General features: G+C 31.9%; 13 protein-coding genes, 1 non-coding gene and 1 pseudogene across 17 annotated transcripts; 8 read left to right on the top strand and 7 right to left on the bottom strand.

The window, feature by feature from the left end:
- Positions 1 to 2,990: 2,990 nt before the first annotated feature.
- LOC100790274 (probable sugar phosphate/phosphate translocator At2g25520) lies at positions 2,991 to 4,590 on the bottom strand. The gene has a single exon (XM_003542635.5). The coding sequence runs from the start codon at positions 4,314 to 4,316 to the stop codon at positions 3,282 to 3,284; it is 1,035 nt and encodes a 344-aa protein (XP_003542683.1). The 5' UTR covers positions 4,317 to 4,590; the 3' UTR covers positions 2,991 to 3,281.
- A 9,614-nt stretch (positions 4,591 to 14,204) lies between these two features.
- LOC100789736 (beta-glucuronosyltransferase GlcAT14B) lies at positions 14,205 to 17,878 on the top strand. Its single transcript, XM_003542634.5, has 4 exons — positions 14,205 to 14,964; positions 15,634 to 15,709; positions 15,852 to 15,967; positions 16,911 to 17,878. The coding sequence occupies exons 1-4, from the start codon at positions 14,409 to 14,411 to the stop codon at positions 17,423 to 17,425; spliced, it is 1,263 nt and encodes a 420-aa protein (XP_003542682.1). The 5' UTR covers positions 14,205 to 14,408; the 3' UTR covers positions 17,426 to 17,878.
- Positions 17,879 to 20,987: 3,109 nt separating this feature from the next.
- On the top strand, positions 20,988 to 24,080 carry LOC100788849 (uncharacterized). The gene is made up of 2 exons (XM_003542632.5): positions 20,988 to 21,759; positions 23,389 to 24,080. The coding sequence occupies exons 1-2, from the start codon at positions 21,154 to 21,156 to the stop codon at positions 23,749 to 23,751; spliced, it is 969 nt and encodes a 322-aa protein (XP_003542680.1). The 5' UTR covers positions 20,988 to 21,153; the 3' UTR covers positions 23,752 to 24,080.
- On the bottom strand, positions 24,066 to 27,621 carry LOC100500224 (uncharacterized). Of its 2 annotated transcripts, NM_001248016.2 has the most exons (9): positions 27,570 to 27,621; positions 27,272 to 27,399; positions 27,059 to 27,140; positions 26,502 to 26,584; positions 26,261 to 26,299; positions 25,584 to 25,654; positions 25,393 to 25,507; positions 25,150 to 25,252; positions 24,066 to 24,466 (listed from the first exon to the last, which is right to left on the bottom strand). In NM_001248016.2, exons 1-8 carry the CDS (start codon positions 27,613 to 27,615, stop codon positions 25,178 to 25,180), a joined length of 639 nt encoding a protein of 212 aa, NP_001234945.1. In that variant the 5' UTR covers positions 27,616 to 27,621; the 3' UTR covers positions 24,066 to 24,466; positions 25,150 to 25,177. The 2 variants fall into 2 exon arrangements, with proteins under 2 accessions (NP_001234945.1, NP_001349936.1); NM_001363007.1 differs by lacking the exon at positions 26,261 to 26,299.
- A 108-nt stretch (positions 27,622 to 27,729) lies between these two features.
- LOC100788324 (protein BUNDLE SHEATH DEFECTIVE 2, chloroplastic) lies at positions 27,730 to 30,259 on the top strand. 2 transcript variants are annotated; one of them, XM_003542631.4, is made up of 5 exons: positions 27,730 to 27,910; positions 27,999 to 28,096; positions 28,417 to 28,486; positions 29,195 to 29,291; positions 30,028 to 30,259. In XM_003542631.4, exons 1-5 carry the CDS (start codon positions 27,853 to 27,855, stop codon positions 30,104 to 30,106), a joined length of 402 nt encoding a protein of 133 aa, XP_003542679.1. In that variant the 5' UTR covers positions 27,730 to 27,852; the 3' UTR covers positions 30,107 to 30,259. The 2 variants fall into 2 exon arrangements, with proteins under 2 accessions (XP_003542679.1, XP_006594278.1); XM_006594215.4 differs by having other exon boundaries at positions 27,744 to 27,910; positions 27,999 to 28,090.
- Positions 30,260 to 30,565: 306 nt separating this feature from the next.
- On the bottom strand, positions 30,566 to 33,549 carry LOC100816487 (peroxidase 25). The gene is made up of 4 exons (XM_006594214.4): positions 32,633 to 33,549; positions 32,165 to 32,344; positions 31,893 to 32,055; positions 30,566 to 31,619 (listed from the first exon to the last, which is right to left on the bottom strand). The coding sequence occupies exons 1-4, from the start codon at positions 32,909 to 32,911 to the stop codon at positions 31,198 to 31,200; spliced, it is 1,044 nt and encodes a 347-aa protein (XP_006594277.1). The 5' UTR covers positions 32,912 to 33,549; the 3' UTR covers positions 30,566 to 31,197.
- On the top strand, positions 30,812 to 30,893 carry TRNAS-GCU (transfer RNA serine (anticodon GCU)). Its single transcript has one exon. It is a non-coding gene; the product is annotated as a tRNA-Ser (tRNA).
- A 151-nt stretch (positions 33,550 to 33,700) lies between the features above and the next one.
- LOC100815958 (G-type lectin S-receptor-like serine/threonine-protein kinase LECRK1) lies at positions 33,701 to 40,039 on the bottom strand. The gene is made up of 2 exons (XM_006594211.4): positions 38,159 to 40,039; positions 33,701 to 34,735 (listed from the first exon to the last, which is right to left on the bottom strand). The coding sequence occupies exons 1-2, from the start codon at positions 39,765 to 39,767 to the stop codon at positions 33,933 to 33,935; spliced, it is 2,412 nt and encodes an 803-aa protein (XP_006594274.1). The 5' UTR covers positions 39,768 to 40,039; the 3' UTR covers positions 33,701 to 33,932.
- A 2,863-nt stretch (positions 40,040 to 42,902) lies between these two features.
- Positions 42,903 to 46,314, bottom strand: LOC100815421 (G-type lectin S-receptor-like serine/threonine-protein kinase LECRK2; annotated as a pseudogene).
- A 4,094-nt stretch (positions 46,315 to 50,408) lies between these two features.
- On the bottom strand, positions 50,409 to 53,086 carry SPX7 (SPX domain-containing 7). The gene is made up of 3 exons (NM_001353556.1): positions 52,685 to 53,086; positions 51,941 to 52,067; positions 50,409 to 51,150 (listed from the first exon to the last, which is right to left on the bottom strand). Exons 1-3 carry the CDS (start codon positions 52,964 to 52,966, stop codon positions 50,705 to 50,707), a joined length of 855 nt encoding a protein of 284 aa, NP_001340485.1. The 5' UTR covers positions 52,967 to 53,086; the 3' UTR covers positions 50,409 to 50,704.
- An 8,219-nt stretch (positions 53,087 to 61,305) lies between these two features.
- On the bottom strand, positions 61,306 to 62,744 carry LOC100814893 (ethylene-responsive transcription factor WIN1). The gene is made up of 3 exons (XM_006594209.4): positions 62,582 to 62,744; positions 61,992 to 62,455; positions 61,306 to 61,852 (listed from the first exon to the last, which is right to left on the bottom strand). The coding sequence occupies exons 1-3, from the start codon at positions 62,659 to 62,661 to the stop codon at positions 61,680 to 61,682; spliced, it is 717 nt and encodes a 238-aa protein (XP_006594272.1). The 5' UTR covers positions 62,662 to 62,744; the 3' UTR covers positions 61,306 to 61,679.
- A 9,022-nt stretch (positions 62,745 to 71,766) lies between these two features.
- Positions 71,767 to 75,269, top strand: LOC100814360 (TBC1 domain family member 13). The gene is made up of 9 exons (XM_006594208.4): positions 71,767 to 72,286; positions 72,393 to 72,485; positions 72,893 to 72,997; positions 73,137 to 73,289; positions 73,379 to 73,477; positions 73,657 to 73,785; positions 74,358 to 74,537; positions 74,620 to 74,736; positions 74,867 to 75,269. Exons 1-9 carry the CDS (start codon positions 71,867 to 71,869, stop codon positions 75,047 to 75,049), a joined length of 1,479 nt encoding a protein of 492 aa, XP_006594271.1. The 5' UTR covers positions 71,767 to 71,866; the 3' UTR covers positions 75,050 to 75,269.
- Positions 75,270 to 83,011: 7,742 nt separating this feature from the next.
- LOC100786698 (transcription initiation factor TFIID subunit 11) lies at positions 83,012 to 84,017 on the top strand. Its single transcript, XM_003542628.5, has 2 exons — positions 83,012 to 83,280; positions 83,387 to 84,017. Exons 1-2 carry the CDS (start codon positions 83,106 to 83,108, stop codon positions 83,656 to 83,658), a joined length of 447 nt encoding a protein of 148 aa, XP_003542676.1. The 5' UTR covers positions 83,012 to 83,105; the 3' UTR covers positions 83,659 to 84,017.
- Positions 84,018 to 95,767: 11,750 nt separating this feature from the next.
- On the top strand, positions 95,768 to 97,627 carry LOC100306633 (uncharacterized). Its single transcript, NM_001250948.2, has 3 exons — positions 95,768 to 95,851; positions 96,268 to 96,424; positions 97,147 to 97,627. The coding sequence occupies exons 2-3, from the start codon at positions 96,273 to 96,275 to the stop codon at positions 97,292 to 97,294; spliced, it is 300 nt and encodes a 99-aa protein (NP_001237877.1). The 5' UTR covers positions 95,768 to 95,851; positions 96,268 to 96,272; the 3' UTR covers positions 97,295 to 97,627.
- A 3,588-nt stretch (positions 97,628 to 101,215) lies between these two features.
- Positions 101,216 to 104,424, top strand: LOC100813288 (uncharacterized). Of its 2 annotated transcripts, none has more exons than XM_006594207.4 (5): positions 101,216 to 101,472; positions 102,752 to 103,013; positions 103,375 to 103,465; positions 103,965 to 104,031; positions 104,125 to 104,424. In XM_006594207.4, exons 2-5 carry the CDS (start codon positions 102,776 to 102,778, stop codon positions 104,176 to 104,178), a joined length of 450 nt encoding a protein of 149 aa, XP_006594270.1. In that variant the 5' UTR covers positions 101,216 to 101,472; positions 102,752 to 102,775; the 3' UTR covers positions 104,179 to 104,424. The 2 variants fall into 2 exon arrangements, with proteins under 2 accessions (XP_006594270.1, XP_006594269.1); XM_006594206.4 differs by having other exon boundaries at positions 101,217 to 101,472; positions 102,757 to 103,013.
- Positions 104,425 to 113,369: the final 8,945 nt, after the last annotated feature.

The following is a 113,369-nucleotide window of genomic DNA, read 5'->3' as shown; positions in this document are numbered from 1 at the left end:
AATTTTTCATTAAATGTTTTTCAGCTTTTGCTTAATTATTAACTCTTTCATATGAACATAAGTTTAACTCCGTATAAACTAAAACTTGATTTGTAAATCAAAACTAGCAAAGTCTAAAAAACTACATTAAATTTTATTATCAGTATAATTTTTAATCATCAATAAATTTTATTTTGTCACTTATGTTGAGAAAATTAAAATTTTATTTTTTTATTTGTATGAGTGAACTTAAATACTAAGAATTTACATTGTTCAACCAACTAAATTTTACTTCTTATTTTAAAAGTTTAATTTAAGTGAAAGTTTTGTTGCCGTGACGATATGAATTATGATATTTCTTTATTTATGGATTACTGAAATAATCTGGCATTATACAAATTAAATTTATATAGTGTTTGAATAAGATATTATAAACTAGTGAGGAGAAATAATTTATTAAACACTTCTCTTTTGATCATGCAAATTTATAAATTAACCAAATAAATTATAAATTAAGTTATCAAATATTCTAATAAGCAATAGCTTGAAATTAAAAATATCGTTAAAGTGAAAGACGATGATATCTTGCATTTGTTTGCTTGAATGTAAGGTGGTTGTAAGAGTGACCCTATATTTGTTTGATTGCAAATGGAAAAGTTGAAAGTGGAAAAGAATGAGAAAAGATTGTAAATACTAAATTTTCACTATTTATTTGAGAAGAGAAATAGGAAAGAATGCAATTATTTTGTAAGTCTCTCTCACACACACATAGGGGAAAAGGAGGAGGAGGATGTTGTTGCTGTTTAATTTTTAAAATTAAATATTTTTTTATAACAAAAATAATAAATAATTTCATGCTAAGAAAAATAATGTAGTAAAAAGTATTAATTGAGTTAAATTTAATTTTATGATTAATATAAAGAGCCTTTTATATAATTTGTTTATTTATTTTTACTCGGTCTTTTCCTCATTCAAACATGTAGGGAGATTTTTTTTTCTTATTTTTTCTTTCTTATTTCTATTCATCCAAAAAATACATCTTCTTTACTCTATTTTTATTCTACTTTTTTGCCGTCACTTCAAATCCAAATAGAGCATATAGCATAGATGTAGAAATAATTTAGTTCTAAGTAATGTCACAATGGCTAGAACCTTTGCTTTATCTCATCCTTTTTTCATGAGGTTTTTATAATAAAAAAAAGAAATTGGTCCAAGAAACATTTTCTTTTGTAAAACCCAGTGCAAAATACACAGGAAAAGGCCGAAGCACTGGCCCAAAAATGAGGAACAAAACATGCATTGAGAATAGATCATGGCGTTGAATTTGATAGTTGAGTAATGACTAATTTCCCTACCGAAAAAGGTCAAGAGCTCGGTTAAGGTAGAAATGAGTTTCATGAAAAGTAAATAAATTCATACCAAGCATGGAGAAACAGGTTGCATTAGATGACAAGCTAATTATTTGTCAATGCGCATGAAATAGCGAATCAAATTAGTACTTGATTTATAGAAGCCACTATACCTGATTTGTAATACGGGAGAAACAATGGTTACTAACTCAAAAGGATGTTACCGTGGAGGGTTGATTTTGGCTGATGCCCGAATCCAGAGTAGCAATAGTGTGAGTAATAGAATGTTCAACAACAACAAAAAAAAATAAAAATTAAAGATAGTTTTTTTTCATTTTTTAAAAGTTCTTCCAGAAAGTTCAGTTGAATTAAATGCACTTAGTTTTTTTATTTATCGAACATACCTGTTGTCTTCATTTCTTACTCAAACCTAGGCAATCAATATAAGGAGCACTTCTATCCATTAGACTAACCTCGTTGGATTGTGGTTTCTATTTTAATGCCTAAATCCCATTATTCGTAATTGAACGGTCTAATATTTTCCACCAGGCCAAGAAAGGATACATAACCAATATTTTAGGGTAATTATATGATTGATACGTTGACGCTGTATATTTGCAGTTTAAATCACTTGGAAACTTGTGGCATGACCATTTACATTATCTTTGTTTTGAATTCCACAATGATAATGAAAAAGTCACATTGTTCCGATAGAGATGCCCCTTAAAGCAAATTTCAGAACTAACACGAACTCTCGGAAGAAACATATCAAATTCCAAACAACAAAGAAAGAACTGGCAGAGCAACCACAACCAACCAAAAGTGGAACTAGAAATGCGTAAGGAAATGAGTGAGGTTGCTCGTGTATGGCTAATACTCACTACCGATCAGCACAGATAGCAAAAATCATGCATAATGCGTAAGTTTTAATCCCACACAAGTCCACTAAAAGTTCGAATGAGCAAAGTAAATCCAATAAAATAGAGTATTAAAAACGTGATGACACTATGAAACACGCAGATCAGGGGGTGTTCCAAGAATGTGACGATAGGAAACCGTAAACAGTGGATTTAAAAGAAACGACTGGTGATCATGCAGAAAGTAGTTCCTAAACTTAAACCGTGTAGCTAAGGGGATGTACACACTAAAATCTCTCCACTATTAATAATGGACTTTGATCCCAGAAGAAAAAAATGCAATTCAGGGGAGTAGAGTTAAAACAGAGGCATTGTTCAATATTATAAACATACTGTTATAGCACAAATAATATAAGGCCCAAAAGAAGTGTTAAGAAGATTTGTTATTAAATAACAGATAATAAGAGTGATGTAGGTTCTAGAATTGAGTTTGTTAGGGGATTATATATATATATATATATATATATATATATCCATTGTATTGCTCTATGAAAGGGAGAAGGATGAATTCAGTATTAGTTTTCTATTTCCCTTCTTAATTTTCACAACACATAAGGTTACACAGGAATCTTTCCTTTCTCCCAAAAATTAAATGCCAAAGACACAGTATCACATTTAATATCCGAATCTCAATGATAAAGGCAAAAAGCAAACTTGAAGCGAAAGCGAGAATTATAACCGCAAACTTAGAGATAACAACCATCAACTTAGCTGTTCCACAATAAACTTGCAAAACATTAATCAATTATCAAATCATAATGCAACTTCATTCTCTACCCATAAACTCGAATCAGTAATATAAGGAACAAACGTCAATCTCAGCCTCCAATACATAACTAAACAAGGGTATGAAAATTAAACTGGGAGATGTAACATGTAACATTAGTAATAATAATAATAATATAATAATGACAACGATAATAACAATAATGACGATCATAATAATTACCTAATAATAGCAGTACATTAGACAACAAAGCCAAAAACAAAACCTGCCTCATCCAACATTAATCGAAGAGAGTGAGCAAAAATGAGATCAGTTCTGGTTGTCGTTCTTCCTTCCAGTCCCTTCATCCTTCTGCTCCAACAACCTCCCAGCCTCTTCATCAGCCTGCTGAGTCTTCTTCTGCGCCTCCGAAGCCTTCAAAGCCTGCAACTTGCAATGATTATAATACGCAACCCCCAAAAATGCCAAGCCGTAACCAATCAAGTTAAGTGGGGTCACAGTATCCTTTATCACAGACCAAGAGAACGCAATCAAGAGCCAATCCTTGACCACCCCAGCAACGTTCATTGTCAAAGCCGAAGTCTTTCCCACCAGCAAGAAAACCGCGAGGTTCAACGCGAAAGCACAAGCCGAATTGGTGCCGAAAATCGCGAAATCCAAATGGAAGCTGGAGTTGTCCCTCAACGAAGGGTACTCCATGATAATCCAAGGCACGGACAAGAACACCAAACAACAGGGAGCAATGTAGTAAAGCGAGGTGATAGGGTTCAGCGAAATCCCCTTCGAATTGAGCAAAATCTGAATCAGAACCAACCGTGTCGCCTCAAACGCAACCGCCATAAGCTGCAGGGTAACACCCCATGCATCGAATTTGGCTTCACCGTAAGCCGCAACCGCAACACCGAGCGAGATGGAAACCATGTTCGCCATGGTCTCGTTCTTAAAGGCCTCTTTTTTGAACATGACACCAATTGAATAAACCGCAACAGGCATAAGAGCCTTGAGCATCTGAATGAACGAAACAGAGAGGTATATATACGCGGAATTGGAAAACCAGAGGGAAAGTGAATAGAGTGCACCGATTGGAACAACGGATTTGAGGTAGAGATCCCGAGACATCGAAACCGGTTCCACGAGCTTCAAGACGCGAACGAGAATGTACGCCAGGGAGGAACAGAACGCCATGTGGATCATGGTGAGCGAGATCGGGTAGGGCCAGTTGTACATCTTGCGATCCAGAATGTACTTGTTGTACACGATGACCGTGAAGCTGAGGAAGATCCATATCGCCACGTAAGTGTAGGAGAGGACGATTTTCTTCACGACGCCGTCGGAGACCGCCATTGTTGTTTCTCAGAACACCCCCAACCCTAACCCTAACCCTAACCCTAACCCTAACAGTGGTGTGTGATGGATATTGCTTCGTTTCGGTTTATCAAGAGCGTGGAAGAGGGAGAGATCTGGCGGAATTTCAGGTGATCAGCATTCAATGCACTTGGATTGGATCTCCTTCAAAACTCAAACCAGGTGATTAAAAAGGAAACTCGAATTCAATTGAATCACTAATTTTGCTTATTTTATAGTACTTGTATTCAAGAGCTTCACTTTGAGTAAAGACTAATCGATGGTTTAGTATTGTGCGATTATAATAACGTGTCGCTTTCTAACGGACTTGGGCTATTTGATGGGCTTTCCTTGTTTGTTTGATATCCAATAATAATTATAATACCAATTAAGTCCTTTCATTTAGGTGAGGTTTGGTTGGGTAATTTCCATTACGTGGGGCTTACTTGCAAAAACAATGTGTTGGTATTTCTATTTCACACTCTTGTGGTTTTTTCTTCTAATTAAGATGCCACTGAATCGGTTTATCATAACATTAAATTTAGGGTGGCACCAATTTTGGCATTCCAATTGGACCAATAGTTTTAGGAGGAGTGTAAGGAAGCGTGACCGATAGTGGTTATCTAAACCGGTTCTTAATTGTAACGTCTAATAGTAAAACGTGGTTAGCAATTGGTTAGCAAGGAAGAGAAGTGGACAGAATAAACAAGTGGCGTAGCACGTGATTGAGTTCAGTTTTGAACTTGGGGATGGAAGCATTATGCCTATACTCCCAACTTTGGCGTGTTTGACGAATTTTTATCACATGGGATAGCTGACTTTGAGGGCACTTGTTAACTGTACGAGGACAAATAAATAAGGTTTGAGGATTCACAAGAATCACGATGCTTCCCTTTGCTCGAATTGCACTCTAAAAGTGTAAACCCCCCAAAAATGCAACTAACTTAACGTTACATTTTGACCACTAAAAAACCTCATTTGGGGAGGGGGGTAACAGATCAAAGGAAACTCTCATACACGTTAACAGCATTGCCTTTCCTTGAGATGAGGTACTCAAATTATATAATGAAAAAAAACTACCCATTAAGCCTTACCGTTACCTTTGCATATAGTATAGACAAAGAAGACAAATTCTTACCTTTGCATGCCCCCCATTATGTTACTATTTTTATTATGGAATCTAACTTAATTGGTTAAACATGATATATGAATTATTATAATTTTTTTATACTTATATTTAACTCTTATAAATAAATAAAAAATCAATGATTTGATCAATTCGATCCTCTTGTTACACCAGTCGTACCATCAACTTAGCATAATTTGGTATGTACCGGTTGATTTTGCATAATAATATTATATACATATAATTTAATAGGTATATATTTTATATATTAAATATTATATGAATAATATGATATTCCTTACTCAAATGGATCAAACACATGATTACATGGTTAAAAGATAATATTATCTATCAACCATACCACACCATGTTGGTAGGTGCAAAATATTAAAAATACATATATATCCTTATTTTTATCTCTTTAACAACCAAAAAAATAATTACCAGTGTAATCATTTTAAAAAGGAAACACAATTTTTTTTTTGTAATATAATCGCTCTATATTTATTTCGATAAATACATTAAATTTGATATAACTTATATTAAGATAATTAATAAGAGGTATTTAGTAAAGAAAAAAATATTATTTTACTATTGTCATGTAACTTGTGTCTTTGTCCTTTATTGTTTTTCTTGTCATCTCTAGTACCATAATTTTTAACGAATCGAATGAACTCTTAGTGTTATTAGTGCTTTAAATATAATTCCTTTTTATTCTCCGAGTAATCAATTTATATTTTTTTTACCTTTTGTTACATTAAAATTGTTGTGATATATAGCCACATACTTTTAATACAATTCATTACTTTTATTACTACTGGTTTTTTAAATCTGTGGTCGTGGACATATTATAAAATCTTTAAGAACAAAAAATTATTTATTATCACTAAATACATATTGTTTTAAATAATTGTAAATATTACTAAAATATGTTAATTTAATTTCTACACATGGTTAGTATATATTTTTTATATTATCATCTTGTTAATGTCCAGATCTTGAAAACATTAAAGTCAAACTTTAGAGTTCTCAACAAAATCTTAAAATGTGTGTAAACCTAGGGTGATCAAGGGGGGATATGAATGGACCATAGGTTAAAGGTCCAATCTTCATATGTTGGAAAATATCATTAGGCCCAATGTTTGAGACCTAATTGTCCTACTACGAGTGATTCATTATGCTCAATTGGTCTGGTTGATCGGGCGATCAATAGTTTCTCAAGTGTTAGGTCTAAAAGGTATGAACACTTGCCATCTTGGGGTGACCTTCTTGGTTGGATGGTCAACATTCCTTCAAGCACTCAATCTAAAAAAGTATGGGTGTTTGCTATGCTTAGTCAACCTTTTTGGTTGAATGGTCTATAACTCCTCAAGTGTTGAACCTAAAAGGCATGTTTGCTTGCTATGTTTGGTTGACCCACAATGCTAAGAATATATTACATTTATGAGTGAATTATTAAATGAAATTGGGATCCTTTGGATTTTGCGCAATTGTGTAATTTAGGGAGGATTAACTTGACATATTATTGTCTGGTTGATTGCTCATATAATTTTTTTTAGTTTGTTCTCTTAATGTATCTATCGATTGAATGCATATGTAATTAATCTCTTGATTGTATATGCCAACATGAGGTTGTTATGCTAACCCTTGTAGGTGTTTTAGTCATACAACTTGTGATTGAATCCATGTGCAATTGGCTTTTGGTTGACTTCGGTTAATGTATTTCTTAATTTGGCGTGTATGCAATTAGTTCTTCATTGATTTTTCTTAGTGTGCTTCTCAGTTGGATGTGTATGTAATTAGCTACTGATGATTTTGCTTAATGTACCTCTCGGTTAAACATGTATGTATTTAGTTTCTTGGTTACTTGGGATCAGGAAAATCGTAATGTTGACCTACACTACTAAGTTTTTTATGGGTGTCTGAGGATTGTTATGTGATCTACTCATGAGTCTTTTCATCCTTGTCTTCTTTCCTATTAGCCTATTTTAGCCGATTGTGACAAACAAGTCTTATATCTTCAAGCTCGGGAAGTCATACTACTAACCTATATGCATGGGTCTTTAATGGGGTACTAGAGAGTTGTTTATATAACCTTCACACATTTCTTTTTTGTTTTCTCACTTGGGATGGCCACAAGTTTTATGTCTCTATGCTTGGGGAAATCATAACATTGACTCACACAATGTGGGTTTTTCTAGGATATCTGGGAAGGTCCTAATGCCAACTTATGCTTACAATTCTTACTTCACATCTGAAGAGGTCGTAATGTCACTTACACTTGCAAGTAATTTTTGGGGTGCCTGAGGAGACAATAATGCCAACCTAAAATCAAGACTGGAATGTAATTGGACCAAAGGTCTAAGGCCCAAAATTATCATGTTGGGAATGCCATTAAACTAGGAGTTACTGTTGGTCCCATAATAACTATTCTTGGTCCCTACCAAGGGGTTGATTGCTTTTTATTCCAAAAACACCCTCCCCACAAAATCACAATTTTGTTGTACAAAATATATAACGAAATCGTGATTCCATTACACACCAATTTTCACCCCTTATTAATAATGAAATTGTGATTATGTTGTATATGCATAATAACAAAAGTTGTTATATTTTTCAACACCCCCCTTAATACAACAAAATCACAATAACACTACATATGCATGGATGATCAGGCCACAAATATGACAATAAACTCAGAAAAGAGACAATAATATTGAAATAACATTAAATAGATAGTAATAATCATTACATGAAGAGTATTTGATTGTTGAGCTCCCAACAATGGGTGGTTTAGCCCCTCATTGTCATGAGAAGCTTACAAAATACAAAAGGAAGCAAGAGAAATGGAAAAAAAATGGAGAAAATGGAAGGAATGATGCTCTAAGTAAGTGGGGTTACTCCCTTCTCTCGTGCCCTAGCTCTATTCTCTGCTGAAGAAGATCATAGCACAATATTTCCCCCCTTTTATCTTCAAAATACAGCACAATCATGTTTTTCAACATTGATTGTGTGCTAAGCTTGCATGTGCACGCTGAGCGCACAGGCAAAGTCCAACTGACTTAAGTGGTCATGCGTTAAGCCACTAGATGTGCTCTTAGCACGCCTGCACATGTCAGATGGCTTCCAAGTTGGCTTCTCCCGCTGAGGGGGGCTTCTTGTGCTGAGCGGTGATGTCGCACTGATTGTGTTGCTCCATCTCTTCAACCATCTTTCAGGCCTCTTGTTGTGTCATTTCTACAAAAAAATACAATCAAAACACTATAAATTAACTAACTTTAGCATCCACTGGATAAAAGCTCATAATAAGCTAAATTCCTAACGTTTTAACACAATAGAAGCATTAAAAAAAAGGAAAGTAGATAATTGTTATGTGATTTAAATGTACAAATTATGTATGCATAACAATTATCAAATACAAATTTTGCCCATCTCTAGATGAAATCCTTGTTCTACTGCGCAAATCAATGAAACCAAGATCTACTAATGAGATCATTGTTATGATGCGTGTTAAATATGTGTAGTCATGTTTTTACTTTATCAAAATCGTTTGTTGTTTGTTTATTTTATTTTCAAAAAAAGTTTGTATTATTAATGTTTATTTAGTTGTTGTTTATCCAGATGTTTATTTTATGAATTAATTGAAGAATTGTTGTTACTACTAGGCACATGTTGTTTAAATACTCGATTGTACAAATAAGTGAATGAAACACCATCAACTAAAAAAATATATACGTAAAAAAACCAAAAAATTGTTCAAATAATAATAATTAAATAATCATCTGCCTTTGCCACCCTTCCTGTCGTCCTTGCCACCATCCTAGGCAACGCTCTTCCTTTGCCTATCTAAGTTGCACCTAGCTTCGAAGCCCTCATGCATTAATTGCATAGCTTGATGTATGGTTTGATGATGACTCGTGTCCTCTGGCATAACTTTGAGGTCCAACAAACTCTTAATGGTGCCTGATGCCATCTAGGTTCGATCCTGCAAGAACAATTTCAATTCATAACTATTTTTGAAGTGACAATTCAGGGGAAAAATTAACAAAACCCATTTTGATTTACTAGCAACAAGAGTCTCTACCTAGTAAATACTCTGTCGGTGGCTGCCTAGGCGATAACTATATTGGGATGGGCGATAAACGTATTGGAGGACGTGGTAGCTCTCCCCCCTCTAGCGGAATGGCATAAGGGTAGGAAACCTAGTAAAACCAAGGCAAATAGTCAAGGGTGCAACCCTAAGGACCCCTAGGTAGCACAACATCACCCAATGGAAGATAAGGCCACACATTCGTCCCGCACCCCCTGTGGCACTCATAAGGAAACCAAATGTCAACATCCATCTGGAGGTTATCCAGCTTCTCCTTGATCATATAAGCTTGCCTGGTGCCTCATGTTGGCTTCCATTTGCTGACTATCGGGTCATCCAGAGCACCCAAACTTAAAATAACCAATAGTGGGTAGGTGCACAAACACACAAAACTGTAAAAAAAATTAATTACAATAGTAAAGAAAATAAAATACAAATAAGCACAATTAAACAACTATTTACTTAACATGACCAACGTCATGAAACCTCCAACCTAGTTGCTGGTGTACTAACTCACACAAAAGAAATGGTCATATAGGTACGCTAGTGTAGCGACTCCCCATGCGTACTAGTGGTAGTCATCGAGGTTGTCGAGGTAGAGGAGGTAGGTGACATGGACGCAAGTCAAGGACTTGTCTGCAAATATCATATTGCCAACCAAGTGCAAAAGATAAGAAATGGTAGCCTACATGTACGATCTTGACTAGACGTACCGGTGATATAGGTTTGCCTGCCATGTCAACCTAACCTTGGCACCTGCGTTAATCACCGTTATAACCTCTTCCTCAGTTGGAATGTCAAGGTAAGTCAGGAGTAGAATCTTCACGACCTTTCTATTGAAGGTGGAGGGGACATGATCAATGGGCCTACCTGTCACAGGTAGATGCAGGAACGTGACGCATCATCCAAGTGATGGTCGTTTCTCCGATAGGCAGGTGGAAAAACAACGTCTCCTAGTGTCATTTCTCCATAAGGGCATTCACGAAACCCTTGTTTGCATCAAGGTATCATGGCGTAACTAGGACTGATAACCCTAACCACACCATGTAAGCCCTCATTGTCGACTTAGTGGGGGAATGGTAAGACTTGGGCATCATGGCTAACCAGCTTTATCTCAAGTCACGCCTGTCGGATCCATACATAACCAAGACAGTGGTCCCTGTAAGATAGATCAATGACAAATCAGTTGGACTTCCTCCAAATAGAGTTCCAATGGTCCTATTAGATGGGCGTGCCTCTAGCTCTGGCACTGGCTCTGTTAACGGATGTCATCGATCATGTGCTAACGCAGTCAGCCTCCGATGCCTCTCTCCAACATCATCCCTATCATATGAGGGGCCTGAGCCCTTATGAGAGGGATTGCGTCCAACCACGTATGAAGTATATTTGGTTTGAGCCACATGATATTAAAGGAAAAAACAATTAAACTATTAATAAAAAATAACAAAAAATATTAAAAAATAATAATTAAAAATAATAACAAAATAATGAAAACTTTAATAACCAAAAGGGAATCATGGTTCCGGCCAAAAACCACAACGGAATCGTTGTTCCATTGAATAAGACCCAAAAAAAATTCAAAATTAGATGGGGGTGTAGAAAGAGAGAATAAAAGGGTTGGGGAGGAGAGGGGAAAGGTTTGGGTTAGGGAGAAAGAAAGAGAATAAGAACAAGAATGGAAAGGAATAAGGAAAACGAGAAGGGGAAGGGGCAGGTATTTGCCAAGGAAGGAAAGGGAAGAAACAAGAATGAGAAGGGGAAGAGGGAAGATAGAGGGGTGAGGAATTTTGAAGTTAGGGGTAAAAGGGTAATTTCAAGGGATAATAAGACTCAATAACAATTTGTGTAGGGGAATTTGTGTAAGGGCCAATAGTATCCCTAATTAAACCTAATGTTAAAGGTCCAAATTGTCCTTCCACGAATGATCCATTATGTTGGTTCGATTTACCCAATGAGATGGTCTACAACCAATAAAAGTTAGAATAGGAACCAATTAATTTTCTGATGATTATAGAAATCAATAAATTTACTACACATGTTAATTTGTTTAAAATGATAAAACTATTTACATTACTAGTACATAGATTTTTTATTAAACATATTTAATATTTTTATATCATTATTTATGGATACATAAGAAAATACTTGTTATTAATATTGTGTTAGTTTGTTTAAACTTAAAATAAATACTTTTTTAAAAATATATTTTTAATAAACAGATATTATTTGTTTCTCAGGATAGATATAAAATATATATATTTTTAAACAGAAATAATTTAAACAAATGTAACAAAAAACAAAACGATACTTATTATTTTATTAAAATAAATTATTTTCCAAGAAATAAATTTAAACAAATTCACTCAATATTAGATATTTCTTTTCTTAAAAATGCTTGGAAAATTTTATGAAATGATATCGAAAATTCATACACATGTTTGCTTTATCGATTATTTATTTATTTTTAAAAATATTTTGCTTAAGAATGTAGCATAAAATTATTATTTCAAATATTTTTTTAAAAAAAAATGTAATGTATCCAGAAATAAATATTTTATGATCTTATAATAAATATAAAAATAAATATTTTCAAATCTAAATTAAAAAAATTAAACAAATAATTCGTGAAAGAAATATCCCAAACAGCAAATGCTATCCAATGGGTGTGAGCGGTGCTCTTTACCTAACGGCCAGTGGGTGTAAAAATGGTTGGGTGAACCACACACAACAATCGCGTTTGTGCTCAGCTGCCTACTACCGACACTTGTTTAGTTTTGCGGTCACGTCATGCGCTGCTTTTCTTGGATCCAAATTCACACCGCACATATCCCACTCTACCTTTAACTTTTTTACCCCTCATTTAATCACGACACGTGTATATTTTCTTCTTTAAAATTTAGTTTGATCTTTTTTAATCATAAAACAAAAGAGAATTTGATTACAGCTTTTGTTTACAGTATTAAAACAAAAAGTTAAATGTTACCTAATATTTTAAGGATATTAGTTAAAAAATTTAAAATAAAAATATTTCTATTCGTAGATAAAAATTATGCTTTTATGATTTATACAATAAATATATATTTTTAATTTTTAACCAATATTTTAAGAAGACTGATTAACAAGATCCAAGAAAAAATTATCCATAAGAATAATAAAAACCGATTATCAGTATTTATAAAAAAGTTAAAAAATATACTCTAGTAACTCTCAAAAAGATACTAGTAGGATATAAAAAGATCCGTTCATTTTTTGTTGTTGTATTTATTCGTTATTAATCTTTCATGCAACGTTTATTAAAGTTCAACTGCATTGCAATATTTATATTTGCATTATTATTACTCGCGCTTTTCAGACTTCAGTCTTCCCCACCCACAGCTCATTCTTTTATCTTTCACTGTACTATTCATGTTGTGCACCTTGTCAAATTTCTCTCGAGTTTAAAGAATTATTATTTTTTCTCGAGTTAACACTAACATTTTGTCACAAATTATTTATTTTTCTCCCAAATATATGTTTTCTTTTACGATTTAATTAGTCTTCAAAGGTTGTTTTGGTTTAGGGTTCTCCTGAGATTTAGAATTACCTGAGGTATTTGTTCATAATATGATATAGGATAATATGGTAGGATATGATTAAAATACATTTGGAATATGTTTTATATATCATATAATATTTATAAAATATAAGATGGATGAGATAAGATAAAATCTTAGTCCCCTTACTTCAGAATTAATTTGTCTAATAATGAGAGCACGAAGAGACTAAAAGTATGAGATCGAGATTTGATTGAATGACTTTGATATGATTACATCTAACAATGCTGTAATATATAAATAATTTGGACAGCACGTGTTAAGTTTGAATGGTGGGATGACGAATTTTATTTTTCTCATACATACTATACACACAAAGAGTGTAATATACGAGTGTAATCATATATGACATGATATATTTGAATATAAGAATCAGTGGACTAACAATCAAGTTTGACATATTAATAAGGTTCTTGAATTTCTCTTACACATGTCTTGTAATTAATTTTGAAAGTTTTGTTGAAGAAGTTAAGTTCACTTTTTTTTTTATTGTAACCAATAATATTACAAATCTTTACATGACATATTTCAATAAGTTATTTTCTAAGTTCAATACATGTTTAGTACTTTTTCTCTTAAACAAGGCATTAAAATTTAGTTTTGTAAATGTAAAAAAAAGAGGTTAAAAGATGTATAAATTTTTAGTTTAGTAATCAATTTTATTATTCAACAACATTCTGTAAATATTTCTCTAAAATTGTTTCATTTTTTTATTAACACAATAAAGCAAATAATAGACATAATGTACTTATGTATCAATAAGCATGGAAGCCTGCAATAACATACTCCTTCTTAAAGTAAAACAACAACAATGATAAGTCATTTTAATATTATTAATCATAGTTTGTACGAGTCACGAATGTGCTAAGAAAATACTAATAATCATCCATGGAAGCCAATAAATATAAATCAAAAAATTTTCTTTGGTGGACTAAGAACTAGTTGTAAACCGAAAGAGCTGTGTTAGAACTTAGAAGCGGCGAAGGAAGAAGAAGAAAAAAAAAAAAGGAAAGCGACGCAGAGTTTAATTGACTAATATATACAATGACAAGTACAACCACAAAAATATACCATTAACTATAATATTGTTAGCATTAGACTATTACCGGTAATTATAATTATAATTAATAGTAATTAATATTACACGTCTTCTCTTTCTTATTTTCTTCCTCTCTCTGTGTCTGTCCTTGCGACAGAAACAGTGAAAGAAACCCCAGCAAACGGGATTTGTATTGCAGCAACAAAGGTTAGGTTGGCATTTGAGTGAAAAGCTTAATCATCCCATGGAGACCAACAACAAACAGCAGAAGAAGAAGTGGTTTATTCCACTGGTTCTGTCTCTACTACTGTCCACCCTGCTCATACTTTTTTCCATCTTCGTCTCCTCCGATTCCTCCTCCCTGCTCTACCTCTACCGTACACGTGGCAGGGTGGAGGAGCCTCGTTTCGTGGAGTCAAAGCTGAGGTTGTCCGCCACGTCATCCAGTGACTCTGTTCCCAGGATCGCGTACCTGATCTCGGGGTCAATGGGCGATGGCGGCACTCTGAAGAGAACCCTCAAGGCCCTTTACCATCCCAGGAACCAATACGTTGTGCACTTGGACCTCGAAGCTTCTTCTCAAGAAAGATTGGAGCTTGCAAACTTTGTGAAGAACGAACCTCTCTTTTCCAAAGTGGGCAATGTTAGAATGGTTGTTAAGGCCAACTTGGTTACTTATAGGGGACCCACTATGGTCACTAATACTCTCCACGCTGCTGCCATTTTGTTAAAGGAAGGTGGACTCTGGGATTGGTTCATCAATCTCAGCGCTTCCGATTACCCTTTGATCACTCAAGATGGTACCCTCTTTATTTTTCTCTCCCTTGACTTTGTTTCTGTTTTGATCAGTCAGTGTTTTTCTTTTTGTTGGTTTCTGTGTGTTTTAGGGAAATTTTGTTGATTTGTTATCTGTTTTCAGTTTTGTGTTAATTGATTTAAATGCTGCTTTTTTGTTTTTGAATGCATTTCTGAGATGTGATGTGAGAACCAGATGTGTATCTTGTTGGTAATTTTGCTCCGAGTTTCTGAATTTTAAATTGGTGTGATCTGGTTGCAATCTGTGTCCAAGTTGTTCCATTTGTTGGTTTGCTCATCAATGAGTTGTTTGTTTTTGTCAGCAGACAGGCTTGTTCCCCTCTCTCTCATGTTGTAGCCCGGGGTGGTGGGGGAGGAGGAATACCAGGTTTCAGTTAAAAGTAAAATTGCTTCCAACTCCACTAGTTTTTCATTGTTGCTTGTTCATTTATTAGTTAATCTTTTGAAGAGTAACCACTAACCACTATGCCATGTATATTTGATGCATAATAATATTCGTATTAAATAAATAAATTTCTGTTATGGATTTTATGATGATTTGCTAGTTAATTATACTTAAATCTGTAATTTGTTGAAACTTACTAGAGAATGTGAACTGTGAATTATGTTACCCTGTTTTCACAATCACCTGCTACATCTCTTTTGCTCAACAGATCTGCTGCACACACTGTCATCAATTCCAAGACACCTTAACTTTATTGAGCACACCAGTGATATTGGCTGGAAGGAGTAAGTTGTTAATCCTTTCCTTCAACCTGTGTTTTATTACATGATTCACTTCATTTTCTTCAAAAGTAACATTCAATTTTGTGAAATATCAAACATATCTCTAGTTTTTAAGTAAATCTTCACTGTTTTTTTTTTTCAATAGAGATCAGAGAGCCAAGCCTGTTATCATTGATCCAGCTCTTTATAGTGTCAATAAATCTGATTTATTTTGGGTGACAGAGAAAAGAAATGTTCCCACAGCATATAAGCTGTTTACAGGTGAGAAACTTGGAATCTGATGCCCCTCATCTTGATTAAATCTCTATTTTGTTATTTTTCTCTTGCCACCTTTATTATTTTGCTCTTTCAAATATGTAGAATGTTTCAGTAGTATGAGACATGTAACCCTATAATAAATTAAAGATATTACATAAACCAAAAGAGCAGGGGGGAAAAATCTGAAAATTGAAGTTAAACAGCCATGATGGAAGAGAGAGAGGGGGGTAGAGTAATGATAGTGTTGTGAATCCTACTAATAAAGATGACTGCAGTAGCCTGTGGTTTTTAGTATAATTACCCAGGCTTACAGCACCTTTTCACCTTTCTCCATTCTTTTCCTTTTCTCTCTTATTGCTACAGTTTTCACATCTGTCTGGAATTCAATATCCCATATGTCTCTCAGGTACTGATTGCCATTAGTAATCCTAATTATGCCTTTGGCAAACATTATCATGAGCAGTGTATCCCTTACCCATAAACTCATATCATTCATACAAGGGGTCTAATTGCATATGCTTATTCTGGTGTCCTTTCCCTCAATTTTAAGTTGACAAATGCCAACAGGTGCACTAAGGACATTGGTTAATTGAACAAGAGAAGAAAGTATTCCTGGAAAAAGATAACATTTATTACATCAAATATACAAAAATCATTTAATGCTTAATTTTTAAAGTAATTAACAGCATTTAGTGAAGTGTATTAAGTCATTTAGGTGCACCTTAACTTACGTCATTAGGCCATTTGTTAGCAGGATCCTTTTAAGTTTGTTTCAACATGAAGCCATTTGCAGCTAAACTCCCACATGAGATCACCTAGTTTACTTGAATCTATGAAATACAGCATTTTATCATCTCAAGTTTTTTCAATAGTTGTCCATAAGTGGAAGGCTTAGAATCCAGCTCTATGCTATCTAAGTTTTGCTATACTACTTGATTTTGCTCAGGTTCTGCCTGGATGATGCTCTCTCGCCAATTTGTTGAATATTTGTTATGGGGATGGGATAACTTGCCTAGAATTGTCTTGATGTATTATGCCAATTTTCTATCCTCCCCTGAAGGGTATTTTCACACAGTCATCTGCAATGCTGAGGAGTTCCGAAACACCACTGTGAACCATGACCTCCACTTCATATCATGGGACAACCCTCCAAAACAACATCCACATTTCCTTACAATTGATAACTACCAGAAAATGGTTGACAGCAACACTCCCTTTGCTCGAAAATTTGGCAGGAATGAACCACTCTTGGATAAGATTGATACTGAACTCTTGGGACGAAATGAACATGGTTATGTGCCTGGCAGGTGGTTTGACCAAGCAAATCCAAACATCACCGAATCATATTCTGCCATAAGAAATATCACTGAACTTAAGCCTGGCCCTGGGGCAGAAAGGCTTAAACGCCTTATCAATGGTTTGTTATCATCAGAAGATTTTCACACTAAGCAGTGTTCTTGACACCCAGGTTTAAACACCTTGCTATGGTCATTGCTGTTTTTCCATCACTCAACAGCAACAAGCAAACAATTATGATGTCCAGTTGACATCCGAGGTTGTTCTGAGACCAACAAACACGAAATATGAGAAGACAGATCAGAAAACATAAGGAACCATTTCTTCAAAACCACGGCTTCCCTTCAACTTCTACTATTTTTACACAAATTTTAACGTGACCACACATTTGTAGTCAATATGTATCCATTGATTCGCATGATTTATTAAATTTTATGAATGACAAGGACTTGTCATCAATGCAATTGTTGTACTCCTTAGAATGTCTTTATAGCAAATAAGAGATTCAATTATATAATACAGGGGTAGAATGCCTGGTACGGTTAGGCTGAAAGTGCACAAGTCCGTGAGAAGTACTCTCCTAGTCTTTTATACAAGGACATGCTCAAGTAGATGCCACTTATTTTGCCTTCTTTTCTCTCTCCCTTTTGTCGAGTTATTACCCTCATGAGTTGAGGTACATTATTTTCTTTTCATGAATGAACATTTGTTAAGCCGTTAGGCTCTTGCGAACAAGTGAAAAGGGAGATCATTTACTATTAGACCAATTAGTGCCCTCTAAATTCAGCATGTTGATAAAAGAATAAAGCAACTTGCACTTTTTGTGCCTGTGCATTGGAGGGTAGGGATCATCTGCAGGGAACCGATCTACATTATATGGCTCTTATGCTGTATCTTGGTTTCTTTTTCTTTACTGTTTTTAACATACCAGTGTTGGCTATGTTTTCCTTCCCCTTTCTGCACTTCTTATGCACGAACATGTATTTTATTACATTTTTAATCAATGATTATAGCATCAAATTTTACTTTTAAAAACAAACTCCTCACTTTAAAAGATTCATTTTGTTTTCTTCACAGTTCAAAATTCAAACAGTTGACAGTAAACTAAAAATAAATAAACAAAGGCTTAAATATGTTTTTAGTCTCTTAAATTTGAGTAATTTTCTTTTTAGTCCTTTAAATTTAAAGTTATTTTTTTTAATTCTCAAAATCCATAAAATACTCTTTTTAATTCTCACACATAGTGTAAGTCGAACTAATTTTATTTTTAAGAATAAGAGATACATAATTTGTGACATATTTTCCCGGTTATAATTTGATTTTCTATTATATACTTTAAAGCACAATTATCTCATAGTTTAAAGTTGCTAGAATCAAGTTAATAAAAAAGTTAAAGTTATTAATGCATATTTATTTATTTTTTGTTTTGACTTGATTTTGATAACTTTTAACGGTAAAAAAAAATGTTTTTTTATTCGTAGAAAAATTATATTTTAAGATATAAAATAAAACATTAAATTTTGACCGTCAAAAGTTATCATAAATTGTTAATCTCTTATTTCTTGTTTAGTTCACACTGTACATAAAGATTAAAATAATATTTTGCGGATTCTAGGAATTAAAAAAATAATTTTAAAATTGAAAAACTAAAAAAAAAGACTTGAATTTAAAAGACAAACATATTTAAGTCTAAAATTAAAATAATACAATCACAATGCCCACAATGTGTAGTCTCTCAACAAACTTAGTCTATCTTTTTGGTTTAATGTTGAATAAAAAAAAATACAAATTCTTACTTCTCATAAAAGGTATATGAGAATGTGTGTCTCTTATCTATCTAGCATTAAACTAAACAAAGGCTTAGTCCCATAACTCTAAAGATTTTGTTGCTTCACCATTCAAGAGGAAAAGCAGCAAAATCTTCATGACCTTAGCCCCCAAGCTCCCTTGCTCTTGCATCTTCTAAAGCAATGAATGTCATAAAGCTACCAAATTCACATTTTGAGTTGAGTTATTTGTGACCTATTAAATTTTGACTCGTTAAATGTTTGATCAAATTTATTTGTTTAATTAAATAAACTCAAGTTTGAGATTATATTCAATTATTTAATGAGTCAAGCTCAATTTTTATTAGCTCAACATTTATAGTTTGTGAATACCTTATCGATTATTAGTGAATAATTTCAGAAAAAAAGTTTTTTGAAAAGACACATCTCTTTCAACCATTTTGAAAAGGCACGGTGAGCCTATATATATGTGTCTGACTTAAAAAAGTATGTGAGAGATTCTAAAAGAACTTAATTATCAAATGCTCCCTCAATAACTCTTGGATAAACACTTGCAAATCTATTGAGAATTCATCTAAGGACTTCAAATTGTATCATCATCTTAAAAAGAGAGAAATTCCTCTAGGATCTTCAATTTGTATCATCCACTCTAAAGGAAGAGAAATATTTCTATTCATCTCAGAAAGTAAGTTGTAATCACAGAATTGATTGTCTCTTGGATTGTGAGAATTGTAATCAAGAGACGAGTTGTCTCTTGGAGAATATTGAACACAAGGATGAGGGTCTCAAGGTGTGTTCAAAGTGTAGAGGTAGTGAAAACTGGGTTACTTGAGGACCGAATATAGGAACAGGAAGTGGCCAACCAATATAAATCGAGATTACAATTCTCTCTTTTCTTATCTTATTTATTTTATTGCAATCAAATTTGTCTTACACATTTAAAGAACATTATTAAATTAATTGTTATTTCTTTTTCTATATTTTGAAACTTATGATTTAAAAGGGGTTAAAAGTTTATTAGTAGAAAATTTTGTAAGACTTATTTCACTCCCTCTTAAATTATTGAAGCCACTTGTCCAACATCATGCCACATGTTTAGTACATATTTCTATATCACACCACAAAAATATTGAAATTACATTTGATTAATATTTTTAATTTAATATTTTTAAAATAAATAATAAAGTTACATACTTTATTTGATTATTTGTTTTATAAAAAAAAAGTGTATTATTCGTGCATTACACAACAAAATTAAATTAAAATAGAAAAATGTAAATGTGTTAAACTATATTTTAAATTTGATAGAGAATATGATATTATAAAAAAAGTTTACTAGAATATAAGACAAAAATATAATTCCCTTAGTCCATGATCATTATCATCCTAGGTTTTTTTTTTACATAAGTAAAAGAATTAATAAATAGATAATAATAATATTTTTTCAAAAATTAATGTTATTATTATTAATTTAATTTTAATTTTTATTATCTATCATTAATATTTTAAATGATATAAGTAAAAAAATAGTTAATATTACACTAAAAAATTAAAATAAGAATTATTTTGAGTCTATTTCTTTACATGACAATTATTATGATTAATTTTCATAAAGAAAGTATTTTGGAAAGTGTATATAGACTTTAAGAGAAAAGAAACAGACAAGAAAAAAAATTAATGTATTGAAAAAAAATTAAATATACTTAAAAATTCTTAAATTTATTAAAAATATTAATAATTCCATTAAAGTTTATGTTAAATGTGATTATAACTTTATAATACAAATTAGAGTAAATTAACAACAGATTGTCTTTTTTTATTTATTTATAAAGTCTCTTGATTTTAAAAAACAAAAAATATATTTTTTAAAATAAAAATTGATCCATATACTGATACATCATTACTCTGAAAAAAAGTAAAAAACTATACTCCGTTGATCGATATGTTTCACTTAATAAAAAAACTCTTTATTCTCTCTCTAGCAGAGGAAACACAAACAGTCGAAGCAGGGTGTTATCGTCTGGCAGATCCAAATCTGGAACTGAAATCCCCTTCTCCATTCATTGAGTGAAGCTTCAGCTTCGATAACGAACACAGTCCTTTTCCATGGCAAATGCCTGGAAAAGAGATAAGGCCACCAGACTCCTCTCCCCAAAGCTACTGTTCCTACTCTTCTCCTCCACTCTCATAGTCTTCTTCTTCTTCGCATTCCTTACCTCACGCCCCTCAAACCCCGCCACCACCCTCACCGCCTTCAACACCCGCCTCTCCTTCAATGCAATCTCCCCCTTCGACTGCACCGCCTCCCCTCAGGCCCACCCCGTCGTCGCCAACACCGTCGAGGGCGTCCGCTACCCCTTCCTCTTCTCGCTCTCCGATTTTGGAACCTTACCAGACAAGCCCCACAAGAACATCGTGAGGATGCTCAAGGGCAAACCCTTTCGGAAACCCGACATCTCCGTTACGGTTCAGGAGGTTCTCGAGAAGGCCAGGACTGAGGGTAAGGATGGGTTTTTTGTCGACGTCGGTGCCAATGTCGGCATGGCGTCCTTCGCCGCCTCCGCTATGAGGTTTCGGGTTCTGGCTTTCGAGCCTGTGTTCGAGAATTTGCAGAAGATCTGTGAAGGGGTTTACTTCAATAGAGTTGCGGATTTGGTCACTGTCTTCGAGGCCGCTGCGTCGGATCGCGTTGGCAACATTACCGTTCACAAGGTCACTTGTCTTTATCATTTTTTTTATTTAATTTTGATTTGCCTTTGCATTTTGGTTTTCTGTAAGTTTATATAGTCAACTATAATGAGGGATTGTAGAAGAAGGCTTAGGTTAGTTGGAGTGTTGGATACTAATCTAATTAGCTTAGAAAATAATCATCTAAAGTGCAGAGATAAAAGTGGAGGAGATTGTTTCTGGATAAGATAAATAGATTTGTGAAAATGACAAGTTGATAGCCCACTTCCTTGAACTTCTATTGTGGTTTTCCACTCTCAAAAGGGTGAAGGTGAATCAGCTCAAAATTTCTGGTAGGACATTTTGGAATTTCATGATAAACTTACTTACATCTTAATCCTTCTTTGCAAGATTGTCGATGGAATGTCATATGTAAATATAATTTATTAGGATGTTCTTGAGTTGCTTCTAGTTAAAGGATAGGAAGCAATTAATGATATTTCAGTTAGTCTATTTAGTTTATGTTGGAATAGGTTCGGTGTTACAGAATAAGGTAAATCAATCAAAGCATATTTTATCATCTTCTCTGGAAGTTATTAAAATGGTACATAAGGCAGACCCAGCATGCCATTTATATGGAGCTATTATTCAGGATATTCGCACTCTTGCAAAGAGAGAAGGAGTGTGTGTGTGAGTTCATGTTTTGCATAAGGATAACCAGTATGCAGATTTATTGGGAAAACAACACATGCATGTGTGAGGTATAGGATTGCTTGGATCTTTATCTTACTGGTGGCAGCATCCTCATGAGTTTTCCCTTTGTTAGCTGACCAATCTTCTGCTAGCTTCTTAAAAGCTATATTTTTTGTTGTATTCTCTTGTCTAGCAATTCAAAAGATTCTTAGCTTCCCATTTGGAGTTATGTTGAAGCTCAAGGATATTTTTTAGATGAGCTATTTTGGATCATTTGAGGTGACCATAAGATTTTGAGAGACCTGATTAGTTCAGCTAGTTGGGTTGGATGGAGATTTAAATGAGGTCTTAGGTTCAGGTAATGGTAATGACTTCCAATTGTGCCCCCACATTATCCCCAAATTGCTGATTAAAATTTTGTTAGGGCAGGCTAGTCCTTTCACATGGCATATTTTGAATGATGATCTGTTTATTCATTAGAAAAGCTTATTTAAAGAGCCAGCATGTCTGCTTTGGTTGGATAGACTTGGATGAGTGCCATAACTTGTAAGTCTCAAATCTCCTCCTCACCAGCTTGAAAAGCGGCCTCCAAAGATTTAATATGTTCATTTAAGCTGGTTTCTATAGCATCTTCAAAATAATGCACAAGATGGACTGTGTGCTATGGTCGAAAAAGTGTTTGATAGTTTGAAAAAGATGCAACAGAAATCTGTTTTTGTTTTTGGTTTTAATTATACTTGTCAAGTTGACTCCATGATTTTATATCAAAGTTCCTTTTTTTTTCCTCCAATGAAATGGATTTGGGGAGAAATCTATAACTTCTTCCGGGTGAGAGTTAGTAACCATTAAAATCTATAAGCCAAGTCCTCATTATTTCGGACATGAAAAATAAAATGACAAGAAAATGAATTACTTTATTTTACATTGCAACTTCTGCTTGTCTTTCAATGCTGATTAATTCAATTTTACTTGATTTTCCAGTTGGTGGGTAGGTTGGACAACAGTGCGATTTCTGCCACAGGTGCAAAGTTGGCATTTAAGTCCAATGAAGAGATAGCTTTTCAAGTAAGGACTGTTCCTCTTGATGAAGTGATTCCGAAATCAGAGCGTGTGCTTCTGCTTAAAATAGATGTTCAGGGCTGGGAATATCACGTTCTTAAAGGAGCATCAAAGTTGCTCTCAAGGAAAGGAAGCCAAGCCCCTTATCTCATATACGAAGAAGATGAGCGCTTGTTACGGGCCAGTAATAGCAGTGCAAAAGAGATTCGAGACTTCCTACGTAGTGTGGGTTATCATGATTGCACCCAACATGGCACAGATGCACACTGCGTCAAGAAGGATTGATCATAATTTTGGTTTTTAGTTTTTGCTGCTCCTAGATGGAAAACCAAGTTATTGCCAGTTGACTATGTCAGCTAATTCTTGAGTGGTGGATTGATTGCTGATGGAAACGAGTTAAGACGGGTGGCAACTACATCGCTAACTGCAAGCTGCTTCGTGATCTCTCTATCTGTCCACGTAGTTTGAAATGCATGTGTTATTGGACAAGCATCACCTATGATTCTTGGGTAGGTCTGTTTGGGTTTAGGTCTTGTATACATGCCTTTATTTGTAGGCATTTGTTTAATGAGTTCCACAAATTTCCAATTATATATTGAAATCTATTTATAAAATACTTGTGTATCAATTTCTCATGTTTGATATGTCAACTAATATGGAGTCCTGAAGTATACAGAGAACTACATCATCTGTGGAATTAATATAAGTCAAATATATGGGTACTGTGATATTATACATCTTCCAAAATGAAGTAAAATCAATCACTGGTCAATCTCGAAAGGAATAAGACGAACTATACTTGTGTTATATGCTAACAAGACTTCAAATAATTAAGTTGTTTGTTTAATTTGAACTTGCTGGCTACTTGAAACTGAGAGATCAATATGTGGAAGAGAAACAGGAAATTTTCATGCTCTTCTCATACGCAAACAAATATCAATCCCAACTTAAGAAGCCTCTTTACCGGCAGTGGACTTCAATGGTTTCCGAGTTACCCCAACTGTAAAACACGAGCATTTAAGAAACTTTAGGACCACTATTCTATTGTATAATGAACGAATAACCAATTCTGTAGGTTGTTGATGCCACAGATACAAAAATAATAATTTTAAACGGACCTCCTCCTAATTCTCACTATCAAAAGAAGAAAATAGTAAATGCTTTATATTTTTTTAAGATATTAAATACATCTATCATTTTATGTATTACTTTCTCTGTAAAGTATTAAGAGGATTAACAGAAGATTAGTAAAAGCCTAAAAGGTGATATAACATTACTCACAGAATATCTATTGAGAAATAACATGTCATACATTTGTGTAAGGGCAATGTAACTTGTGGCAGATAAAGAAAATTTCAGTAGAATTCGCTGGTTCTACCACAATTTTCCCGATACCCATTTATGCAACAGGGCAAGCACGAAGAAAACAGAGTAGACAGAAGACACAAGTTACACAACTAAAGACCTAAGCATGGAACTCAGAAGACAAAAAAATTCACAGGCTAATGAGATTGACTCTCAATATAATAAAGTTATAACTGGATGCCAGAAATCCATGATAACTCTGCCAATTGCCATAGCAATACTGCCTAGCAAGATTGGTCTATCAAACAGAAGCAATCCATATCCCTTTACTGAATTGGTATATAAAGAATGATTATAATTCAGGCAGAGGGTTGATACCTGAGGCTCTAACCACACATCTCAGTCCTCAGGATTCTTTTGGTCCACTAGTTTTTGAAGGGCCAGCTCTTTCCACCATAACATCATAAAGCTGCTTCCCATTCTGCTTGTCAAAATAAATCAACAAGAAACAATAAAAAAATGTTGAAGCTTAACGTCTGCAACTTAAGTAAGAATGAAAAATTTATTTTCTTAGCTATCTCCTATATGTGTATTGGCTATACTTGCATCCAAACTGCTTACAAATATTATGGGAAAGAAATGAATTTGTCCCTCAGGCTTCGTTTGTGACTCCTTGAAGTAAACCAAGATAGGGAAGTTTGGCCACCAGAATTCCCAATTAACAAATGTCGAGTACCTGCAGCATATCAAACTAGTTTTTGTCCTACTGTTGTGAAATTCTAGTAAGCGTAAACATGAAATCGGGTACTTACTTCCAGCGGTTTTTTCCTCCCACGAAAACATTCTCACCTGATTCCTGGAGCTGTTCACCTATCTTTACCTCCTAAACCATAAATTTTGTATAAAACTAATGTGAATAACTAAAAGGAGAGAAGAATAAATATACATGAAGTCATGAAGTCATGCACACAATATGCTGCTGAAGTTACATATACTAGGATGGTAGCCAGAACTGGATGATAATTTCATATAAATATAAACCATATATAAAGTAACACTCGGTCAAGCTGCAAAACTCTAGAACATAGTGTGTTTCTTCATGCAATTTAGTCCTTTTGCATCAAACAAAAGAGGTAGAGATTTGCTACAAAGCATAATGTTTGAAAATATAATTGTTATCAGAAATCAATGGGGCGAATTCTCTGTTTGTGGTTATTATGATTAGAAGGGCCACTTGCTTTGCAGTATAAAGAAAAATAAATTATCTGACATTCATTTACATAATGGCATGACATTTTGTGCTTTAAGAATGTGTATAAGTTGTGGGCCTTTCAGATTAATTTGAATTAACAAATTTAAGCTGTAATAAGACAAACTACTGAGGTTTTTAGGAAAGTAAATAATGAAGACTTGAAGCGTAAGTGCTAAGAAAGTAAATAATGCAATACATAAAGCACAAAGTTCTTGGAGAAGTAAGAAGAGAACAAACCAGAGCCTCATCATCAAAGACAAATCTCACTCTAGTGGTCTGAGGAAATAAGAGACAAATAATAATAGAAAAAATCAGCTTCTGAAAAGTGGAATGGAACATATTATGCAACTTGTAGCAAACACAGTGAAAAGTCATCAGACAAAATAATCTTACTAATAGCCTCTTTTAAAAAAACAATACCAGATCATCATGCTACTTTGCACCTTTCTTAATTACACTGTATTTTACTAATAATCACCTGAAACAACAGAAGCAATCCAAGGAGACCAACAGGTACTGCAGGTACCAAATTATCTGTGTAAACCAATCCACCAGCTATACCTGACAGTACAATTTTAAGCCAAATAATATTTTAGGAAATTTGTAAATCTGCTTATATGTAAGGAAAGGCAAAAAAGACATGAGTTAACAGCACTAAGAAGTTGTTAAAAGAGTTGGCTAATTTCATTTGAAACGATTTTGATTCACCGAGTTCCAAAGAACCCAAAACTAAGGCAACAGATGGTCAATATGGGTACTTATTTTTCTGATGAATCAAATTCAGTGACTTCAGTCCAATTAAAGGGTCATCAACCAAACTACGTAGTCGTAGACAGATTATTCAGGACAACGCCCAAATAATATGGCCTGCTGATTTGAGAACGGTGTGCACAGTCAACTCAAATATATAGGGATACACCTTGCCATTTTCCATGGTTACAGAGATACAGTCTATACAGTAAGCCTTATCGCTTACTTAAAAGCCTAAAACTATTTGGCAAGACACATACAAATAAAGAGAGAATCAGTAACCACCGAGTAGCACAATTGGAATCCTGTAATCTGGTTCAGGAATTACAGTCTCTCTGCTCTTCACAGACTTCACCTTCCTTCCAAGCTGCCAACAAAGAATTTCCATAGTTATAATTCATAGTAACTACACCAAAGAGACTTCAAATATATGCAAACCACAATTATAAGCAATGATAAATAAAACGACAGAGACCACAGAAATGGTAGAGTAGCAACCAGTGAGTGAACAACAAGACGGTTTCCATGGCTTCTAGTTATTTGTCTCCCACAGAAACTTGAATTGCACACAACTTGACCACAAAATGAAGTTCTGACACCACTCAAGCAACCGATCTTTTCCCTCCCTAAAAAAGAAAAGAAACACATGATATTAAAAACCAACACCAGTATCAAACTTCCCCATTAGTATTTTGGTGAAAATATCCACACTTTATTAAAAAGGGAATTGAGAATTTGACTAAAACTGATACAGAACACCGATGAATCTGATGAAATTGCTTGCAATTAAGCTTACTTTGAGAGGGGAGAAAGTGGTGTACGGACAGCAGAGTGCTCGCCATTTGTTTGTGCTTCACAAAATCCATGTCCTTGTTTTATACACAAAGGAATGATTTTACCAAAATGCCCACCATTCAATGAACATATCCAAGGGCGTTAAAGTAATAAAGCGCGAACTTTGCCCACAAATTCGAAGGCCTTATCTGTTCCAACTAGCATTTGTTGAACTCACTCCTTCAGTTCAGTTCAGACCAAACTTGGCTACATCGTTTGATATTTTGAAGTCTTTGTGATTGAGAATGTCGTACACTCTGTGCTTTGCTCCCATTTGTTCCTTGAAATCCCCAAACAGACCTGGTATTAATAACTCTCTCTGTTTGTTTGTGCTTTCTTGGATTTTGCAGTGCTTATATAATTCAATGATAATTTGTATCAATTTAAATAGGGACAATTGCCGGTAATTCAGTTACCCAAAAGGCTTTTGGGATGAACGAAGTGTGTCAGAATTCTAAAGTTCCAAGCTTTCAGTCCTTGAAGGTTAAGGTGAAAATTGAGATTGATTTTAGTATCCCATTTACAAATAAGGTGCTTTGTGTTCAGTTTTTTTCTTTTTATGTAAAAAATGCTACCATGAGTACATCGGTTTGGTGTATAAATCAAGTGGTTTATTTACGGTTTGAGATATGTGGTTCATAGGCTGAAAAGTTTTGTCCAGTCACATTTGGAAAAAGTGCGGGCTAAGAAATAGAAAATGGCACATGTAACTTGCACATGCGTAAAATGTAACTGGTTTCTATTATTGTGTTTGACAATGCATAATTGCATATATTTTGAATCCCTCTCTGATTTTGATTTTAATACAGGCTACAGAAGATAAAACTACACAAAGCAAAACAATTAGGAGCATTGTTTGTTCTGATTGTGATGGAAATGGTAAGTGAAAATGTAGATTTTAATTTCTTCTTATTACGATCTTTTGTAGCTTTCTTATTCTTTATTTAAAGACGGTTTAAATTAATGAGAGCCTTCTTGTGATATCATATAGCAATTGCTCGTTTTGTACAAAAATTCGAACAGCAAAACCATAGACTTCGTTAAAATTTAGATCGTTCAATGTTTCTGGTTTTGTTGAGAAGTTTTATACGTTTTCCTAAAAAATTGTTATGCCAATAGTTAAGCCAACGTCTTCAAACTTTAAAGTCTAGTACCTTTTAAAGCTTATCAACTCAACTGCTTCCTATTTGAGTTGAATTCACCAAATACTGATATCACATTAAAAAACTAGTCATATAGTCATGCTGCTTCCGGTGGGAATGTGGTATACTTTTTAGTTCACTCTTAGTGAGAGAAGCCAAGGTTAGCCTGGTGGAATGTTCACGCTTATTATGTATTTGTTTCAGTTAATTGTTGATGATGGTTCTCTACCGTGCATTTACATTCAGAAGAATACCGATAATTTTTTTTTATGAAGAGTCAGGATTTTTTCCATGCATATTTGTGGCCTACTGATTTTGCTTCATGAGTACAACAGAAGCTGCAAATTTCTTGAAGAGATAGCTGATATGTTCAGTTTTTTCTTCCTTTCCATTAGAAACATCAGTGTTCAACTCACTGGATTGTTATCTTTTGCTCAACTTCCAGGTGCAAAATCATGTACTCAATGCAAAGGTACTGGAGTTAATTCTGTAGATCACTTCAATGGACAATTTAAAGCTGGTGGATTGTGTTGGCTATGCAGGTAGCTGTACCATACCACATTCTTTCCTATCCCTCTATTTTATCCTGTGAGCATGCATGACTTGCTTTGTTATGTATTGTATAGTGTATAAGTATTCACTTATATGCATCAATTTATATCACCACCCACCGCCCTCCCCCTCAAAAAACAAAACAAGACAAAACTATATGCATCATCATTACAAGTGCTGCTAGCCTGCTATATGCTATTGCTTGCCACCAAGGATTAATTAAAGAATAAATAGAGTCTATCTAAGCCAATAAAGATCAAGAATGAAATTTCTGCAGACCTTTTACTATTTAGCATAAGCAGAATGTGTAAAAGTAATAGAAATTCTTTCACTAATCTGTGAAGCGTTCAAGTTTGGTTGAGGACACTACTCAATTCGTTGAGTCAATTAAACTATACTGCCTGGATAGAATAAATATATAAACAAACAAATTCTGACAAAATGCATAGAGTAAGATTAAATGATTCTCCAATAATGTAATATAACTTTTAGACTTAGTAGTACTCATGGTTTTGTTGAGTATAATGCTGTTAAAAAATTAGGTGCCCAATACTCATAATATGTAGTCCAAGTCTCAAACATATTTTAAGATAAACCTGTTAAGTAGATTCATTTGTATGATAACAATCACAAATAGGCCGTGACGAAGGCCTTCGAATTATAATTGCCAGTGCCTTCTTGGTTTAGCTTCAATCTAATCCTATCCAACATATATGTTTCTTGCAGGGGAAAAAAGGATATTTTGTGTGGATCTTGTAATGGAGCTGGCTTTCTTGGTGGATTCATGAGCACATGTGATGATTAAAAGTTTGGCTAGATTGAATTCAAAGATTCCTAACGGTTATACAAAGAGAAAAGGATGTAGGAATCTGCTTGTTCCTTCGTTGGTCTTTTTGCAATGTGTATTAAATAATGTATTCTGCAGTTTTGGTAATAAGATTTTGTCTTAATTCATGAATATCCTCCGTGGTTGAGTGTTGTAGACCCGCCAGATAGCGTTTACTTAGGATTAAGCAATGATAGAAAAGCCAACAAAGATAATAGCAGCAGAAGCTAACGACCAAATTGTTGTAAAAATTACTAGAACATAAGTAGAGAAAATGGTTTCCCTGATGTGTGTCAGATGATACGGATTTTTAAAGATCATTTCACCATACCATACATATGAATTTTTAGACAGAAAATTATCGAGAGATAATATAAAATATAAACATAAAAATGTAAAAAATACATGTTTTCATATTTTATTTTTAAAATATCTTGTACATTACAAGGATAACAGGGTGATGAGTGTCTCTTTTCAATATTAAAAATTAGTTTTTACGTAAGAAACCAATGATATAAAGCAGATATGCTAACCGAAATTATATTTTTAGTTCTTGTAAAAGTAATTTGCCTCATTATAATCAATGTTCAAGATTAAAACGCCCTTATTATGTAAACTGTCTGGACAAAGAAATTAAGTGTTTTAAAGTTTAATTTCTATGAGTAACATTAATTTAACATCCAAGTCGCTTTGGCCGAGTGGTTAAGGCGTGTGCCTGCTAAGTACATGGGGTTTCCCCGCGAGAGTTCGAATCTCTCAGGCGACGAGGGTTTTTACATTTTTCAATAGCCAATATTTTATTTGCTTTTATTCTTCATTCACAATTGAGTAACGATAAACATATACCCACACTTTTTAAATACCTAACTAATATCTATAATTTCTTTTTATCTCTTTTTTCATGTCACATAATAATACCTATGATATCTATGTTTTTTTTCTCTCTCTCATTAAGTGTATAATAATATATTGGGTGTCCATCAATACTTATCCTACACCATTGGTACATCAAGTAATATTTTGTTTATCATTTATAGCTCTTGAGTCTTGCCAAACCAACCATAAAGGCATCAATTAAATTTTGAACACACTTTTCTGATCTCTCCATCAGTACCAATCTTCACCTCTACACTGCTTAACTTAATCATAGCCTTTGGAAATTCAAAGTCAAATCTCAACCCCAGAAACCCTCTAACATTCCCAGCATAATTTTGCACCACACTTTGAGTAGCAGAATCTTCCCACAACCTCTGGTCTGACTCAAGAACCCCATTACCATCACGTACATTCTTGAAGAAACTAACATCAAATTTGGCTGGGCTATCTTTGTCCAAGGCCACCCTTCTCAAGCCATCTCCATTTTTTGGACAAAGTGCTTGAAGTTGAGCTAAGAAAGCTACGTTTATAGTGGGATCAGCACTACCAGAGGTGGTGAAATTGTATAGACGATAGCTGAAGAACCTGCATTCTGTCTGGCCTATAGTATGTGCACCTTAAGACACATAAATAAGACATGCATAACATAAATTGTTGTATTCAGATACTAGTAACATAAATATTTCACACACTTTCATTAATAAGAGTACCAATAACACACTCTCTTAACACCTCCTTTTTCTAACATATTCTTATGAAATCATGAATAGAACTCATAAAATATTACAAAATTTAAAATTTTTAATAAATTTCGGTAAATAAAATATGTATTTAAAAAAGTGTGTTATTAACATTTTTCTTTCATTAAATACTACGAGAGAAAGCATACCAACTAACGTGACAAGATCATGATCATCTAGACCTTTCGCCGCAAATTTTTGCCTCTGGACTGAAACTGAGTCAAGTGGTGAAGGCATATTTGAGGCTTGAGATGATAAAGAAATCCTCCCATCTCTTCTTCCTGTGGGTACTGGCCAACTTGGGCCATCACTCTGCCATTATTTTCATTAGTGTTAATTTTATCTATTCCTTCAAAAAGGCCAAGTGTGTGTGCTAGTGCTAGAGTGTATTTGATGAAGTTTAAAGAGTTTATCTTAATACCAAATCGACAGCATCACGAGCTGCTAATGCTAGGATGTCAGCACATGAGACAATTCCAGGACATATGGCCTCTATTTGTGATTTTGCGTCATCGATCACTTCAAAACCTCTTAGACCAATGTTTGGCAATGCATTCTTCTCTGCAGAAGAGTCTGCAATTAAAATTGAACCATCGCATCCCTGTGGGAGAAAATGTCAAATGACGTTCATGAGTCTGAAATAATAAAATTCTACGAAAAGAAATTAAGACCTGACTTGACGACTATGAAGTAAGTGAAGTGAAATTATAATTGTTAATTAGAAAATTAAGAGAACAAATGTTAAAAATTCATAGTCTGTTACTAAGATATATATGTTGGTCACTTTTAATCTTGATGTATAGTTTCTCATTTTTTATGTGTTCATACACCTCTTTTATACATTTACGGCTTTACGTGAGTGAAGGATTTGAGATTGAGATTAGCTTACCTGGACAAAGCAATCATGGAAATGAAGCCTGAGCAGGCCAGGAGCAATGGATAGATCCTTGCTGAAGTGGGATACAACGGTGGACCGTACTATTGCCTCAGCATTTGGACATGAAGTAGAATAAAACCCAGTTTTCAATTGGGCTTGTACTGCTGAAGTCATCACTAAAATCATTAGGGAACCCAATATGGCATCCATTTTCATGCAAACAAACAGAAAGTATCTTGCCAACTTCAAACTTGATATTTGATGGTTCTCTCTCTCCCTTGCTAGTGGCATTTATAGTATACCGCTTAGTGTCACTTATATAAGAGTTTATCCCTTGACAAACGTGAATCTTACGATATATGATTGAGCTTATCTTAATTATTTTGTTCTTACAGTTAACAAGGTTTTGGCCTGCTTGTCAATGACATTTTGATAAAGTGGAGAAATGAGAACAAAATAAATTAAAGATGCATTCCCATTTTATGTTTTCTTCCGTTCAGACTATATACAGAACTGAAGGTGGATTTCACGGTTTCGATTGCATCATTGAGAGGTATTTCCATCACTCTCTATCTCTGTTTTTCTTGGTGGGTACTATCTTTTTTCTTATCTTTGGATGCCTCTACTTTATTCCTCAACGCGTTTCTGCTTTTTCTCTATCTTTGCCCTGTACTGCTATTCTTTTTGCTTTAGTAGTTTACTTGACTTCGTTTTTGCTCACATTAGACTTGGTTTATGAATTTTGATGAAAAATATCCGGGATCACTTTAGTGCAAACATGGAAAATGTAGTAGCAAATTAAAGCTGATTAGCTAGCAAGCACCACATGAAAATAAGAAGTTGAATAACTAGCAGATGGCGACAACTACTTATTTTCATTTCAGCAGTAGTTCAGGAAACAAAGATCACTTGGTATAGCTAGTACTTTAGACATATCAAAATAAACTGAAACCACAATTGGTTTCATTAAATAAAGAGAGAAAAAGAGAAAAATTGAGAGGAAGAAATATTTTTTTTTTAAAACCTGTCATTTTATTGGTGAAAAATGGTATAGCTAGTACTTGAGACACATCAAAATATACCTGAAACCACACTTTTTTTATACACCTGAAACCACACTTAATCATAGTCCAAATACCACACTTTTTAACACGGGAAACAACTACTTCAGCTTGTGGCTTGCTACCTTATTATACCTGGACAGCACTAAAAAAAAGTTTAATAATGTAAAGGATTACAATAGTACGTATCAGAAGACAAAGAAACAAACAAACTGATGAAAACTCTGCAACGTTAACTTCACAGAGAAAATTCACACATAACTTGAATTGGGACATGGAGGAATTGCTATATCAGTGATTCCTTCTAACATCAACACCACACTCTTCATTGTTGGGCGAAGAAAAGGTTCATCTTGGATGCACCAAAGTGCCACCTTAACTATATTTTCCACGGAAGTTTTATTATCCACGGATTCCCAAAGAAAAAGCTTATTAAGTTGTCCAGAAACAAAACATTTATAAGCCCAGTTGGAGAGAAGAGCCGCTTCGGGTTCGGAGACATGAACTTCGATATTTCTCCTGCAACATAAAATTTCTAACAGCACTATTCCGTAGCTATAAACATCAACCTTGACAGATATTGGGATGTTCAGCTTGTCCCATTCAGGAGCCACATACCCTCTTGTCCCTCTAGCCCCTGTGATGGTTCTGGTTTGATCTGGCATCAGAAGTTTTGCTAGCCCGAAATCAGATATCTTTGCAGTCCAGAACTCATCCATCAAAATGTTTTGAGGCTTTATGTCACAATGAATGATTGGTGCCTCACACTCTTCATGGAGATACAGAATCCCTTTTGCTATCTCCAGTGCTATTCTTACTCTCTCATCCCACCCTGGACGTCTCTGACTCTGAGCTCCAAAGATAAGGTTTTCAAGGGAACCATTAGGCATGTACTCATAAACCAGAAGCCTTTTAGAACCCTCGGCACAGAAACCCAACAAGCGAACTAGGTTCCTGTGGTGGGTTTTTCCAATGGCTCTCATTTCTGCTTGGAACTCCCTTTCTCCTTCTTCCACCAACTTCTCTAGTCTCTTCACTGCAATTAACCTCCTACCTTTGTTCAAACCCCCTTTGTAAACTGCTCCAAAAGATCCTCTTCCCAATTTTTGTTTGAAATTATTTGTTGCTCTTTTCAGCTCACTGTATGAAAACCTTTTTAAAGTCAACTCTTCACTGAAAAATAAAATATTTATTATAGATTTTCTTAATATTTTGTTTTAATGAGTTAACTAGTTTGTTATGTTTGTTGTAACAACTGTAGGTTGGTTTTCCAACGGTCATATTTCCAACGGTCATATTTTGTTGTTGCAAAATGTCTATATATTCTCTTTCCTCCTTTCTACAAAGATGACAGAGCTACAGCTACAGTCTCATCCCTTTCTCCCGAAGTTTTCTATTCATTTTCTTATAAAATAATTTATTTCTTGAGAGTAAGAGCATTGGTGTTCATAAGGTTTGGGGATCCTTTCGCTGCACACGATCGGAACCAACGGGTTGTCGTATCTTGGAAGAGGAGCGCAATCAGAATTTCTTACCCGTGCAGTGGGGGCGTTTTCTCTCTAAGGATAGCGTTTACGCGCTTCAACCCAGGCTATATCTTTCTTCCCTTAATTTTTTTTTCTTGTGCTTATTGTATGTTATAATGCATTATTCATGTGCTGTCAATTAAATTTAATTTGCTATTGCTATTTTGTTATTTAATTCAAGACTGTGCATCTTCTTCATATTTATTTTCTTTCATTTTTTATTTTATTTTCCAACAGTCTTAGAGACAAAATTTATTTTTCACTTTCTTCTTGCATAGTCTTTTCTGCAGTAGCATTCTATTTTATCAAAATGTTTGCCATGGATATGATTAAGTCCCTTTCTTGTAAGCCTGAAAAATTTACGGGTGAAATTTTTTTCTGTTGACAACAACAAATGAAATTCTGGCTTACTGAATTGGATTTATACACTTTGATTTCTAAAAGAGAAATAAAAACTTCAACTTCCTCTACTGATATAGTTCAAACTGATGCAACCATTAAGCATGATGTTTCTGATAAAGATATTTTATGTCATGGACGGATTTTAAGTGCTTTGGCTGATAACATATATAAGATTTTTTGTCATACCAAAACCTCTGTTGAGTTATGGGAAGCACTTGAATTGAAATATGGATCTGCTGAAAAAGGTTTAAGTCGTTACTCTTGTGAAAAAATGATTGAGTTTCAAATGATTGATGAAAAATCTATTTCAGATCAGATCCATGAATTTGAAAACATTATTTATGACATGAAATTGAAAGGAATTGTTTTGCCTGACATTATGCTTGTGGCTTTCATGATTTCAAAATTGCCTCCTTCGTGGACTAATTTTGCTCGAAGCCTAAAACATAAACGTGAAGTTTTATATTTTGTTTGTCGTATTCTTAATAGAGTACCTTATAAAAAAAAAAAATCTTTATGAGCTATGGAGAAAAAGAGAACCAAATCTGAAATATTTTAAAGTGTGGGGGTGTCTAGTAAAGGTTAATATGTCTATTAATAAGAAAAGGAAATTTTGAAAAAAAAAATGTTAATTGTATTTTGTTGGATATTGTTTACATAATATTACTTATAGATTCTTAGTTATTAATTCAGAAGTATCTGAAATTTCTAATGGTACTATTATGGAGTCTAGAGATGTGACTTTCTTTGAAAATATTTTTTCTTGAAAAATAAATTGTTAAATCTTTGTATGGTTTGAAACAAGCTCCAAAGCATTGACACAAAAGTTTGATTAAGTTATTCTTTTGTATGATTTTCAAATTAATGATAGTGATAAATGTGTGTATGTGAAACAATTTGATGATAATGGATGCGTCATTTTATGTTTGTATCTGGATGACATATTGATATTTTGTATGATGTGAAGTTTTTCTTGTCTAGAAATTTTGATATGAAAGACCTTGGTTGTGTATATGTGATTTTGGGTATTAAGCTTATAAAGAAAAATGATGGCATGATTTTAACCCAATCACACTATGTTGAAAAGTTGTTGAAGAAGTTTAGTTATTTTGATGTGAAACCTGTTTCTACTCCTTATGACTCATCCATCAAGCTAAAGAAAAATTTGGGTCAGAAAATAATATTGCGGATCCGCTTACAAAAAGGTTGACATGTCAACAAGTATTTGAGTCGTCGAGGGGAATGGGATTAAAGCCCATTATTTAGTTACAACAATGGACACCCGTCTCCGTGTGATTGGTGATCCCATGAATGGAGTTCAACGGGTAACAACGAAATTGTTTGTTGACTAAAGTACACCAAAATGAAATTTGGCGGAGTTGTTCCGTTTCTCATTCCTATGACGAGGTGTATTATAAATTGTGGCAATATTAAGGTTGAGGTATTTATATATGTGTATTTTTGGTATATAAAAAAAAAAACAAAATACCTCTTAATGAATCCGATGACAATTATTGTAGGGGTGAGGGTCACAACTCACTCTTTGAGGATTCACCTAGTGAGTGTGGTGGTGGGGCCGCCACTGTGAGATATGGGTTAATCTCTAAGGGACACTCACGAAACAAGATACAAGCGCAAGGCCGTGTAACGTGCTACCACTGATTAGAACCTAATTGAATGCCAATATTGTAGGGGTTGTGTACTAAAGTCCGGTTAAAGAATATGTAGTTCAAGACAATCAAGTCACTACATTTTTCTCGGATGGAAGTTCATAAACACTAGGTATAAGGCTCAAACCCGGAAGGTTCCTTATACCGAAATACAATATCACATGCTCTTACTCTTATGTTTTTATACAAATTATCTTTTAGAAAATATATTTTAAAATTTTAAATTATGTGGGGGAATGTTGATAAATATTGTGTTTTAATTTAAAATTTATAAATATATTAATTCTATTTTATAAAATAAAATATTTATTATAGATTTTCTTAATATTTTGTTTTAATGAGTTAACTAGTTTGTTATGTTTGTTGTAACAACTGTAGGTTGGTTTTCCAACGGTCATATTTCCAACGGTCATATTTTGTTGTTGCAAAATGTCTATATATTCTCTTTCCTCCCTTCTACAAAGATGACAGAGCTACAGCTACAGTCTCATCCCTTTCTCCCGAAGTTTTCTATTCATTTTCTTATAAAATAATTTATTTCTTGACAGTAAGAGCATTGGTGTTCATAAGGTTTGGGATCCTTTCGCTGCACACGATCGGAACCAACGGGTTGTCGTATCTTGGAAGAGGAGCGCAATCAGAATTTCTTACCCGTGCACTGGGGGCGTTTTCTCTCTAAGGATAGCGTTTACGCGCTTCAACCCAGGCTATATCTTTTTTCCCTTAATTTTTTTTTCTTGTGCTTATTGTATGTTATAATGCATTATTCATGTGCTGTCAATTAAATTTAATTTGCTATTGCTATTTTGTTATTTAATTCAAGACTGTGCATCTTCTTCATATTTATTTTCTTTCATTTTTTATTTTATTTTCCAACACCTTTGTTCAAACCCCCTTTGTAAACTGCTCCAAAAGATCCTCTTCCCAATTTTTGTTTGAAATTATTTGTTGCTCTTTTCAGCTCACTGTATGAAAACCTTTTTAAAGTCAACTCTTCACTGAGGCCCCAGTTACCCATTTCCATCAGCCTTTCATAGCTCAATATCCTAATCTTGTACATGTAGTGGCTGGAGATGACAATGGTTGAACATAAAAGCAGAGAAAACACTGATGTAATGACAACAATCTGGACCGTTGCTTTGTTCCTTGTAGTCTTGATTGGTGTTGGAGATGGTTGTTCAGGCACAGGATTATCATTCCCCGTCCCGTTGTTGAGGCTCCTGTTTCCTACCTTCAAGAATAGCAAGGCCTGATTAACACCAAATTCATCTTGCCCTGGCCTACGAAGATATCTCAAAGGAAGCCTCTGTTTCATGCAGCTTTCTTCCGTATCGTCGTAAAACACAGCCTCACAACTGCAATCAGCCAAACAAGCAGAGGAGCAATCTTCTTTTGGCATCTTAGCTTTAAAATAAGGATTATCCGTCCCTACAAAAGTATCTTCCATCGGCTTCATGTCGTAAAAGGTTGCGCTATCTTTCTGCCCATTACAATCTTCATTTTGAAAGCTCCTTTTACAGCCCCGAGTAGAGTCGGTTGGATATATTAACTCGAAATCCGGAAGACAAGTGCATAACGGTTGGGTGTCATTGAAGGTGCAGTAGCTGTTGAAGCCACAAAAACCTTTTACTGCACATGCATTCTCATCCGGCCAATGGTGCGCCTTTTGGAAACTGCCATTGTCAAAATGCTTATACAGCCGAAAAAACCCATCAAAATCAAGGGTTGAACGATAAATGATCCGGTTCCCATCATTAGGAAAAGATGAATGGTGGTAAAGAGTCTTCATAATGCTCCCATCACTGTCATTTAAAATCTGAAGCAAACCTGTTTGGTTGAGATAAAGATTAGTTTTGAAACCAGAATTGGTAGTACTAGAGGCCCAGTAAGCATCCAGTGCTGTGTCAGTTGTGCTTACTGGATACATAACTAGATTTCCATCATCCTGCATCTTGAAACGATACCGTCCAGTTGAGTGGCTGTTATTAGATGAAGCAGAGACCAGTTGATGTCCATTAGGAAGAGATTGACCCCCTAACAAAGTATCAGTTGGGTAATCGAAACTCTGCCATATGATGCTGGAATTATTGTTGTATAGTACAAAGTTTCCAGAATCAAGCATGGAGGCAGAGGAAGCTTTTGCAATAATATCTGCAATAGACTTCTCTTCTCCGTGCTCATCTATTAGTAGGAATTTACCGTCCTTGGTTAGTTGTAGCTTTGCATTTGAGGTGACAGGAGGATCATCCCGCCTTGCAGTCCACACAACTATCTTGTTCTCTCCGCTAACCAACCAAATTGCAATGACAAAGGCATCGCCTTGCTCTTGCGGATAGAAACCAAATGCAAACTGACCAGAAGGGGAAGGCCACCAAGCAAGAGTAGTATTTGGGACAAGTGAGGCACCTGGTTGTATCTGCTTCATTTCAACTCTTGTGCCTGTAGACACGAGTAGCAGCAAGGTGACAGTTATAGCAATGGCATCCATAACTATTGAACTTGATTCTTTGAGACTGAGGGAGAAGAAAAGATTTAAGCTGGCCTTTTCATAGTTTAAATTTTAAGCAAATGGTCTCCCATGCCTTAATTTTCTAACTAAACGTCTCAAATCCACCTTATCACTTGGAGAATTGGCAATCCAAGACTTTTAACCTAATGCTCCCCGAAGACTTACTTTTTCAAGTCAGTGTCTCAAATCGACATCACCGAAAATGTAAGACTTTTATGGTCAAGTATTTCTTTAACAACGTAAAACAAAAGTAACATAAAGGAGGAGGAAACCAAAATTCTCTACCGTAGATCTCGAGCATCACATCACCTGCTGAAGGTTCAGCATCATCCTTCATTGCTTCTACAGGAGAAATTATTGCATCATTTAAATTATTATGTATTTATGGTCTAAATAAATCTTCATGAGGATACAAGACTCCTCTAGCAACCGGTGCTCACAGCACCTTAAAGCAGGCATGGATTCTGTATGGATTTTTATTCGAGTCGTCACATATAGTTTCTCTTCTTCTAATGAGATTTATGAAAGTAAGTTCTATCAAACAATAAAGAGATTCCAGTAGAGGAAGAAATATAATATAATTGTTAATGATCGTGATGGATAGACGCAAAGATGTTACAACAAATGCATGTCAAAGAAAGCTTAGATCAAGAACCAACTAAGGATTTATGTATTTTATTTAATCTTTAATAATTAAACATGTGGTAAATTTTAGAACTTTTGGTGAATTTTTTAAATTATAGACATGTGAATTTTTAATTTTCGAATAAAGATTAAAGATATTCCAAGAACAATTGGTACGGTACTTTTATTGTCTAGTCACAAGAGGAACATGATTTGGAGGCCCTCTAATCACACCTTGAAAGTGGTATTTTCCTATCTCAATCAATATTGATAGATTGTAGACACTGTTTAGGGTTCTTGTTAATGGCATAAATATATGAAAAAATAATAATTAAAAGATATTAGCAAGACATGTTTATAAGACTCCTTGTCTTTTTGGAAGTATTTACGTCTAAAAAGAAGTTACATTCAGATATCATTGACGTGGTTATGATCGGTAGGCTCGAAATTGAACTACAAAGAAGAGAAGAATAATGTGTATGTGCATTGAATGAGATTACATAAAAAGCAAAAGAAATTTCATATCATTTAAATAAACTTATGAACGGATTCAGAAATTAATGGAGACATCAATTTCGATCAGATTTAAAGAAAATATCAAATCAATAATTAATTGATTACTGGATGTCAAAATCCGATCGGTTACAATAATATTTTGAATTTTAAATATACCAACAAAATTTACTTAAATCAATTTTTGTGTAAATCAAAATTAATCCCATTCAATTTCTGAATGTTGCCATATCTTAAATTGAATTTGAATTGAAAATATATTTTCATATAAACTATACTGAACCAATCACTTATGAAACACCATATGATATGATGCGTGATTATTAATGGATTGATAAGTGGACAAAATCGCATCAGTAGTATAAAATGAGAAATCGGGAGTATCGTATCCATATGGACTCGTGTAATACTCTATAAAATAACAATGTTCACTAAGTATGACTTTTAGAAACAACAATTATAATTTGATTGCGATAATCTAAATAACAAGAAATTAAAAAAACATCAAAGTTCAAGAGCAAAAAAACAAGAAACTCTGTTTGGATAATTTTTATGAACATTTCAAGTGCGATAAAAATAGGTAAAATAATAAAGTATAAAAGAGTTGGGGTTAATTTTACTAAAGCACCTCCTCATGCAAACAAATGTCACTCATTTAGTTCAATCCTCAATTATTATCAACTCCCTAAAATACTTAAACTCCGATTCCCTAAATAAAAAGAATCTAAGTCTCTTGACCAAAATATCAATCCCTTGACTAATCTAATCAAGTGACTTACTTTAAGAACAAGAGTTAAAATAAGATGACCAAAGCTTTTCTCTATCCCTAGACACAAAATCCATTAGGTGTTCCTCTCCATTTATATGTTCAAAAGCATTTCCCAATGACAATTCAAATCACAACATCAAGCAAAGGGTGATCAAGCCAAAGCAAGCATTACTGCGTAGAAGAGAACACTTAATAGTGAACAATAGACATAGATTAATAATCAAAGTGTAAACATAAGAATAAGTTCCATCACATCAACCTCCAAAATATGTAAATCTAACTACATGACTACATAACCACAAGAAGAAAATAAGAAAATAGATGAAAGAGATTATGAGAAATGGTAGGGAAGCCATGGAGAGTAAGGGAGAGAACTTCTTAGTCTGACCCTCAACCCTAGACAACTCCCTCAACCAAATCTGCCTTCAATTTGCAACTTGTAGCTTAAACTGGGCCAAACATGTTGCAATGTCATTTATGTATAATGGCTTGTGCACTTAGTTGCATACAAAAACAACACTTGTCTAAGTTACTGCATGTTGACCCCTGAGTTGCACGCTAACCTTGCATGCAAAATATACCTATTGCGTTGAGCTTGAGGTTCACGTTAAGCCCAAATACCTTCAAGGGAAACAATTCACTTAGCTTGAAGTGCACGTTGAACCTGACATTCATCCTCAAAAATAACCTTTAAAAGGGTCTTGAATTGGGTTTGAACATCATCTATCTTCTTTCTTCATTTATTTTTAGATCAAAATAAACTAAAATTAGATGAAAATTAAACATTTAAACCATTCTAATTTATTCAAAATTTAATTATAAACAAGACCAAAACAAACTTAAATGTATTGAAATATTAACATAATTACTACAAAATGGTGATTAAAATAAAGTTCTTAAGCAATTATCAATCATCCGAACATGTTTTTGGATTCGTAAATTTATTATCATAGAGATTCTAGATTATATAGATTACAAAAACTTATTGTAAAATGTTATATATAGAATTAATTAAATTACAATTATACTTTTAATAATTTTTTTTATTTTTCATATTAAATTAAAGTATGGGTAATGTGAATGAATAATTACTTATGTATATAAGATGTATCCTTCACCATAAATAATTTTGTTCGAGACGAATAGGATAATAACAAATAAAGAAGGATAATAACAAATAAAGAAATACTTAATTATTTAGTTTATGTTTGACAAAAGTAACTAAAAACTAATAAATTAATCGGTAGCTAAAAGCTGAAAAACTAGTTAGTTGAATGATAAGTGTTTGATAAAATTATTTGTTGAAATAACTTAAAAATGTAAAATTACATAAAAGATAAAAATAATAAAATTTTAGCTTGAATAGAAAAAATTGAAAAGGAAATCTAATAAATGTTTAAGGACAAAAGGACAATAAATATATAAAACTAGAAGTTAAAAAAAAGTAACCAGGAAAAAAACTCGTAGCATGGAAGGTCTGAGAAGAAATGAAAGAGAACCAGGAAAAAAACTCCTACCGTGGAAATATTTAGTCTTTTATTACATGAACTTTCATGGTGGCAAGTACAAAGCAAGCTAGCTTTTGATATAATTCAATAACAAGAACAACCTGAACAACAAAGCAAGATGAAAATGAAACTATAGTAGTGTACAACGAAATCCCCCTGAACAATGTAATAACATGTTCCTAAGAATATTTATTTAAGGAGGTCTCGGCTGGAGGGGGAGGAATTGGAATATCTTTCAATCCTTCCAACATCAAGATGACGTTCTTGATTGAAGGACGAAGAGGTGGACTGTCTTGCACACACCACAACCCCACCTTCACCATTCTTTCCAGTATCCTCCAATCTACAGTACTTTCATCTTCTTTAACAAGCTTATTTAATTGCCCTGCTGCAAAGCATTGATATACCCAGCTGGAAAGATGTATCTCCTCCACTGAGGAAACATTCATTTCTATGCTGCGTCTGCGGCAGACAATCTCCAGTAGTACCATCCCAAAACTGTAAATGTCAAATTTTACTGATATTGGTGCATCCTTCTGCCATTCAGGTGCCAAGTACTTGCTTGTCTCATCATCCTCATTTTTCATTCTTGAATGGTCAAGCTTCAGTAGCTTTGCCAATCCAAAATCAGAGATCTTTGCAGTCCATACTCATCCATAAGTATATTTCGAGGATTTATACTGCAATGGATAATACGGACCTCACACTCTTCATGTAGATATAGGACTCCTCTAGCAACATCCAAGGCGATTTTTAGTCTGTCTCTCCAAGACATGTGCTTCTCATCATTGAAGAGAAGACTTGCAAGAGACCCGTTGCTGACATATTCATAAACAAGAAGCTTCCTAGCTCCATTGATGCAAAAACCAATGAGCTTCACCAAATTCTTATGATGTGTTCGAGCAATGGCAGTAATTTCAGTTCGAAATTCCCTCTCCCCTTCATCAGCAATTGTCTCTAATCTCTTGACGGCGATACTTGTGTTAGTGTCACCAATTGTGCCTCTATAAACCGCTCCAAAGGACCCTCTCTCTATCTCCTCTGTGAAGCTTCGAGTGGATATTTCAAGTTCATCAAAAGAAAACGGATGCAAAGAACATTCTTTAGTAAATCCCAGATTCTCACTCTTAAACAACTTTGTGTACTTGTAAACTTTCCGCTTATAAATGAGGAAAATGAACCCTGCCAAGGCCAAAGATAACAATAAAAAGCAACCCAAAGTAATGGCAAGAACCATTACCAGTCTTTTCTTGTTATCGACGATGATCCTAGGCTTGAGTGTGGAGTTGTTTGGAGTTGAACTATCCACAATTCCTGAAGGCACCTTGAAGAGGGCCACGGCCACTTGATTTTGAATCGTTCTTCCATATGTTAGCGGAAGTCTGTATTTTCTGCAATTACCGTTCAAATATAATACTGCCATGCAATCACAATCTTCCAGGAAAGACTTCTCGCACTCCTCCTTCTTCATCTGGCTAACCCAATATGGATCATCACTATCACTAAAAGACATATTCTCCAACATAGTAATTTTATACGAAATCATTGCATCTTCGCTGCTTTTGCAACTACCCTTGCTATGGGCCAGTACGCAATCTAGAGACACGCTACCGTTGCTTTTGGATGGGACGAAACCAGGAAAACATTCGCACATGGCATGACCTGTTACGATGGAGCAGTAACTGTTGAAGCCACAAAACCCCTTGGTTTCACATTTCTTAAGTGGGGTGCTCCACAGTACTTGGACATGTGAGCTACCATTGCCCTCTAATTGGTGCTCGTACAATCTCAAGTTCCCGTCTACATCAACAGTTGAACGGTAGATTGAAGTTTTGTTCTGTAATTTCATTCCAGGGCTAATGCTATGGTTAAAAAAACAGTGAAGATTTCCAGGACCACTAAGACAGAGAAAGCCCAAGACATTAAGACTGAGATGTTGGAATGTTGAACCTTTAGTATTTGAAGCCCAGTAAGCATCACCGCCAGTTTCTGGGCTGTTCACAGGGTAAGCAACGAGGTTTCCATCACCTTGCATGAGGAGAAAGAAACGTCCACTCGAATGACTTGAATTGGACACACTAGAAACCAGTTTGGCATTTATACTTAAATTCTGACCTCCTAATATGGTGTCAGTTGGATGCTCAAAGCTTTGCCAGACAACAGTGTTGTGGGTATCATCATAGAGTACAAAGTTGCCAGAATCAAGCATAGATGCCGAAGAAGTTACGTCAACAAAATTTGAAAGGAGAACTTGGCCTTGGCGTCCATCTTGGAAAAACAAAAGGCCAGTCTTGGTCAACTGCAACGTTGAATTAGAGGAGAGTGGGGGGCTGTCACGGTTAGCAGTCCAGACAATAGTATTTTCAGCTGGACTAACATTAACCAGCCATATTCCAACTGCAAAGCCATCACCTTGTGAGTAAAAGCCAAAAGCAAAATGGCCGGAACTTGATGCCCATGAACTTTGATTTCCTTCGGGGGAGAGCCGTGACCCCAACTCAATCACCCTTTTGCCGGTGCCCTGTTCTGCAAATAACATGAACAGCAGTGACAACACAACGGGTATGAAGGCCATAGGATTCGGAAACTACTTTTCTGGTAATGTGGTATCTCAACAAAACTCAAACTCACTGGCTAAACCACCACAGTAGCAGGAACTTCTTAATTAATTATTTAACGACAAAACTTCATTACCTGGAATACGTAATTTCAAGAGTTGACTAGCTGTCGTGCACTGCAGCAAGTCATCCATGGTTCACCAAAGAAAGCAACACTCGCTTGGATTCTGAATTTCCACATACTATTCAATTACAAGTGGTCCAGAGTGAGGCCGTGGAAAAAAAAAATCAAGATAGGCAAATTTTCTCTGCATAAACCGTGTGGTGTGGGGAATAATAGAAATTTGCTTTCCATAGCATACCTAAAGCATACCTCCATAGTCATTGACTCTGCCTTACACCACATAGATGAATTGAGTACTCTTCGTGTTGATCAGTGATATATGCTAATGATAATAACAACAATAACCCTCTCCTAAATTTTATGTAACAAAAAAAATAAAATGATTGCATTAAATGCTTTACGGATGACGAGGGCGGCTAACTTAACATATTGTTTCATCAGAGCAAGTAAATTACGATCGATTGAATTAACAGGATACCAAATTTCCAGCTATTTAAACTATTGGATATATAATAATGGTTTAAATATGTTTTTAATTTATAATAAATATTTCATTTCTTTGGTTTGTTCTCTAATAAATTTTTATTTTGCGGGTGAGTTTCTAATAAAATAATAATTTTATTTTTTGTTATACTTATTTTTAATCTATAATAAATTTGTGGATTTTATGTTTGTCTTTTCATAAAAAAAATTCATTTGTTATTAGTTAAGACTAAAATAAATTTTATTAATTTATTAAAGAACAAATATAATAATTAGATATTTATTAAGAATAAATACATATTTAAGCCTATGATATATTATTTAGTGATCCATAAATTATCAAGTCAATACATTATCTGATTAAAATTACGAAGTGATAAGTTACAAATGTGTGTATTGTTGCCTTGTTTTCTACATGATTTTTTGTTACTCGATAATCAACAAGAGTAACCCAATGCTAATTACCTATCACTTTTTATGTTTTATACATTTTGCTTGTCATAGGGGTTAAGATAGAATTAGAGAAGGAATTTTGGGGCTGTTTATTATACCCTATTAAATTTGGGCTGAATCAATGTCACTTGACACGCATCCACGATAAGCTATACACTGTTGCTTATGCAAAATTGTTTAATTTCTAGAAATTGAACTTGTGTGCAAACAAACACTTATTGTCTTTTGAACCAAACCCAACTTTGAATATTTAATCGTTTGTGTTACCCAATCCAACACTAATCTTTTTGTTTCTTTTTTTCCATTTTCTAAGTACACCCCATACCCCTATCAAATTTTGTAAAGAAGTATACCCATTTTTTATAACTATTATGCATAAGTATACTTTGTAATTAAGTCAATAAAAATTGTTGGATTTTTCTTATTTTATTGTTTTTTTTGTGTGAATCATTAGAATTTTGACACCATTTGAGTTTATGTCCGGTAAGTGTTTAAACCGGTGAATTATATTGTTTTGGTAGTGTATTTTTTTGTAGAAACACAAAATAAAACTTGGAAGAGAAGTTGAAGATCTAGAGACTGTCGCTTAGCGCACCATGCACATTCAATGCATTGCAATCGCTCATTGGCCAACACTCACTTAGTGCGAAGAAGTCACATGGAGAAGCCTGATATCACATGAAGACGTACTTAGTGCAAGTCATGCTCTTAGCGCGTGACTACTTACTCCTCGCTTGGCACGCAGTCACGCTTAATGCAAGTCGCAAAAAATAACAAAACATATCTACGTTTTAAAGGAGAAAGAGAAGGGAGAATTATTATTCAGCTTCCCACAAAGAGCAAAGGCTAGGGTTCGTGCAAGAAGAAGGAAAATCAACTATTAGGAGTCATTCATTCCTTCTATCTCCATTCTTCTCCACCTTTTTCACTCCCCTTCACCATTTTGCATTTGTAAAATCTCTCATAACAATAAGAGGTTAAATCACCCATTATTCTCATGCTTGTGGTTTGATCATCCATATTCTTACTATGTTTTAAGATTTAGGCATTGAAAAATATTTATCTCTTAAGAACTGGAAAATGGAATTTAAAAATTCATCTCTAAGGATAGAATGGTGTTATTTAGTCAATTGTATGCATCTTTGTTAATAGTATAATTTAACTAATTTATCTCTTAAGAGATTAGGAGAGGAATTAGATAAATTAGACTCTTTCGTATGCGGAATCATGATAATAGTATATGAGTAGATGCATATGATAATTAAAATAATATTAAATAGAGAAAAATCATTAACTTTACATCAAGAGTAATTTCGGTAGCCTAAACTCCAACATATTCATATTCTGCATAAGCCGTCGCGCTTCCTTTCTGCTCATTACAATCTTCATTTTGAAAGCTCCTTTTACAGCCCTGAGTAGAGTCGGTTGGATATATTAACTCGAAATCCGGAATACAGTTGCACACTGGTTGGACCTTATTGAATGTGCAGAAGCTGTTGAAGCCACAGAGGCCTTTTAGTCCGCATGCATTTTGTTGCCATTGTTAAAATGCGCATACAGCCGGAATATCCCATCAAAATCCAAGGTTGCACGATAGTGATCCCTTTCCCGTCATTGGGCAAAGATGACTCGTCATTGACAATCTTCTTATGGCTCATGTCACTATTCATAATCTGCTGTGAACCTGTTTGGTTGACATAAAGACAAGTTTGGAAGCCATTACTGAAAGTCATAGTGGCCTAGTAAGCATCCGGTGATGTGTCAGTTGTGTTTACTGGATACAGAACAAGATTTCCATCATTCTGCATCGTGAGACGATATCGTCCACTTGAGTGGCTTTTATTAGATGAACTAGAAACCAGTTTAAGTCCATCAGGAAGAGATTGATCCCTTAACAAAGTGTCAGTTGGGTGATTGAAACTCTGCCATATGTGTTGGAATTATTGTCGCATAGTGCAAAGTTTCCAGAATCAAAGATGGAGGCGAAGGAAGCTTTTGCAATAAAATCTGCAATAAGCTTCTCTTTTCCTTGGCCATCTATTAGCACGAGCTTACCATTCATGGTTAGTTGTATCTTTGCATTTGAGGTGACCGGAGGATCATCTCGCCTTGCAGTCCATACCACTGTCCTGCTCTCCCCTCTAACCAACCAAATTGCAACCACAAAGACATTGCCTAGCCCTTGCGGATATAAACCAAATGCAAATTTACCAGAAGGGGAAATCCAGAAAGTTTTTGGAACAAGTAAAGCACCAGGATCTATCCTTGTGTATTGCGTTTCAACTCTTGTGTCTGAGGATGATGAGACAAGCAAGTACTTGGCACCTGAATGGCAGAAGGATGCACCGATATCAGTAAAATTTGACATTTACTGTTTTGGGATGGTACTACTGGAGATTGTGTGTCGCAGATGCAGCATAGAAATGAATGTTTCTTCAGCAGAGGGAGATACATCTTTCAAGCTGGGCATATCAATGCTTTGCAGCAGGGCAGTTAAATAAGCATGTTAAAGAAGATGAAGGTACTGTAGATTGGAGGATACTGGAAAGAATGGTGAAGGTGGGGTTGTGGTGTGTGCAAGACAGTCCACCTCTTCATCCTTCAATCAAGAACGTTGTCTTGATGTTGGAAGGATTGAAAGAGATTCCAGTTCCTCCCTCTCCAGCCCACCTCACAAAACAAATATTCTAAGCAACATGTAATTCACTTATTCCATCTATAACTTTTCTTTGCATACTTGTTTAGCATGTGCCTAGTACTGTAGTTTCATTTTCATCTTGCATTGTTGTTCACGTTGTTCTTGTGATTGATATGCAAAGCTAGCTTCTGTACTTGCTACCATGAAAGTCCTTGTAATAAAAGACTTCATATTTCATGGTATTGTTCACGTACATAATGGAAGGTGCGGAGTTGCAAATTTAACCATTAAAACTAATAAAATTTAAGTTTAAATATTATAGATAATAAAATAAAATGAATGGATGGAATTCATGAATTATAGAGGATTAAAATCCGTGTAAAGTGTGAAGAAAAATGTTCAGTGGACAATCCCATGATTGTACTAAATCAATACTGTTGAGTGTTAGTACTGTTGGTGCGTTAAAAAAATATTACTGCATAAAAAATTTAATGGCATTACTTGCATAGTAATATTTCTCGCCTGAGAACTTGATTTTATACAAAGAAACATAGTATCAGGCATTAGTTCAATGAGAACAGCCACATTTTGATGTGGAGGCAAAGAAAAGTGAATCAATGGCAGTAATGTCACCCGTCAGGATAAGAAAACTGGTTTTATAACTGAATCTAACATGAATTGCTAAAACTTGTGAAGCTTTAAACTTCTACATGTTTTCCACCATTGATATCGATATTCACCTACATTTAACACGAAAACACAAACTATTAATGCTGGCAAGGTCTTTTTCAGCATACACTATCAGTACCACTTATGTAATTACCATTCAGCCGACCACTACTACCATTGAATTTTTCTATAACGCCACCTTCTGAGTGCAGCTTGGCGTCTGCTCTATTATTGTCAAACAGAAAAAGAAAATGGAAGGGGAGTAGGGTACTTATAAATGTAACCTCCAAATGCATCCTATAACATTGTATTATGAAGCAGAAAAATGGAATATATAATTACATTACATACTGAATACGTGCGTCAGCAAAATGTCAAAACATAACATCTTCAAAATCCAGAGGTTTTATTATATGGAACCTATAATTCTATAAAATTAATTCCATCTTTACATTTAGAATCTTACATCTGTGTTAGTATCTAAGGCGTGCATAACAGAGGTATCTGATTTAAATGAAAAAAATAGATGGGAAAATAACCACATCCCACTACATTGCTCTCAACGTAACCCAGCAGGTTACTTGGCTGTTTGTTCCAGAACCGGGATTTTCTTCCATGTTTCTTCTGAACCACTTATTTTCAACGGTGGCAATGAAAACATGCTAACTGTTGAGCTTCCACTTCTAATTTCCTGCAAAACATGCAAAGCTGATACAGTACTCTTCATATAAAGGCTCTCCATGTACTCAATCTCAGCTAATTCCTTGGGAATCAGCAAACCATCACTCTTGGTAGTGGTTGAAGTTGAAGGATCAAAACCTTCAGCTTGGGGAGTTGTCTCACTGGAAACTGGAGCAGGATCATTCACAGGGAAAAGGCGGTCCAGCATTGTTTCACACTCTTTTACAAGCTTGTAGAGCAAGTCAGTGATAAAGAAAGGTTGTTGCAAGACCTTCTGAATGAAGGGCAAGCGAATGAGAGCACCAGTTCTCTTGTCATACTTTTTAAGTATTTTCACTAGCCCTGTGGAATGAAAATTGACGTAATAATTAGATACCAGGAATGGAACAGTTGTTTAAAGAAAGAAATATCATAAGTAACACATTCTTTGATTTATGCTCAAAATAACTAACCTAAAGCTGATCACAAAAGCATATATCTCTAAAGCTAGTTGATCTAAAGTTGACACAGTGGTTTCCAAGTGCAGTGTAGAGATATAATAATCACAGAAATCTGTCTGAAAACCACATTTTTCATATTCCATATGTTTTTGTAGCATTTTCAAACCAGAATCACTTTCAAGTGGCAAGTAAAAAAAGTGAAACTCCTCTGTTTGATTGTGTATGCTTTAAGATGATGTGACCTTTGTATACTTTGCAACAGGAATATTATGAAGATCAGCATCATATTTAATTCGAACATTGAGGACATACTTACTATTCTGGAATTAGCTGGCTTACCAAGTAAATAGAAGAATAAGAAGCCTAGTTATAGAGGTATCAAAGGGGCTAGATGTTCAATTTCAGAAACATGGACATTTTCAAAGTAGATTCTTCATTCCAAGAAAAGCATATGCTTTATCCTACCAACTTGCCCCGAAGAATTTTCAGGATCAATGGAGTGGACAACTTGTATTGGAAACGTATCTTATTCTATCTTACTAGATTTTTCCATTGTACTTAGAAATGCTAAAATTCTAAAAGGGACATGGACAAAATTTTAAAATGTAAAGAATGCAATTTTTTTTATATTTCAACATCAATATAGGAAAATAAATTAATATTATACTAATATATATGAAAGTTGAAAGTACCTGTATAGTTAAGGGCACTGTAGTTTTCCAGCAAGACCATCTCTCCATGGAAGTCCACAATTTCCTTGTGGATTTTCATCATCTCTTCACTTGAATCCTTAACTTTGGCAACCCTATCTTGTAACTCCTGTAGATTCCAACCACAATAAACATTAGAACTTCCCATTATCTAACTGTTTCCTGAATATAAATCACCCTACGCCCAACCAAAAAAAAGATCATACGCTTAAACCGAGGTTACAGTTATCCGAAAATAACCAAAAAACCTAAACAAACCAGTCAAAATCTTGTGCAGAAGAAAAGCAAGACAAATTGGCATTGCCAAATTCCAATAAGAACTTCACCAATATTATCTAATCAAAAGCCGGTATTCTGTTTAATCACGTAAAAAATCGTCATCCATACATGTTTATGGCTTGTGAATCCATCAATTTGCTTAGCTAATTAAAATTAAATTCCATAATCACATAACGAGTTGCTATTTATTTTAAATTCTGGGAGAAAAAGAAAACTAACAGATATCCAGGAAAAACATATAGATATTGAGAAAGATTATTGGACAAGTTAAAATAGCAAAATCCACCTATTCATTCAAAAGCTAATAATAACGTCAAACTCATCCAGACAAAAGAAAGAAATCCTAACAGTTTAATATTTAGTTATTTACCATTGAATTGAAGGAATCCTAAAAAAAAAATCGTAAAAGAAACAGATCTTCCACGCAACGAAAGATAGAAAGAGTACCTTGAGTCTGATAATGTACTCTTCCTCCTTCTCGACGAAGAAGGTGTTGAATTTGTCGAGTTCATTCTCCAGCAGGTTCCGGAAGTCGCTCTCCTCCTTCGACATGTCGGCGGCGTCGGGAACGGCGTCGGACTTGAGGCGTTTGCCGGGGCGCTCATCGGCGGCGGCGGGAGGGTCGAATTGCTTGAGCTTCTTCTTGAGCTCCTTGTAGGAGAGGAACTTGTCACGCCACTCCGGCAGGGTTTTCTCGATCTGGCTGCTCAGGCTCTTTCCGAATTTCATGGCTTTCCGTTACGCGAGAAATTATGCAAAGGGAAAATTAGAAGAAAAATATGAAAAAAAGAAAATAAATTTATTTGAGAGGAAGAGAAGAGAAGAATGTGTTTGTATAATTGTATTTGAGAAGAAAGAAGGAAAAGGGTGAGAGAAGGAGCGGTGATTAGATATAATAACGGTTGGAGGGAGGGAATATTCGGAGGGTATTGTTGGAATATCCGTAAAAAGAGTATATTTCGGGTTTTATTCCTTTCTTTCAATCTCTACTCTACTACTGTGCACTGTTTACGAAGGAGATAGAAACAGTAGTGCTTCTTTGTGCTGTGCATCTTCATTTAAATTTAAATTATTTTTTTTTTTATAAAAAACGTGTTAGACTGAACCAAATATAAATGTTATATTATATTATTGTGCAGGCATATTACATATATGTAATTTTTGGGTTTTTTTTTTCTTAGTTCTGATATTAATATATTATATTTTTAAGGATTTTACTTTTGAAAATATTATATTGAGGAATATTATTCTCATAAATTAATAATTGTGTGGATCAATTATTAATTTAATATAGTTCCATTTATTTATTTTTTAAAAATTATAAATTTACATATAAATATAAAAAGATTGATATTAAGAGCAGGATAATCTACAATGACAAAAATAGATATAAAAGAGATATAAAGTTGAGTTAACGCTTAGAACGAAGGAAAGAAAAACAAGTTACAGGTTTAATTTTTTTTAATTACTAATAAAAACTAACAATAATAATAATAATAATTAATATTTGTCAATAACAAAATAAGAAAAAAAACATAGATGACAAAGTTTAACTAATAATAATTAAAAAATAACATAACAAAACGAAAGTTGTTTGATAATCACAACACATTAAGAAAGTATAAAAAATTCTTTAAATTAATAATGTTAGAAAATACTTTGTTGAGAAAGTTAAAATTCATTTTTGGTGATTTTTATATTTTGGCATATTGATCTCGTAATTTCTGATTACGAGAATACCTTCTCTTCGAAAAAGAAAAAAAAAACTATACAATAAATTAACAATTTATCAATTTAAAAAATCATCTTCTCCATTCAATGAGCATAAATTTGTCGTAAGATATTAGAAGAATGTATCATGGCAAATCTAAAAAAGATTAATATTTTATGTGTTCAATCTTATTGTCATTTGGACAATAAAATATTCAATGAAAAATAATAACAAGATAGTTTTTATATTAGAAAGTTGTTAAAGGATGAAACAACTTTAAAACTTAAATGAAATAGCTTTTGGATCTATATAACTAATTGAACTAAAATCTCTTGTTGTACGTCCAAAGCTTAAAATAAAGTGAAACTATGAACATCTACAATAGAAGTTATTTAGTAGGTTTTTTTTAATAAAAATATATTATTTTGAGTGATATAATTTTGAGTTATTTAAAATTAAAGAGAATTATTTAATTTTATATTATATATAAAAGAGAGAAATAAAATATTTGTAAGTTAAAGTAAGTTTTAAAAGCGGATGATAATGTAAAATTTTTCTACACCATCTAACTATTTTGATTGAAGTTTATTTTGAGATAAAGATGAGCATATGGGATTGGCATATACCTTAATTCCGAGCAGAAAAATGAGCATAGCTTTGGCATATTCCCTTTCAAGTGCCTTTATTCTCCATTGGGACTCTAGCTACGCTTCAATTAAAGCTCAGGGTCCACCTTATCTTGTCCTATTATTCCATATATTAATTAATTCCTACATGATAATGCATCCTCTCCTATATTATAGTATTCTCACCCCTTCTTCTTAATTCCTCCAAATTCAGTTTTTTGTTTTTTTTTGTTTTGCTTATATGTATTTTTGGATGTACTCCTGTTGTTGTTTTGCATCTTTTATTTTAATTAGCCACCTTTGGTTTGACTTTTTTTATTTAAAAAAAACTAAAATAAGAGTAAAAATATATTTGTTTAAAATTTAGAAAATATTTTATAAAACATACTTAAAACTTAAAATAACATATCAATATTTTAAGTTTTTTTTAAGCAGTAAAAATATGATGATGACACATTAGAGTATTTTCTTCTCGTTTTCTAAATCTTAAAAATTTAAAAATAAAAATTATTTTTAAAAAATAAAAACAAAAAATCAACATTCACACCATGCCTCACCCTAGATGATAGAAAAATGGAATGGAATGTAACTGTTAATTTAAACCCATAATGTTTTCTTTGATAAAATTACTCTTTTTATTAAATATAAAGAGTAAATTACTAAAAGAGAAACGATACAAAGAGCATTATGAAAAAAATAAATATTAAAATCCGTAGTCTAAACATGAAAAAAAATATATTAATTAAACAAATTACTGTAATAAAATAATTTTATTTTTTAAATTAATAAGAATATAATTATAAATTCATTTAAGTATTTATAAAAGGTATTAATAAATGAAATATTATTAAAAAATATTTTTTTTTAAATTTTAAAGTAATAAATATCTTAACATAAATGAAAAAAAATACAAACTGACATGTATTATAAAACAGAAAGAATAAAGAAAAATATTTATACCCTTATAATATACAAAAAATAATTAAAATACACAAAATAATTTTAAAATATAATTACAAGTTTATTAAATTTTATAATATTTATAGCAGTGATCATATCTAAAATGATTTCTTATTTTTTAATAGTATAAAACTCTTTGCATTAATAATGCATGAAAATCAAACTTTGTAATAAAATAAATCTAACAGCTAAGCTTAATAATTTTACTAATTTCCCACTAATATCAAATCACTAAGCATTAGCAATATGTTGATGTAGTCGATAATAATTCTTTTAAGCTGAGAATTATGCATTTGAGTACATTTGTTTTACAGATAATATTTTTAATTATGAAAATATAAGATTAGGAAAAATTATTTCACATTTATTACGAACTAATAAAATAATTAGTTTCGAGCGTATTTTATTTATGGATAAGCTATAATCCTGCGTTCAACTCATAGTTAATTAATATCGATAAAAAGATAGAAAAAATGTATTCTAATGTAATAAGAATTTCTCTTCATGAATAAAAATATAGATATATCCTCCTTCGTTCATACATGTTGCGCTAATTTCATTCACTCAACGGCCAATTTCATTCCCTCTCAAGATTTCTTGGTGAGTAAATATCATTCACGTTAGCGCCAAATTCCTGCATGTTAATCACGAAAACTTTTTCCTTTCCTTTCAATGCTCCTCTTTTAATAGAGTTATGTGTATATTGTTAGATAGAAAACTTGTTAAAAATTAAAAGGTTAAATTACATATTCTAATTATTAAAAATCCTATAATTATATCCTTTTGGTGACAAAAATAAATATTTTTATATTGTACAATCAGCATAATCCATGTAAAAATATCTATTTACAAAACTTTCTCAATCAAATTAATGAAACTAACGAAAAGGATATAATTGTAGGAAATTTTTAAAAATTGAAAAACTTAATTAAACTTTTAATTATAATTAAATGATCAATTGTATAATTAGACTTTTTATTTCAGATACTGTCTTTTTTACATATAATAAAAGTATCCTTTACAAATATTAATTTTTGTAATGTAATTATATTATAAATATTACTTTTCCAAATTCAATTTATTTTACATTATGAAAACCAATTTCCGTAATTTGGAATTTTTTACTATGAAAACTAGTTTTTATGATACAACATATAATATAAAATTTGATAATTGTTGTGCATAAGTATATTTTGTATCTCATATAGAAATCATTAGATTTATCTTCTTTTATTGTTTTTTTTTGTGTGAATCATTAGATTTTTGTCATCATCTGAGTTTTTATCCAGTAAGTGCTTAAACTGGTAAATTTATACTGTTTGGTGGTATATTTTTTGTAGAAACACAGAAGAATGCATGAAAGAGACTCTCGTTCAGTGCACCACACTCGCTCAACGCGATGTGATTGCTCAATAGGCAACTCTCGCTTAGCACAAAAAAGTCACTTGGAAAAGTCAGACGTCACATGAAGGCACGCTTAGCACATAACCACTTACTCCTCACTTAGTGCGCTTAATGCGAGACGCGAAAAACAGAACTACACTGTGTTTTAAGTGAGGAAAAGGAGGGAATCAATGGATGGAGTCTTCCCCATATTGAAGAAAGCTTAGGGCACATCCAAGAAGAGGATAATCAACCATTAGGAGCCATCACTTCCCTTCCTCTCCATTTTCCCTTCATTCTCTTCCACCACCTTCACCATTTTTGTAATTTTAAGCCTCTCATGACAATGAAAGGCTAAACCACCCATTGTTGGGAGCATAATAACCAAACACTCTTGATGTAATAATTCTTAGTATCTATTTAATGTTATTTCAATTTCATTGTCTTTTTTCTCCGCTTATTTTCATGCTTGTGGCTTGATCATCCATATTCATGTTATGTTTTAGGGTTTAGGCATTGGAAAGTGTTTATCTCTTAAGAACTGAAAAAAAAACATCTAAATAATTCATCTCTAGGAATAAAATTGTGTTATTTAGCCTGTTTTATGTATCTCTATTTGTAATGCAATTTAGCTAGTTTATTTCTTAAGGGATTAGGAGAGGAATTAGGTAAATTAGGCTATTTCGTGTGAATAATCATGACTAGAGTATACGAGTAGATGTAAGTGATACTTAGAATAATATTGAATAACTAAAAATCATTATCATTATATCAATAGTAGTTTCGGTAGGCTAAGCCCCAACATATCTATAATTCTGCATCAACCGTCGCTTCACGACTCCGAGTGTTTGTTTCTCTCACATTGCACATGCTGACTAATTAGTTTAATTTTATGTCGATCGACTTTTAATGTCACATGTTACAAATAGTTGAATCAATTCGTTAATTGTTCGAAAATTAGATATATACAACTCTAAGTATAATCAAAGTCTTTGTAAATTCGACATTCAAATTTTCGTTTTATTTTACTGCTTGGATGAATTGGTACACTTGTCGATGAGTTAACAAAATTACATTATGGAAACTCGTGTAGTAGTGTAAAAAATTATATTTTAAAAACTAGTTTTCATAATAAAATTATTGACATTACGTAAATTGGTTTTTATAATATATAAAAATATATGACTAAAACTAGATTTTATAATGTGTTCCAAATAATTACCATATGGAAACTAGTTTCATAAAATTTGTGAAAAGGGAGGGGTATGAAAGTGTTACAGAAGAGATATACTTTGGAAATAAAATTGAAACAAAGAAAAAAAATGGGACGTGGAAAGCATAAATAGGAGTGTGAATAACATGGGCCTTTTATTCTCTTATTGTTACTTGTTGAGTTTTATGTTGATCTTTCTTTACTTTTCTATTTATATTTTGTATTTTTTTTGGTGATTTTAATATATTTTATAAAATTTCTAATTATATTTTATACATTTCTACAACTACTAGCGTTATAGTTAATTAAAAATCATTACTGTTAACTTTGAAATTTTTTAATAAATAAAATAAAAGTGCTTCAAAAACTTGTTCATTGTTACTCTTTAATGCCAAAAGTTTTTTCAATTATAAAAGATCATATATGATAAAATTGAGCTGACTCCTTACCTTCTAAGAAATGTGAATGTTGGCTCCAAACATAATTCATCGAATGCACTGAAGTCCACTATACTTTAATTGCAACGTAACAACCTTATGCATTTACAAGAGTTAAAATATTGATCAATAGAAATTATTTACTGACTTTTATGTTAAAATTTATAATAATTGAGATATCAATATAGTTCCATTTTTTCCACTTTGCAATCTTGAAGATAGAGTGAGAGAATGTCATTTTAAAATAAACAAAAACGCGCGCACACACACAAAGTATTTTAGTTTGTACCTTTTTGGATAAATATTTATTTATATATAATAAAATTTATATTAAATAAATATTTTTTGATGTATAAATTATATTATAAGTATAGTTCATAATAACTGAATATCTTAGAATATATAAATTAAATTCTGAATTTATAATGAATAGTTTAAATTCTGATGTGAGGATTGACAATTTATTTGAAAAAAATTATTAAAATTTAATTTAAAGGTAAAGGTAAAAGAAGGTAGCTCGAGAGATAAATTTTTTGACTAATTACAAGGTAATGTATGAAATTTACTTTCAAAATGGAGAAAAATATTAAATTTATAAAAGCAATTCCTATAACAAGAAAATTTATATTTAAATTAGACAAAGTTATTATTACTTTAGGTTATCTAACTAAATTCAGGACAATGTTGTGAAATGAGAGACTCAATTATACCTTATTTCTACTCAGTTTAAAAAGAGTAAAATCTATGAAACGATTACTGGTGTTACAGTGGAATACTTGAAGTTCAAAGGCTAGTGGAACTCTAGATGAAAAATTATCTTAGATGGAAGGGACTTTGAATGCGAGAACCATATTATATTTATGGATGGAGCTTGCGTGTTAATTAAATCGTCATAATTCAAAGCTTATAACGTTATCACATGTATATGTCGACCTAAAAGTAACGGAACCGTAGTGTAATTTCAAAGCTTATTTAATGAGTTAAATTATTGTCATGTGCGAACAACCCAAGAGAAATATGTAACTAGAATCTCATCAGTTTTAGCTCAATGATCTACTTGTGTTCTTCCTCGCTCATTATTGCCTGAATAATTTTATCAAACTTAAAAAAATTATCTTCTAAGATATTTCTAACATCACCGGCTAATGGTAAGCCGTATATAAAAACAAATTTTGAGAGATTTTTTTGTTTTTAATTTTACTTTAATTTAAACGATAAAATTATATGTTAAGTCTTTTTATTAACATATGATTTTTTTATTTTATAAAACTAATAGTAGTCAATATTTTTTTATTAATTGGGATAAAGATTGAGCTTTACCTTACCTTGAGTCTGATCAGAATTTATAATATTCTACAACTAAAATTTTTCATTCTCATTTTTATATAAAAATATTTTTCTGGTACTTCCCCCTAATATATATATATATATATATATATATATATATATATATATATATATATATATATATATATAATTGACGATTTTAAATTATTATTTACTATTTGTATTAAACATTATAAAAATTGAACAATACTAATAATATAATACAATGGTTCTTATTTTTATGAATTTTAAAAAATATACATTATGTTAATTTCTATGTATACCAATACAACATTAAATAACTTTTCTGGTTGGAAATATAGGGTGATGAGATTCTAAGATGAAGTCAACTTTAATTTGTGAGAGCACCTGCTGTTGAGGGTATGTCTGCTTGAACATATAGTTGTGACGTGATAGGCATATTAGGGATCTTAACTAAATTATATAAAGGATATATTATTTTTAAAGTAATTATTATAAAAAAAAATTTCAACGATACGACAATTTAAAAATAGTTAATAGTATAAAAAAATTAATTTTATTTATCATTTTAATTAAACTCTAATTTAATAATTCAATTAGATCAATCATTACATAACAAAACATCATTTTTTTATCTATATGAATAAAAAATAAAATAAAATAATTTATATCAATTCACGTATCCTTATTCAAACAATTCATTTCCCTTGACAATATCATTTTTGCTTATATTATACATTTACTGTTAAAAAATATATTAAAGTTTAAAAATTATATAAATGTAACTAGTATAACTTTAAAGGTACCACTGAGTTGTGAATGACTTTTTTACTGTTTAGGGGTATTTTTTTTTTCAATTGGAGGTGAGTTTTAAAAGATTATCCAAGGGATAAGTCGTGTCGTAAAAAAATACCCTTAAACAGTAAAAAAAAAAAAGGGTTCGCGAATACAACAAATTGTTTTATCATAATCACTCATCTCGAGTTCACATCTTAAATTAAAAAATGCGTTAAATACTTACGATGCCTACGACTTGTTTCAGTGACTTTAATCATCTGAGGCAGCAGAAATAAAAAATGATAATGTAAGAAAGAAAATTAAGCTGCACCCTATATAATGAAATCCCCCATGTATGGAAATAGGAAAATATAAATGTTTAAACAATTAATATATATACTTAGTTGTTTTACCATTTAATTAGCATATATAGTAGTATTTTATGGCAGCTCTGTCTTTTTTCAATGGAAAAAGAACGAGTATGCACGAATTTATATATATGTGTATTCATTTTATTGTAATTATTATTTATTAACAGATAAAAAGAAAGTAGAATTGCTGTTAATTTGTTGGAAATCAGAGAAAGACTTTTGTATACACCAAACCAGATTATTAGGCCTCCAATTGAGCATAATAATCCAGCAGCGCTAAGATAAGCTGAACAAATATTTATTATTTATGGTAAATAAATTAACCGTGAACGTTTCAAACAAGCAGCAAACGATAGGGCACTTTACATATGAACTCTGAAAATGAAAATATATTCTGTATACACTCTCTTATTTTCTTATGTGTATATTTTCCTATGCATGATGCATGTATATGTATGTATGTGTATATATTATCTACACTTATAATAAATATGACATACATGAAAATAGATATGACATGACAGATATGATGTGGTTATATATATTTAGCCTATATAACTACCACTTCCTTTTTTCCCCCCAAATAATGACAACCCTTGTTGAAGATGAAGATTGAACATGCATGTGAATACCATAACACTCTGTGGAAAAGAAGCTTAAAGAAAAAAGTTGTCATGATGATCAGCACCATCCCTTTCTTGAATGTTGTTGTCAAATGATGGGCTAGGGCAGTTTCTGTCGTTGAGGAGCTCCTCTATCATCTGAAGGGCAATTCTCTCCTCTTCATCAATCTCTCCTCTCACGACTTCTTGATGGTGATGAAGATTACCTGCCATAAGAGATATAAGATTACTCCAGTAATTTGCAAAGAAAAAAGGGAGAAGAAAGACAAGTCGCGAATTCGAATCTCCCAACTAACATTTCTAATAAGAAAAACTAATAAATTAACATTGATAAAAAAAAATTACCTGCCACACTCAATGATGGAGACTCATGGTGGTGATGTTGAGAAGAAGGTAGAGAAGAAGAAAGAGAACTACTACTGCTACTATCAGCTTGATGAGTCTCATTATTATTAACAGTTTTCTTTCCCAGCTGAACCGTCATGACCCAATTTGAATCAGAACGCCTCCCAGCACGCTTTTGCCACACTCCGATGTGTGAGTTCTCTGTGTCAAGCCTCAAACAAGTCATAGAAGGTGAAGGCACCTTGCTACATTTGCGAAGCTTTGCATGTAAGATTTCCTCCAGATCCTTCGAGGTGGTGGAGGGAGTGTCCTCGCTGTTAGTGCTCTTTGGATCACCTTCTGGAGTTTGGGTTATTGGGAAATTGGTCTTGGCATTTCTCCCACTCATCAGAATCGCAGCTTGATCATAGGCTCTAGCAGCCTCTTCTGCTGTTTCAAATGTCCCTAGCCACACCCTTCTCTTCCTATTCCACAAAATATATATATATATATATATATATATATATATATATATATTACTAATTTGTTAGTATTCCATACGCCAAAAAATCTCACATCATTTTGACGAAAATGAAGTGGAAATAACTTACAGAAGTGGGTGGCGAATTTCGGATACCCAGGAACCCCAATGGCGCTGCCTGACACCTCTAAACTTCTTTGATTGCACCATGATGTTGTTAAGAGTTTGTTGGGGTTCAGGGATGGTGCAAGTGATGATATGTTTTTGGACTCACAATAAACAGTGATCGCCAAGTACATAAGGAACAGAGTATTAATAGATATAGAGTGAGATTTCAACCTAAAGAAGGCACACTGTCGGCTAACTAAAAGGTTCTAGTACAACAATTAAACATCTTTACCTAAATCGTTCTCTCTAACAGTCACCCCTTTAATAAATGTTTGTGCAATTGACTTGGTTGTGACTTGTGAAGTTGATCGCTGGACTAGCTACTTTCTTCATGTTTTCTCTCTCTATGGCACATGGTGTATCCACACTGTACTTGTGGACCAAATAGTACGCTAGGTTAATTAACCACCCAAGTGTGTTAAAGGTGACATTCGCTGGAATTCTATTACCTGCCATCATAAGATGGAGCCACTCCAATTCATCGACCACTCGGTGGTTATGGAGATCGAGCATGTATAAATCAAATATGCATGCTGATCAAGTTTTAATTTTCTGTGGTAATTCGAAATAAATTAAACCTCTAGCTAAGATCACAGCTTGATATAACAACACCTTTTTGTATAATTGGGTTATGATTATAAATGCGGCTTTTATTTTTTAACACTATTATATGAAAAGGTCGATGGGGTATTGTGTATTATGAGCGTATGAATTAAATAGCTAGAAAGAGAGAAGAAAATTATATAAAGTAGACATGGATAAATAAGCGTGGACAGATGGAGAGTTTAATTAGTTGTAGCAAAATTGACGATGAACGTGTTGCTATAATTGGAGTGGAGAACTTGGGTCGGGTACAGGTGGTCACGGGCCTATGCTAGCTTATAATAGAAAACTAATTAACCCAATTTATCGTTCGGATTCGTCCCCTCCTACTTTGACAATCCAATTGGCTCATCGTCCTAATACACCACAGGATAAAGAAAGAAAAGTGTGTGGCTATATGTTAATATCTACTATTATGCATGCATCCCTTTATGAGAGTGTACGTGATCTAGCTAAGTAATTATCAATTAAATACACACACATGTCAATGCCCGTTACCTCTTCTATTTTTCATATCAGCCACTTGATTAGCCTAATTTCTTGCTTTATTCTTAAAAATGTGATTTTTTTTCATCAGAAAATTATATTAACAAAGTACAATAGACGAAACCATCTATACGCATTTATTTTCTTTCCTCTCACCGGCCGGTTTCTGATGATAAGGAAATTGAGACTAATTAATAGTATTTGTTAGAAAGAAAAAAAAAAAAACAACTTAACAAGTAACTACCCAGCTTAGAGTATATTTTCTCCCAAACGATGGGGCGATAATACTTCTCATGTATAGAGATATATATATTTTTAAGTTAATTAATGTAAAATTATTTATCTATATTATTATTATAATTATAATAATGATTATGGTTAGTTAGTGTAAAATCATGTAAAATTATTTGTTTGTTGTTATTATTATTATAACGATTAAGGTGATAACTAAAATAAAAATATGTAAAATCAATTGTGTTTGTTGTTTTTATTATAATGATATTTTATGTGTAAAAATAGTAAATATTTTAATCACAAATGGCCTGTTGATTATGAGAATGACATTTCTCTCAACTAAATTAAATTTTTTTAGGAGCCTATGTAAAATTATTTGTTATGAGCCATGACTTTTGAAAGTAAAAATACGAAACCAACTTTATCAAAAAAAGAAGAAGCCAAAAAAGCCCAATTTTTTTTTTTTAAAACAGTATCATTCACTTTTTTATTATTCAAGAAGTATCATTCACTATTCCGAAGTTTGGAATATTTTTTTTATAAGCTAAGAAATTTATTAAGGAGTATAAGGATACTCAACCCATGTACATATATAATCTATAGCAAAGCAGCAGCTACGCTAGTCTAACAAGTGTTTCAAACACTCAAAGGGGCGAATACGCCAATTAGAGGAAAAACAACAACTACCATCAATGTCTTAACGTAAAGTGTGTTGGGATTGGCAAGTTTCATGGGTTATGTGCTGACGGTTCAGATGATCTTAGAGAACTCCTATTAAGGTCTTCTAATGTAATTTTGCAGAGTACTTAGGGTACTCTTAATTTACTGATGTAAAATCCCGTTCTGGTGGATTAAGAAAACTACCATTATCTACTTCAACAAAGATCCATATAATCAATTAATTATTTATTTATTACTCAAAATGAATTGTCCTCGAATCCATAGATTAGTGAAGTCAAATGGTGAAAACTGTAAAATTTAGATATAATTGATAAGAAAGTCTACGAATAAACTTGAAGACGCGTTCAGCACAGATTTCGCGCTAAGCTAGTGATCACTACCATACTCGTTAAGCGCAGTGCGCTTAGTGTAGGGTTGCGTGAAAATTAAGCTAACTAAGGCCTATAAAAGAAATAGGAAGCAAAGGAGGAAGACACATCAAAACTCAGAGCTCTCTACTGAATACATCCAAAGCTTGAGCTTCTCAAATAGGAAAAATCCTCTCTAGAGTCATCTCCTCCCTCATTCTTCATCCCTATTCTTCTTTCGTCCCCATTAACCCCTAAAATGTAAAGCTTATCATGATAATGAGAGGCTAACCCCTGGTTGTTGGGAGTCTAGCAGTCAAACTCTTATAATGTAATTATTTTTTACTATCTATTGAATGCAATTTCAATTTTTATTGTTCCTTTTTTGTGCTTATTGTTATTGATTGTGATATGATCATTCATACTCATGCATCTGTTTAGGATTTAGGCATTGAGAAGTATTTATTTTCTTAAGGACTGAGAAAGGGCATCTAAGTGAATCATATCTAGGGATAAAATGATTTTGTTTAGCCTATTCATACATTTTTATTTCTTAATGTAATTTATTGTTTTATCTCCGCGAAGAGATTTGGGAGAAAAAAATAAACAAATTAGGCTCTTTCACTTGAAGAATCAAGGTTAGAGTATGAGAGTAGATGTAGATAAAAATTGGGATAATATTAAATAGAAAAAAATTATTAACATTATATCACAAGTAATTTAGTATGTTAGGCCACTATGCATTTGCATTCTGAATTAACCTTAGCATTCAAAAGTGTTTGTTTTTCTTACTCTTGTTTGTTTTAGATACTAGTTAAATTTTTAAGCCAATTTACTTTTAATTTTTCCATCTCATAAATCTTTACTTTAATTTATTAATTGTTTGAAAATTGAGAATACATCAATCTAAATACAAACAAAGTTCATGTGAACTCGATATTCAGATTTCTGTTTTAACTTGATTACTTGTGACAATTTGGTGTATTTGTCAAATGAGTTAACAAGTAGGCATTACCCAAAAAAAAATACATTAGCAAAAAAAAAAAAGACTAGTGAAGTCATAAAACATCGTTATTAATAGACATGGCAATGGGACGGGGCGGGTACGGGTATTGTCTTCCCAATTCCTTATCCCGACTCCCTCCCCAACATATTCTCATACCCCGACGGGTTTAAATTTATTGTCTTATCCTCATACCCGTCGGGTATTGGGTATCCCCGAACTCGTCCCATACACAATTCAAATTAGAAAAATATTTTTTTTGTAAAAAAAATATTAAAAATTTGATTTTAGAAATAATAAACTGATTGCTAAACATTTATTTTTAACTACTTATATATCAATAAATTTATTATAACGTGTGTGTCTACAAAAATAGTTAAGAAAATAATATTAAATTTTATAAAAAATTTAAAATAAAATTAATTAGTAATAAAAAATTTATGTCTTTAGATTAAATTATGCAAAAATTCTAAAGATTTTAAGTGACAGGATGGATTCAAATTCGGGGTTGGGACGGATCGAGTAATCTCATACCCGTACCCGTATCCGAGAAAAATCTGAATCCATACCTGGTCAACTCAAGTATTATCCATGGATACAGATTTTCTTGCCATGTCTTATTAAAAGTCATTCCGTTCAGAGCAGCAGACATATGCCATTTATACAATTTTTACCTCTTACTAATTCATGGTGTTGTAGATAATCAAATAATCAAATCACACCAAGAATCGGCACAATTACCTCCCGCGTGAATAGAATTGATGTAATTCATTATCACTAGAGTCTCTTCAATTCCCAAATAAAAATTTCCAACACCAATCTCTGTCAATCCATTTCGCCATTTCAACAACAAAATCATTTTCAATTTTGAGGTGCTATACAATTATCATACAATATTTTCAAGCCATCACCATTCACCATCAAGCCAACGATTATACCACAAGAGATCAATTTTATTACTGAATGTTAGCATGGGAAGTTTTAAAGTTGTTCACAATGGAGCAACTGAAAATAATAACCATGCTGTCCAGCTGTAGGTGCAACTTAAAATATTTACATATTTGTAATATGGTACTCAGAATTATTGTAATTGCACTGTAGTCCTTCCCCTAATTACTTTACTTTTTAGCTTGTTAATATGACGTCTTGTGTGCCATTTGACTATTCCTTTCCTCATATCTCATCAATGTGCTACGAAGCAGGAAAAATAATTGTCCAATAGTCGCTTTTACGCGCAGTACTATCGGCAAAGGAGGTTTTACAATACCAAAACCATCAAAGTAGGTAGCTTTGCGGTGTTTTAAGTAACTTTTGGAGTTTGTGGATGTTACTAACCGTGGAGGTGAAGCAAGTTGAAACCTATAAACACGGAAAAATGAAAATCTACGCCTAAACTTGAAAATCTAGATCACAACTAACATTTACTTATTAGTAGGGCATCTCCAACACACTGCTTGCATATATGCTTACATATTGCGTTTGGTTTTGACTTTTGAGGAATGAAATAGAGTGAAATAGATAAGAAAGAGGGTGAAAAGTAAGAATATTTGGTTGAAATGAAAGAGAGGTGAAAAGAGATAAAAAAAATTGAAGTTTAATTAGTCATTTGTTCTTTATAGTTTCACAATTCGTAACTTTGGTTCTTATCATTTATATTTTAATTCTTTTTTAGTCTTTATAGTTTAAAAGTTGTATTTTTAGTTTTTATAATTTGTATTTTAATTTTCTTTTAGTCTCTATAATTTCAAAGTGATATTTTTAGTTCCTATCATATGCATTTTAATTACCTCTTAGTCTTTGTTGCAAAAAAATATATAAAAATAATTAATTACAAATTAGTTATAAATTAACAATTATTTTTTTATTACAAATTATTTTACGATAAATTAGTTACAAATTACTTGCTAATATTTCTGTAATTGATAACATTACTCGTACTTTAATGATAAAAATTGAAAATGAATTAAAATATAAAGTATAAGGACTAAAAAAATTATTTTCAAACTATATGGACAAAAAGAGAATTAAAATACAAATTACAAGAATTAAAATGACAACTTTCAAACTACAACTAAAATATAAATTATAAGGACAAAAAAATCACTTTCAAATTATAAGAACTAAAATATATAAATTATGAAATTATAGGAACCAAATGAATAATTAAACCAAAAATAAATAAATAGAAATGAACATTAATAAAATTTTCAGTTTACCCTTATTTAAAAATTTGTCCAATTTATTGGGAATCTAAGAAACTTTTTATATATAAAAAAAAGGATATATAATCAATTATGCATGAGGTGTAATCGAATGTATGCAATGTTGAACCCATTACATTTTAATGCATGAGGTGTAATCGAATATATGCAATGTTGAACCCATTATATTTTAATGCATGAGGCACCAGCAAAGAACCCAAAAAAATGAAGAAGCCAGGGAGGTACATGTACATGTAAATCACAAGGAAGAAAGCAGGATTATTTTTGTCTAGCCAACATGTGATATACGGTCCCTCTCTTTCTCTATTTAATGTGTATTTTACTCATTTTTATCTCAATTCTGAATGAAAAGTCTATCATGAGAGCTTCACTTTGTTTAGAATCTTTCACCCATATTTCACTCATAACAAACACAATTACTTTCCAACTTTCATCCTTTTTCTGAATAAAGGCTTAATTTATTAAGAATTGCATTCATCTACTTATAATGAGATGTTTAGGATTGGACTCCTCTAAAGTGCAACTTTAGAGATCAAGTGCACACATCCCATCCTCTATACTGCACTTTAGAGGATCAAGTGCACACATTCAATTTCCCTAAATAACAATTAACCGTTCAAATCATTGTAATTAATTAAAATTGTCACAATTTATTGTTGACAAAATAAAATATACCTGCTATAGAAAATGAAATTAAAAAAGAAATAAAATCTTTTTTCCGCATGTCATGATACAATACTTGATTATCATTTCGGACTTCTAGTCAGTTTGCAAAATTTAGTTTTTCTGTGATCCAGCACTTGATCATGGCTTGGAATTCAAAACAAAAATGAAGAATCAAACATCAATTGGCCAATACAATCACATGTAATTTTTTTTTTGTTATTGAGATGTTATTGTAGTGGAAAATATGCATACATATTTTTTAAGTTGGCTTGTTTTTTTATCGATTAGATGTTAATCTTTTTGTTCGTTGAAAAATTTGAACCACAATTTTTTTTTACCAAGTTAATCTTATAATTCATGTATCATAGGACAACTACAAAATTTGGTGCAGATAATAAACCTATGTGCCTGCAATCAGATCTCGAAGGATCAAAGTGTTCCATCCACAATATTAGGGTTTCCTTCAACTCACTAACGCAATATGCCATAGACTCCATTGTCATCAAAACGACAAGGTAAGTGACATTTAGCAACATTACCTTTGAGCAGACTTTGGAGTGATAATTTTCAAGTGACACTAATACAAAAAAGACTTTCTAAGACGCTCCATCAAGATCGGTTCAATAAAAACCCGGAACTGGGGGTCAATAGCAGGTGCTGGAAGATTCCTCAGGGAGAGAAACCCGGATATTAAGGTTGATTTGTTTACCATGCGTACTTTCTTCACTGGGAGAGAACAAGGGAACAAGTTTCTTATGCTAACTTTATGATTTCTTCTCCCCAGCTGTATGGTGTGGAGTCAGCTGAAAGTCCAGTTTTGAATGGAGGACAGCCAGGTGATTTTACCATTCTGTATATTTCTCTCTGGTCTATCTCACTGTATAACTACTGGGCTCTATCATCATACTCATGGAAGATTAAAAGTCAATACATCCAGGACTCATTTGTTATATTATTTTCATCTCTCTATCAAGATATATACAAGTAATTTTGTTATATGCACTGAACAATAGAATTTGAACCAAGTTCAAATTGGAACAAAGGCAATAAAAGTAAACCATTGCTGTCAAAAGACCCTTTGTGAACAAATATGCTATCTGGTCATAGGTGCAAATGCAAAACTTGGACAGAACCTGCAGTTACCAAGACTATGTGCAGGGTCAATTTCAATGTGCTTACTGCTTAGACCTGGAGTGTGGCTCTGCATTCTTTGAGAGATAAGTAATAATTAGGTTGTACTATGAATAGCGATAGGAAGCCTTAAATGTGGTGGTTGATTCAAGCAGAAATTCTTGAAGTCAGACATCAAGACAATCATTTTAATACCAAAATTGCTTATTGGATCATCCTTTGGAAACTATTTGAAATATGCCAAACGGTAGAATTTATGTTCATAAAAAATGGCCTCGTAAAAACTACAAACTCGGGCAGCACTATTAGACATTAGTTAGTGTTACGTGTTTTCCCGTTTGGATATATCCTGTTAAATTGTTGACTGGCCTATATATTGGAAGTTGGAAGCTGGATTCAGTCCTCCTGTTTATCATTTAACTTTAATTGTAATCTAGCCTATCTAGGTACTAAATATTGTCATTCATTTGAATTGTTAAAATGTGTCTTCCTTGAAATGTCATACATAAATTCGTAAAAATATTCTTTACCTTGAGCAGTCCTTAGGCAACTACTACTAGAGGCTGCTGTTTGCTGATTTTTTTTCCCATTTGCACACATGTCAAAGGTAAGCACCTGATCCAAGGATTTGGTGCTGGCATCATTCCCAAAATTCTGGATTTAAATCTCCTAGATGAAGTTATTCAGGTAGCTCTCAACACCAAAACATTGGCATTCAGTTTTCAGTTTTGATCCAAAAAACTGGCTACTTCCTTTTATTTAGATTAATCTCTCTCTTTGCTGAAGAGTGACCTCATAGTTTGTTAGTGTTTTATTCTGAATAATACATGAAGATCTATCTCACCATTGAATATGGAATGAATAGTGAAAATGAATATTTGTTTAGAATTGTGTATTGAATGTGTTTTTCAAACATTTGTGATTGTATTTGATGTACTTGTTAATGCCTTAAAGGACTAGTATTTTTTCAGAAGTAGTAATACACAGGTTGTTATCTTCTTGGGAAATATATTTCTGTTTCTTATGATGTGAACGAGTTGAATAAAAGGCTTCAGATTAATCAATTAAACATACTAAGCAAACAGATACAAGGAAAAAAACAGAAGATGATTAGTTTATCATTTTGTTTCTAAGTATGATAACTGAACAGGACAAAATCCAATTTCCTAATTCATGTTAATATATATTTTGTTTCATTATGCTCTCTCGATCAAACAGTGAAACGCATAAGTAAGATCTGCAGTGTAATTGAACAAGCTTTTCTCCCCTGAGCACAAGCTATATATAAATACTTTGACTAATTTTGTAGAGCCAATGGGAAGAGGAAATCTCTGATATATTGAATTAAAAGTGGTCAATTTTCTTTCTCTGGTGCGTTTGCATTAATCTGGCTTGGTGCGTAACCAACAAATGGTGGGTGGTAAGCGCGAAGGCGAGGTCTCAGGAACAGAGTCTGGCTCTGATACCATGTTTCTGGCTCTGATACCATGTTAAAATGAATAATGTGAGAAGCCTAACTCAACCCCAAAAGTTAGCTCAAGGGTTGTCCTTCACTTATATATTGTGGGATTACTTTTTATTATATTTATGTGAGTGAGTTTAATTTATATATTATGATTTATGAAGATGAAGATTAATTTTTATTTGTAAGGATGACTACAAAAAGAGGGGTGCTGATAATTTGAGATTACCCTAGTTGAAACCCGGAACAGCAGGATTATGCGAACTCGTTCCAAAGCCCAAAAGGGCCCAATCCAGTTGGGCCGAACATTTCTCACTAGGCCCATTTCACAGGTCTGAAAATAAAAGCTGTGGCGCCTAACTGCCATTCAAACGTTAACTACCATTCTTCTTCTGAGTTTCATATCCGAATCATGGAGAAGCAGAAGCTGAAACAACTCTTACTCTCTCATCCTTCCACGTTACACTTCCTACTGTTTCAACTCGGTCGATTCCTCTGTAAACTCGGTCATAACTCAGCCGCTATGCTCAAAGGCAAGCTCAAGCTTCCAGCTCCGGACAAGGTTGGGAGGGTCTTTCCCGACCGTCTCGACAGCTTGGTCTCAGGGTTCTACGAAAAAGGCCATGAAATCGAAGGCTCTGAGTTTAAACTTGAGTCCGGCGAGGAGCTCGAGCCAGTTCAGCCCGGCGAGTTAGGATTTCACATGGAGAGTGATGATGATGATGACAAGGAGCGAAAAATTCGGCAGAGACCGAACAGAGATTCTGTCACTCAGGTTTCGGTGTTGAAATCCGTTTCAGAGGAAGAGAAAAGATCAGATCTGGAATACGAGGTTGGTCGTGATTGGAGAAGAAAAATGGAAATGGTTTTGTTTTGATTTCCTTCAATTCGTTCTCTTAACTGTTCCTTCATATTCATTAACCCTTTTCGTTATCCAGCTTTCTCAAAGGGAGATAAATTTGGAAAAGTTGCAAAGAATTGCCAACATTGGTATTCCTGATGGAGGAGGTTTGCGTGCAACGGCTTGGAAGGTAATTATTCACTCCATCATGTTAAGTTGTTAACATGAGAATTAGACTGTAACTTTTTTAGGGTGAACACTAAAATGTCAAAAACTAATCGTTCACAACTAAGATCCCTTTAAGGAGTTGATATCTTCTAACAGATGAACCTTTGACCACATGTTTAACAAACATGGTTATCTGTCAACTATGCCATACTATGTTGGTATTAGAAAGTACATCTTAATGCTTAGAAAACTTACATCAATAGTGATGAACCATTGAATATAATATATCCTATGTTTATGACTTCCATTCCATCTTCTGGTAATGAAGATATTAGATTTATGTTCCATTTGCAAAATTATAAAATCCTTTGATTGTAGTTATGTCTTCATACAAGCAGCTGATTGTCCTACTATGATTTCCACAACCAGCTACTCTTGGGTTACTTACCTTCATCTCATGACTTGTGGGACAAGAAACTAAAAGAGAATAGGCAAAAGTATGCTAATCTGAAAGAGGATCTTCTCTGCAATCCGGTAATATAATTCTGATTTTTGCATTTTAACATAAGCAGTTATATTTATATCAAACATTTATCTGGCTATATTTGGTGTGCTTTGTGTTGTAGCTCTTGCTTTCCAGTTTTCACTGATCATATTATTGAATCTAAGACAGTCAAGACATATTTGGAAGGAATGTGAGGAATTAAGTTCAACAAGGCGGCATGAGGACAATGATGTTGATGGCCCCCTTAGGCGACATGAAATTTCTCACGAAGATCACCCTTTGAGCCTTGGTAAGGCTAGTCTTTGGAGTCAATATTTTCAGGTAAATTTCTCCTCCATTATGAAGTTACTTTTGACTGAATTCGTTTGGATAATGAAGTTTATACTTATCGCTGTCTGTCCATCTTCTAGTATACAGAGATCGTAGAACAGATAGATCGAGATCTGCAGCGTACACATCCAGATTTGCCATTTTTCTCAGGGGAGTCATCAATTAGTTGCAAAAATAGGGTAACTAACTGCACCACCAAAAATCTATAAAGGTTTTCTGTTAATTTGTTGTAAGTTTGGGTTTTTAGCTGAGCTACTTATCAAACAATTCTCAATTTTGTTTCCACTTTTCAGTGTTGAGTGATAAACTTTAGGGGGTTCGACTCTTATTGAAGTTTTTGTTGATACTTTAACTATAGGAAGCGATGAAGAATATCCTTCTCCTTTTTGCAAAGTTAAATCCTGAGATTCGTTATGTGCAAGGCATGAACGAGGTCTTGGCACCAATATACTATGTATTTAGTACTGACCCCGACAAGCAAAATGCTGTAAGCATTTTCCCTGCATAATTTATTATGTGATTTGTGGCAGTTCCCATTGTTTTTCTTTAGCTAGGTTAAATGCATGGTATATATGATGACGCAGAAAATTCACATGACTTCGGCAGTAAACCAAAATTAATGGTTGAAGGAGGCTCAATTGTGTTTTGGAAATTTAAATTTTAGTGTATATATCTTAACATTCAATATTGCTTATGATGCCACTAACGCCTCTTCTGTTTTCATCATCCAGTGCAGAAGCCTGAAAATCTTACTTCTAGACAATTTAGATGTTTAATTTCTTTGTTTTAGAATTGAAGCAGCACCAATCAAGCATGATTCAACTTCCGTTATGTTGACCAATGTCTATTACACTGAACAACCATAAATTATATAACTTACCTGATGGGTTATTAGACTTGGCCATTTTAAAATTGTATGTTGCTGTATGACAGTTGTCTTCCTCTCGTATCATCCATCACATTTTTGTTCTTGAAAATTGTCTGCATAAATAAATATTAGTGAGCATAAAGACCATAATTTTATCCTTTGTTACTTGTGCTTTGTCTTGTTTCTATTAGGCAAATGTAGAAGCAGATAGTTTTTCTTGTTTTGTTCGAATCTTGGGTGACTCAGTGGATCATTTCTGCCAACAATTGGATAATAGTTCAAGTGGCATCCTTGCTACACTTTCTCGCTTGTCAGATTTATTAGAAGTAAATGATGAACAATTATGGCGTCATCTTGAATTGAGAACAAAGGTAGAACCTTTAAACTTTTTTACTTCAACGTTTTGTACAGTTCCATTCTATTTAAACTGATGCCGCTGAACCTCATGAACAGGTTAAACCACAATTCTATGCATTCCGATGGATTACACTCCTACTCACGCAAGAGTTCAAATTTGAGTCTATCTTGAGAATATGGGATACACTTCTGAGTAACCCTTTTGGTGTTCAGGTATCTCTCTCAATCAAACTCCTCGGCAAACTTTCAGGATAAAATTAATACTTAGCTTACAAAATTATCGTGGTTTTACTTTGTCATTTTGATTAATAATATGTTACATGGCTAAAATCTTTTTTTGAAGGATATGCTTCTTCGGATCTGTTGCGCAATGCTACTTTGCGTGAAAAGCAAACTGCTAAGTGGTGATTTTGTGACCAATATAAAACTTTTACAACACTACCCTGATGATATTAACGTAGAATACCTGCTCCAGGTTGCCAAGGATATTAGTCCTGACACATCTAATTATTGTTTATCACTTTGATTTATTACACTGAATTATTTTTTTTTGTATAATTTCATCAAATTATCATGTTTTGAATCTGAAGTACTGAGTGACCGATACCTAGCACAAGAAACGTCCATTGCAAATTAAGGATAGTTCATGAGCTGAAATAGAGCTATTTAAAAAAAAATTGAAGATTTTAGCCAGGTAATAGCACATTGTGCTAGTGCAGAATTCTAAAGTTTGGTTAAAATGTTCTCTTAGGTGAAATTTGGACAATGCTAAACCTTTCTAAATGAATATCTAAAAGAACTTTCAAATGAGCTGGCATATGATATTTTGGTCTAATTTGTTTTAGCTTTCATTCTCCTTCGAAGAAGAAATTGAGTCAAATACATTTGAAAAAAAATGAAAACATGAAAGAGCTTATTTTTAAATCGAGCCTAGCTTTTGAGAGTAGTCACAGATAAATGGATTCTATTGGTTGTTTGGAAGAATAAGAAGACTTTCTAGAAGGTCTTCTTAAATAAAGAAGGCACAAAATATTAAGACCATGTATTATATGTATAGATTCAGCTTTTGAGAATAGTCATATGATATTTTAGAAACATGATTGCTTATGCTCTTTATTGGTGGGGAACAACATTGAGTTGTACATGGTTAATTGGTTACTAATGCTTCGAAACCTGCAACTTACAAATTATACTCAAATTCAATAGCTAACAAAATCCGTAAGTTCGGACTGTGCACATTAGCATTTTTTTGAGGTCCTACATAGGAGAAAATTTTGAACTAACTTTATAATGACACGACGCATTGATGCAGACAAGTAAAGCTAAATAATACGGGATGTCATATACGCATTTTTTTTCCCTCCGTAATAATTTTATTTTTCCATTTTTTTATTAACTATATTTTGTCCAATTTTTTTCGTCAACAAGTGTTGTGAAATATATCTGCTCAACTTTTCACGAGGTCAAGTCTTGGACTGATACACATCTATTCGAGGTGAGATCTAAGGGCATTCTTGAGTTAATTTAAAAAGGAAAGCAACTAAATATAATATTATTGATATTGTTTTTCAATTAAACTTAGTATTCTATCTTAATAATCGTTGTTTTTATCTTGGTGATCGTCATTCATCAGAACTATTAAAATGACATGTTGATTTTGATTTAATAATTAACAGTATCTATAATACTATACATAAATTTTGTTCATCTAAAAATGTCATAAACCATTAAATATCATTTGAGAGAAAAACAAATTATGGGCCCAATGAGATTAGACTCTGCTTAAGGGAATTTATAAGCATTAAACTCCGGCCTGACAAATGCGTCATGGATGACAAAAACTACATTTATTCAACGAGATTCTACTAAATCCAGAAGTCGCATGCCTCTTCAACACTCTCCACCTGTTTACAATTAATATACATGATGTTTTTCCTCCCATTAATTTCTTCTTCTTCCTCTTCACTCATTGTTTCTTTTCTTCATGGGATAATGACATTGATGGTAGTGACTCTGACATTATTTTATTTGGGACATCAACCCTCGTTTTGGCTTTATATTTCTGTTGTTGAAATTATAAACTGGTTATTCCTTTGCTACGCAAGTCTTCAAGAGTTGTGGGGGTTAAAGGTGAAAATCGATCTCAAAATCATATGGTATTTTATGAGACCATCTATCATGATTGATTGCTTAAATACATTATTTTAACGTCTTACAATTTTATATAAATTTTAAATATTTTACATAAAATTTACTCAAATATTAAGATTATTAAAATGAATATTTAACATAATTTGTGAATCTTATAATGCTTAAAATAATAATTTTTTTGTTGTATAAATTTGATTAAGCAACAATAATTGTATAAATAATTTCTTGTACGCACCTGTATTGAAGATACTCAAAGTTGAAGTGGGTAAATTTAATTTGTTGAATAACTTATATATATCATATTAATTTAAGAAAACAAAATAATCATCTCAATAAAAATGAACATGTAAATTAATATTCTCAAACAAATTATAATTTTAAATTTTACAATAATCTGAACAATATCAATTAAATTAATATTATAGTTTACAATATATTAAATAGTTAACGCTATAAAAATAAAATTCAATGTCTTAAACAATCAAACTGAGACAAGTTATCCATTGTGAACCGAATCTTCAGTACATTGAATAATTAGAATTTAGAATGTAGCTTGAAGTGTGCAGTGGACGCGCCTTCCACTTCCCCCACTCTTACTCACCAAAAGCAAACACTCACTAAACTTTTGGTATAATGGCATTGCCGTCAGTTGCTGTGCATAACATCATTTTGTTGCAAAACACATCCTAATATATTTTTTTCCCATATGAACGAAGACATAAACCAGAAAATTTACAACATTCAACTCACTCACTAGTAAACACATCCTTATATGAATATCCATTTCAATGAATGATTCTTAAAATTGAACTCGTGTATTTATTATAAGCGTTAGGCTAATTATTCAAGTCAATATTCTTTGACAATCATTTAAGAAAAATAATTATTATAAATGTAGCTTTCTTTTAATTATAATTATATGCTAGATTTTTGTTTTATAAAAAGGAAAACTCATTATGAACAAAATATAAAAAAGAACCTAATATGTTCTTTGAATCAACCAAAGATATATATTTCCGTTAATTATTTATACCCAATTTTTGCTATTATTATTAAGTGCTAATTTTTTACCTGTGCAAGGTTTTTTTGATTGAATTATGTTTTGACATATAATAAGAAAAATATTAAAAACTAATTTAATTTAATAAGAGTAAGACAACATATGTTTACTATAAAGTAATTATTGTTGTTGTACATGTATATGTAAATTGTTGAAATAGATATGTAATTCTTCAACTATTCTTCACATGTCTCAAATATCTGATAAAAAAAATAATTCAATATTATATTAGAAGTATACATATAACTAAAAATATTTGTTAGTATGTAATTTTTTACTTGAATTTTTCCTCCAATAAAAAATATCACCCCTACCAAATAAAAGACGTTAACACTTTTGAAATAAAGTGAGACTATAGAAGAAATATATGCGATTCTACTATATATAAGAAATATAAATAATATTATATGAGATTTAAAAAAACATGATGAAAACATAAATGAAATCAATAATAAAAAAACAAAAATTAATGTATATAGAACCCAAACTAAACTCATTTGTAAAACAAACTAAATCTAACAATTGCAACCGGAAGAAAAAATAAACTCACCTAAATTGTAATTAATGCAATATTTTTTACAAACACAATTAAAAGAAGAGGAAGAAAGGAAAAAATGTGAGAAAATAACACAAATTAAATATAAAAAAATCAAACTCATTATAAACTATTTACTTATACGTAAGATTTTGCTAAGCTTAAAATTATATGTTAAAGAAAGAGAGAAATGGAGGAATCATCAGTGATAGTGCCAAAACCTAGCATAAAATGTTTTTATAAAAAAAAATGGTGCAAAATCCAAAAGCTACCATAATTATTATTTATATTTATATTAAGTTACAGAAACATTAATTATAATTGGAGAATCGAGTATTAAAAAACATGTATAAGAATATCAAAATTAATTTTTAATTATCAAATTATAAACTCAAGTATCCAACAGCTACTCATGTTACTTCTTTTTGGTATAAACTCACATCACTTTTAAATCAAAAAAATTAATTTATATTGATTATTTATTTAATTATATACATTTGGTTAAATTTCAAAACTGTCCCTAAAATAAATGAATTGAAATAAAAAAAAATAACCATTTTCTTGTCCAACATATTTTGGTGTAGGTTGTTAACATTCTCCAACTAAAATTGAAGTGTGAATATGTTAGCACACACCCCATATATATATAATGTTTAAATTATATACTTTGGTATTTCCTTTTGCTATATATTTAAAATATATGTACATAGATAAAAATTATTAGATTTTAATTAGATATTTAGAAGTGTATTAAATACAATTACAGTAAAATTGAGGAATATGATTAATTGTATTTTTTAATTAAATATATATTGTCTTAAAAATATTAAGTCTATTTAAGTTTATTATGATTTATTCTTTCTTCAAATAATGACACAATACTTATATAAAAAGTATAAATACAAAAGTAATGTAAATATAATAATTATTTTTATTTGAGATTTTGTTTTTGTAATTGTGGATATTATTTTAATGTGTACTTGATTTTTGTCTGTTTATAATAAATATTTTTAAATTTTAATATTAAAAAAATATTTAAATTTTTTGAAATTGTATAAGTTTTTTAAAATATATTTACCTTTTAATTATTTTAAAATGATATTTTATTTATTTTAAAAATAATATTTTTAATTATGTTATATTATTGAAAATTTTGAGGTTGTTAACCTCATTAAGACATAAATTATATGATTCGGATCATGCAATAAGATTTGTCTATTATTATTATTATTATTATATTTTACTTTAATTTTATTACTTTTCCTTTTTAAAGTTTTTTATTTATAAGAATTATTATATGGTTCGGACTTTATCTCTTATAAAATAATTAAAATAAGAATTATTTGTATATAAGAAATATTAATGATACTTTTTATATTCTATTATTTTTTATCTTATTTCTTTTGTAGTAATTATTTTCCCAATTTTAGCGAATTCAGAAAGACAGTGCTAATAACATTATTATTAGCTACAGTATAATTGTTTTATATTTATGATACTTAATGAGTGTTTATTATTTTTTAAGATGTTATAATTATTCTTTAAAATTATTAAAAGTATACAATGTTTATAATTGAACGTTACGAAAGGATGTCGCTTATGTATTATTATTAGTTGAAAAAGAGGGCACTTTGTGCCTCTATGTTTTTTTTTTAAAAAAAAAGAAAAATAAAAAATAATTAAAGAATATAGTGATAACAATTTTCCAGGGTAAATGACATTAGTTATATATATTAAAAGGTAAGGAAGGAATAAGAAATATGTACATCAAGGGAGTAATTGTTTTTATTAATAGTTATAAGTGAAAAATACTTTTATATAAAAATTGAAATAAAATTAAGATACAACTTTTAACTTTTTTCTACCTTATTTGATATATGGTTAGTAATTATATATATACACGAGCATGTTGAAGGTTAAAATTAGTGAAGTTGAATATAATTAAGTGAATTAAATTAAAAATATATTATTAACTTAAATTATCAAAATTTTATACTGAATATAACTAATATGAGATATTTAATTCTTCATTAAATAAAACTAAATTTGTTAAATAAAATAAGAATGACCATATTTTGACAAATAATATACGTATGATTTGAACAAAATAATTAAATACTAAATAATTTTTATTTTTAAAAAAAATTTGGTAATATATTTTATTAATTTTGATAAATAAATATTAATTATAAAATGTAAGTAATATATAAATATATAATTTACCAAAAAAATTAAATATTAACATACTTACTCGGTAAAAATTGGTTGAAACCAACCAAACAAATACATATCTAATAAGAAAAGTAGGGTAAAGAAAAATAAAATCATTAGACAAAAATAAATAGAAAAGAGATTAACCATTCATTTAAGAAAAAGATCTCAAATAGTATGTTGCAAACTCTAGATGAAATTAATAATAAAAAAAATACAAATCGATGTATATAGAATACAAATTAAACTTAAAACAATCCAACATTTCTACAAACACAATTAAAAAAATAAAATAGGAAGAAAGGTGAGAAGATAACACAAATAAGAAAACTTCTTAAATTCTAATTTACCAAAAAATCTTGAAACCATGTGGTCATGAAAGTATGAAATAGAGGAATGGAGAAATCATGAGAGCTTTAATCTCTTTTATTTGAAGACCAAAACTAACAAAATAGATTTTTATCTTTATATATTAAAAAGGAAGATGATGCTGAGACTAAAAGCACAATATGAAGTAATTAAAACATTATATTTATAAATTCTATACAATAAAGAGTAATTATATTAATAATTTATTTACATTGATTGTTATGAAGTTAAAAATTGTGTTTATATACTATTATTATTATGGATTAATTATTGTTTTAATTAATAATGCAATAAAGTAATTTTACAAAGAGTATTACAATTAAATACATATCATATATATATATATATATATATATATTATAATTAAATAATAATATAATTATACATAATAATTATTATAATATTCGATATATGACATATAATATAAAGAGAGAGGGGAGAGAGTTCATTCTATTTTCCAAATGTTAGAAAAATTTTATGTTGATTTTATTTTTGAAACTAAATAAAAATGCACAATAAAAACAAAAGTGAAATAAACTGAATCCAAATCATTTTTCCCATTCCATTACAATTGGTAAGAACTATAATTCTTGATTCTTCTAAGCTCTCAATCTCACTATAGATTATATATTAGATTATTTATGAGTGTGGAGTTTAGAGACCAACAATTGTTATTTGTAGGCATTGGAGAGTTATTCTATACAAAATGCATTTAGTAATCATTATCATTCTAACAAGATGATTGAAAGTCTAACTTTAGAAATTGAAAAATATTTGAATCATTGAATAAAATTAAGCATGGTTTTATTGGTTTTAATAATAAAAAATTGTAAGAAATAGTTATTGAAAATTTATTCTTTTAATATTTTCAAAACCGGTACAAAGGAAATTATTTCGTACAAAACATATTGATTATTAATTATAGTTTGGAATAATAAATGATTATATTGAATTATATATTATTTTACTAAAGTATTCATAATACTTTTTGGAATTATTTTTTTCATTTGAGCGTCTCACTATAATTACATTAAATAAATTAATTTTTAATAAGAAGCTACAGTAAAAAACTGAAAATAAATTTATTTGAATTAAATTCACACTTCATTATTAAGCTAATTAAATTATGAACGGAAAATAGTTTAAACCAAAAGTTTCCTTTGTGGCAAAAGAGATGGAAACATTAGTGTGATCATGGGAAAAGAGTTTAAACCAAAATTTTAAAATTTATTCTGAGTTGGTATTTTACAAAAAGAAAAATATATGTTTGATGAAGCGAAATTAATAGAAAAATTGCGTGGTTATAATTTAAGTATTCATAAAGATTATTATCAATCAAAAGAAAAAAAACTCACCAAAAAAAATTGATATGGACTTTTTTAAAAATCTAAATATGAGTCAGTATTCTTAAAATTATATTAAATAATACAGATTATTTCAAAATTTATTAATTTTATTGGCATTAAAATGAAATACAAGTTCATAATTTTAACAGTCTATTTTTTTATATGGTCATTCATTTTTTTATCAAATATTTTTTGTGCATCTTAAATTCTTATTCCTTTTAACATCTGTGACCAATTAAAAACTTAGTTTTTCTTTCATTTACTAAAAAAAAAATATTTTTACAACTATCCCACCTACTTCCTTTTATATACACAAGGATTCAACCTTCATTCAAACATTATAAAATAGATCATAATTCATAAACATTCTCTTAGTTATAGTTATATTAAAGTAACTTCCCAACGTCAATCTATAATTAAGATCAATCTTAAATAATCATTTTTACAATCTTTTCTCCTTACAAGAAAAATAATGTAGACACGCAACACATAAGTTCCAATCAATACGTCACGGTAAAAATTTAACAGCTGCATGCCATTCGTTAAAGAAGTCCTACTTGCTTTGGCTTTTTGCTTTATTTATTTAATTAATATAAATAAATAAATGTTTCATTTCAATTCTATTTCAAATGTAATAACAATATATGCATGACTAACAAGTATTCTTAAAATAAAAAATATTTATATCTATCATCAACAATATAATTTTATATATTTTAATAAAAAATATTTTTATTCTTTAACCAATATTCTAATATAAAAAACTAGTATTTTTTTTTTTTATCCCTGGCAGCTGCCGCTGCACATACTTGACCCATTACTATATAAAATTCCTCACTCTCCACTTGTGTTGTGTCAAAACCGAAAACCTCTCTATCTTTTTCTTTCTTTCATCATCGAAATCACCGCCATGTGTTCCATGATAAGCGCGCAAGGGGTGGCGGTTGCAACCGCCATGGCCGTCTCTGGCACGGTGATCCTCCTCGCCCTCCGTCTGCAGAAGTCTTTTCCACCACCCCAATTCTCCGTTCACCACCAAATCCCTCCTTCTCCTTCTCCGGTTCTGCGATCTTGCATATCCAACGGTGGGTCCCGCCTTCCCCTGTTTCTTCACGCACACACATTCACAAAAAATAAAAATAGAAAACTGTTTCTTTTGCTGACCAATTGTGTTGTGGGAATCTTGTGCAGCTGGGAAGAAGAGCAAGAAGAAGAAGAAGAAGAAAAGAGTGCACTTTGCGGAGGACGTGGTGGAGTCGTGCAGAGACGGAGAAGAGTTCAGGAAGCGAAGTTCGCGATCGAAGGTTCAGAAGAGTTATAACAACAACAACAACGGAGAAGAAGACGAAGAAGAAGAAGAAGAAGAAGCGAAGATCGGAGGAGTAATGCCTGCTAACAGGGTAGCTTTGTATAACGGAATTCTTAGGGGCCGTGTGGCCCAACGTTTGGCCTACTCTTGTTGATTTTGGTTTTTCTGTGAATATTCTCCGATTATGCTTCTTTTCTTTTCTTTTTACAACAACAACTAGTAGTAATATAGTATATTAGAATTTAGAAGCAGAGGGTGGGTCCACCACAAAGGCTGATAGTAGTTGTTGCAGTGCAGTAGTTGCTCTCTTCGATGAGAGAGCTTATTGGACATAGGGTGTACGTAGTGTAGTGTCTTGTGAATGGTGAAGAGGATTTTGTTCATATTTAAGGATAGGATAATCTTCTTCTGAGTTCTCCATATTTGTACTTCAACCCATCCATTTCTCTGCAAATTGTTCTTCTATTGTCATTTCTGACATGTAAATACAAGTAGTAGTTATTGAAGGAAAAAGTCATATTAGTTTTTTTATTTTTAATTCCAATTATAAGAGTTGGGTTTTTTTACCTTTTATTTAAAGCTTACTTTTTTTAAAAAATTTGTAGTCAGATAAGAGAACAATTGCTTGGTGTTAACTTTGAAAATAAAGAAAGAACTGTATGCATTCATTGGGGGAGATTTTGGTTGGATCCTAACGTGGATGCCATTGCTTGTAACTTTCTGTTTTTTTCCGCATATATCTGCCGCGCGTGGTATAATTTTTTATAACGTGTTGTGTTTTTATCTTCGTCAAGATATTTATGCCTTGTAAATTACTTCCTTTGCCTCTGTTATTAAAAAAAATACATATTTCATACTTATTAAGAAAATACATTCTTTTCTTCTTACTCACGAATCACGAATGAATAGGACTTAGTTGTATAATACAATTCTCACCTTCCCCGCTCCCAGAAAGGAGATAAAAAAAAACAGGACAATAACCTATTGTATGAAATTTGTTTCGTTGTTTCCAAAACCATCTTAAGACACCAATTGGTAGTTGGAGACAAGCAAAAGCAGAAGGGCTCCAGAGAGCAACATGGGCAACTGAAAAATTGGTTAGGTTACATGGGTTTGTATTCATTGTGAAACAGAATCTTTAAATCTGCTCCTTTGTCTCATTCATTCTAGCCCTGCATGTATTTGAAAGCAAATTTACAAGTTAGCAGCGTGTGGGGCTCTTACCCTATCCGTGCGTCCCATATTTTCTCACTCTTTTTGTATCTTATGTCATTATAGTTTATTTTAGCATTAAATTATTCAGTGTTGTGTTGGCGTGAAAGTAGTTGCATGTTCCAAAATGCCCAAGGGTCGGTTGCCCAACAAACACAAATTCAGTGTTTGACTAATCATCCGAACCAATGAGAAACAAGAGAAATTGGAATGGTATCACCATGTCTGCATCCCCTCTCGTCACTCCAACATGCTTTGGTTATCATTGGACAACCCATGTGAAGTTCTCGTGGTACTGGTTGCAACTTGAACCAATCATATTTCACCCCAAGGGAGAAACAAAAGAAAGGTAAATTCTTAGGTGGAAAATTTGCAAGAAAAAAAAAAAAATGTAATCGGGTTGTCTGGTAAATGTCTCTGCATAGAGGGGAGTGGCTGGCTAAACAAGTGATACACTAATTATCAGTAAAAGATGTGCCAAATGGGTTCTATATTTGTTAAAGTGATTATTAACAAGAGTTTAGTTGGTCTGTATCTATTGATTTCATGGTTTGATTTGAACTGGTTTAAAGTGTAAATTCTAAATTTGGGGCCCAGTTAATGTTTAGTAGCAACAAAATTTGGGACGAACTTTTTGTGAAGGACAAAATTATGAATTATAGTATGTCATAAAAATTATACTACGGTGCAGCATGACAGTGCGGCAATCATTCAGTTTGAAATATATAAGGCAACAAAACCATGTGGTTTGTGAATGTAAAGTATTTTAAAATTATATTTGGCTTTCCAGAGCCAGGAAAAGACTTCAGCGTTGGATTAATATACTATTATTTCTTTCCTTTGGCAGGGCCTTCTTGATTAGACAATGGTTAATGCAGGAGAAATCCCTGCAATTATGGAATTCTCTCAACTGCTTTGTAGTTTTCTTTGATTTTGGAAAACAGACAACAGAAAAACATATTACCCATTATCCATTACATATACTTGTAAAAGAAAAAGTTGTTGATAAATGGCCAACCGTGAAATCTTAAGCTCGAAAAGAACTAGGATAATTTTAATTAAGTTAATGGATACGAGTATTGATCGGCAACGATATGCTTTGTTCCCACTCTTTGTTCTCAAATTTTATCTTAGTCGCATATTTTTGACAAAAAAAAAGAAAGTTACTCTCAATCAAAATATGAGTTATAATGTGAATTGACATTCTACCTGTCCGTGATTCCTTATCCAATCATTCTAATGAGGCAAGCGTTTATAGTCCACAAAATGTAATTGATGGATGGGGGCCTTCTAAGTAAATCAATAATACAAAAAAAATTCAACACCGTGCTGGATAATGTATCCATTGGGTGTAGTTACTATAGTCCTAGGAACTTGGAAGCATATGTTTGGTCTTCATTAGGCTGCTATAATTTGACAACTAGACTTACAAGTGATCCCTCCAAAATAACATTTTTTATGCAAAACGTGAGGAGCACCTAGTAATCTAATATATTACTCAAATCATTGGTGGTCGTGGTGACCATTTAGCTTTTGAGACTCTTAAATGGCTGCAATCTTCTTGATGGTTGGTGATGTGGGGAGTTTTGAATGGCCATCAAAGCTCAGTTGGCAAAAACTAATTTGGGTGGGGCTTGACACACACACCCATTCACACAATGACAACCACAAAGCAATGTGACATCTGCAAATCTCACCGATGAATATTAGATTCATTTTTCCTGTGACTTCATCAACTTTATGTATTTTCTTTTTGTTGAAAAATAAAGGAAGTTTCTCGGAAACATAGGGTTCTTTCCATGTGGGTCATACTATGTGTGCGTGCTTCTCCATCTCTTGAAGAAAACATCCAATGCTTTTTGCCTAATCTATGTTGGCTTTCAACCATTCATTCTTTTTATATATAGTAAACAATGCCCCGCCAATAATGTTTGTCCATCTTACCTCTTTTATCTATGTGTGTGTTTGGATTTAAGTTGGAAATGCAACACATCCGATTTTATGTAAATCCAATAGATAAAAGTAAGTTAAAAATAAAAGCAATGATGATGATGTTTATGCAAACGTATGTTTTTAATCTTCTATCCAAACACTGCACACACTATGATTGTTACGGTTGTATTATTTGTTAATCAAGTTGATTTCACTGAATTAACTATTAAGAATCGCTAATTTATTATAAGTATTATGTTAAAAGCAACCTCAAAAATGACGTTTAAGGTTGAGGGGTGGGTGGGTAACTGACGGTGCCAAACCCCCTTATTATGCAACGTAAGCAGCAGAAAGTTTCTTTACCATATGAATGGTAAACAAGGTCGGCATGAGATCAAGTTTAAAAATAATTTGGAATACTTTTACTCTAATGACATCAGTTAATATGTTGTTTATATATCGCGAATTGACATGGAGTTATTATTATAACTTAATATAATCGATAATCTAGAATTTAAATTTTAGATGTATAATTGCATTCAATAATGAAATAAAAAGTTTGTCTATGTTATCCTACTCAAACTCAATTGTTATATATAAATAATAAAGAATACACTAATTTCATATAAAAAAGTGCAATTAATTCTAAATTTAATAAAAAAAATAAAGAGAATAACAAATTTTGGTAAAAAAAAAACAAATAAGGATTATACCACCACTTGTCTATGATTCTGGGTCATCTCGTAGTGTATGTTTGAATTAGTTAGAAATTTGTAAGGGAAAAAAATACACATTCCAATAACCTATAAGCTAGTTCTGTTGAATGTAACTTACTATATCCAACCACACTTTTATGTGTTCACTGCGTTGTTCCAAGACCATAGGCTGTTAGAGCTATTATTAATTGTACCGAGCAAGCGAGCAGTGATTTTTAAACTTGTTGAATTTTGCTTTGCTTGCTATGGTCCAGAATCCATAAGTGTTCCAATTTTATTATTATAATTATTTTTTTAATATCCATAAGTATTCCAATAGTATTGCCACAGCTCGCATTAGATTTTATTTCTTTTCAGATATCTTGTCAAAAATGTTAGTGGTGTTTAACATTAACTTTAACTACTTTGATATAAAGTTTTGACAAATTCAAGTTGAATTCTGCCCGTTTATGTTTTTAATTGTCTTGCGTTACTCTCCTACTTGTTGCCTCATTATTTCTAGTTAACTTTAGCTGATTTGATGCTTGTTTAGGTTGCTTTTCTTTTCTTTTCTTTATTGCTGTTAATGCTGATTTTTTGGATCTATTTGATATTCTTATTGAGAGGGGGGAAAAAACCATAAGTGTATTGTGCTACCTATTTATTAATATAAAAAACTAAAAATTTAGTACTTTTGATAAAAAAAAAAATGTTGTAATCTATTTTAACGTTCTGTTTGTCAAGTTAAATTCAGCATATGAATAAAAAAGATAAAAAATAATAATAATTAAATCTCTTATTTCCTCTTCAAAATAAAATCTTAGGACGTAAAATTAAGTACATGTAAGGTGCTCGATTTTCACGATAAAATTGAAATTTAAAATTATATAATATTTGTTTTCATCATGACGGTTACCACTAATCTTTTATCACTACATTGTCACTACTACCCCTTAATTATTTTTTATAACACAAACCCAACATAATTTCAACTCGTGATTACTCTTAATTGAGATATCAAAATATAAATGATGTTTAAAATATAAGGCTTAAATATGTTTTTGGTTCCTGATAAATTTTTTCTTCGAATCGGATCCCTAATATTTAAAAAATTGTGTCTCAGATCCTTGTCGTTAGTTTGAAATCGTTATCTGCCTACATTATGATTAATTGGACATGTAAGATTACACGTGTGGTACCATGTGTAACCTTTGTGTTAATGGTATTACACTAGGATTAATGTGTTTTTTAAAAACAGAAAATGATATTTTTTGAATAATATTATGTAGGTTAAAAAAATGGTGTCGTTTGTGTCATATAGAAAAGGCGTAACATTGCTTCAGAAGACACTTGTTTCTTTGTTGCTTCTTAGGTTTCCGTCAATGTTCTCCACAGAAGGTGATTAGGATTAACGGTTTGGTACATTCTTACTATCGTGGAGGTTTGCTTAGACAACATGTGGGTGCGACGTTTGGTCTTCGTCTTTGTCGTTGTAATCCACGTGTTTTCAGGGTTAGGGTTTGGTGTGATTGGAGGAAGATTCTAGTGTTAAAGCTTGTGGTCCCAAAAATGAAGAACGTGGTCCAGAAAAGTACATCATTAAGTCTTGTTTATTGCATTTGTATTGTTTGTTTGTTTTGTCAATATGTGGTGGGGTGCACAAGGTGGTTGTGTTATTGATTAGAATAATATTTTTTTTAAGTTAACTTTTTTTTTATGGTTTAGCAAAGATGCCTATTTTCTATGAAGCTTAATCATGGGGGTAATTTCATTCGTAACCCCATTTTGAAGTATGCTGGTGGAGATAAAACGTTGTTGCTTGACATAGATGAGGACAAGTGGTCCTTCTTTGAATTAGTTGGCATTCTGAAGAACGACGCCAATTGCACGGGTGACTTTAAGTCGTGGTGGACAGGGGTTCATGATATTAGTATAAAAGAGTTGGCCCTTGATAGTGATGCTCTTGAGTTGGAAAATTTTGCATTGAGTAACAACATTGAAGTCTTAGTTTATGTTGAGAAAATCAATGATGGAGGGGTTGTTGTTAGTAAGGATGATGTTGAACACTTGATGATGGGGACAAACGTGTTGGGAATGAAGTTGTTGGGGTCAAAGTTGTTGTTAGTGAGTCTGATTCTAGTGATACTAACTCTAATGAAGGTGGTTCTAAAAGTGGGTCTGAGAATGATAATGAAGGTGTTGTTTTTGAAGATAGTGAAGAGGAGAGAGCAATTGGGGTTAATGTGGTTTTGATAGTGAGAATGAACATTTAGTTAACCTTATTTCAAAGAAAAAATGTAGAAAAGCTTCTCATGTTGGATCTAATGGTGGTCATCCAAATGTTAAAGAAGGAAATGGTGAATTAAGTGAGGGATATGAAACTGAAGAGCTTTACAATGCTGGTTCTGAATTTAATGAAGAAGATAGACATAAGTTTTTCAGATATAGGAAAAAGGAGTTGAGTAGAGATTTTGAGTTCAAGATTGTTATGGATTTTTGCAGCCTACAAGAGTTCAAAGAAATAATTGTTGACCATTCTATAATGAATGGGAGAGAGGTTGTGTTTCAACCAAATGACAAAGTCAGGACAAGGGCTAAGTGCAAAGAGAAACGTCGGTATGAGATTTTTTGCAACAAGGTTGGGAGGAGTCACACATATAGGATTAAGACCTACAAACCAAAACATCATTGTGGAAGGGTTTTTAGAAATAAGAATGCTAACTCCAAATGGGTGTCAACAATTGTTGCAGACAAGTTAAAGTCCAGTGTTGATGTCAAATTGACACAGATAATAGATGTTGTGAGGTTGAAATATGGTATTGGTATAACTTTGGTTGTTGCTTAGAAAGCCAGGATGATTGCTAAAGCAATAGTGGATAGGGATGCTATCAGACAGTACTGTTATTTAGAAGCTTATGGTGAAGAGTTAAAGCATGTATGTGCAAGGAACAACTACAAACTTTTTGCTTCTTAGGTTTGGGAGCTTTTATATGTGTCTAGAAGCCAGTAAATTGGTCTTTAAGCGTGCTTGCAGACCCATAGTTTGACTTGATGAGTGTCACTTGAAGAATAAGTATGGAAGGCAAGTATTGATTATTATTGATAGAGATCCTAATAATAAATATCTCCATATAGCATTTGTTGTGGTGGAGAATGAAACAAAGGACTCATGGAAGTGGTTCTTGGAATTACTTATAAATGATATTGGAGACATAGAAGCCAACAGATGGATATTCATCAATGATCAACAAAAGGTTAGTAAAATGTTATGTTCAAACTAAAATCCTCTCCATTATAGTAAATTGTTATGTTCTCTGAAATGGATATTCATCAGTCATTTTGTTATTTGTCTATATTCCGTGGATTGTTTCAAACTTTGCAGGCAATGGGAGCTGGTGATGAGAACTGATTTCGCTTGAGATATTTGTATCAAAATTTCAAGAAAAAATTTGGTGAAGGCACACTTTCAGAGATTTAATGATGGCTACAACAGAGGCAACATATGAGGAGGCTTGGGAAGACAAGATGGCTCACATTAAGGAGGTTAGTGAAGAAGCATATGATTGGTTTATGACTACAATTCCAAAAAATGCATGGTGTAAGCATGCCTTTTCTCATTATCCTAAATGTGATTTGCTGTTGAATAATTTGAGTGAGTCTTTCAATAGCACCATCTTAGTGGATAGGGACAAACCAATAATTACATTGTTTGAGTGGATGAGGCCATACATAATGGCTAGCTTTGTCACACAAAAGGCAAAGTTAGAAAGATATAAGAGTGAAATTATGCCTAAACCTATGAAGAGGCTGAATTAGGAAATTGATCAAAGTCGTAACTGGACTGCAATGTGTTCTAGTCATCAGATATTAGAGGTTACCCATGCTTTGAATGGTTAGAAGATTGTTGTCAATTTGGTTGATAATCCTTGTTCTTATAACTTTTGGAGCATAGTAGGTATTTCATGTCGTCATGCAATGACATCATTGCAGTATGTTGGACACAAACTTAAAAAATTTGTGCATGGGTATTATTGTAGAAAATTTTATGAGGTTTGTGATTCTCATGAAGTGTCTACTATGAATAGTCAAAAATCGTGGAAAAATGCTAGGAATCCTAGTTTTGTATTGCCACCTGAGTATAAGAGGGGTCTAGGTAGACCTAAAAAGCTAAGGAGAATAGAGCCTGATGAAGAGACCTGAGTATTCTACATCATATTTGTAGGGAACTAGAGCACCTACCAAAAAGGTTAGTAAGTCTGAAAGATCAACACTTGTTGCAAATGAATTCCTTACTAAAATTGACAGTTTGAAAAAGTTGTCAGAGTTGACAAAAGGCCAGTCTATAAATGATGTGATTCAAAGGAAAATTTTGCAATCAACAAGATAGACTGAATTGTGTGGCAGGTTGGCTTTTCCAAAACAACCAACATTTGATATTGTTGCTAGTGTTGAAAGGGTTTTATCTAATTTTATTCAACCCTTCTCTTTCATTAACTATAAACATTATTGATAAAGTGTTTAATTTCAGGTTTCTTAGCAAAAAGAAGATAAAAGGGTTGGGGACAAGGCCGAAGTTATTAGCCCATCAACAATAGTTATAAGAAGCAAAGACAAAATAACATCTGAAGACAATAGTTTTTCTATCGAGCAACAAGGAACACATAGGAAGAAGTAATGATCCGGAAGTGAAGATGATATTTTGAAACCAACATTGAAGTAGACTTAATTTTTTGTTTGTTGGTTGTTCCTGTGACTTGAACTTAAATTTATTCGTGTAATGATGCCTGTCTTTTTGGTCTATAATGATGCCATTTTGGTTGGCTTTTTGGTGTGTACCACATGGATTTTTTGGTGTGTTTTAATATTGTAGGATTTGTTGCTAGTCAGACATCATGTAGTTTAATACTATTTAATTTCAATGATATTAATGTCATTGTTATTAGATTGAAATTAATAGTTCTTTTAGAGTAGCACTTGAAGCTAAATAGTTCTTTCAAACTGGTATGTATATTGTCTTCATGATCAAATATATAAGGTTCAACCAGGATTGTTGAGAACAAAGGATGGCGCAAACAAAATTTTGTAGGATTTTAGTTTGCAATTCATAATAATGGATAAGATTATCAAGGATGTTGTAGAGGATCTGAAGAGCCAGGGGTTCCTTTCTTAAATGATGTTGCAAATATTTAGAACTTTTATTAAGAGTTGTACCATAGTATACATTTGTGGTGTTTGCAATGAGTACTTATGGCACACGAGTCTATATAATTTGTTTCCTCAATAATGCAAATTTAGGTTGCCTCAACATGTATTGACAATTTGTTATTGACTTCATCAAGTGTTCTAGAATTTGACGGGGACCTAAAACATAACTCATCAATGTAATCGCAGAATACAAAGACCTCAAACATGAATAATTACTTCCACAAAAATGCCATTACTAATCATGTGTTCATACAAACTTGTCATTTCAATAATTAAACACGAAACCAGAACCTTAAACTTGATCACAACACAATTTCAATCACTACATCTCAAAAAAAAAAAATAGCAACATATTACATGATCTACTTAATTAATTGCAAATGCAACTGTGACAACACACAACAAACCCCAAAGGAAGACCACAATGCACCCCAGGACCTTCACCCTTTTTCTCTGAATGTTTGTCTTCATTTGTTGCTTTGCTAATTTTTTCTATAGCTCTTCAATCCTCGACAATGAGCCTCTTCTTTTGCAAGCATCTTCTTCAATTCTTGTATTTGTTCATCATACACATAAATTCTATCCTCATGAGAGACAAGTTTCTCTTTAGTTGCTATAAACTTCTACTTCAGCTCCTCCACTTGTGATAGATAAGGATTAACCTCCAAAGAACTTGTACAACCTTGGTTTAACTATTTTGCCAAATCATCATCCTGGACCAAAAATTTAAACCTCCTATCTTCCTGCACATTATACAACAGAAACAAAACACAAATGACAAAGAAGAAGATGACACACACCAAAAACCAACAAAATTAGATCACCAAAACACAACGTAAACAAAAACACACCAGAAATCAAATATGTCAAAAGTAAACTTTTCTTACATTCCACTCAGCACATCGCCAAAATATCTTGTCAGGATGCTTTTTAGTTTGAGATGTTAGTTGAATCATCGGCTTGTTGTACCAACAACGAATAGAATCAGACCTAAATGACAAACAAGAAGCTCCCATGGATGACATTCTCTTCTCTGGACTGTGCGAAATCCTAAATGAAACAACCCAAAACTATACGGAGGTGTACTAGTGTGAATCTCAGACCGTCATACTTATCTTCTCTATCGCAATCGAAACCCAATGCAAGAAAAAGAGACAACTAGCACAACCTCCTTGTGTCAAACGACAACGTTTTGGCATCGCCCTAAACCCTAAATATTTTTTTTTGTTTCATTTTAATAAAATTATAATTTAATTAAAATATAATGTCACACATTGTCAGCTTACGTGTGCATTTATTCCAACGTGGCACCACACATCACATGCCTGCTTGTCCAGTTAATGATCATATAGATAGATAACAATTTCGGACTAACGGTAAGGACCTCGGACAAATTTTTTCAAATATTAGGGATTCAATCTATATACCAAACACCAAAGGATATATATAAGGGATAAAAAATTATATCTAAGTCAAAATATAATTATAATTCTCAACTCTAGTTATATATACCAACTTAAAAATTGGGTTGAATTGTAATTTTGATTTCCTATAATTTTAAATATGTGATTTTTGTTCTCCTATTTTTAAATTAAAACATTTAGTCTTCATATTTTTCAAAATAAACAATTGTGATCCTTTCATCAATTGACTATTCAAAGTCAAACGCTAATTTTTGATGTGACATATTGATATTGATGTGATGCTTATGTAGACTATTGACATAAAACTTATGTAACAAGATGTTAAATAAAGTGAAAAAAAAAAGACCATCATAGGAGTAGAACTCATGACTTTATATTTAAAGACATAAATGGTTTGTTTAGTTAATGTGATAAATACTATATTAGATGTATCATTACTTGAGAATTATTAATTTTCTTAAATATAAAAATGTATAAATTAAAATAAAATATTTAATATTTAATTTTACATGTATTTATTTTTATTATACAATTTTATTTTAATATATTAATAAATTATTATCTATAAAAATTGGTTCTTATTTTATTAAAACTTTAAAAATAATTGCATAAAATAATATATAGATTGTTTAAAAATATTATTTTATGCAATTGATAAAAATTATGTAAATTTATATAATCTAAAAATGAAAATATATTACTTTCATAATTAAAATAAAAATTTGCATTATTTATATATAAAAATAAATTTACATAATTTTTTTATAAATAATTTACATACTAACGTATATATTTCTCTTGATATATATAATTGGTATTAAAAAACTTATCTAATAAATATTTTTTTATAGTTAAAACAATAATATTAACATATAAGTTTCCTAAAAGCTTAAATATTAAAATTTTATTAATTTATATAATTAGAATAAAATAATTTACATATTAAAATAAATTTATGTAATTTAGATATTAATTGATGTAATTATATTGATTTATATAATTAGAGTAAAAGTAACCTGTATATCAAAATAAATTTATGAAATTTAATTATAAATTGATAAAATAAAAATAAAAATATGTAAATTATTTAAAATAAAAATATATAAAATGATATAAAGTAAAATTAAAAAGATTTATATATTAAATATTTTAAAATTTATAAATTTTTATAACTCATAAAATTAATAATTTTTTAACTAATGACACATACAAAATAGTGTTTTTAAAAATAAATAAATAGAATAAGTAGGTTAGTGATTTATTATTTTATCTTTAAATAAAAGTTCACGAGTATAACTTCTACTAAAATACTTCTTTATTTTAAAAACGACTGAAATTATTTATTTAAAAAATATAAAAGTTAAATGTCTTGATTTATAAATAAAGAGACCAACATAGATTTAAAATTATAATAAAATCTAAATTATAATTAAACTTAAAAATTACTTCCTTAACATGAAACAAATTATTTAAACCAAGTAAGATTTTGATAGAATTAAAATTAAAATTTCAATTCTAATTTCACAACAAACGAACCTTTAGGGTGAATCGAGCTATAAGCTCCTTAATATAAAAATTTATATTTTATCAATAAAAATATTGTGATGATTGGAAATTAATTTATTTATAATCGAAACAATCATAAAAATTATTCCTCCATTCCTTGTTTTCTGTGTGTTAAGGGGGGATTGACTGAGGCGCCAGTACCTTTCACATCCACTGATGCCTAGTGGGTCTGATCCAATCCGAAAACCCACTCGCCTTTGTTGCCCGAAAAACCTTTCTTTCTGCTTCTCCCATCCATCCATGGCTTCTGGAATCTCCTCATAGTTCTTTCAGCTGCCTATACCCTCGCTCTTTGCCTCTCACACACTAAAAGGTTCGTCTTTATTCCATGTTTTAATTTTTAATTTTATTTCTACTATTTTGTGCTTCAAGTATCCATTTTTTTTCTTTCATCATTTTCGATTCTTAGATAATTTTTGTTTTGTTACTATACATCTGATTAGAAGAAGATTAATGATTTTAATTTGCAACCTCGCTTTATACATCGGTTAGGGATTTTTATTAGAAACACTCGTGATTAGGTTTGCTTCTACTGTTTCTGTATAATTATATTAGAATCAATATGACTAGGAGTGATGTTTGTATGAATTGCTAGCTATGTACTTAATCCAATTGCTAGATTTTCATCTGCTGGTTGTGGAATGTTATGTTTCTGTAACCCTTTCAAGGTCTAGAGTAGTGTGTTCCTGAATGTTAATCATAGCTTGTTGCTGACTTTTCCTTCTTCAGAAACCATGAAGGTTCGGTCATCTGTGAAGAAGATGTGTGAATTTTGTCAGATAGTTAAGCGCCGGGGACGAATCTATGTGATTTGCTCTGGGAACCCTAAGCACAAGCAACGACAGGGCATGGCAACATTTGCAAGTGAAGGCCCATCTCAACCAGTGTACGTGTTTTTGTTTTCCTGGTTCTGAGTTGCCATACGGTGTGGAGAAATTGTAGAACCAACACTAATTATTGTTTTTAGGGATATCATATTTTAACTCAATCTTGGTTTTCTATCAAGAGGAATACTAGTACTAGCAAGTGCAATACACTCTTGTTAACACTATCTTCAACATGCTCTTTGTTATTGAGGGAATTACTTGTTATGTTGGTCCCACTAAATAACCAGGATTTGCACTCTATTTACTGGTGCGCACTGCGCACATGCTATTAACTCAACAGTAGAGAAGTTTAATTTCTATCCATTGTGGGTCTAAAAATTTTATACAGTCAAATGATCAATCAATAAAAAATTATGACAGATATGACTTTTAAGATGGTTATTGTAAAAAGCAACAAATTCGTCATACGTGATCATTTGTGATGGAATGACAATGTAAAATCCTTTTACATGGTTAGTGCATAGACTATTTTCCCATAGAAGAGTGTTGCCAGCATTTCTTTTGCAATTTTCTCCAAATTCCGTTACCATGGATATACACTGGGGCAAATGCTATTGTTGACCTGCATGATTTTTCTTCTACTTTGCTCATTTTCACTCTGTCATATTTTAGTTTGATATGCTACTATTAGCTTGAGAATATCCAAATGCTGCTCTGTGATCTTAATATAATACCTATTGATTTCCGGTAACTAGATTGCTGAACTTTGAAATCATTTCAGGTCCTCGGAGACAAGTAGCTGCAAGATTATGATTAAGCCTGCTCAAATTGCGCGACCAGGTCGGATTTGTACTTCCCCTCAAAGGCACAGTTTGTCTATGTTGTATGGATGGAGGGTGGGATTGGCCTCTATTCTGTCTATAAAGTAGCAAAAATAATTAGTAACCTTGAACATTACAAGTAATAAGTGTGAAGAGATTGATAATCAACGGTTCTGGATTAAAGTCTCCATCATGCTCTCTCCTTTCTTTGTATTGGTGGATGAAGTTGTCTCAAACTTAATTTTGTTCTCACTGGGGGATTTTGTTTCTCCGTTAAGAATATGGTCAACAGATTGTAACCTCGTAGTATATTTGGTGTTCACTGTTAAGGGAATCAGCGGAGCACAATTGATAGCGCTCTCCTCCTTATCACTTGAGCCAAAGACGAGAATTTTTTGCAACGTATTGTCATCTATATCTATATGTTACATAGTTTTTGCCATCACTCTCAGTCTCAATTCTGTATAGACCCATTTGGGTTATAGTCATAATGATGATCTAAAATTGTTTGATATGGGTAGCTATGAGTGGGGGAGGCTTGGAGACACAAAAAGCTGAAACAGTGACTAAAAGTAGACATAAAAAAAATTCAAAATTAGATTGGACTGGGCTAGTTTGACCGATTGAAATACCGGTTAAGTCGCGGATTCAATCTAAAAAACTGTAGAGCAGAAAATTGGCCAAAACTGGGTAAGAATTGGTTCTAGAAAATTTGTTTGAACCGTTTTATAAACGATTTTTCCCCCCTTTAATTCTAGAATGCTTTTTTAAGGTGTAATGATCTATTTGGTTATTTATCTTTTTTTTTTTTTTGGTTCAGTTTGATCCTTTATTTTTTTAAAAGTTCAATTTGTACCTTTCTCTTCTTTTGTTCAGTTTTAGTCTTTTATTTTTCTAAAAATTTATTTTAGTCATTTATTTTATTTTTTTGTTTAGTTTAATCTTTTGATTTATTTAAAATTGAAAGTTTATTTTTAAATGATTAATAATGTCAATCTTAAATAGACTGAAAGATTAAACTGATATAAAAAATAAAAAAATTAAATTAAATAAAAAAAATAAGATGAAGTATCAAATATTTTTTTTAAAAGATAGACTAAATTAAACTTAAAAAAAAAGATTAAATTAAATTTTTTAAAAGATAAAAAGATCAAATAGTTTATGTTTTTTAAATAAAGAAAGGTATATATATAGGATATACATAGGAATTGTTATTGTCTAATTATTTAATCTTGCTAGTTTGACGTCAATTTAACTTCGTTACAAATTCAGTAACCGATTAAGTTTTAATATTAGACCGATTCAATTCAGTTTTAATAACATTGGGGAAGAATAGTGCTGCTATTATTTGATCACCTTGTTATGCTGGTCCTGGGCGGAATATTATTGATGTTTGATATGCTCAATTCTTTAAAATTGCAACAAGTTATATCAGACTCACCTTCTCTGTGAGTATGCTTAACTTTGACACTCCACTGAGATTGTGGAATTATTTAATTATTGGTTGGTGTGTTAATTCTTTTTAACGGTAGATCGGTGTATTAATTATTTTAGAATATTAAAAAAATTAGGGAATCCTATGTACCCCAATAAAATAGTATGGACTATGGTGTGAATATACGGGCGTAGAGTTAAGTTGGGCCTGTTAGCCGAACCTAATTGAATTAAAATGGACCCTTTTTCTGAGCGTCAGCGGATAATGAATGAACTTTTGACATCAGAGTCATGTACTCGTGTATAGTTATTCATGGGATCCTGTTAACATTTATGAAACCTATCTATCTATATTAATGTAAAGTTCATAATGAGTTTTACTTACAAAAGAAGTAGAAAAATATTAAAAATGAAATAAACCACATTGCAAGACATTAACTTGCCAACTCACCATTTCTTGCTAATTGAGCTGCCCGCCTGCCCCCAATAAAACTATTTACTCTAAGGATATATTATTATTTTCCGGAGTTTGCATGGAAGGATATATTTTCATTTAACCCTGTTAATGATTAAGCTCTGTTAGATTGATTAGTATAAAAAATGTTACTAGAAACCAGGATTACACGGCGGGTTGCAATTGATTAGTATATTTTTCCACTTAACCTTTAATGATTAATTAAGCTCACTTTAATGTTTTGAGAACACCAAAATGCCAAAGTTAATCAAGATAATGTTAAGGGGGAATAACTTAATTGGTTAAACATGATGATGAGTGAGTTATTTCAAACTTTTTAACACTGTTAACGATTTTTATAGATAAGCAACATTATGAGAAAAAAAACACACAAGAGAGGGAGGTTGATAATGTAACAGACAATATAATGTGATAGAAAAAAATTAAGAATATTTTATACTATTGAAATATTCATGCATTATTGTCGATAAAAAAAAATCACAAAATAGAACTGCAGCGGTTGTGAAGTATTCAACAGAAGTTTGCATTGGGTAAGGGCAACACTTGAAGGGAAAAACCAAAAATGGTAGACAAACTAAATTTGGTCGAAATGGTTTGAAATTAGAGTGAAGTAATAGGCAGAGAAGTGAATAAGGGTGAAAAAAAATGTTCCAGTGTTTGATTGATGACTAACTACCGAGAAGAAAGAATAAGTTGAATTGGTTCAATACATGTGTGAGTGTGAATACGGTGGAGAGCTGTTTTACTATTAAAAAATTATTCTTCTCAATACAAAAAAGAAAATATTCTTCTCAAAATCAACAACTATGATTCCCCATTTCTGAGCAAGCAAGGAAACCTAGCCGCAAAATTGCTGAGTCTCATTTCCCCATTTGTTTAGCAACAATCATTGAGACATATTCCTCCATTTCTTTACCAATTGAGCTGTCTTCCTCTCTCCACAAACAGATTCGTATAATAGTTTCATACATATAACCTTATTTTTCTTCTTTTATTATTTCTCAATACTCTTCACCAAACAACCTGATCCTTAGCACCACTTCATAACCAATAGTGAAGGGATTTCAGAAATGTAACGCATGCGTTGACTTCTGTCACTGACACATTCTTTATATTTTTTTTGTTATCAATTAATTTAGTGGTATAATTATCTTTACCGACATTTTGTATTTCTTTTCACTTATTTTATCTACTATTTCTAATAAATAAAAGTTTGAAAAATTATTTCCCCCCTTGTTTGTTCAGTATTTTTAAGAATAATTGAATAATTTTTTATTTTTTGAAATTTGTTTATTTTCTGAATATATATATTGGAAAATATTTGTCATTCAACACGTTTTTGTTTTTTTTTTTAATTTTATTCTATGAACACTTAAATAAAGCACTTGAAGAAAACAGAAGAAGATAATGAGAAAACTCTGCCATCTGTTTCTGTTTATTGATTTTTAAAACGCTTGCTATGAACATAATTTTTAAAACTCTTCCATCTGTTTCTGTTTTCTGAATTTTGAAAACATTTAATTTTAAAAATCTTAAATATGTTTGTAATCTTAAAAATATTATATATTTTGATTTTAGTTTCTATTTTTTTTAATCAATATATTTAACAAAAATAGTATATTTTGTTAATTTTTCTAGAAGTACTAAAATCTCAAAATTTTGTTATACTAATTTATAAGAATAAAAATAAAAATAAATTATTATATAAATAATTACTTTTAGAAAATAAAACTATATTAAAAAATCATTTTAAAGAAATCAAAAAAGAAAACTTCTAAAAATGTGTTTTTTTGTAAAATATAAATATAAATGATGATAACTTTTTATATGGTTAGAAAAAATGAAAAATAATTTTGAAACCAAAATTTCAAAATTTCCATATTTTTATTTTGTCTAGAATTCAAATTTGAACACTTACTTTGATTTGATGTCTTAATCAAAGGGAGCTAAGTGTTACGTTGAAAGAGTTAGAATGGGAAGTGTATTAAATGAATGTGCCAGGTGGCAATATGATGGTCTTAGGTATTTGTCAGAGTAAGAGCCAATAAAGGAAACACTAATAATTGGTATTTATCAGTGCCATTAGGTTATGTTCACTTCATCTTATAAATGTGAGTACCAAAATCAAAACCTTACTCGCGTATTGTCATAAACGACGGTCGAATAAAAAAGGAAAAGAAGCGAGGCAAGTGGTGTGTTGAGTTAAACGACAGACAGCGACAGTAGTGTAGCAGACACGATAAAAATAAAAGGGTAACCAACCCCAGAAACCTATTCATCTACTCTCTTTAGCTGCCCTTGTTCCTCCAAAATTCTATGTGGTGTTGCAGATGGTGATGATTACTGCTTGGATCACTGACCTTTTCACTTGTATGGGGTGAGTCCCTCCATTCCCAATATTTCTTCTTTTTTATTCTTAGATACTTAGCTAGATACACAAGTATTTGCAATCATTTTGCTTGCTTTGATTCAATTCAATGAATGGCTTTCCGTTTTGGGCAATATGGTAGTTTGGGTAAATAGTGGTTGGTGTCAGTTGGCTTCAATTAGGGGTTGATTCGCCTAAACCTTTCAATTGTTCACTGAAAGGGCTTGAAGATTGGGATTTGGGATTAAAGTTTTCGTCTTGAGAAGTAAAGTTAGGTGTTTAGTGTTGACTACTCAAAGCAATGCAATTAGTGTAGTAATTTGACACTGGCCTTGGTTGTTTTCATCCTTGTTGGTGTCTGCTGTAAGGTGTTCCCTCGGTCATGGCTATTTGATCGTGCGGTTCGCCAATAAAAGATGGACCTGAGATTCAGTAGCGGTATAAGATTATTTTACTTAATCCTTGTATGTTTAATTCTTCTAGCCATGCAGAATTGGCTATTAGAGTCTGCTAGAGAGCTGTAAGCGGAATTTGTCTTCCATCTTTACTTTTTTATTTATCTTAATTTTAATGGAATAACTCAAAGTACGTACGTATCAAGATTGAGGTTTACTTAATCAGAATATTTTAAAAGAGAAAGCCTTCATTAGCATATACATAAAAAGTTTCTGATTGAAGCTTCTTAAAATGAGCTAATTTCTGTGTTGTACATCGTCCATTAATCACTAGTTGTCTTGAAAAACATAGCAAAGAGCCAACCTTAATATACAACTAAGATGGTAAAGATGAAACATTGTGGCCTTATATCGCCAATCCGTATGTTTCAACTTTCAACTGTTGTATATGGAGCAAAGGAAGGAATTGATGATGTCTATGCATTGCAATGTTGTTGTTACACAATCAACAATATAGTGTAACAATTTCTCCCGGATTTAGAGTGTTTAGCTGCAGTGTAAAATCAATAAAAACTACTTTTTGTGTGGGGAAAAAAGCACTTTTAATTTTTTGAGGTGTTAGCCTATTTGACCAAGGTCTCAATTTCTTTTAAATAGACAAAAAAAGTGGGAAATCTGCTATTAAGGAGAAGCAAGAAATTGGTGCTTATCCTAGGAAGCAATATAATATTTTTTTAAAAGAATGTTATTTCTTTCTAATAATGCTTTTTATAATAGTGCTTTCTAAGGAAATAAATCTGAAAAAAAAAAAAATCACAGTAAGGGCAACATGCACTTGTTGACTTTATTTACATTAGCCTTTGTTTTGCTGTTATTTAACTTGTTTTATACAGAACAGTGGTTGTTTTGGATGCTGTATGAAACCCACACCAATTATTGCTGTGGATGAACCTGCAAAGGGACTAAGAATTCAGGGGCAGACAGTAAGAAAACCACACATATCAGATGGTTTCTGGAGTTCAAGCACTTGTGATCTGGATAACAGCAACATTCAATCTCAGAGAAGTATCTCGTCTGTCAGTACATTAAATCAAATTCTCTATCATAGCGGTGGAACTTCTACCCCAGGCGCCAATCCTGAATTTGTAAACCCAGGCAAGTTCTATATTGTTTTTTGCTATTCTCCCTATTAACTAATTTGGAATGTTCATCTATACTTTTAGCAAAGCATGAGTTTGTTTGCTTGTTTTTTCTTTTTTGGGTAATATAACAATGCCCCAAAAGGGAGCTAGATAGGGAAGGGAAAGTTGACAAGTGGGGGATTAAACCCCATCTCATATGACCCCATCATGTAACCAAGGTTTGCTCGACAAAGATGTTTGAACATGCCATGATATTTTTCAGTTGGTTTACTGGTGTATATTATTTGTAGGTTTACTTTCCTAATTTCATTGCGATTAAGGGGAAAATAAAGATTAAGGTTCATTTCTATCATACATACTGTTGCTTATTGCAGGTCTTCTTCTTTGGAATGAGAGCAGGCTTCAGTGGGTTGGAAGTGGCAAATCTAGGAAGCATAGCCAACAAAAAAGAGAACCCAGACTAAAGTATGTCAACTGCATTTCATTTGGCCCAATTAACTAAATAAATAAATAATCATGAACCTGCTCTAAATACAAATAGGGCCATGATCTTAGCTAAATTCTCTCCTTTCTTGCTTTCTCTTTTTTTGGCACGGGGCTGGCAGTGGGAAGGAGTAATTTAATAACCATCACAAGTTTATACTGCTTGGCTCTTTATTAACTTCATTCGACAATCATTAAAATACATTCTTATTCAATGCCAAACTGTAACTTTTACCTTTTGTTTGTACTGTAAACTTTTTTTGGGTCTATTTTTCTTTTTTGTTTGTGCAATTTAACAATAGTTGAAAGCACAAGGCATATTTTTAGATCTTGAAGCATTTATTATCCAAAACACAATGTTTCATTGATATATTTTCTGTTTATATGGATTTTTACAAGCTCAAGTCTCCATCATATTTGTTTTCCCACTGTCATAGTTTCTCCCCTGTAGATGACTTACTAGTCATTATGTTTGTTGTAGTTGGAATGCAACTTATGAAAGTTTGCTTGGGACTAGACAACCTTTCTCCAAGCCAATACCTTTAACTGTAAGTGTCCTGTGTATATTTATGGTTCCTTGCTGGGATTTTTGAGGTGAGAATGCAAAATTACCAATTGATAATTTGATTTTCACTAAATAGGAAATGGTCGAATTCCTGGTGGATGTTTGGGAGCGTGAAGGGATGTATGGTTGAAACTTGAGAGGTTAAAATGCTGAGTGCCTTTAAGTTTGTTTATACTTTCGATGGTGTATTTGACTCCTGAAAGGCTTTCATGTATAGTTGTGCAGAGAAGATTAAAAGATCAAACACAAGTTTGTTCTCCCTTTGTAATTTCAAACACTAAAGGCAATCCTTTTGTTTTTGCCCTCCTGTAAATGACTGTATACCATTTTCAAACTATAATCTGAATTGCTTAATGCAGAAGCTGTTACTTTTCAAGGTTGTAACTATGCATTTATATGAGCCAGGTCCTTGCCTGGACTGTGTCACTTTAGTTAGGCATGAAATACAGTAAAAGTATTTTTTATTTGTATATATACAATAGAAACATGAAATAAAGCACTTTTGATTTATATTATGCAAACAAACTTCATGTTATCAATATACTTTTAAACAAAATATTTAAACGTAAATCACATTATAGTAAATTCACTTTTTTTTTTTTTTATCAAACTTAAGTTTACAATATACTTGTGTTTCAAATTTATGTTTATAAACTTTAATCCAAAAATTCACTAGGTTGAGTTCAAGTTTAAATAAATAACTTATTTCAACTTTTGGGTTTGATAAAAAAAAAAGCATGTATCATGAACACCTTTTTGCTTAAATTGGTTTATGGTTAATAGATGAAATGAGTCAAAATTTGATACGTGCAAGTGTATGACTGAAAGTAAGGGTACACGACTGTTAAATGAAAATAAGACAACAATCAACATAAACACCATAACGCATAAAGAGCAGAGAGAAAGATGAGAGAGCAGAGCAATTTTCATTTTTGCTTGACAATCATCCTGTTTTGCATGCTTCCACTCATTTAAGTGTAAATACATGAGAAATGACAGTCGATCATGACACTCATGCATGTTGTCATCAAAAAACATGTAACCACTCACATTAGAGAGCGCACTAAATAGTTAATAAGAAAAGTTTTACAACCCATTAAATTTAACAACAACAAACATCAAATAAAATAGTTTGTGATACAAATAATAATTTACAGTAGTGAGAGGAAAGGTAAATTCACATATTTCAAATTATTTTACGTTTCACATTGATTTTTTTTGTTGTTGTCAGAATATATTTCACATTGATTATTAGTATAGAGATATAGATTATGCAGGGTTGGAGTCGAGGAAATTCATTATTGAAACATAGAGATCCAATTAAATTCAGTTATTGGTTAACCTGAAATAACTTAATGTTAGTTGATTCACGTGTTTTAGTGGTTACATCTATTTTTTCATGTTCCTATTTCTTAGAAGAGAAAAATAACTTTAGTTATTGCAGGTGAACATTTTCATTTATAATTTGTAAAAATATACCTATTTTAGTTTTTTTCCATGATATTATCTATTTTGTAAAATATTATAATATTTTTCTATAAAATATTATAAATTAGTTTTTAGTTTTTATTGGAAAAAAAATTATGGATTCTCAGCTGTGGACAATAGACAATATTAACAAAATAATGTGAAATTTACTCTAATACTCTTTAAGAATAAGAAGAAAATAATTCATTTCCTTCTATACACTGCACCGGTATATATATTATATATATATATATATATATATATATATATATATATATATATATTTCCCCTTCATATAAGAAAAATAAAATTTAAATATATTTTTAATGCTTAAAAATGTTAGGCCAGGGGCGTTAATGTCTCCAGTGGCTACCTTAGAAGATTCTGGACGGCGTCGGCTAGTAGTAGTGGAGGGCTTGATACCAATGAGTGTTTGATGAAATGTCATAACTCGTTTTGTCAAAAAAAAAAAGAAGAAGATTAAGGGCATAAATATCTCCAAGATTACAGTCGGAAGTTTATTTGGTATGGAACGGTAAGAAATATTGAAATTTTCTCATGTTAGTATTGATTCCTTATATATATAAAAAAGAAGGTGTTGATACATTATTCCTCCCCTTACCGAAATAATGAAGTGATAAAGCTGATAAACATGCAGTAAAAAAATAAAAAAAGCAGATAAACATTGTTCACATGTTAAATTGTAGTAATTAATAGAGATTTTGCAAGCTTACCAAACTACCAGATTTAGTGACGGTTCATCCTCCCGATCCTATGATGGATTTGGATCTTTTCCCATAGAAAGAGAAAGAAAATGGATCGGATTTTTTCTCTCTTTTATTACACCTTTCCACATTCAACTCTTAAAAAAAATATATGAGTTTAATAATTATATATTTATCATTAATATAAAACAGTTTTATTGAGATATTCAATCATAAAATTATTATTAATATGAATTTTAAAATAATTATGGTAAAAGATAACAAGTATATCACGATGATAATTTGTTGTTCGATTGTGTGAAATTATTTTATATTATACACAATTTTATTTTAAAATAAATATAATAATTAATGAATTCCCTAATTTTAAATTTCTCTATCATTCATTTTTTTTAAAGAAAACCCCTCTTTTATTTCTTCCCATCAAAGACACATTTTTTCTTCTTATTTTTTTCCTCTCAACTCAATCGGTTTCCCTTTACTAAGGAAAGGGCTAGACTTTTCCTCCCAACTTATGCTAATGAAAGGATGCAACAAAATGAAATTATGTTTGGACCTCCTAAAGTTAATTTTTGATAACCACTTAGATTCAATCAAGTATTACAAATTTTGATTGAATAAGTGTATTATTCTTGGGATAAGAGAAGATTTGTTTCTTTTTCTAAAGGTCAAATAAATTTGTTTGTATGTCTTTTTAAAACAAGTTATAGATGTTCACGCTAAGATATTTTAAGATTATTTCTCAAGATTTATTTTTTTATTGGTAAGAATCCAAAAAAGTATTAAAAGATTTATAACAATTAACCCATTCTATTTAATTAATTGAGCTAGGCTGTGTGGATCACTCTAGTCACATAGTGAGAAAATATATGCTCAAAGTTAGGCATCTGAAAATTTCTTCAAAAGTGAAAAGATCTCTTAGCTTGCAATCACAACCTCCTCTGATTGAATCAAACATGGGGACAGTGTCAGATATGCATGGCTTGTTTTGTTGAATATACAATTCAATTACTCCGGATTCGCTTATGTGTCTCTACTATTCTTGATTATGTGTGCGCCTAGCTTGAAGAAACGAAGATTTTGAACGTAATTCAAGAAATCAAGCTCACCGAATGAATCTTGAAAAAACCCAAAATAATTTTGTCAATGATCACACAATTCAATTTTGATTTATTTTGAGATACTCGTACTCGTAATACTGTAGATTAAATGTTGCATATTATTCTCTAAACATTAATTGTACCTATCGGTTGGAAAACTGGTCAGTAGGTACGATGAATCTCGCAATAAAAGCTAATAATCCTGTACAATAAACGTTGTCTGAAAATGGTATGAAACCAAATGTGAAACTAATATCTCCCCATCTTTACAAAATCCAAAATCATTTTGTCGATGATCACGCAACTCCAGTTTTGATTCAATGTGAGATACTCATAAGTAATGAAGGTAAAAAAAATAAAAATTGATCATTAATTAAGTGCGATGAATCTTGCGTAAAAGCTAATCCTCCGGAAGAAAAATTGTGATAGAAATAGACAATTAACACCAAATGAGAAATATCTCCGCATATATATGAGGGGAGAAAAAAATAAAAGGAACAACAAAAACAGGGCAATACAATGTTACTGGATATGGATGCAGAAATCTACAAGCAGTTGAAAAAATCTGCTAATATGAGTTTAAAAATTCTTCCTAATTTCAAGGGTCGCAGCTGCATGGTAAATCCGTAAAAGTTATACGAAAAACTTTGCGAACTTAATTTTATACTTTTTTTTATTGTAGAATGTTTTATACCATCGCTTAATATGAAATGTTTCATTGTTACATGAATATGACTGAGATATATAATTCTTGCTGAGAGTAACTGCTCCATATTTCCCACAGATTGCGACCGGTATTATTGATGGCTAACGAGTTAATTAGCTGCAATCAATTTCCGACAATTACTTTTTAGCAAAAATCTATGATACATTTTAAATAGAGCTCTGAAAGTGAGTTAATACAACTTAATTACCAATTTGGTTTACCTCGGTTGCTTAGAAAGCAAGTTAATGTAACATGGACTTATTTTTGTTTTTTTGGCCAAGAAATAGGAAAATGACTAACCTGTTTTAACCAACCACAGATTAGTAAATCATACAAGCATGCATGGCTCGCTTAATTTTTATTTTAAAAAAATCACATAAAAATGAAAAAAAAACAAAATAGAAAATGCAAATATAATAATACAAGTCACAACAATGTTTTGATATAGTGAACTACCTCTACTCACCATGAGTTCAATCTAAATAAATCGCCAGTTAAATGAGTTGGATCAAATTAACCCAAGGTTTTCGCAAGCTAATTTTTTTTATCCACATAACCGAATTCAAATTCATGGTGAGCCTCAGTTGACTCATAAGTTGTGAATCAATTTGATGAATATAATGTAATAAAGTCATTTTCTGTTTGGATTAATTTTCGAATTTAAGTCTGCAAATTCAATTCAGTCAATAATATACGCCCATAGGTGCAAATACAACGAACATTGCCATACAACTTTGGTACAAAACTGTGTATAATGCATGCATGGCTTTTTTTTTCAATACAGTAGTTGGATATTTTGTTTCTTCCAGAATTTATCAATACTGGGTTTTGAAATATTTTGGTTCACGCGAGCATTCTTTAAGAAAACATTAAAAAATTAAAAAAAATATTTTCCATTCAAAAGGTGAGGCTTTGACAGAAAATTCACGACATACAATACAATAGACTACAATGTATCCGGTCTCCTCTGACTCTTCTTTGAGTAGACGTGCTCATCTTCTCATCACTTATCAATTTGATCATTTTCATTGCCTTTGATGAATCAGTCTATTCTAGCTTCCTGCCAATCTTTTACCATTGTCTCATTGAAATTTAATTTTGAGAACTTTCCCTGAAACTAACCCTTGCTATTCGAAATGATAACGTGTAAATTATTTTTTGTAAGAAAGAGGTGTAATTTTTGTTTGTGCCATATAAGTACAGAACATTCATAACATGGATCAAATATGTACCATTTGAATAAACCACCTATTGAAAAAGGGGTGTAATTTACTAATAATATTAGTTTTTTCCCTCATTGGTTGAAATGTATTTTGAAGGGCAACTGTGCAAGGTTATAATACATGGATGTCGATTCAAACAAATGGAATTCACATTTTATATTTTTCCTTCTAATACGATTGTTCAATTTTTAATTTAAATATTTATCTAAAAAAAGGTTATAATTAAGCATGTTAATAATAAACCCAAAAGGATATCCAAAGAATGCTGAATGCATGACTACAGTCTAGTAGTCTAAAGAATAAGGAGATTACAAATAGAACATCGACTTTAGTTTCTACATACCATATTATTATGTGATCTGTAATAAGTTGAGTTTAATTGTAATATATAGTTAGTGTAAAGCTTTTTCATTATAAATTAATTAGAAATAATTTTAAATATTTTTTTTAAAATAACTATTATAAATATTAATAATCTTATTATATATATAATCAATATGTCAATTAATATATATTTTTAAAGTAATTATCACAATAAAATTTAACTTACTCGATCTGCCTCTTTTACTGTGTAGTCACTTGTTTTATGATTGTGATTATTTTTACTTAATTAGTGGCGTATTTATGAATTTACTCATGATATTCTATTTTTGGAGTTTTTACTTTCTTACGTTATTTTTTTCTACTTTCACTTAAATATAACTTTTTTTTCTTTTTTCTTTCTTATAAAGTGATTCAACATTTTATATAGAATGAAAAGGAGTACAAAATAAAATTCAGGAAAAAGAAAAGGAGTATGAAATAAAAGTGACGCGAATAAAACATATTTATTTATTTTCTTATTACGATTAGCATATTGGCCCGTGAAGTATATATATGACAGGTGTTGGCTAAACTGTCTCAAAAAGGCAACGCCAGGGGCTAACAGAGAATCAAAATTCAAAACTAGTACTGCATCTCAATGATGCACTACTTCAACTTCAACTTGCATAACTGGGTATATATACGTTAGGTAATCCGAATTCAGAAATTAAAACAAATTAATACTGAACTTCCACATCCAATTGGGAAAAAAGTTTGCAAAAGAAGAGACAATATTATATAATTGTGGACCTAACATTTCAAAAGAAGGCTACATGCATGATGCAAAATTATTATAATAATAAAAGTCATGTATAAAGAAGTACTGAGATGACATCTCTAGTTCTCTACTATTGCAAAATATTTCTATTCAACTTAAATAGTGTTATTTATTTAATTATTAGCCATTGTATTCATAATAAATAAATGAAATATTTATACTGACAATTCTTTTTTATAATTATTTTTACAACTAAAAGAGAGACAAAATAAATGTAAATTATATTAAAAGAAATAGAGCAGAGTATTATAAAAAGTTAGTATAAATGATAATATAACTCTTTGATAAGTGTCGATAGACAGTGTAACCTTATATATATCTTTATACCGTTACTTGATGCATGTAACTGTGGCCTAGTGGTGGGTTACATGCACGAGCACTTGAGTACTTTTAAACTCGATTGTTTTAATATATATATATATATATATATATATTACAGAATAGAGCTTGTGGCAAGTGGGGAAGGAAGCAACATGGCTAAATAAGAGAGGTCCAATGTTTCTAGCCTCTCACGTACGAGTTTTGCTGTACCTATTGATATGGCCCCATGCATGGTTCATGATGCTCTTCCCAACTCCTTTGATGCGGATTCATCCTTTTTTAATTTAAAATAATAACAGAAAGGAAAAGCTGTTATGATTTGCGAAGGCATTAAGATTTTCTTCTGTTTTCTTTTCTCCGTTGATCGAATCTGTTCTTGATTAGGTTCGAAGTTCAATTTGCATTATTGATTGAAATAAACATCTCGCTTCAGGTGCAGGATTCCTATAATACATATGTAAATAGTAAAACACGTATTAGTCCGAAACTAAGTTACTTTATTACAACACGAAAACAAGGTACTATTGCTACTTATATGAGAGATGACATTCAGCCTTGTGTCAAGAAATCTAACATAAAAGCTTTAAATATGATTTTAGCCTTTAAAAAATAAAATTATTTTAATTTTAGTCTCTTAAAAAAATTTGATTTTAGTCCCATAAAATATAATGTTGTTAATTTTTCTTATGAAGTAGCAATGTTAACTAATAATATAATAACGACATCTACTATTAACAAAAAAAGAAATATACTATTTTATAAAATCAATTCAATTAATTGAATTATTTATATGAAACCAGTTTAAAATGTAATTCAAAAACTTATTTGAAATTGATTCGATTCTTAAAATTAATTTAAAATTGATTAAAAATCAATTTGGTTAAAAACTAATTTTTTGAAATCAATTCAGTTCAATTTTTTTTACTAAACTAGTTTTTACACGTCACTAATAAATATAAAATTTTATAATAAATTTTATTTTTAAATTTCAAAAACTAGTCAGACCGCATCAACTAATCTCTTTCCTTATTACCTAGTGATATTCACAAACAACTTATATTGGTTATGTTAGGTTTTACATTTTTTTTCAAATTTAAATTAAATCATATTTATTTCAAATTATAACAATTACTATTGTTTTTAAAAATAGATTTGATGCACAAATAAGTATAAATTTTAGCAAATTAATAATGTGTATGGTTAAAAAGGTAGTGCATGCGGATTCATGGTATTTATACATTAGACCCGTTCATCAATTCTAATTACCTTCAGGCTTAGTAGGTGTATTTTGGCTTACTATATTATCATCATTATAGATGAACAATTTGTTTAGAAAATTGACAACCAAGATTACTAAAAAAATTATTTCTTGTTGAATAACGAGATGGTTCACAATGGATATAATGTAATAGGGGTTTGAAAGGCCTTGGAGAAGTAGGTCTCTTAAATGTGATGAAATGGTCATCATCAATATGATCATATTATTTAAATAATTAAATATTAAAGAAAGAGTGTCAGTGTAATATTTTTTAAATAATTAAGAGATCAGTATAGTTGTAAAAAAAAAGAGAGAGAGATATTGAAAAAAATATTCAAAGAATGTTAAAATATAATTTACTCATTTTTATATAATTATATAATTGACAATCAACAATATGTTACTTCCTAATTCGTCCTTTTTATAAGATATAACATTTTGTAGTCTTGGTATGTGCTATCATCCATTTATTTCTTTAAACTGAAAAAATCTTGGCAGATGATACATAAGCATGTACTGCTATAGTAATAGATATAATGCAATGTATCATTCCCTAAGTGGAGCAAATCGTGCATTAATTAAAGACTTTTGCAGATTCAACTGACTACTTGATTGGGGAAAACAACTTACCTTGTGGAAATGGCATCCCTTTGATCTAGAATTATTTAGAATTAGTCTTGAATCTATTAGCCACTTACAAATTAAAACAGCATAAACTACAAGCAACACCAAGTATTAATACCAAATTAATTAAAAGCAACAATTAATTTAACCATCATCAAATGAAAGCTAGAGTGTCATAACCAAACTAGGAAAAGCCTCGGGATGCTATTGTGATCTAGCTACTTGATTTAATTATATAGGGTAAACTAAAATTCTTAAAATGGTCAATAGATCCATTAATTGATTTTAACCCACAGATTGATGTCCTTATCGTCTTCAAACGTTATACACAGTTTTGAATCTTTCTCTCTTGGTCCCTTTCATTTTTGGGCATGTAATGGACCCACACGATTTACTATATGTAATGGCTGAAAATCAAATTCATTGTACATCTGAACAAACTTGTCCAAAAGGTGAGTACTGATCATCAAAGTTCAATTTGTGCATATACGCTTGTCAATTTGAAACCGATTATATATCCTTTAATTGTTTTTTCCAAGTCAACCGAACCCCGGCCCAAACAAATTGTCTCATTCTTTCCCTGCAGATTCACGAGAAGAAACTTCATTGTGACCTTCTTTGAATGTAGATGATGCAAATTAATTGGCTCCTTCCCTAGAACAAAATAGTATAAATGCTCCTTCCTTTTTCCTACTACTATGTCCTATTTATTTTAATTTTAGATAGAATTGATTTAATGAAAGTAATTCTAAATCA

This window comes from Glycine max, chromosome 13 (assembly GCF_000004515.6).
Source record: "Glycine max cultivar Williams 82 chromosome 13, Glycine_max_v4.0, whole genome shotgun sequence".
NCBI lineage: Eukaryota > Viridiplantae > Streptophyta > Magnoliopsida > Fabales > Fabaceae > Glycine > Glycine max.
This window is presented reverse-complemented; position numbering and strand designations above follow the sequence as displayed.

What these genes read in the sequence shown, in the direction of transcription:
- LOC100788324 (XM_003542631.4), top strand. Translation starts at nt 27,853, where the DNA reads ATGTCGTACACTCTGTGCTTTGCTCCCATTTGTTCCTTGAAATCCCCA. An exon ending in GAAATCCCCAAACAGACCTG is followed by an intron (nt 27,911 to 27,998) that starts GTATTAATAACT and finishes CAATTTAAATAG; the next exon opens with GGACAATTGCCGGTAATTCA. An exon ending in TTCAGTCCTTGAAGGTTAAG is followed by an intron (nt 28,097 to 28,416) that starts GTGAAAATTGAG and finishes ATTTTAATACAG; the next exon opens with GCTACAGAAGATAAAACTAC.
- LOC100815958 (XM_006594211.4), bottom strand. Translation starts at nt 39,767, where the DNA reads ATGGATGCCATTGCTATAACTGTCACCTTGCTGCTACTCGTGTCTACA. An exon ending in CAAAGGGGGTTTGAACAAAG is followed by an intron (nt 34,736 to 38,158) that starts GTGTTGGAAAAT and finishes GTTTGAACAAAG; the next exon opens with GTAGGAGGTTAATTGCAGTG.
- LOC100813288 (XM_006594206.4), top strand. Translation starts at nt 101,426, where the DNA reads ATGGTGATGATTACTGCTTGGATCACTGACCTTTTCACTTGTATGGG. An exon ending in GACCTTTTCACTTGTATGGG is followed by an intron (nt 101,473 to 102,756) that starts GTGAGTCCCTCC and finishes TATACAGAACAG; the next exon opens with TGGTTGTTTTGGATGCTGTA. An exon ending in CCAAGCCAATACCTTTAACT is followed by an intron (nt 104,032 to 104,124) that starts GTAAGTGTCCTG and finishes TTCACTAAATAG; the next exon opens with GAAATGGTCGAATTCCTGGT.
- LOC100789736 (XM_003542634.5), top strand. Translation starts at nt 14,409, where the DNA reads ATGGAGACCAACAACAAACAGCAGAAGAAGAAGTGGTTTATTCCACTG. An exon ending in AGTGATATTGGCTGGAAGGA is followed by an intron (nt 15,710 to 15,851) that starts GTAAGTTGTTAA and finishes TTTTTTCAATAG; the next exon opens with AGATCAGAGAGCCAAGCCTG. An exon ending in AGCATATAAGCTGTTTACAG is followed by an intron (nt 15,968 to 16,910) that starts GTGAGAAACTTG and finishes GATTTTGCTCAG; the next exon opens with GTTCTGCCTGGATGATGCTC.
- SPX7 (NM_001353556.1), bottom strand. Translation starts at nt 52,966, where the DNA reads ATGAAATTCGGAAAGAGCCTGAGCAGCCAGATCGAGAAAACCCTGCCG. An exon ending in AGTACATTATCAGACTCAAG is followed by an intron (nt 52,068 to 52,684) that starts GTACTCTTTCTA and finishes TGGAATCTACAG; the next exon opens with GAGTTACAAGATAGGGTTGC. An exon ending in CAGTGCCCTTAACTATACAG is followed by an intron (nt 51,151 to 51,940) that starts GTACTTTCAACT and finishes TTCATTCCACAG; the next exon opens with GGCTAGTGAAAATACTTAAA.
- LOC100788849 (XM_003542632.5), top strand. Translation starts at nt 21,154, where the DNA reads ATGGCAAATGCCTGGAAAAGAGATAAGGCCACCAGACTCCTCTCCCCA. An exon ending in GCAACATTACCGTTCACAAG is followed by an intron (nt 21,760 to 23,388) that starts GTCACTTGTCTT and finishes TTGATTTTCCAG; the next exon opens with TTGGTGGGTAGGTTGGACAA.
- LOC100500224 (NM_001248016.2), bottom strand. Translation starts at nt 27,615, where the DNA reads ATGGCGAGCACTCTGCTGTCCGTACACCACTTTCTCCCCTCTCAAA. An exon ending in GTCTTGTTGTTCACTCACTG is followed by an intron (nt 27,141 to 27,271) that starts GTTGCTACTCTA and finishes CTTTGTTGGCAG; the next exon opens with CTTGGAAGGAAGGTGAAGTC. An exon ending in GGAGGAAAAAACCGCTGGAA is followed by an intron (nt 25,508 to 25,583) that starts GTAAGTACCCGA and finishes GATATGCTGCAG; the next exon opens with GTACTCGACATTTGTTAATT.
- LOC100814360 (XM_006594208.4), top strand. Translation starts at nt 71,867, where the DNA reads ATGGAGAAGCAGAAGCTGAAACAACTCTTACTCTCTCATCCTTCCACG. An exon ending in TGCGTGCAACGGCTTGGAAG is followed by an intron (nt 72,486 to 72,892) that starts GTAATTATTCAC and finishes TTCCACAACCAG; the next exon opens with CTACTCTTGGGTTACTTACC. An exon ending in CAATTAGTTGCAAAAATAGG is followed by an intron (nt 73,478 to 73,656) that starts GTAACTAACTGC and finishes CTTTAACTATAG; the next exon opens with GAAGCGATGAAGAATATCCT.
- LOC100814893 (XM_006594209.4), bottom strand. Translation starts at nt 62,661, where the DNA reads ATGGTGCAATCAAAGAAGTTTAGAGGTGTCAGGCAGCGCCATTGGGGT. An exon ending in GAAATTCGCCACCCACTTCT is followed by an intron (nt 62,456 to 62,581) that starts GTAAGTTATTTC and finishes TTTGTGGAATAG; the next exon opens with GAAGAGAAGGGTGTGGCTAG. An exon ending in TCCATCATTGAGTGTGGCAG is followed by an intron (nt 61,853 to 61,991) that starts GTAATTTTTTTT and finishes CTCTTATGGCAG; the next exon opens with GTAATCTTCATCACCATCAA.
- LOC100306633 (NM_001250948.2), top strand. Translation starts at nt 96,273, where the DNA reads ATGAAGGTTCGGTCATCTGTGAAGAAGATGTGTGAATTTTGTCAGATA. An exon ending in GAAGGCCCATCTCAACCAGT is followed by an intron (nt 96,425 to 97,146) that starts GTACGTGTTTTT and finishes AAATCATTTCAG; the next exon opens with GTCCTCGGAGACAAGTAGCT.
- LOC100816487 (XM_006594214.4), bottom strand. Translation starts at nt 32,911, where the DNA reads ATGCCACTAGCAAGGGAGAGAGAGAACCATCAAATATCAAGTTTGAAG. An exon ending in CTCGTGATGCTGTCGATTTG is followed by an intron (nt 32,056 to 32,164) that starts GTATTAAGATAA and finishes AAATAATGGCAG; the next exon opens with AGTGATGGCCCAAGTTGGCC. An exon ending in TGATCTTGTCACGTTAGTTG is followed by an intron (nt 31,620 to 31,892) that starts GTATGCTTTCTC and finishes ATGTGTCTTAAG; the next exon opens with GTGCACATACTATAGGCCAG.
- LOC100786698 (XM_003542628.5), top strand. Translation starts at nt 83,106, where the DNA reads ATGTGTTCCATGATAAGCGCGCAAGGGGTGGCGGTTGCAACCGCCATG. An exon ending in GCGATCTTGCATATCCAACG is followed by an intron (nt 83,281 to 83,386) that starts GTGGGTCCCGCC and finishes AATCTTGTGCAG; the next exon opens with CTGGGAAGAAGAGCAAGAAG.
- LOC100790274 (XM_003542635.5), bottom strand. Translation starts at nt 4,316, where the DNA reads ATGGCGGTCTCCGACGGCGTCGTGAAGAAAATCGTCCTCTCCTACACT.